Source organism: Porites lutea, chromosome 14, assembly GCF_958299795.1.
Source record: "Porites lutea chromosome 14, jaPorLute2.1, whole genome shotgun sequence".
Taxonomy (NCBI): domain Eukaryota; kingdom Metazoa; phylum Cnidaria; class Anthozoa; order Scleractinia; family Poritidae; genus Porites; species Porites lutea.
This window is the reverse complement of record NC_133214.1, coordinates 10,550,631-10,694,809: the sequence shown is the minus strand read 5'-3', so window position 1 is coordinate 10,694,809 and position 144,179 is coordinate 10,550,631. Positions and strand designations below refer to the sequence as shown.

The 144,179-nt window shown below is 37.9% G+C and overlaps 2 protein-coding genes across 2 annotated transcripts; both read left to right on the top strand.

The window, feature by feature from the left end:
• Nucleotides 1-78,126: 78,126 nt before the first annotated feature.
• LOC140923904 (dnaJ homolog subfamily C member 7-like) lies at nt 78,127-133,902 on the top strand. The gene is made up of 16 exons (XM_073373925.1): nt 78,127-78,264; nt 78,339-78,433; nt 82,146-82,270; nt 89,061-89,174; nt 98,326-98,400; nt 99,299-99,417; nt 100,322-100,391; nt 102,115-102,198; nt 117,504-117,668; nt 119,271-119,362; nt 122,847-122,920; nt 124,023-124,169; nt 125,348-125,406; nt 127,087-127,177; nt 127,414-127,491; nt 131,672-133,902. Exons 1-16 carry the CDS (start codon nt 78,161-78,163, stop codon nt 131,731-131,733), a joined length of 1,554 nt encoding a protein of 517 aa, XP_073230026.1. The 5' UTR covers nt 78,127-78,160; the 3' UTR covers nt 131,734-133,902.
• A 4,725-nt stretch (nt 133,903-138,627) lies between these two features.
• LOC140923930 (uncharacterized) lies at nt 138,628-140,205 on the top strand. The gene is made up of 2 exons (XM_073373947.1): nt 138,628-139,586; nt 139,638-140,205. Exons 1-2 carry the CDS (start codon nt 138,628-138,630, stop codon nt 140,203-140,205), a joined length of 1,527 nt encoding a protein of 508 aa, XP_073230048.1.
• The last annotated feature ends 3,974 nt before the right edge of the window (nt 140,206-144,179 follow it).

The following is a 144,179-nucleotide window of genomic DNA, read 5'->3' as shown; positions in this document are numbered from 1 at the left end:
TCATTTAAGATTTTGGGTGATTTCAAGATCTTAGCTTTCAAAAAGCGTGAAATCAAGAGTTTGGCCGATGTGAAGATTATAGCTTTCCAAAATCGTGAACTCAAGATTTTGGCCGATTTGAAGATCTTACCTTTCCAAAATCGTGAATTCGAGATTTTTGCCGATTTCGAGATTTAAGCTTTCCAAAATCCAGAATTCTTGATTTGGGCCGATTTCAACATTTTAGCTTTCCAAAATCCTAAATTCAAGATTTTGGCCTTTTTCTAGATCTTAGCTTTCCAAAATCCTAAATTCAAGATTTTGGCGGATTCCAAGATTTCACCTTTCCAGAACCCTGAATTTAAGATTTTGGCGGATGTGAAGATCTCAGCTTTCCAAAATGCTGAATTTAAGATTCTGGCGGATTTCAAGATTTTAGCTTTCAAAAATCCTTAATTTAGGATTTTGGGTGATTTCAAGATCTTAGCTTTCGAAAATCATGAATTCAAAATTTTGGCCGATTTCAAGATTTTTGCTCTCCAAAATCGTGAATTCAAGATTTTAGCCGATTTCAAGACCTTAGCTTTCAAAAATCCTGAATTCAAGATTTTGGCCGATTTCTAGATCTTAGCTTTCCAAAATCCTAAGTTTAAGATTGTGGCGGATTCCAAGATTTTACCTTTCCAGAACCCTTAATTTAAGATTTTGGCCGATGTTAAGATCTTAGCTTTCCAAAATGCTGAATTTAAGATTCTGGCCCATTTCAGCATTTTAGCTTCCAAATATCCTTAATTTAAGATTTTGGGTGATTTCAAGATCTTAGCTTTCCAAAATCGTAAATTCAAGATTTTGGCCGATTTGAAGATCTTAGCTTTCCAAATCCTGAATTCAAGTTTTTGGCCGATTTTAATATCTCAGCTTTTTAAAAATTCTGAATTCAACATTTTGGCCGATTTCAAGATCTTAGCTTTCCAAAATCCTGAATTCAAGATTTTGGCCGATTTCAAGATTTTTACCGATTTCAAGATTAAAGCTTTCCCAAATCCTGAATTCAAGATTCTCGCCGATTTCGAGATTTAAGCTTTCCAAATCCAGAATTCATGATTTGGGCCGATTTCTACATTTTAGCTTTCCAAAATCCTAAATTCAAGATTTTGGCCTTTTTCTAGATCTTAGCTTTCCAAAATGGTAAATTCAAGATTTTGGCGGATTCCAAGATTTTACCTTTCCAGAACCCTGAATTTAAGATTTTGGCCGATGTGAAGAATTTAGCTTTCCAAAATGCTGAATTTAAGATTCTGGCCGATTTCAAGATTTTAGCTTTCAAAAATCCTGAATTCAAGATTTTGGCCGATTTCCAGATCTTAGCTTTCCAAAATCCTAAATTCAAGATTTTGGCGGATTCCAAGAGTTTACCTTTCCAGAACCCTCAATTTAAGTTTTTGGCCGATGTTAAGATCTTAGCTTTCCAAAATGCTGAATTTAAGATTTTGGCCCATTTCAAGATTTTAGCTTTCCAAAATCGTGAATTCAAGATTTTGGTCAGTTTGAAGATTTTACCTTTCCAAAAAGGTGAATTCAAGATTTTGGCCGATATGAAGATCTTAGCTTTCCAAATCCTGAATTCAAGATTTTGGGTTATTTCAAGATCTTAGCTTCCGAAAATCGTGAATTCAAGATTTTGGCCGATTTCAAGATTTTAGCTTTCCAAAATCGTGAATTGAAGATTTCGGCCGATTAGAAGATCTTACCTTTCCAAAATTGTGAATTCAAGATTTTAGCCGATTTTGAGTTTTAAGCTTTCCAAAATCCAGGACTGATGATTGGGGCCGATTTCAACATTTTAGCTTTCCAAAATCCTAAATTCAAGATTTTGGCCTTTTTCTAGATCTTAGCTTTCCAAAATCCTAAATTGAAGATTTTGGCAGATCCCAAGATTTTACCTTTCCAGAACCCTGAATTTATGATTTTGGCCGATATGAAGATCTTAGCTTTCAAAAATGCTGAATTTAAGATTCTGGCCGATTTCAAGATTATAGCTTTCAAAAATCCTTAATTTAAGATTTTAAGTGATTTCAACATCTTAGCTTTCGAAAATCGTGAATTCAAGATTTTGGACGATTTCAAGATTTTAGCTTTCCAAAATCGTGAATTCAAGATTTTGGCTGATTTCTAGATCTTAGCTTTCCAAAATCCTAAGTTTAAGATTTTTGCGGATTCCAAGATTTTACCTTTCCAGAACCCTAAATTTAAGATTTTGGCCGATGTTAAGATCTTAGCTTTCCAAAATGCTGAATTCAAGATTCTGGCCGATTTCAGGATTTTAGCTTTCAAAAATCCTTAATTTAAGATTTCTGCCGATGTTAAGATTTTAGCTTTCCAAAATCGTGAATTCAAGATTTTGGCCGATTTGAAGATCTTAGCTTTCCAAATCCTAAATTCAAGATTTTGGGTGATTTCAACATCTTAGCTTTTCAAAATCCGGGATTGAAGTTTTTGGCTGAATTCAGTATCTTAGCTTTCCAAAATCCTAAATTCAAGAGTTTGGCCGATTTCAAAATCTTAGCTTTCCAAAATCCTAACTTGAAGATTTAGCCCGATTTCAAGATCTTAGCAGTCCAAAATCCTGAATTCAAGATTTAGGCCGATTTCAAGATGTTAGCTTTCGAAAATCCTGAATTCAAGATTTTGGACGAATTCATGATCATAGCTTTCCAACATCCTGAATTCAAGATTTGTGCCGATTTCAAGATATTATCTTTCCGAAATCCTGAGTTAAGCATTTTGGCCGATTTTAAGATTTTACCTTTCCAAAATCGTGAATTCAAGATCTTAGTTTTTAAAAATCCTGAATTCAAGATGTTGGCCGATTTCAAGAGCTGAGCTTTCCAAAATCCTGAATTCAAGATTTTGGCCGATTTCAAGATCTTAGCTTTCAAAAATCCTGAATTCAAGATTTTGGCCCATTTCGAGATTTAAGCTTTGCAAAATCCTAAATTCAAGAATCTTGCGGATTCCAAGATTTTACCTTTCCAGAACCCTGAATTTAAGATTTTGGCCGATTTCAAGATTTTAGCTTTCCAAAATCGTGAATTCAAGATTTTAGGCGATTTCAAGACCTTAGCTTTCAAAAATCCTGAATTCAAGATTTTGGCCGATTTCTAGATCTTAGCTTTCCAAAATCCTAAGTTTAAGATTTTGGCGGATTCAAGGATTTTACCTTTCCAGAACCCTAAATTTAAGATTTTGGCCGATGTTAAGATCTTAGCTTTCCAAAATGCTGAATTCAAGATTCTGGCCGATTTCAGGATTTTAGCTTTCAAAAATCCTTAATTTAAGATTTTGGCCGATGTTAAGATTTTAGCTTTCCAAAATCGTGAATTCAAGATTTTGGCCCACTTGAAGATCTTAGCTTTCCAAATCCTAAATTCAAGATTTTCGGTTATTTCAACATGTTAGCTATTCAAAATCCTGAATTCATGTTTTTGGCCGATTTCAATATCTTAGCTTTCCAAAATCCTGAATTCAAAAGTTTGGCCGATTTCAAGATTTTACCTTTCCAAAATGCTGAATTCAAGATTTTGGTCGATTTCAAGATCTTAGCTTTCGAAAATCCTGAATTCAAAATTTTGGCCGATTTCAAGAGCTAAGGTTTCCAAAATCCTGAATTCAAGATTTTGGCTGAATTTAAGATCTTAGCTTTCCAAAATCCTGAATTCAAGATTTGTGCCGATTTCAAGATTTTAGCTTTCAAAAATCCCTAATTCAACATTTTGGCCGATGTCAAGATCTTAGCTTTCCAATATCCTGAATTCAAGATTTTGGCCGATTTCAAGATTTTACCTTTCCGAAATCCTGAATTAAGCATTTCGGCCGATTTTAAGATTTTACCTTTACAAAATCGTGCATTTAAAGATTTTTGGTCGATATCAAGATCTTCGTTTTTCAACATGCTGAATTCAAGATCTTGGCCGATTTCAAGATCTGAGCTTTCCAAAATCCTGAATTCAAGATTTTGGCCGATTTTAAGATTTTAGGCCATTTGAAGATTTAAGCTTTCTAAAATCCTGAATTCAAGACTTAGGCCGATTTCAAGATCTTAGCTTTCAGAAATCCAGAATTCTAGATTTTGGCCTATTTTAACATTTTAGCTTACAAAAAATCCTAAATTCAAGATTTTGGCCGATTTCAAGAGCTTAGCTTTCAGAAATCCTGAATTTAAGATTATCCCAGATTACAAGATTTTTTCTTTCCAAAATCTTAAATTCAAGATTTTTGCCGATTTTAAGATTTTAGCTTTCCAAAATCTTGAATTCACGATTTTGGCCGATTTGAGGACTTTACCTTTCCAAATTCGTGAATTCAAGATTTGGGCCGATTTCAAGATGTTAGCTTTACAAAATCCTGAACTCAATATTTTGGGCGATTTCAAGATCTTAGCTTTCCATAATCCTGAATTCAAGATTTTAGCCGATTTCAAGATCTTACTTTTTCAAAATCCTAAATTGAAGATTTTGGCCAATTTGAAGATTTTGGCTTTCCAAAATCCTAAATTCTAGATTTTGGCCGCATTTAAGATCTTAGTTTTTTAAAATCCTAAATTCAAGATTTTGGCCGATTTCAATATTTTAGCTTTCCCAAATTCTGAATTCAAGATTTGTGCCGACTTCAAGATCTTAGCTTTCCGAAGTCGTGAATTCAAGATTTTGGCCGAATTCAAGATCTTAGCGTTCCAAAATCCTGATTTCAAGATTTGTGCGATTCAAGATTTTTGCTTTCCAATATCCTGAATTTAATATTTTGGCCGATTTCAAGATATTTTCTTTCGGAAATCCTGAATTAAGCATTTTGGCCGATTTTAAGATTTTACCTTCCCAAAATCGTAAATTCAAGATTTTAGCCGATTTCAAGATCGTAGTTTTTCAAAATCCTGAATTCAAGATCTTGGCCGATTTCAAGAGCTGAGCTTTCAAAAATCCTGAATTCAAGATTTTGGGCAATTTGAAGATCTTAGCTTTCCAAAATCCTGAATTCAAGATTTTGGCCGATTTCAAGATTTTTGCCGATTTCAAGATTAAAGCTTTCCCAAGTCCTGAATTCAAGACTTAGGCCTATTTCAAGATCTTAGCTTTCCCAAATCCTGAATTCAAGATTTTGGCCGACTTCGAGATTTTTGCTTTCCAAAATCGTGATTTCAAGATTTTGGCCGATTCGAAGATTTTATCTTTCTAAAATCGTGAATTCCAGATTTTGGCCGATTTGAAGATCTTAGCTTTCCATATCCTGAATTCAAGATTTTGGGTGATCTCAAGATCTTACCTTTCAAAATCCTGAATTCAAGTTTTTGGCGGATTTCAAGATCTTAGCTTTCCAAAATCGTGTACTCAAGATTTTGGTCCATTTGAAGATCTTAGCTTTCCAAATCCTGAATTCAAGATTTTGAGTCATTTCAAAATCTTAGCTTTCCAAAATCGTAAATTGAAGATTTGGCCCGATTTCAAAATCTTAGCTTTCCAAAATCCGAAAATGAAGATGTGGTCCGATTTCAAGATCTTAGCTTACCAAAATCTTGAATTTAAGATTTTGGCCGATTTCAAGATTTTAGCTTTCCAAATCCTGAATTCAAGATTTTGGCCGATTTCTAGATTTTACCTTTCAAAAATCCTGAATTCAAGATTTTGGCTGATTTCAAAAGCTAAGCTTTCCAAGATCCCGAACTCAAGATTTTGGCTCAATTTAAGTTCTTAGCTTTCAAAAATGCTGAATTTAAGATTTTGGCCGATGTCATGCTCTTAGCTTTCCAATATCTTAAATTCAAGGTTTTGGCCGATTTCAAGGTTTTACCTTTTCGAAATGCTGAATTAAGCATTTCGGCCGATTTTAAGAGTTTACCTTTCAAAAATCGTAAATTTAAGATTTTTGCCGATTACAAGATCTTAGTTTTTAAAAATCCTCAATTCAAGATCTTGGCCGATTTCAAGAGCTGAGCTTTTCAAAATCCTGAATTCAAGATTTTGGCCGATTTCAAGATCTTAGCTTTCCAAAATCCTGAATTCAAGATTTTGACGAATTTTAAGATTTTAGCAGATTTCAAGATTTAAGCTTTCAAAAATCCAGGATTCAAGACTTAGGCCGATTTCAAGATCTTAGCTTTCCCAAATCCAGATTTCAAGAGTTTCGCCGATTTCAAGATGTTAGGTTTCCAAAATCCTGAATACAAGATTTTGGCCGGTTTCAAGATATTAGCTTTCCCAAATCCAGATTCCAAGATTTTGGCCGATTTCAAGATCTTAGCTTTCCAAAATCCTGAATCCAAGATTTGTGCCGATTTCCAGATATTAGCTTTCCAAAATCCTGAATCCACGATTTGTGCCGATTTCCAGATATTAGCTTTCAAAAATCTTGAATTCAAGATTTTGGGCGATGTCAAGATCTTAGCTTTCCAATATCCTAAATTGAAGATTATGGCCGACTTCAAGATTTTATCTTTCCGAAATCCTGAATTAAGCATTTTGGCCGATTTTAAGATTTTACCTTTCCAAAATCGTGAATTCAAGATTTTGGCCGCTTTTAAGATCTTAGCTTTCCAATATCCTAAATTGAAGATTATGGCCGACTTCAAGATTTTATCTTTCCGAAATCCTGAATCAAGCATTTTGGCCGATTTTAAGATTTTACCTTTCCAAAATCGTGAATTCAAGATTTGGGCCGATTTCAAGATCTTAGCTTTCCAAAATCCGGAATTTAAGATGTGCGCCGATTTTAACATCTTAGCTTTCCAATGTCCTGAATTCAAGATTTTGGCCGATTTCGAGATTTTAGCTACCAAAAATTGTGAATTCAAGATTTTGACCGATTTCAAGATTTTAGCTTTCCACAATTGTGAATTCAAGATTTTTGCCAATTTTAAGATTTTAGCCGATTTCAAGATATAAGCTTTACAAAATCCTGAATTCAAGATTTGGGCCGATTTCAAGATCTTAGCTTTCCAAAATCCGGAATTTAAGATGTGCGCCGATTTTAACATCTTAGCTTTCCAATGTCCTGAATTCAAGATTTTGGCCGATTTCGAGATTTTAGCTACCAAAAATTGTGAATTCAAGATTTTGACCGATTTCAAGATTTTAGCTTTCCACAATTGTGAATTCAAGATTTTTGCCAATTTTAAGAGTTTGGCCGATTTCAAGATCTTAGCTTTCCAAAATTCTCAATTCAAGATTTCGGCGGATTTCAAGATCTTTGCAGTCGAGAATCCTGAATTCAAGATTTGGGCCGATTTCAAGATCTTAGTTTTCCAAAATCCTTAATTCAAGATTTTAGTTTTCCAAAATCCTGAATTCAAGATTTTGACCGATTGCAAGATCTTAGCTTTCCAAAATGATGAATTCAAGATTTTGGCCGATTTCAAGATCTTAGCTTTATATAATCCTGAATTCAAAATTTTTGCGGATTTCAAGATTTTACCTTTCCAGAACCCTCAATTCAAGATTTTAGACGATGTCAAGATCTTAGCTTTCCAAAATCCTGAATTTCAGATTCTGGCCGATCTCAATATTTTAGCTTTTAAAAATCCTTAGTTTAAGATTTTGGCCCATTTCAAGATGTTAGCTTTCCAAAATCGTAAATTCAAGATTATGGCCGGTTTGAGGATTTTACGTTTCGAAAATCCTGAATTCAAGATTTTGGCCGATTTCAAGATTTCACCTTTCCAAAATGCTGAATTCAAGATTTTGGCCGATTTCAAGATCTTAGCTTTCCAAAATCCTGAATTTAAGATTTTTGCGATTTCAAGATTTTAGCTTTCAAAAATCCTAAATTCAGGATTTTGGCCGATTTTAAGATCTTAGCATTCGAAAATCATGAATTCAAGATTTGGGCCGATGTCAAGATTTTAGCTTTTAAAAATACTGAATTCAAGATTTTGGCCGATTTCACGATTTTACCTTTGCGAAATCCTGAATTAAGCATTTTGGCCGATTTTAAGATTTTACCTTTCCAAAATCGTAAATTCGAGATTTTACCCGAATTCAAGATCTTAGTTTTTCAAAATCCTGAATTCAAGATCTTGGCCGATTTTAAGAGCTGAGCTTTACAAAATCGTGAATTCAAGATTTTGGCCAATTACAAGATCTTAGCTTTCCAAAATCCTGAATTCAAGATTTTGGCCGATTTTAAGATTTTTGCCGATTTCAAGATTAAAGCTTTCCAAAATCCTGAATTCAAGACTTAGACCGATTTTAAGATCTTGGGTTTCCAAAAACCTGAATTCAAGATTTTGCCCGATTTCGAGATTTAAGCTTTCAAAAATGAATAATTCAGGATGTTGGCCGCTTTCAACATTTTAGCTTTCCAAAATCCTGAATTCAAGATTTTGGCCGATTTCTAGATCTTAGCTTTCCAAAATGCTGAATTTAAGATTCTGGCCGATTTCAAGATTTTAGCTTTCAAAAATTCTTGATTTAAGATTTTGGGTGATTTCAAGATTTGAGCTTTCCAAAATCGTAGAATCAAGATTTTGGCCGATTTCAAGATTTTACCTCTCCAAAATCGTGAATTCATGATTCTGGCCGATTTGAAGATCTTAGCTTTCCAAATCCTAAATTCAAGATTTTCTGTGATTTGAAGATCTTAGCTTTTCAAAATCCTGGATTCAAGTTTTTGGCCGATCTCAATATCTTAGCTTTCCAAAATCCTGAATTCAAGAGTTTGGGTGATTTCAAGCTCTTAGCTTTATAAAATCCTGGATTCAAGTTTTTGGCCAATTTTAATATCTTAGCTTTCCAAAATCCCGAATTCAAGATTTTGGTCGATTTCAAGATTTTAGCTTTCCAAAATCCTTAATTCAAGATTTGTGCCAATTTCAAGATTTTAGTTTTCAAAAATCCTGAATTCAGGATTTTGGCCGATTTTAAGATCTTAGCATTCGAAAATCATGAATTCAAGATTTGGGCCGATTTCAAGATCTTAGCTTTCCAAAATCCTGAATTCAAGATTTTGGCCGATTTCTATTTCTTTGCTTTCCAAAATCCTAAACTCAAGATTTTGGCGGATTCCAAAATTTTACCTTTCCAGAACCCTGAATTTAAGAGTTTGGCCGATGTCAAGATCTTAGCTTTCCAAAATACTGAGTTTAAGATTCTGGCCAATTTCAAGATTTTAGCTTTCAAAAATATTTAATTTAAGATTTTGGGTGATTTCAAGAACTTAGCTTTCAAAAATCGTGAATTCAAGATTTTGGCCGATTTCAAGATGTTAGCTTTCCAAAATCCTGAATTCAAGATTTTGGCCGATTTCAAGATTTCACCTTTCCAAAATGCCGAATTGAAGATTTTGGCCGATTTCAAGATCTTAGCTTTCCAGAATCCTGAATTTAAGATTTTTGCGATTTCAAGATTTTAGCTTTCAAAAATCCTAAATTCAGGATTTTGGCCGATTTTAAGATCTTAGCATTCGAAAATCATGAATTCAAGATTTGGGCCGATGTCAAGATTTTAGCTTTTAAAAATACTGAATTCAAGATTTTGGCCGATTTCAAGATTTTACCTTTGCGAAATCCTGAATTAAGCATTTTGGCCGATTTTAAGATTTTACCTTTCCAAAATCGTAAATTCGAGATTTTACCCGAATTCAAGATCTTAGTTTTTCAAAATCCTGAATTCAAGATCTTGGCCGATTTTAAGAGCTGAGCTTTACAAAATCGTGAATTCAAGATTTTGGCCAATTACAAGATCTTAGCTTTCCAAAATCCTGAATTCAAGATTTTGGCCGATTTTAAGATTTTTGCCGATTTCAAGATTAAAGCTTTCCAAAATCCTGAATTCAAGACTTAGACCGATTTTAAGATCTTGGGTTTCCAAAAACCTGAATTCAAGATTTTGCCCGATTTCGAGATTTAAGCTTTCAAAAATGAATAATTCAGGATGTTGGCCGCTTTCAACATTTTAGCTTTCCAAAATCCTGAATTCAAGATTTTGGCCGATTTCTAGATCTTAGCTTTCCAAAATGCTGAATTTAAGATTCTGGCCGATTTCAAGATTTTAGCTTTCAAAAATTCTTGATTTAAGATTTTGGGTGATTTCAAGATTTGAGCTTTTCAAAATCGTAAAATCAAGATTTTGGCCGATTTCAAGATTTTACCTCTCCAAAATCGTGAATTCATGATTCTGGCCGATTTGAAGATCTTAGCTTTCCAAATCCTAAATTCAAGATTTTCTGTGATTTGAAGATCTTAGCTTTTCAAAATCCTGGATTCAAGTTTTTGGCCGATCTCAATATCTTAGCTTTTCAAAATCCTGAATTCAAGAGTTTGGGTGATTTCAAGCTCTTAGCTTTATAAAATCCTGGATTCAAGTTTTTGGCCAATTTTAATATCTTAGCTTTCCAAAATCCCGAATTCAAGATTTTGGTCGATTTCAAGATTTTAGCTTTCCAAAATCCTGAATTCAAGATTTGTGCCAATTTCAAGATTTTAGTTTTCAAAAATCCTGAATTCAGGATTTTGGCCGATTTTAAGATCTTAGCATTCGAAAATCATGAATTCAAGATTTGGGCCGATTTCAAAATCTTAGCTTTCCAAAATCCTGAATTCAAGATTTTGGCCGATTTCTATTTCTTTGCTTTCCAAAATCCTAAACTCAAGATTTTGGCGGATTCCAAAATTTTACCTTTCCAGAACCCTGAATTTAAGAGTTTGGCCGATGTCAAGATCTTAGCTTTCCAAAATACTGAGTTTAAGATTCTGGCCAATTTCAAGATTTTAGCTTTCAAAAATATTTAATTTAAGATTTTGGGTGATTTCAAGAACTTAGCTTTCAAAAATCGTGAATTCAAGATTTTGGCCGATTTCAAGATTTTAGCTTTCAAAAATCGTGAATTCAAGATTTTGGCCGATTTCAAGATGTTAGCTTTCCAAAATCCTGAATTCAAGATTTTGGCCGATTTCAAGATTTCACCTTTCCAAAATGCCGAATTGAAGATTTTGGCCGATTTCAAGATCTTAGCTTTCCAGAATCCTGAATTTAAGATTTGTGCGATTTCAAGACTTTAGCTTTCAAAAATCCTAAATTCAGGATTTTGGCCGATTTTAAGATCTTAGCATTCGAAAATCCTGAATTCAAGATTTTGGCCGAATTTAAGATCTTAGCTTTCCAAATTCCTGAATTCAAGATTTGTGCCGATTTTAAGATTTTACCTTTCCAAAATGCTGAATTCAAGATTTTGGCGGATTTCAAGATCTTAGCGTTCCAATATCCTGAATTTAAGATTTGTGCGATTTCAAGATTTTACCTTTCCGAAATCCTGAATTAAGCATTTTGGCCGATTTTAAGATTTTACCTTTCCAAAATCGTAAATTCAAGATTTTAGCCGATTTCAAGATCTTAGTTTTTCAAAATCCTGAATTCAAGATCTTGGCCGATTTTAAGAGCTGAGCTTTAGAAAATCGTGAATTTAAGATTTTAGCCAATTACAAGATCTTAGCTTTCCAAAATCCTGAATTCTCGATTTTGGCCGATTTCGAGATTTAAGCTTTTCATAATCAAGAATTCAGGATGTTGGCCGCTTTCAACATTATAGCTTTCGAAAATCCTGAATTCAAGATTTTGGCCGATTTCTAGATCTTAGCTTTCCAAAATGCTGAATTTAAGATTCTGGGTGATTTCAAGATTTTAGCTTTCAAAAATTCTTGATATAAGATTTTGGGTGATTTCAAGATTTTAGCTTTCCAATATCGTAAAATCAAGATTTTGACCGATTTCAAGATTTTACCTTTCCAAAATCGTGAATTCATGATTTTGGCCGATTTGAAGATCTTAGCTTTCCAAATCCTAAATTCAAGATTTTCGGTGATTTGAAGATCTTAGCTTTTCAAAATCCTGGATTCAAGTTTTTGGCCGATTTCAATATCTTAGCTTTCCAAAATCCTGAATTCAAGAGTTTGGGTGATTTCAAGCTCTTAGCTTTTAAAAATCCTTGATTCAAGTTTTTGGCCAATTTTAATGTCTTAGCTTTCCAAAATCCCGAATTCAAAATTTTGGTCGATTTCAAGATTTTAGCTCTCCAAAATCATGAATTCAAGACTTTGGCCCATTTCAAGATTTTAGCTTTCCAAAATCCTGAATTCAAGATTTTACCTTTCCAAAATGCTTGATTCAAGATTTTGGCCGATTTCAAGATCTTAGCTTTCCAAAATCCTGTATTCAAGATTTTGGCCGATTTTAAGAGCTAAGCTTTCCAAAATCCTGAATTCAAGATTTGTGCGATTTCAAGATTTTAGTTTTCAAAAATCCTGAATTCAGTTTATTGGCCGATTTTACGATCTTAGCATTCGAGAATCTTGAATTCAAGATTTGGGCCGATTTCAAGATCTTAGTTTTCCAAAATCCTGAATTCAAAATTTTCGCGGATTTCAAGATTTTACCTTTCCAGAACCCTAAATTCAAGATTTTAGACGATGTCAAGATCTTAGCTTTCCAAAATCCTGAATTTCAGATTCTGGCCGATCTCAATATTTTAGCTTTTAAAAATCCTTAGTTTAAGATTTTGGCCCATTTCAAGATGTTAGCATTCCAAAATCGTAAATCTGAATTTGTGCGATTTTAAGATTTTAGCTTTCAAAAATCCTAAATTCAGGATTTTGGCCGATTTTAAGATCTTAGCATTCGAAAATCATGAATTCAAGATTTGGGCCGATTTCAAGATCTTAGCTTTCCAAATCCTGAATTCAAGATTTTGGCCGAATTCAAGATCTTAGCTTTCCAAAATACTAAATTCAAGATTTGTGTCGATGTCAAGATTTTAGCTTTTAAAAATCCTGAATTCAAGATTTTGGCCGATGTCAAGATCTTAGCTTTCCAATATCCTGAATTCAAGATTTTGGCCGTTTTCAAGATTTTACCTTTCCGAAATCCTGAATTAAGCATTTTGGCCGATTTTAAGATTTTACCATTCCAAAATCGTAAATTCAAGATTTTAGCCGATTTCAAGATCTTAGTTTTTCAAAATCCTAAATTCAAGATCTTGGCCGATTTTAAGAGCTGAGCATTACAAAATCGTGAATTCAAAGATTTTGGCCAATTACAAGATCTTAGCTTTTCAAAATCCTGAATTCAAGATTTTGGCCGCTTTTAAGAGCTAAGCTTTCCAAAATCCTGAATTGAAGATTTGTTCGATTTCAAGATTTTAGTTTTCAAAAATCCTGAATTCAGTTTATTGGCCGATTTAAAGATCTTAGCATTCGAGAATCCTGAATTCAAGATTTGGGCCGATTTCAAGATCTTAGTTTTCCAAAATCCTGAATTCAAGATTTTAGTTTTCCAAAATCCTGAATTCAAGATTTTGACCGATTGCAAGATCTTAGCTTTCCAAAATGATGAATTCAAGATTTTGACCGATTTCAAGATCTTAGCTTTCAAAAATCCTGAATTCAAAATTTTGGCGGATTTCAAGATTTTACCTTTCCAGAACCCTAAATTCAAGATTTTAGACGATGTCAAGATCTTAGCTTTCCAAAATCCTGAATTTCAGATTCTGGCCGATTTCAATATCTTAGCTTTTAAAAAATCCTTAGTTTAAGATTTTGGCCCATTTCAGATGTTAGCATTCCAAAATCGTAAATTCAAGATTATGGCTGATTTGAGGATTTTACGTTTCGAAATCCTGATTCAAGATTTTGGCCGATTTCAAGATTTCACCCTTCCAAAATGCTGAATTCAAGATTTTTGGCCGATTTCAAGATCTTAGCTTTCCAAAATCCTGAATTTAAGATTTTTGCCATTTCAAGATTTTAGCTTTCAAAAATCCTAAATTCAGGATTTTGGCCGATTTTAAGATCTTAGCATTCGAAAATCATGAATTCAAGATTTTGGCCGATTTCAAGACCTTAGCTTTCCAAAATCCTGAATTCAAGATTTTGACCGAATTCAAGATCTTAGCTTTCCAAAATACTAAATTCAAGATTTTGGCCGATTTCAAGATGTTACCTTTCCGAAATCCTGAATTAAGCATTTTGGCCGATTTTAAGATTTTACCTATCCAAAATCGTAAATTCAAGATTTTAGCCGATTTCAAGATCTTAGTTTTTCAAAATCCTGAATTCAAGATCTTGGCCGATTTTAAGAGCTGAGCTTTACAAAATCGTGAATTCAAGATTTTGGCCAATTACAAGATCTTAGCTTTCCAAAATCCTGAATTCAAGATTTTGGCCGATTTTAAGATTTTTGCCGATTTCAAGATTAAAGCTTTCCAAAATCCTGAATTCAAGACTTAGACCGATTTTAAGATCTTGGGTTTCCAAAAACCTGAATTCAAGATTTTGCCCGATTTCGAGGTTTAAGCTTTCCAAAATCAAGAATTCAGGATGTTGGCCGCTTTCAACATTTTAGCTTTCCAAAATCCTGAATTTAAGATTTTGACCGATTTCTAGATCTGAGCTTTCCAAAATGCTGAATTTAAGATTCTGGCCGATTTCAAGATTTTAGCTTTCAAAAATTCTTGATTTAAGATTTTGGGTAATTTCAAGATTTTAGCTTTCCAAAATACTGAATTTAAGATTCTGGCCAATTTCAAGATTTTAGCTTTCAAAAATCCTTAATTTAAGATTTTGGGTGATTTCAAGATCTTAGCTTTCAAAAATCCTGAATTCAAGATTTTGGCCGATTTCAAGATTTTAGCTTTCAAAAATCCTTAATTTAAGATTTTGGGTGATTTCAAGATCTTAGCTTTCCAAAATCCTGAATTCAAGATTTTCGCCGATTTCAAGATTTTAGCTTTCCAAAATCGTGAATTCAAGGTTATGGCCGATTTGAAGATTTTACGTTTCCAAAATAGTGAATTCAAGATTTTGGGCGATTTTAAGATCTTAGCTTTCCAAATTGTCAGTTCAACACTTTGGACGATTTCAAGATCTTAGCTTTCCAAAATCCTTAAATTCAAGATTTTAGCCGATTTCAAGATATTAGCTTACGAAAATCCTGAATTTAAGATTTTGGCGGATTCCAAGACTTTACCTTTCCAGAACCCTGAATTTAAGATTTTAGCCAATGTCAAGATCTTAGCTTTCCAAAATCCTGAATTGAAGATTCTGGCCGATTTCAAGAATTTAGTTTTGAAAAATCCTTAATTTAAGATTTCAACCGATTTCGAGACCTTAGCTTTGCAAAATCGTGAGTTCAAGATTTTGTCCGATTTGAAGATTTTACCTTTCCAAAATCGTGAATTCAAGATTTCGCATGATTTGAAGATCTTAGCTTTCCAAAATCCTGAATTGAAAATTTTGGCCGATTTCAAGATTTTAGCCTTCCAAAATCCTGAATTCAAGACTTTGGCCGATTTCAAGTTTTTAGCTTTCCAAAATCCTGAACTCAAGATTTTGGCCGTGTGGAAGATTTTATCTTTCCAAAATCCTGAATTCAAGATTTTGGCCGATTTGAAGATCTTAGCTTTCGAAATCCTGAATTCGAGATTTTGGGTGATTTCAACATCTTAGCTTTCCAAAATCCTGAATGTAAGAATTTGGCCGATTTGAAAATCTTAGCTTTCCAAAATCCTAAATTGAAGATTTGGCCCGATTTCAAGATCTTAACTTTCGAAAATCGTGAATTGAAGATTTTGGCCGATTTCAAGATTCTAGCTTTCTAAAATCCGGAATTCAAGACTTTGTTCGGTTTCAAGATGTTAGCTTTCCAAAACCCTGAATCCAAGATTTCGGCCGAATTCAAGATTTTACCTTTCCAAAATCCTAAATTCAAGTTTTTTGGCCGATTTCAAGATCTTAGCTTTCGAAAATCCTGAATTCAAGATCTTGGCCTATTTTAAGATTTTACCTTTCCAAAATCGTAAATTCAAGATTTTGGCCGATTTGAAGATCTTACCTTTCCAAATCCTGAATTCAGGATTTTTGGTGATTTCAAGATCTTAGCTTTTCAAAATCCTTAATTCAAGTTTTTGGCCGATTTCAATATCTTAGCTTTTCAAAATCCTGTATTCAAGACTGTGGCGGATTTCAAAATCTTAGCCTTCCAAAATCCTGAATTGAAGATTTTCGCCAATTTCAAGATCTTAGTTTTCCAAAATCCTGAATTCAAGATTTTGGCCGATTTCAAGATCTTAGCTTTCCAAAATCCTGAATTCAAGATTTTGGCCGATTTCAAGATCTTAGCTTTCCAAAATCCTGAATTCAAGATTTGGGCTGGTTTCAAGATCTTAGCTTTCCAAAATGCTGAATTCAAGATTCTGGCCGATTTAAAGATTTTAGGTTGCAAAAATCCTTTATTTAAGATTTTGGGTGATTTCAAGATCTTAGCTTTCCAAAATCGTGAATTCAAGATTTTAGCCGATTTCAAGATTTTAGCTTTCCAAAATCGTGAATTCAAGATTTTAGCCGATTTTAAAATCTTAGCTTTTTAAAAATTCTGAATTCAGGATTTCGGCCGATTTCAAGATATTAGCTTTCCAAAATCCTGAATTAAAGATTTTGGCCGATTTCAAGATTTTTGCCGATTTTAAGATTAAAGCTTTCCCAAATCCTGAATTCAGGACTTAGGCCGATTTCAAGATCTTAGCTTTCCCAAATTCAGAATTCAAGATTTTCGCCGTTTTCGAGATTTAACCTTTGCAAAATCCAGAATTCATGATTTGGGCCGATTTCAACATTTTAGCTTCCCATAATCCTGAATTCAAGATTTTAGCCGACTTCAAGATCTTAGTTTTTCAAAATCCCGAATTAAAGATCTTGGCCGATTTCAAGAGCTGAGCTTTCCCAAATCCTGAATTCAAGATTTTGGCCGATTTCAAGATTTAAGCTTTCCAAAACCCAGAATTCATGATTTGGGCCGATTTCAAGATTTTTGCCGATTTCAAGATTAAAGCTTTCCCAAATACTGAAATCAAGACTTAGGCCGATTTAAAGATCTTAGGTTTCCGAAATCCTGAATTCAAGATTTTCGCCGATTTCCAGATTTAAGATTTACAATATCCAGAATTCATGATTTGGGCCGATTTCAACATTTTAGCTTTCCATAATCCTGATTTTAAGATCTTAGTTTTTCAACATCCTGAATTCAAGATCTTGGCCGATTTCAAGAGCTGAGCTTTCCAAAATCGTGAATTTAAGATTTTGGCCGATTTCAAGATCTTAGCTTTCCAAAATCCTGAATTCAAGATTTTGGCGCCTTGCAAGATTTTACCTTTCCAGAACCCTGAATTAAAGATTTTGGCCGATGTCAAGATCTTAGCTTTCCAAAATGCTGAATTGAAGATTCTGGCCGATTTCAAGATTGTTGCTTTCAAAAATCCTTAATTATAGATTTTGGGTGATTTCAAGATCTTAGCTTTCCAAAATCGTGAATTCAAGATTTTGGCCGATTTGAAGATCTTACCTTTCCAAAATCGTCAATTCAACATTTTAGCCGATTTTTAGATTTAAGCTATCCAAAATCAAGAATTCATGATTTCGGCCGATTTCAACATTTTAGCTTTCCAAAATCCTAAATTCAAGATTTTGGCCTTTTTCTAGATCTTAGCTTTCCAAGATGCTAAATTCAAGATTTTGGCGAATTTCAAAATTTTGACTTTCCAGAATCCTGAATTTAAGATTTTGGCCGATGTCAAGACCTTAGCTTTCCAAAAAGCTGAATTTAAGATTCTGGCCGATTTCAAGATTTTAGCTTTCAAAAATCCTTAATTTAACATTTTGGGTGATTTCAAGATCTTAGCTTTCCAAAATCGTGAATTTACGATTTTGGCCGATTTCAAGAGTTTAGCTTTCCCAAATCGTGAATTGAAGATTTTAGCCGATTTTAAGACCTTAGCTTTCAAAAATCCGGTTTTCAAGATTTTGGCCGATTTCAAGATTTTGGCCGTTTTCGAGATTTAAGCTTTCCAAAATCCAGAATTCATGATTTTGGCCGATTTCAACATTTTAGCTTTCCAAAATCCTGAATTCAAGATTTTGGCCGATTTCTATATCTTAGCTTTCCATAATGCTGAATTTAAGATTTTGGCCGATTTCAACATTTTAGCTTTCCAAAATCGTGAATTCAAGATTTTGGCCGATTTGAATATTTTACCTTTCCAAAATCGTGAATTCAAGATTTTGGCCGATTTCAAGATCTTAGGTTTCCAAATCCTGAATTCAAGATTTTTTGGTGATTTCAAGATCTTAGCTTTTCAAAATCCTGAATTGAAGTTTTTGGCGGAATTCAATATCTTAGCTTTCCAAAATCCTAACTTGAAGATTTAGCTCGATTTCAAGATCTTAGCATTCCAAAATCCTGCATTCAAGATTTGGGCCGATCTCAAGATGTTAGCTTTCTAAAATCCTGAATTCAAGATTTTGGCCGAAATCAAGATCATAGCTTTCAAAAATCCTGAATTTAGGATTTTGGCCCATTTCAAGATTTTAGCTTTCCAAAATCCTGAATTCAAGATTTTACCTTTCCAAAATCCTAAATTCAAGATTTTGGCCGATTAGAAGATTTTAGCTTTCCAAAATCCTGAATTCAAGATATTGGCCGATTTTAAGATCTTAGCTTTCCAAAATCTTGAATTCAAAATTTTTTCTGATTTTAGGATCTTATCTTTCCAAAATCTTGAATTCAAGATTTTCGCTTATCTCAGGATCTTAGCTTTCTGAAATCCTGAATTCAAGATTTTCGCCGATTTTAAGATCTTAGCTTTCCAAAGTCCTAAATTCAAGATTTTGGCCGATTAGACGATTTTAGCTTTCCAAAATCCTAAATTAAACATTTTGCCGATTTCAAGATTTTAGCTTTCCAAAATCTTGAATTCAAAATTTTTTCCGATTTTAGGATCTTATCTTTCCAAAATCTTGAATTCAAGATTTTGGCCGATTTGAAGATCTTAGCTTTCCAAATCCTAAATTCAAGATTTTCGGTGATTTGAAGATCTTAGCTTTTCAAAATCCTGGATTCAAGTTTTTGGCCGATTTCAATATCTTAGCTTTCCAAAATCCTGAATTCAAGAGTTTGGGTGATTTCAAGCTCTTAGCTTTTAAAAATCCTTGATTCAAGTTTTTGGCCAATTTTAATGTCTTAGCTTTCCAAAATCCCGAATTCAAGATTTTGGTCGATTTCAAGATTTTAGCTCTCCAAAATCATGAATTCAAGACTTTGGCCCATTTCAAGATTTTAGCTTTCCAAAATCCTGAATTCAAGATTTTGGCGGATTTCAAGATTTTACCTTTCCAAAATGCTTGATTCAAGATTTTGGCCGATTTCAAGATCTTAGCTTTCCAAAATCCTGAATTCAAGATTTTGGCCGATTTTAAGAGCTAAGCTTTCCAAAATCCTGAATTCAAGATTTGTGCGATTTCAAGATTTTAGTTTTCAAAAATCCTGAATTCAGTTTATTGGCCGATTTTACGATCTTAGCATTCGAGAATCTTGAATTCAAGATTTGGGCCGATTTCAAGATCTTAGTTTTCCAAAATCCTGAATTCAAAATTTTCGCGGATTTCAAGATTTTACCTTTCCAGAACCCTAAATTCAAGATTTTAGACGATGTCAAGATCTTAGCTTTCCAAAATCCTGAATTTCAGATTCTGGCCGATTTCAATATTTTAGCTTTTAAAAATCCTTAGTTTAAGATTTTGGCCCATTTCAAGATGTTAGCTTTCCAAAATCGTAGATTCAAGATTATGGCCGATTTGAGGATTTTACGTTTCGAAAATCCTGAATTCAAGATTTTGGCCGATTTCAAGATTTCACCTTTCCAAAATGCTGAATTCAAGATTTTGGCCGATTTCAAGATCTTAGCTTTCCAAAATCCTGAATTTAAGATTTTTGCGATTTCAAGATTTTAGCTTTCAAAAATCCTAAATTCAGGATTTTGGCCGATTTTAAGATCTTAGCATTCGAAAATCATGAATTCAAGATTTGGGCCGATTTCAAGATCTTAGCTTTCCAAAATCCTGAATTCAAGATTTTGGCCGATTTTAAGAGCTAAGGTTTCCAAAATCCTGAATTCAAGATTTGTGCGATTTCAAGATTTTAGTTTTCAAAAATCCTGAATTCAGTTTATTGGCCGATTTTACGATCTTAGCATTCGAGAATCTTGAATTCAAGATTTGGGCCGATTTCAAGATCTTAGCTTTCCAAAATCCTGAATTTAAGATTTTTGCGATCTCAAGATTTTAGCTTTCAAAAATCCTAAATTCTGGATTTTGGCCGATTTTAAGATCTTAGCATTCGAAAATCATGAATTCAAGATTTGGGCCGATTTCAAGATCTTAGCTTTCCAAAATCCTGAAGTCAAGATTTTGGCCGATTTTAAGAGCTAAGCTTTCCAAAATCCTGAATTCAAGATTTGTGCGATTTCAAGATTTTAGTTTTCAAAAATCCTGAATTCAGTTTATTGGCCGATTTTACGATCTTAGCATTCGAGAATCTTGAATTCAAGATTTGGGCCGATTTCAAGATCTTAGTTTTCAGAAATCCTGTATTCAAAATTTTCGCGGATTTCAAGATTTTACCTTTCCAGAACCCTAAATTCAAGATTTTAGACGATGTCAAGATCTTAGCTTTCCAAAATCCTGAATTTCAGATTCTGGCCGATTTCAATATTTTAGCTTTTAAAAATCCTTAGTTTAAGATTTTGGCCCATTTCAAGATGTTAGCTTTCCAAAATCGTAGATTCAAGATTATGGCCAATTTGAGGATTTTACGTTTCGAAAATCCTGAATTCAAGATTTTGGCCGATTTCAAGATTTCACCGTTCTAAAATGTAGAATTCAAGATTTTGGCCGATTTCAAGATCTTAGCTTTCCAAAATCCTGAATTTAAGATTTGTGCGATTTTAAGATTTTAGCTTTCAAAAATCCTAAATTCAGGATTTTGGCCGATTTTAAGATCTTAGCATTCGAAAATCATGAATTCAAGATTTGGGCCGATTTCAAGATCTTAGCTTTCCAAAATCCTGAATTCAAGATTTTGGCCGAATTCAAGATCTTAGCCTTCCAAAATACTAAATTCAAGATTTGTGTCGATGTCAAGATTTTAGCTTTTAAAAATCCTGAATTCAAGATTTTGGCCGATGTCAAGATCTTAGCTTTCCAATATCCTGAATTCAAGATTTTGGCCGTTTTCAAGATTTTACCTTTCCGAAATCCTGAATTAAGCATTTTGGCCGATTTTAAGATTTTACCATTCCAAAATCGTAAATTCAAGATTTTAGCCGATTTCAAGATCTTAGTTTTTCAAAATCCTAAATTCAAGATCTTGGCCGATTTTAAGAGCTGAGCATTACAAAATCGTGAATTCAAGATTTTGGCCAATTACAAGATCTTAGCTTTTCAAAATCCTGAATTCAAGATTTTGGCCGCTTTTAAGAGCTAAGCTTTCCAAAATCCTGTATTCAAGATTTGTTCGATTTCAAGATTTTAGTTTTCAAAAATCCTGAACTCAGTTTATTGGCCGATTTAAAGATCTTAGCATTCGAGAATCCTGAATTCAAGATTTGGGCCGATTTCAAGATCTTAGTTTTCCAAAATCCTGAATTCAAGATTTTAGTTTTCCAAAATCCTGAATTCAAGATTTTGACCGATTGCAAGATCTTAGCTTTCCAAAATGATGAATTCAAGATTTTGACCGATTTCAAGATCTTAGCTTTCAAAAATCCTGAATTCAAAATTTTGGCGGATTTCAAGATTTTACCTTTCCAGAACCCTAAATTCAAGATTTTAGACGATGTCAAGATCTTAGCTTTCCAAAATCCTGAATTTCAGATTCTGGCCGATTTCAATATCTTAGCTTTTAAAAATCCTTAGTTTAAGATTTTGGCCCATTTCAAGATTTTAGCATTCCAAAATCGTAAATTCAAGATTATGGCTGATTTGAGGATTTTACGTTTCGAAAATCCTGAATTCAAGATTTTGGCCGATTTCAAGATTTCACCCTTCCAAAATGCTGAATTCAAGATTTTGGCCGATTTCAAGATCTTAGCTTTCCAAAATCCTGAATTTAAGATTTTTGCCATTTCAAGATTTTAGCTTTCAAAAATCCTAAATTCAGGATTTTGGCCGATTTTAAGATCTTAGCATTCGAAAATCATGAATTCAAGATTTTGGCCGATTTCAAGATCTTAGCTTTCCAAAATCCTGAATTCAAGATTTTGACCGAATTCAAGATCTTAGCTTTCCAAAATACTAAATTCAAGATTTTGGCCGATTTCAAGATGTTACCTTTCCGAAATCCTGAATTAAGCATTTTGGCCGATTTTAAGATTTTACCTATCCAAAATCGTAAATTCAAGATTTTAGCCGATTTCAAGATCTTAGTTTTTCAAAATCCTGAATTCAAGATCTTGGCCGATTTTAAGAGCTGAGCTTTACAAAATCGTGAATTCAAGATTTTGGCCAATTACAAGATCTTAGCTTTCCAAAATCCTGAATTCAAGATTTTGGCCGATTTTAAGATTTTTGCCGATTTCAAGATTAAAGCTTTCCAAAATCCTGAATTCAAGACTTAGACCGATTTTAAGATCTTGGGTTTCCAAAAACCTGAATTCAAGATTTTGTCCGATTTCGAGATTTAAGCTTTCCAAAATCAAGAATTCAGGATGTTGGCCGCTTTCAACATTTTAGCTTTCCAAAATCCTGAATTTAAGATTTTGGCCGATTTCTAGATCTTAGCTTTCCAAAATGCTGAATTTAAGATTCTGGCCGATTTCAAGATTTTAGCTTTCAAAAATTCTTGATTTAAGATTTTGGGTAATTTCAAGATTTTAGCTTTCCAAAATACTGAATTTAAGATTCTGGCCAATTTCAAGATTTTAGCTTTCAAAAATCCTTAATTTAAGATTTTGGGTGATTTCAAGATCTTAGCTTTCAAAAATCCTGAATTCAAGATTTTGGCCGATTTCAAGATTTTAGCTTTCAAAAATCCTTAATTTAAGATTTTGGGTGATTTCAAGATCTTAGCTTTCCAAAATCCTGAATTCAAGATTTTCGCCGATTTCAAGATTTTAGCTTTCCAAAATCGTGAATTCAAGGTTATGGCCGATTTGAAGATTTTACGTTTCCAAAATAGTGAATTCAAGATTTTGGGCGATTTTAAGATCTTAGCTTTCCAAATTGTCAGTTCAACACTTTGGACGATTTCAAGATCTTAGCTTTCCAAAATCCTTAAATTCAAGATTTTAGCCGATTTCAAGATATTAGCTTACGAAAATCCTGAATTTAAGATTTTGGCGGATTCCAAGACTTTACCTTTCCAGAACCCTGAATTTAAGATTTTAGCCAATGTCAAGATCTTAGCTTTCCAAAATCCTGAATTGAAGATTCTGGCCGATTTCAAGAATTTAGTTTTGAAAAATCCTTAATTTAAGATTTCAACCGATTTCGAGACCTTAGCTTTGCAAAATCGTGAGTTCAAGATTTTGTCCGATTTGAAGATTTTACCTTTCCAAAATCGTGAATTCAAGATTTCGCATGATTTGAAGATCTTAGCTTTCCAAATCCCAAATTCAATATTTTGGGCGATTTCAAGATCTTAGCTTTTCAAAATCCTGAATTCAAGATTTTGGCCGATTTCAAGTTTTTAGCTTTCAAAAATCCTGAATTCAAGATTTTAGCCGATGTCACGATCTTAGCTTTCCAATATCCTGAATTCAAGATTTTGGCAGATTTCAAGATTCTCCCTTTCCGAAATGGTGAATTAAGCATTTTGGCCGATTATAAAATTTTACCTTTCCAAAATCGTAAATTCAAGAATTTAGCCGATTTCAAGATCTTAGTTTTTCCAAATCCTGAATTCAAGATCTTGGCCGATTTTAAGAGCTGAGCTTTTCAAAATCGTGAATTCAAGACTTAGGCCGATTTCAAGATCTTGGCTTTCCCAAATCCTGATTTCAAGATTTCGGCTGATTTCGAGATTTAAGGTTTCCAAAATCCAGAATTCATGATTTTGGCCGATTTCAACATTTTAGCTTTCCAAAATCCAGAATTCAAGATTTTGGCCGATTTCAAGATGTTAGCTTTCCAAAATCCTGAACTCAAGATTTTGGCCGATTTCAAGATTTTAGCTTTCCAAAATCGTGAATTCAAGGTTATGGCCGATTTGAAGATTTTACGTTTCCAAAATAGTGAATTCAAGATTTTGGGCGATTTTAAGATCTTAGCTTTCCAAATTCTGAGTTCACACTTTGGGCGATTTCAAGATCTCAGCTTTCCAAAATCCTTCAATTCAAGATTTTGACCGATTTCAAGATATTAGCTTACGAAAATCCTGAATTCAAGATTTTGGCGGATTCCAAGACTTTACCTTTCCAGAAGCCTGAATTTAAGATTTTAGCCAATGTCAAGATCTTAGCTTTCCAAAATCCTGAATTTAAGATTCTGGCCGATTTGAAGATTTTACCTTTCCAAAATCGTGAATTCAAGATTTTGCAAGATTTGAAGATCTTTGCTTTCCAAATCCTAAATTCAAGATTTTGGGCGATTTCAAGATCTTAGCTTTCCAAAAACCTGAATTTATGATTTTGGCCGATTTCAAGATCTTGGCTTTCCATAATCCTAAATTCAAGATTTTGGCCGATTTCCAGATTTTAGCTTTCCAAAATTGTGAATTCAAGATTTCGGCCAATTTCAGTATTTTAGTTTTCCAAAATCTCTAATTCAAGATTTTGGCCGATCGGAAGATCTTAGCTTTCTAAAATCCTGAATTTAAGATTTTGGCCGATTTCAACATTTTAGGTTTCCAAAATCCTGAATTTAAGATTTTGGCCGATTCCTATTACTTTGCTTTCCAAAATCCTAAATTCAAGATTTTGGCGGATTCCAAAACTTTACCTTTCCAGAACCCTGAATTTAAGATTTTGGCCGATGTCAAGATCTTAGCTTTCTAAAATCCTGAATTCAAGATTTTGGCCGATTTGAAGATCTTAGCTTTCCAAATCCTAAATTCAGGATTTTGGGTGATTTCAAGATCTTAGCTTTTCAAAATCCTGAATTCAAGATTTTAGCTTTAAAAATCCAGAATTCAAGACTTTGGCCGATGTCAAGATCTTAGCTTTCCAATATCCTGAATTCAAGATTTTGGCCGATTTCAAGATTTTACCTTTCCGAAATCATAAATTCAAGATTTTAACCAATTTCAAGATCTCAGGTTTTCAAAATCCTGAATTCAAGATCTTGGTCGATTTGAAGAGCTGAACTTTCCAAAATCGTGAATTCAAGATTTTGGCCGATTTCAAGATCTTAGTTTTTCAAAATCCTGAATTCAAGATCTTGGCCGATTTCAAGAGCTGAGCTTTCCAAAATCCTGAATTCAAGATTTTGGCCGATTTTAAGATTTTAGGTGATTTCAAGATTTAAGCTTTCAGAGATCCTGAATTCAAGACTTAGGCCGATTACAAGATCTTACCTTTGCAGAACCCTGAATTTAAGATTTTGGCCGATGTCAAGATCTTAGCTTTCGAAAATGCTGAATTGAAGATTCTGGCCGATTTCAAGAATTTAGTTTTGAAAAATCCTTAATTTAACATTTTAAACGATTTCAAGATCTTAGCTTTCCAAAATCGTGATTTCAATATTTTAGCCGATTTCAAGATTTTAGCTTTGCAAAATTATGAATTCAAGAGTTTTGGCCGATTTGAGGATTTTACCTTTCCAATATCGTCAAATCAAAAATTTTGGCCGATTTGAAGATCTTAGCTTACGAAATCTGAATTCTAGATTTTGGGTGATTTCAAGATCTTAGCTTGTCGAAATCCTGAATTGAAGTTTTTGGCCGATTTCAATATCTTAATTTCCCAAAATCCTGAAAAGAAGACTTTGGCCGATTTCAAAATCTTAGCTTTCCCAAATACTGAAGTGAAGATTTGGCCCGATTTAAAGATCTTAGCTTTCCAAAATCCTGAATTGAAAATTTTGGCCGATTTCAAGATTTTAGCCTTCCAAAATCCTGAATTCAAGACTTTGGCCGATTTCAAGTTTTTAGCTTTCCAAAATCCTGAACTCAAGATTTTGGCCGTGTGGAAGATTTTATCTTTCCAAAATCCTGAATTCAAGATTTTGGCCGATTTGAAGATCTTAGCTTTCGAAATCCTGAATTCGAGATTTTGGGTGATTTCAACATCTTAGCTTTCCAAAATCCTGAATGTAAGAATTTGGCCGATTTGAAAATCTTAGCTTTCCAAAATCCTAAATTAAGATTTGGCCCGATTTCAAGATCTTAACTTTCGAAAATCGTGAATTAAAGATTTTGGCCGATTTCAAGATTCTAGCTTTCTAAAATCCGGAATTCAAGACTTTGTTCGGTTTCAAGATGTTAGCTTTCCAAAACCCTGAATCCAAGATTTCGGCCGAATTCAAGATTTTACCTTTCCAAAATCCTAAATTCAAGTTTTTTGGCCGTTTTGAAGATCTTAGCTTTCGAAAATCCTGAATTCAAGATCTTGGCCTATTTTAAGATTTTACCTTTCCAAAATCGTAAATTCAAGATTTTGGCCGATTTGAAGATCTTACCTTTCCAAATCCTGAATTCAGGATTTTTGGTGATTTCAAGATCTTAGCTTTTCAAAATCCTTAATTCAAGTTTTTGGCCGATTTCAATATCTTAGCTTTTCAAAATCCTGTATTCAAGACTGTGGCGGATTTCAAAATCTTAGCCTTCCAAAATCCTGAATTGAAGATTTTCGCCAATTTCAAGATCTTAGTTTTCCAAAATCCTGAATTCAAGATTTTGGCCGATTTCAAGATCTTAGCTTTCCAAAATCCTGAATTCAAGATTTTGGCCGATTTCAAGATCTTAGCTTTCCAAAATCGTGAATTCAAGATTTGGGCTGGTTTCAAGATCTTAGCTTTCCAAAATCCTGAATTCAAGAATTTTGGCGATCTTAAGATTTTAGCTTTCAACAATCCTGAATTCAAGATTTTGGCCGATGGCAAGATCTTAGCTTTCCAATATCCTGAATTCAAGATTTTGGCTGATTTCAAGATTTGACCTTTCTGAAATCCTGAATTAAGCATTTTGGCCGATTTTAAGATGTTACCTTTCCAAAATCGTAAATTCAAGATTTGTGCCGATTTCAAGATTTTAGCTTTCAAAAATACTGAGTTCAAGATTTTTGGCCCAATTCTAGATCTTAGCTTTCCAAAATCCTGAATTCAAGGTTTTGGCCGATTTCAAGATTTTTGCCGATTTTAAGATTAAAGGTTTCCCAAATCCTGAATTCAAGATTTTGGCCGATTTCGAGATTTAAGCTTTCCAAAATCCAGATTTCATGATTTTGGCCGATTTCATCATTTTAGCTTTCCAAATTCCTGAATTCAAGATTTTGGCGGATTCCAAAATTTTACATTTCCAGAACCCTGAATTTCAGATTTTGGCCGATGTCAAGACCTTAGGTTTCCAAAATGCTGAATTTAAGATTCTGGCCGATTTAAAGATTTTAGGTTGCAAAAATCCTTTATTTAAGATTTTGGGTGATTTCAAGATCTTAGCTTTCCAAAATCGTGAATTCAAGATTTTAGCCGATTTCAAGATTTTAGCTTTCCAAAATCGTGAATTCAAGATTTTAGCCGATTTTAAAATCTTAGCTTTTTAAAAATTCTGAATTCAGGATTTCGGCCGATTTCAAGATATTAGCTTTCCAAAATCCTGAATTAAAGATTTTGGCCGATTTCAAGATTTTTGCCGATTTTAAGATTAAAGCTTTCCCAAATCCTGAATTCAGGACTTAGGCCGATTTCAAGATCTTAGCTTTCCCAAATTCAGAATTCAAGATTTTCGCCGTTTTCGAGATTTAACCTTTGCAAAATCCAGAATTCATGATTTGGGCCGATTTCAACATTTTAGCTTCCCATAATCCTGAATTCAAGATTTTAGCCGACTTCAAGATCTTAGTTTTTCAAAATCCCGAATTAAAGATCTTGGCCGATTTCAAGAGCTGAGCTTTCCCAAATCCTGAATTCAAGATTTTGGCCGATTTCAAGATTTAAGCTTTCCAAAACCCAGAATTCATGATTTGGGCCGATTTCAAGATTTTTGCCGATTTCAAGATTAAAGCTTTCCCAAATACTGAAATCAAGACTTAGGCCGATTTAAAGATCTTAGGTTTCCGAAATCCTGAATTCAAGATTTTCGCCGATTTCCAGATTTAAGATTTACAATATCCAGAATTCATGATTTGGGCCGATTTCAACATTTTAGCTTTCCATAATCCTGATTTTAAGATCTTAGTTTTTCAACATCCTGAATTCAAGATCTTGGCCGATTTCAAGAGCTGAGCTTTCCAAAATCGTGAATTTAAGATTTTGGCCGATTTCAAAATCTTAGCTTTCCAAAATCCTGAATTCAAGATTTTGGCGCCTTGCAAGATTTTACCTTTCCAGAACCCTGAATTAAAGATTTTGGCCGATGTCAAGATCTTAGCTTTCCAAAATGCTGAATTGAAGATTCTGGCCGATTTCAAGATTGTTGCTTTCAAAAATCCTTAATTATAGATTTTGGGTGATTTCAAGATCTTAGCTTTCCAAAATCGTGAATTCAAGATTTTGGCCGATTTGAAGATCTTACCTTTCCAAAATCGTCAATTCAACATTTTAGCCGATTTTTAGATTTAAGCTTTCCAAAATCAAGAATTCATGATTTCGGCCGATTTCAACATTTTAGCTTTCCAAAATCCTAAATTCAAGATTTTGGCCTTTTTCTAGATCTTAGCTTTCCAAGATGCTAAATTCAAGATTTTGGCGAATTTCAAAATTTTGACTTTCCAGAATCCTGAATTTAAGATTTTGGCCGATGTCAAGACCTTAGCTTTCCAAAAAGCTGAATTTAAGATTCTGGCCGATTTCAAGATTTTAGCTTTCAAAAATCCTTAATTTAACATTTTGGGTGATTTCAAGATCTTAGCTTTCCAAAATCGTGAATTTACGATTTTGGCCGATTTCAAGAGTTTAGCTTTCCCAAATCGTGAATTGAAGATTTTAGCCGATTTTAAGACCTTAGCTTTCAAAAATCCGGTTTTCAAGATTTTGGCCGATTTCAAGATTTTGGCCGTTTTCGAGATTTAAGCTTTCCAAAATCCAGAATTCGTGATTTTGGCCGATTTCAACATTTTAGCTTTCCAAAATCCTGAATTCAAGATTTTGGCCGATTTCTATATCTTAGCTTTCCATAATGCTGAATTTAAGATTTTGGCCGATTTCAAGATTTTAGCTTTCCAAAATCGTGAATTCAAGATTTTGGCCGATTTGAATATTTTACCTTTCCAAAATCGTGAATTCAAGATTTTGGCCGATTTCAAGATCTTAGGTTTCCAAATCCTGAATTCAAGATTTTTGGTGATTTCAAGATCTTAGCTTTTCAAAATTCTGAATTGAAGTTTTTGGCGGAATTCAATATCTTAGCTTTCCAAAATCCTAACTTGAAGATTTAGCTCGATTTCAAGATCTTAGCATTCCAAAATCCTGCATTCAAGATTTGGGCCCATCTCAAGATGTTAGCTTTCTAAAATCCTGAATTCAAGATTTTGGCCGAAATCAAGATCATAGCTTTCAAAAATCCTGAATTTAGGATTTTGGCCCATTTCAAGATTTTAGCTTTCCAAAATCCTGAATTCAAGATTTTACCTTTCCAAAATCCTAAATTCAAGATTTTGGCCGATTAGAAGATTTTAGCTTTCCAAAATCCTGAATTCAAGATATTGGCCGATTTTAAGATCTTAGCTTTCCAAAATCTTGAATTCAAAATTTTTTCTGATTTTAGGATCTTATCTTTCCAAAATCTTGAATTCAAGATTTTCGCTTATCTCAGGATCTTAGCTTTCTGAAATCCTGAATTCAAGATTTTCGCCGATTTTAAGATCTTAGCTTTCCAAAGTCCTAAATTCAAGATTTTGGCCGATTAGACGATTTTAGCTTTCCAAAATCCTAAATTAAACATTTTGCCGATTTCAAGATTTTAGCTTTCCAAAATCTTGAATTCAAAATTTTTTCCGATTTTAGGATCTTATCTTTCCAAAATCTTGAATTCAAGATTTTGGCCGATTAGAAGATCTTAGCTTTCCAAATCCTAAATTCAAGACTTTCGGTGATTTGAAGATCTTAGCTTTTCAAAATCCTGGATTCAAGTTTTTGGCCGATTTCAATATCTTAGCTTTCCAAAATCCTGAATTCAAGAGTTTGGGTGATTTCAAGCTCTTAGCTTTTAAAAATCCTTGATTCAAGTTTTTGGCCAATTTTAATGTCTTAGCTTTCCAAAATCCCGAATTCAAGATTTTGGTCGATTTCAAGATTTTAGCTCTCCAAAATCATGAATTCAAGACTTTGGCCCATTTCAAGATTTTAGCTTTCCAAAATCCTGAATTCAAGATTTTGGCGGATTTCAAGATTTTACCTTTCCAAAATGCTTGATTCAAGATTTTGGCCGATTTCAAGATCTTAGCTTTCCAAAATCCTGAATTCAAGATTTTGGCCGATTTTAAGAGCTAAGCTTTCCAAAATCCTGAATTCAAGATTTGTGCGATTTCAAGATTTTAGTTTTCAAAAATCCTGAATTCAGTTTATTGGCCGATTTTACGATCTTAGCATTCGAAAATCTTGAATTCAAGATTTGGGCCGATTTCAAGATCTTAGTTTTCCAAAATCCTGAATTCAAAATTTTCGCGGATTTCAAGATTTTACCTTTCCAGAACCCTAAATTCAAGATTTTAGACGATGTCAAGATCTTAGCTTTCCAAAATCCTGAATTTCAGATTCTGGCCGATTTCAATATTTTAGCTTTTAAAAATCCTTAGTTTAAGATTTTGGCCCATTTCAAGATGTTAGCTTTCCAAAATCGTAGATTCAAGATTATGGCCGATTTGAGGATTTTACGTTTCGAAAATCCTGAATTCAAGATTTTGGCCGATTTTAAGAGCTAAGCTTTCCAAAATCCTGAATTCAAGATTTGTGCGATTTCAAGATTTTAGTTTTCAAAAATCCTGAATTCAGTTTATTGGCCGATTTTACGATCTTAGCATTCGAGAATCTTGAATTCAAGATTTGGGCCGATTTCAAGATCTTAGCTTTCCAAAATCCTGAATTCAAGATTTTGGCCGATTTTAAGAGCTAAGCTTTCCAAAATCCTGAATTCAAGATTTGTGTGATTTCAAGATTTTAGTTTTCAAAAATCCTGAATTCAGTTTATTGGCCGATTTTACGATCTTAGCATTCGAGAATCTTGAATTCAAGATTTGGGCCGATTTCAAGATCTTAGCTTTCCAAAATCCTGAATTTAAGATTTTTGCGATCTCAAGATTTTAGCTTTCAAAAATCCTAAATTCAGGATTTTGGCCGATTTTAAGATCTTAGCATTCGAAAATCATGAATTCAAGATTTGGGCCGATTTCAAGATCTTAGCTTTCCAAAATCCTGAAGTCAAGATTTTGGCCGATTTTAAGAGCTAAGCTTTCCAAAATCCTGAATTCAAGATTTGTGCGATTTCAAGATTTTAGTTTTCAAAAATCCTGAATTCAGTTTATAGGCCGATTTTACGATCTTAGCATTCGAGAATCTTGAATTCAAGATTTGGGCCGATTTCAAGATCTTAGTTTTCAAAAATCCTGTATTCAAAATTTTCGCGGATTTCAACATTTTACCTTTCCAGAACCCTAAATTCAAGATTTTAGACGATGTTAACATCTTAGCTTTCCAAAGTCCTAAATTCAAGATTTTGGCCGATTAGACGATTTTAGCTTTCCAAAATCCTAAATTAAACATTTTGCCGATTTCAAGATTTTAGCTTTCCAAAATCTTGAATTCAAAATTTTTTCCGATTTTAGGATCTTATCTTTCCAAAATCTTGAATTCAAGATTTTGGCCGATTTGAAGATCTTAGCTTTCCAAATCCTAAATTCAAGATTTTCGGTGATTTGAAGATCTTAGCTTTTCAAAATCCTGGATTCAAGTTTTTGGCCGATTTCAATATCTTAGCTTTCCAAAATCCTGAATTCAAGAGTTTGGGTGATTTCAAGCTCTTAGCTTTTAAAAATCCTTGATTCAAGTTTTTGGCCAATTTTAATGTCTTAGCTTTCCAAAATCCCGAATTCAAGATTTTGGTCGATTTCAAGATTTTAGCTCTCCAAAATCATGAATTCAAGACTTTGGCCCATTTCAAGATTTTAGCTTTCCAAAATCCTGAATTCAAGATTTTGGCGGATTTCAAGATTTTACCTTTCCAAAATGCTTGATTCAAGATTTTGGCCGATTTCAAGATCTTAGCTTTCCAAAATCCTGAATTCAAGATTTTGGCCGATTTTAAGAGCTAAGCTTTCCAAAATCCTGAATTCAAGATTTGTGCGATTTCAAGATTTTAGTTTTCAAAAATCCTGAATTCAGTTTATTGGCCGATTTTACGATCTTAGCATTCGAGAATCTTGAATTCAAGATTTGGGCCGATTTCAAGATCTTAGTTTTCCAAAATCCTGAATTCAAAATTTTCGCGGATTTCAAGATTTTACCTTTCCAGAACCCTAAATTCAAGATTTTAGACGATGTCAAGATCTTAGCTTTCCAAAATCCTGAATTTCAGATTCTGGCCGATTTCAATATGTTAGCTTTTAAAAATCCTTAGTTTAAGATTTTGGCCCATTTCAAGATGTTAGCTTTCCAAAATCGTAGATTCAAGATTATGGCCGATTTGAGGATTTTACGTTTCGAAAATCCTGAATTCAAGATTTTGGCCGATTTCAAGATTTCACCTTTCCAAAATGTTGAATTCAAGATTTTGGCCGATTTCAAGATCTTAGCTTTCCAAAATCCTGAATTTAAGATTTTTGCGATTTCAAGATTTTAGCTTTCAAAAATCCTAAATTCAGGATTTTGGCCGATTTTAAGATCTTAGCATTCGAAAATCATGAATTCAAGATTTGGGCCGATTTCAAGATCTTAGCTTTCCAAAATCCTGAAGTCAAGATTTTGGCCGATTTTAAGAGCTAAGGTTTCGAAAATCCTGAATTCAAGATTTGTGCGATTTCAAGATTTTAGTTTTCAAAAATCCTGAATTCAGTTTATTGGCCGATTTTACGATCTTAGCATTCGAGAATCTTGAATTCAAGATTTGGGCCGATTTCAAGATCTTAGCTTTCCAAAATCCTGAATTTAAGATTTTTGCGATCTCAAGATTTTAGCTTTCAAAAATCCTAAATTCAGGATTTTGGCCGATTTTAAGATCTTAGCAATCGAAAATCATGAATTCAAGATTTGGGCCGATTTCAAGATCTTAGCTTTCCAAAATCCTGAAGTCAAGATTTTGGCCGATTTCAATATCTTAGCTTTCCAAAATCCTGAATTCAAGAGTTTGGGTGATTTCAAGCTCTTAGCTTTTAAAAATCCTTGATTCAAGTTTTTGGCCAATTTTAATGTCTTAGCTTTCCAAAATCCCGAATTCAAGATTTTGGTCGATTTCAAGATTTTAGCTCTCCAAAATCATGAATTCAAGACTTTGGCCCATTTCAAGATTTTAGCTTTCCAAAATCCTGAATTCAAGATTTTGGCGGATTTCAAGATTTTACCTTTCCAAAATGCTTGATTCAAGATTTTGGCCGATTTCAAGATCTTAGCTTTCCAAAATCCTGAATTCAAGATTTGGGCCGATTTTAAGAGCTAAGCTTTCCAAAATCTTGAATTCAAGATTTGTGCGATTTCAAGATTTTAGTTTTCAAAAATCCTGAATTCAGTTTATTGGCCGATTTTACGATCTTAGCATTCGAGAATCTTGAATTCAAGATTTGGGCCGATTTCAAGATCTTAGCTTTCCAAAATCCTGAATTTAAGATTTTTGCAATCTCAAGATTTTAGCTTTCAAAAATCCTAAATTCAGGATTTTGGCCGATTTTAAGATCTTAGCAATCGAAAATCATGAATTCAAGATTTGGGCCGATTTCAAGATCTTAGCTTTCCAAAATCCTGAAGTCAAGATTTTGGCCGATTTTAAGAGCTAAGCTTTCCAAAATCCTGAATTCAAGATTTGTGCGATTTCAAGATTTTAGTTTTCAAAAATCCTGAATTCAGTTTATTGGCCGATTTTACGATCTTAGCATTCGAGAATCTTGAATTCAAGATTTGGGCCGATTTCAAGATCTTAGTTTTCCAAAATCCTGAATTCAAAATTTTCGCGGATTTCAAGATTTTACCTTTCCAGAACCCTAAATTCAAGATTTTAGACGATGTCAAGATCTTAGCTTTCCAAAATCCTGAATTTCAGATTCTGGCCGATTTCAATATTTTAGCTTTTAAAAATCCTTAGTTTAAGATTTTGGCCCATTTCAAGATGTTAGCTTTCCAAAATCGTAGATTCAAGATTATGGCCGATTTGAGGATTTTACGTTTCGAAAATCCTGAATTCAAGATTTTGGCCGATTTCAAGATTTCACCTTTCTAAAATGCAGAATTCAAGATTTTGGCCGATTTCAAGATCTTAGCTTTCCAAAATCCTGAATTTAAGATTTGTGCGATTTTAAGATTTTAGCTTTCAAAAATCCTAAATTCAGGATTTTGGCCGATTTTAAGATCTTAGCATTCGAAAATCATGAATTCAAGATTTGGGCCGATTTCAAGATCTTAGCTTTCCAAAATCCTGAATTCAAGATTTTGGCCGAATTCAAGATCTTAGCTTTCCAAAATACTAAATTCAAGATTTGTGTCGATGTCAAGATTTTAGCTTTTAAAAATCCTGAATTCAAGATTTTGGCCGATGTCAAGATCTTAGCTTTCCAATATCCTGAATTCAAGATTTTCGCCGTTTTCAAGATTTTACCTTTCCGAAATCCTGAATTAAGCATTTTGGCCGATTTTAAGATTTTACCATTCCAAAATCGTAAATTCAAGATTTTAGCCGATTTCAAGATCTTAGTTTTTCAAAATCCTAAATTCAAGATCTTGGCCGATTTTAAGAGCTGAGCATTACAAAATCGTGAATTCAAGATTTTGGCCAATTACAAGATCTTAGCTTTTCAAAATCCTGAATTCAAGATTTTGGCCGCTTTTAAGAGCTAAGCTTTCCAAAATCCTGAATTCAAGATTTGTTCGATTTCAAGATTTTAGTTTTCAAAAATCCTGAATTCAGTTTATTGGCCGATTTAAAGATCTTAGCATTCGAGAATCCTGAATTCAAGATTTGGGCCGATTTCAAGATCTTAGTTTTCCAAAATCCTGAATTCAAGATTTTAGTTTTCCAAAATCCTGAATTCAAGATTTTGACCGATTGCAAGATCTTAGCTTTCCAAAATGATGAATTCAAGATCTTGGCCGATTTTAAGAGCTGAGCATTACAAAATCGTGAATTCAAGATTTTGGCCAATTACAAGATCTTAGCTTTTCAAAATCCTGAATTCAAGATTTTGGCCGCTTTTAAGAGCTAAGCTTTCCAAAATCCTGAATTCAAGATTTGTTCGATTTCAAGATTTTAGTTTTCAAAAATCCTGAATTCAGTTTATTGGCCGATTTAAAGATCTTAGCATTCGAGAATCCTGAATTCAAGATTTGGGCCGATTTCAAGATCTTAGTTTTCCAAAATCCTGAATTCAAGATTTTAGTTTTCCAAAATCCTGAATTCAAGATTTTGACCGATTGCAAGATCTTAGCTTTCCAAAATGATGAATTCAAGATTTTGACCGATTTCAAGATCTTAGCTTTCAAAAATCCTGTATTCAAAATTTTGGCGGATTTCAAGATTTTACCTTTCCAGATCCCTAAATTCAAGATTTTAGACAATGTCAAGATCTTAGCTTTCCAAAATCCTGAATTTCAGATTCTGGCCGATTTCAATATTTTAGCTTTTAAAAATCCTTAGTTTAAGATTTTGGCCCATTTCAAGATTTCACCCTTCCAAAATGCTGAATTCAAGATTTTGGCCGATTTCAAGATCTTAGCTTTCCAAAATCCTGAATTTAAGATTTTTGCCATTTCAAGATTTTAGCTTTCAAAAATCCTAAATTCAGGATTTTGGCCGATTTTAAGATCTTAGCATTCGAAAATCATGAATTCAAGATTTTGGCCGATTTCAAGATCTTAGCTTTCCAAAATCCTGAATTCAAGATTTTGACCGAATTCAAGATCTTAGCTTTCCAAAATACTAAATTCAAGATTTTGGCCGATTTCAAGATGTTACCTTTCCGAAATCCTGAATTAAGCATTTTGGCCGATTTTAAGATTTTACCTATCCAAAATCGTAAATTCAAGATTTTAGCCGATTTCAAGATCTTAGTTTTTCAAAATCCTGAATTCAAGATCTTGGCCGATTTTAAAAGCTGAGCTTTACAAAATCGTGAATTCAAGATTTTGGCCAATTACAAGATCTTAGCTTTCCAAAATCCTGAATTCAAGATTTTGGCCGATTTTAAGATTTTTGCCGATTTCAAGATTAAAGCTTTCCAAAATCCTGAATTCAAGACTTAGACCGATTTTAAGATCTTGGGTTTCCAAAAACCTGAATTCAAGATTTTGCCCGATTTCGAGATTTAAGCTTTCCAAAATCAAGAATTCAGGATGTTGGCCGCTTTCAACATTTTAGCTTTCCAAAATCCTGAATTCAAGATTTTGGCCCATTTCTAGATCTTAGCTTTCCAAAATGCTGAATTTAAGATTCTGGCCGATTTCAAGATTTTAGCTTTCAAAAATTCTTGATTTAAGATTTTGGGTAATTTCAAGATTTTAGCTTTCCAAAATACTGAATTTAAGATTCTGGCCAATTTCAAGATTTTAGCTTTCAAAAATCCTTAATTTAAGATTTTGGGTGATTTCAAGATCTTAGCTTTCAAAAATCCTGAATTCAAGATTTTGGCCGATTTCAAGATTTTAGCTTTCAAAAATCCTTAATTTAAGATTTTGGGTGATTTCAAGATCTTAGCTTTCCAAAATCCTGAATTCAAGATTTTCGCCGATTTCAAGATTTTAGCTTTCCAAAATCGTGAATTCAAGGTTATGGCCGATTTGAAGATTTTACGTTTCCAAAATAGTGAATTCAAGATTTTGGGCGATTTTAAGATCTTAGCTTTCCAAATTGTCAGTTCAACACTTTGGACGATTTCAAGATCTTAGCTTTCCAAAATCCTTAAATTCAAGATTTTAGCCGATTTCAAGATATTAGCTTACGAAAATCCTGAATTTAAGATTTTGGCGGATTCCAAGACTTTACCTTTCCAGAACCCTGAATTTAAGATTTTAGCCAATGTCAAGATCTTAGCTTTCCAAAATCCTGAATTGAAGATTCTGGCCGATTTCAAGAATTTAGTTTTGAAAAATCCTTAATTTAAGATTTCAACCGATTTCGAGACCTTAGCTTTGCAAAATCGTGAGTTCAAGATTTTGTCCGATTTGAAAATTTTACCTTTCCAAAATCGTGAATTCAAGATTTCGCATGATTTGAAGATCTTAGCTTTCCAAATCCCAAATTCAATATTTTGGGCGATTTCAAGATCTTAGCTTTTCAAAATCCTGAATTCAAGATTTTGGCCGATTTCAAGATTTTAGCTTTCAAAAATCCTGAATTCAAGATTTTAGCCGATGTCACGATCTTAGCTTTCCAATATCCTGAATTCAAGATTTTGGCAGATTTCAAGATTCTCCCTTTCCGAAATGGTGAATTAAGCATTTTGGCCGATTATAAAATTTTACCTTTCCAAAATCGTAAATTCAAGAATTTAGCCGATTTCAAGATCTTAGTTTTTCCAAATCCTGAATTCAAGATCTTGGCCGATTTTAAGAGCTGAGCTTTTCAAAATCGTGAATTCAAGACTTAGGCCGATTTCAAGATCTTGGCTTTCCCAAATCCTGATTTCAAGATTTCGGCTGATTTCGAGATTTAAGCTTTCCAAACTCCAGAATTCATGATTTTGGCCGATTTCAACATTTTAGCTTTCCAAAATCCTGAATTCAAGATTTTGGCCGATTTCAAGATGTTAGCTTTCCAAAATCCTGAACTCAAGATTTTGGCCGATTTCAAGATTTTAGCTTTCCAAAATCGTGAATTCAAGGTTATGGCCGATTTGAAGATTTTACGTTTCCAAAATAGTGAATTCAAGATTTTGGGCGATTTTAAGATCTTAGCTTTCCAAATTCTGAGTTCACACTTTGGGCGATTTCAAGATCTCAGCTTTCCAAAATCCTTCAATTCAAGATTTTGGCCGATTTCAAGATATTAGCTTACGAAAATCCTGAATTCAAGATTTTGGCGGATTCCAAGACTTTACCTTTCCAGAAGCCTGAATTTAAGATTTTAGCCAATGTCAAGATCTTAGCTTTCCAAAATCCTGAATTTAAGATTCTGGCCGATTTGAAGATTTTACCTTTCCAAAATCGTGAATTCAAGATTTTGCAAGATTTGAAGATCTTTGCTTTCCAAATCCTAAATTCAAGATTTTGGGCGATTTCAAGATCTTAGCTTTCCAAAAACCTGAATTTATGATTTTGGCCGATTTCAAGATCTTGGCTTTCCATAATCCTAAATTCAAGATTTTGGCCGATTTCCAGATTTTAGCTTTGCAAAATTGTGAATTTAAGATTTCGGCCAATTTCAGTATTTTAGTTTTCCAAAATCTCTAATTCAAGATTTTGGCCGATCGGAAGATCTTAGCTTTCTAAAATCCTGAATTTAAGATTTTGGCCGATTTCAACATTTTAGCTTTCCAAAATCCTGAATTTAAGATTTTGGCCGATTCCTATTACTTTGCTTTCCAAAATCCTAAATTCAAGATTTTGGCGGATTCCAAAACTTTACCTTTCCAGAACCCTGAATTTAAGATTTTGGCCGATGTCAAGATCTTAGCTTTCTAAAATCCTGAATTCAAGATTTTGGCCGATTTGAAGATCTTAGCTTTCCAAATCCTAAATTCAGGATTTTGGGTGATTTCAAGATCTTAGCTTTTCAAAATCCTGAATTCAAGATTTTAGCTTTAAAAATCCAGAATTCAAGACTTTGGCCGATGTCAAGATCTTAGCTTTCCAATATCCTGAATTCAAGATTTTGGCCGATTTCAAGATTTTACCTTTCCGAAATCATAAATTCAAGATTTTAACCAATTTCAAGATCTCAGGTTTTCAAAATCCTGAATTCAAGATCTTGGTCGATTTGAAGAGCTGAACTTTCCAAAATCGTGAATTCAAGATTTTGGCCGATTTCAAGATCTTAGTTTTTCAAAATCCTGAATTCAAGATCTTGGCCGATTTCAAGAGCTGAGCTTTCCAAAATCCTGAATTCAAGATTTTGGCCGATTTTAAGATTTTAGGTGATTTCAAGATTTAAGCTTTCAGAGATCCTGAATTCAAGACTTAGGCCGATTACAAGATCTTACCTTTGCAGAACCCTGAATTTAAGATTTTGGCCGATGTCAAGATCTTAGCTTTCCAAAATGCTGAATTGAAGATTCTGGCCGATTTCAAGAATTTAGTTTTGAAAAATCCTTAATTTAACATTTTAAGCGATTTCAAGATCTTAGCTTTCCAAAATCGTGATTTCAATATTTTAGCCGATTTCAAGATTTTAGCTTTGCAAAATTATGAATTCAAGAGTTTTGGCCGATTTGAGGATTTTACCTTTCCAATATCGTCAAATCAAAAATTTTGGCCGATTTGAAGATCTTAGCTTACGAAATCTGAATTCTAGATTTTGGGTGATTTCAAGATATTAGCTTGTCGAAATCCTGAATTGAAGTTTTTGGCCGATTTCAATATCTTAATTTCCCAAAATCCTGAAAAGAAGACTTTGGCCGATTTCAAAATCTTAGCTTTCCCAAATACTGAAGTGAAGATTTGGCCCGATTTAAAGATCTTAGCTCTCCAAAATCCTGAATTGAAAATTTTGGCCGATTTCAAGATTTTAGCCTTCCAAAATCCTGAATTCAAGACTTTGGCCGATTTCAAGTTTTTAGCTTTCCAAAATCCTGAACTCAAGATTTTGGCCGTGTGGAAGATTTTATCTTTCCAAAATCCTGAATTCAAGATTTTGGCCGATTTGAAGATCTTAGCTTTCGAAATCCTGAATTCGAGATTTTGGGTGATTTCAACATCTTAGCTTTCCAAAATCCTGAATGTAAGAATTTGGCCGATTTGAAAATCTTAGCTTTTCAAAATCCTAAATTGAAGATTTTGCCCGATTTCAAGATCTTAACTTTCGAAAATCGTGAATTGAAGATTTTGGCCGATTTCAAGATTCTAGCTTTCTAAAATCCGGAATTCAAGACTTTGTTCGGTTTCAAGATGTTAGCTTTCCAAAACCCTGAATCCAAGATTTCGGCCGAATTCAAGATTTTACCTTTCCAAAATCCTAAATTCAAGTTTTTTGGCCGATTTCAAGATCTTAGCTTTCGAAAATCCTGAATTCAAGATCTTGGCCTATTTTAAGATTTTACCTTTCCAAAATCGTAAATTCAAGATTTTGGCCGATTTGAAGATCTTACCTTTCCAAATCCTGAATTCAGGATTTTTGGTGATTTCAAAATCTTAGCCTTCCAAAATCCTGAATTGAAGATTTTCGCCAATTTCAAGATCTTAGTTTTCCAAAATCCTGAATTCAAGATTTTGGCCGATTTCAAGATCTTAGCTTTCCAAAATCCTGAATTCAAGATTTTGGCCGATTTCAAGATCTTAGCTTTCCAAAATCCTGAATTCAAGATTTGGGCTGGTTTCAAGAACTTAGCTTTCCAAAATCCTGAATTCAAGAATTTTGGCGATCTTAAGATTTTAGCTTTCAACAATCCTGAATTCAAGATTTTGGCCGATGGCAAGATCTTAGCTTTCCAATATCCTGAATTCAAGATTTTGGCTGATTTCAAGATTTTACCTTTCTGAAATCCTGAATTAAGCATTTTGGCCGATTTTAAGATGTTACCTTTCCAAAATCGTAAATTCAAGATTTGTGTCGATTTCAAGATTTTACCTTTCAAAAATACTGAGTTCAAGATTTTTGGCCCAATTCTAGATCTTAGCTTTCCAAAATCCTGAATTCAAGGTTTTGGCCGATTTCAAGATTTTTGCCGATTTTAAGATTAAAGGTTTCCCAAATCCTGAATTCAAGATTTTGGCCGATTTCGAGATTTAAGCTTTCCAAAATCCAGATTTCATGATTTTGGCCGATTTCAACATTTTAGCTTTCCAAATTCCTGAATTCAAGATTTTGGCGGATTCCAAAATTTTACATTTCCAGAACCCTGAATTTCAGATTTTGGCCGATGTCAAGACCTTAGCTTTCCAAAATGCTGAATTTAAGATTCTGGCCGATTTAAAGATTTTAGGTTGCAAAAATCCTTTATTTAAGATTTTGGGTGATTTCAAGATCTTAGCTTTCCAAAATCGTGAATTCAAGATTTTAGCCGATTTCAAGATTTTAGCTTTCCAAAATCGTGAATTCAAGATTTTAGCCGATTTTAAAATCTTAGCTTTTCAAAAATTCTGAATTCAAGATTTGGGCCGATTTCAACATTTTAGCTTCCCATAATCCTGAATTCAAGATTTTAGCCGACTTCAAGATCTTAGTTTTTCAAAATCCCGAATTTAAGATCTTGGCCGATTTCAAGAGCTGAGCTTTCCCAAATCCTGAATTCAAGATTTTGGCCGATTTCAAGATTTAAGTTTTCCAAAACCCAGAATTCATGATTTGGGCCGATTTCAAGATTTTTGCTGATTTCAAGATTAAAGCTTTCCCAAATACTGAAATCAAGACTTAGGCCGATTTAAAGATCTTAGGTTTCCGAAATCCTGAATTCAAGATTTTCGCCGATTTCCAGATTTAAGATTTACAATATCCAGAATTCATGATTTGGGCCGATTTCAACATTTTAGCTTTCCATAATCCTGATTTTAAGATCTTAGTTTTTCAACATCCTGAATTCAAGATCTTGGCCGATTTCAAGAGCTGAGCTTTCCAAAATCGTGAATTTAAGATTTTGGCCGATTTCAAGATCTTAGCTTTCCAAAATCCTGAATTCAAGATTTTGGCGCCTTGCAAGATTTTACCTTTCCAGAACCCTGAATTAAAGATTTTGGCCGATGTCAAGATCTTAGCTTTCCAAAATGCTGAATTGAAGATTCTGGCCGATTTCAAGATTGTTGCTTTCAAAAATCCTTAATTATAGATTTTGGGTGATTTCAAGATCTTAGCTTTCCAAAATCGTGAATTCAAGATTTTGGCCGATTTGAAGATCTTACCTTTCCAAAATCGTCAATTCAACATTTTAGCCGATTTTTAGATTTAAGCTTTCCAAAATCAAGAATTCATGATTTCGGCCGATTTCAACATTTTAGCTTTCCAAAATCCTAAATTGAAGATTTTGGCCTTTTTCTTGATCTTAGCTTTCCAAGATGCTAAATTCAAGATTTTGGCGGATTTCAAAATTTTGACTTTCCAGAATCCTGAATTTAAGATTTTGGCCGATGTCAAGACCTTAGCTTTCCAAAATCCAGAATTCATGATTTTGGCCGATTTCAACATTTTAGCTTTCCAAAATCCTGAATTCAAGATTTTGGCCGATTTCTATATCTTAGCTTTCCATAATGCTGAATTTAAGATTTTGGCCGATTTCAAGATTTTAGCTTTCCAAAATCGTGAATTCAAGATTTTGGCCGATTTGAATATTTTACCTTTCCAAAATCGTGAATTCAAGATTTTGGCCGATTTCAAGATCTTAGGTTTCCAAATCCTGAATTCAAGATTTTTTGGTGATTTCAAGATCTTAGCTTTTCAAAATTCTGAATTGAAGTTTTTGGCGGAATTCAATATCTTAGCTTTCCAAAATCCTAACTTGAAGATTTAGCTCGATTTCAAGATCTTAGCATTCCAAAATCCTGCATTCAAGATTTGGGCCGATCTCAAGATGTTAGCTTTCTAAAATCCTGAATTCAAGATTTTGGCCGAAATCAAGATCATAGCTTTCAAAAATCCTGAATTTAGGATTTTGGCCCATTTCAAGATTTTAGCTTTCCAAAATCCTGAATTCAAGATTTTACCTTTCCAAAATCCTAAATTCAAGATTTTGGCCGATTAGAAGATTTTAGCTTTCCAAAATCCTGAATTCAAGATATTGGCCGATTTTAAGATCTTAGCTTTCCAAAATCTTGAATTCAAAATTTTTTCCGATTTTAGGATCTTATCTTTCCAAAATCTTGAATTCAAGAGTTTCGCTTATCTCAGGATCTTAGCTTTCTGAAATCCTGAATTCAAGATTTTCGCCGATTTTAAGATCTTAGCTTTCCAAAGTCCTAAATTCAAGATTTTGGCCGATTAGACGATTTTAGCTTTCCAAAATCCTAAATTAAACATTTTGCCGATTTCAAGATTTTAGCTTTCCAAAATCTTGAATTCAAAATTTTTTCCGATTTTAGGATCTTATCTTTCCAAAATCTTGAATTCAAGATTTTCGCTTATTTCAGGATCTTTGCTTTCTGAAATCCTGAATTCAAGATTTTGGCTGATTTGAAGATTTTACCTTTCTAAAATCCCGAATTCAAGATTTTGGCCTATTTCAAGATCTTAGCTTTCTAAAATCCTGGAATTCATGATTTTGGGGGATTCTAAGATTTTATCTTTTCAAAACCTGGAATTCAAGATTTGCGCCGACTTCAAGATCTTAGCTTTCCAAAATGCTGAATTCAAGATTTTGGCCGATTTCAAGATTTTAGCTTACCAAAATCCTGAATTCAAGATGTTCCCCGATTTGAAGATTTTACCTTTCCAAAATCCTGAATTCAACATTTTGGCCGATTTGAAGATGTTAGCTTTCCAAAATCCTGAATTTAAGATTTTGGCCGATTTCAATATTTTAGCTTTCCGAAATCGTTGAATTCAAGATTTTACCTTTCCAAAATCCTGAATTCAAGATTTTCGCTGATTTGAAAATCTTTGCTTTCCAAAATCCTGAATTTAAGATTTTGGCTGATTTGAAGAATTAACCTTTCCAAAAGCGTTGAATTCAAGATTTTACCTTTCCAAAATCCCGAATTTAAGATTATGGCCGATTTCAAGTTCTTGGCTTTCCAAAATCTTGAATTCAAGATTTTGGCCCATTTCAAGATCTTAGCTTTCTACTATCCTCATTTCAAAATTTTTGCCGATTTTAAGATCTTAGCTTTCCAAAATCCTGAAGTCAAGATTTTGGCCGATTTAAAGATTTAAGCTTTCCAAAATCGTAAATTCAAGATTTTGGCCGATTTAAAGATTTTACCTTTCCAAAATCCTGAATTCAAGATTTGGGGCGATTTCAACATCTTAGCTTTTCAAAATCTTGAATTCAAGATTTTAACCGATTTCTAGATTTTTTCTTTCCAAAGTCCTGAATTCAAGATTTTTGCCGTTTTTAAGATTTTAGCTTCCAAAATCGTCAATTAAGATTTTGGCCGAGTTCACGATTTTAGCTCTCCCAAATCCTGAATTCAAGATTTTTGCCGATTTCAAGATCTTAGCTTTCCAAAATCCTGAATTCAAGATTTTGGGCGATTTCAAGAGCTTGCCTTTCCAAAATCCTGAATTTAAGATTTTGGCCGATTTCAAGATTTTAGCTTTCCAAAATCCTGTTTCAAGATTTTTGCCAATTTGAAGATTTTACGTTTCCAAAAACCGGAATTCAAGGGTTTGGCCGATTTTAAGATTTTAGCTTTCCAAACTCCTGAATTCAAAATTTTGGGCGATTTTAAGATCTTAGCTTTTCAAAATCTTAAATTCAAGATTTTGGCCGATTTCAAGATCTTAGCTTTTTAAAATCCTGAATGCAAGATTTTGGCCGATTTCAAGATTATAGCTTTCAAAAATGCTGAATTCAAGATTTTGGCCGATTTCAAGATTTTAGGTTTCAAAAGTCCTAAATTCATGTGTTTGGCCCATTTAAAGATTATACCTTACCAAAATCCTGAATTGAAGATTTTGGGCAATTTCAAGATCTTAGCTTTCCAAAATCCTCAATTCAAGATTTTGTCCGATATAGGATTTTAGCTTTCCAAAATCCTGAATTCAAGATTTTGGCCGAATTCAAGATTTTAACTTTCCAAAATCCCGAATTCAAGATTTTGGCCGATTTCAAGATTTTAGCTTTCCAACATCGCGAATTCAAGATTTTGGCCGATTTAAAGATTTAAGCTTTCCAAAATCGTGAATTCAGGATTTTGGACGATTTGAAGATTTTACCTTTCCAAAATCATGAATTCAAGATTTTTAGCGATTTCAAGATTTTCGCTTTCCAAAATCGTAAATTCAAGATTTTGGCTGATTTGAAGAATTAACCTTTCCAAAATCCTGAATTCAAGATTTGGGCGATTTCAAGTTCTTAGCTTTTTAAAATCTTAAATTCAAGATTTTGACCGATTTCAAGATCTTAGCTTTCCAAAATCCTGAATGGAAGATTTTGGCCGATTTCAAGATTATAGCTTTCTAAAATCGTGAATTCAAGATTTGTGCAGATTTCAAGATCTTATCTTTCCAAAATGCTGAATTCAAGATTTTGGCCGATTTCAAGATTTAAGTGGCTGTCCACCTAAGAGCGGTCCGGCGAGTTTGGGATCGCCAGTAAACCTTCCCTTTATTTTTTGTGGGGGAAAAGTACTTAATGAGGAATGATTAAAATCGAACTAATTTTTTTTACAAAATCCTTTTCTGTGCTTCGCTACAGCACAGAACATCTTTCCTGTCTGAGAGCGCTTTTTCAACGTTATTCGATGGCCGAAATTCGGTAATTTTAAAAGCCGTGCTTCTTCGTAACGGATAAATATCGCTAAATTCTACATAGTACAATGGATTTAGCTGCTTTTAACTTGTCCTATGACGGAATATGGAATAATTTGACGCAAAATTAAATTAAATTAATAAAATCAAACACAAGCCCCTTTGCAGTTTTTTTTCCCCCTTGACAAATTCTTCCAAAGTAAAAGCTAAAATCTCCAAAGCGGTACAAAAATCACAGGTAAAATGCATTTCACAGCAAAGATCTTACCTTATTCTGTCAGAAAATAAAGTCAAAGGTGCGGGTATCGTTCTGCGTTGGATGTGATCAAACGTTTTTAAGAGCGTCTTTTCGACATTATTTGCATAGATTTGCCCACTTAACGGCTCACACACCACGACTTTAATTTAGTAGATATTTTCTCCGAAGCTAAGAATGTTGTTGTGTAAACTCAAAATAACGAACATGTTTTTTCTTTTCATTAGCCTTTTTAAGTTTGTATAAATGAAAGTCGAAAAAAATGCCATAAACTGACATTCTTGATCAACCCGTCGGATATGCAAATCGTGCTTGTTTACAGCCAGGTTGTCCATTTCAGCTATGTTAAAATCTCAAACTACGTACGGTTATTAACTTCTTCTCAAAGTAGTCAATCTTCAGCTTGGAAACTCAGCAACCGGATACCCTTTTTAAAATAGAAATTTATCTCATATTCCATTTAAGTTTCTTTTTCCGTTTCGAGCATTTGACATGATTTGAATCATTGTTGAGTTTATCCCTCATTTATCATGAACATGTCGGATTCCCTCACCTCGGATGACTTTTCTCGTGTAGCTCTTGAGAAATTATTAAGAATCACTTTAAGTTTGGTGAAGGGTATGTCCGTTGTAATATTTTTCCGAGTGCGGGTAATATTGAACGTTTGTCCCAAACGCCATCAGTTATATGCTAATTCGCATTTTCGTCACGCAATATACCTCCAGTATTGATCCCTTTCTTTGCATAAACAAATAAAGGTTGAACCATTGCCTTATTAATAGGGGGTGGGGGGAGGACAAGGACACCGAGATTAAAAAAGAATTTTACAGGGCTGGAAGAATAATATACATTAAACACACAACGAAGTGGCAGAGTGGTGTCCTCGCCGATAGTGCTCAATAGTTAACCTTGAGCAGAATAGAAGTAGACTGATAAAACTGAATTAAATCTTGATCATTTGCTGCTACCCAGAGTTTCATGCCTCTTGCAAGGCAATCATCAGGCAACTGCCAAAATTAACGGTTACAATCAAAGGTATAGGTAAAACTGAACAGTAAATACTGCGTAAAGTGCCACATTGCTTGTAATTAAATTGGTTCATTAATCGCCATAAAAAATCCCTAGCTCCTATTATATGCCAGGGGCACCCAACGACGGTTTCCTCCTAAATGCATTGAGAACACTTTTTAGACTATCCAGAGTACTTTTAGATCTCTAGAAATGTATTCCAAGTGGCGCTAAAAAAATTTTTATCTGTTGGGTCATACTAGGGTAACCGTGAGTCTTTTTTCCCGAAAATTTTAGCTGCAATTTAAAGTTTTACGAAAGCTAGGATTTTTCTGATTCCTTTCTGTATCGCATTTTCGGTTCCGGGAATTTTAGGTTTCCTTTCTCTACGAAAAATAGCTTAACCTGGGGTTTGAAATAGGAAAAATTAAACTTCAGAAAATTGTAGGGAATTCATTAGATTAGCTTCGAAAATTGTACATGCATGGAACGCTCACCTAATAAATTTTTAGTCTTCCTCAAGCTATAGAAAATTCTAGGCAATTTTTTGCTTCTCCGAACAGATATTTCACAGAAAACAGTCGTTCGGTGCCGCTAATATGCATTTGGTGACTTTTTTACGTTATTTATTTCTTATTGCCAAAAAGTAAAGTGTCACAATAATGATCTTAGCTCATATGTATTAAAGAAAAAAAAACTGTCCTGCGGACAACTTTTATCCCCGGGGGGGGGGGGGTACTCCCATACATTACCTATACGGGTATGTGCCGCCCAAAGGGGTCGTGATTTTGAAGCTCCCGATTTAGAACGGGGTATCCATTTCAGAGGCGTTTTCTAGAACGGGGTATAAAATTTCGAACGCGCGAAAGGTCCACTTTTGTAAGCAGCCATTTGAAACTATTCAAGGACAGATTGCTTTTAAAAATACGGTTCAATGCGTTAATAAGCAAACTGTTGTACTCTTGTTGCACCCTAGAGCGGAGTATAAAAAATTGGCCCATTTCTAGAACGGGGTATCAGTTTTAGGGCGAATAATAGAACGGGGTATAAAAAATTGGCCCATTTTTAGAACGGGGTATCAATTTAATGGGAATTTTTTTTCTAGAACGGGGTGCCAATTTGGAGTCCTGGGCGGAACATACCCACCCAAAAAATACCCAAGTGCCCCCCCGCCCCCCCGGGCTTTTATCCTTCTGGGGCCCAGTTGTTCAATAGGTGGATAGCGCTATCCACCGTGTAAATTACTATTCACCGGATAGAGTAATTGGTTTAAGTAATACATATGAATTGGATAGAGATTCATCCGATGGATAGCCCTACCCAACTTTTGAACAACTGAGGCCTGCTCTTTTACTAGCATTGTAAATAAAGTACCGAACGAAAAAACAAGGTCATATACTTTCAAGGGTTGTTGTCAAGTTATAAGTTGCTTGACATTTATCGTCTTATCCAAGCATGCGACATACCTTAAAATTTAAACTTTCAAACTGTATACGAAAATCCTGAGAAACCACTTCCACCAACTCGACCTAGAAACAGGTATTTTCTAGGCAACCCGGCCCACCCCGATGCAATGTGGTAATTTGCCAGTCCCTGCCTTTTGGCCATTTACGGGGTGGTGCGGCAGTAACTGCATTCTTTCACCATGTCTGTGATTGTGTTTATTAGAGCAGTATTTGTATCTTAAGATTTGAACGACAGTTCAAAATATTCGCAGATGTTTTCACATTGAATTTTGAGATAACTTCTTGGTTGGTCTGCTCGTAGATATCATGGCCATCGTACCTGATGGGTTGTATTACGCCCATCTTGCTGAATATATCTTCGACCTCCTTGCGTCTCTACGTTCATCAATAAGAAACGAAATTTCTTCTTGCAAGAGCACTGAGAGCAATTCTCCTTCGTCACAAATTTCAACATTCTCGGCTTTGGTCAGCCCTTTTTTCCCTGCTGATTGCAGACAGTATGGAAAAGAATGATTGAACTTGTCCCTTTTTAAGCCATTCGTCTCTGGGACGTTCTTGAACTACCTGTCTGACCTGTGTTTCTGGTCGTTCTCATATCCGTTGCGACCTCAGAAAGGTCTGGTTTCCTGCCTGTTTGTTTATCAACATCAAATCGTGCGCTGAGGTAAGACTTGACTTTCTCGCTAAACCTTGTCCCGCCTCCCCTTAACTTCTGCAGCCGCCCATCCACTAGCCTCGAATTTACAGACACCACTAGGAGATTTTGGAAGTTTCTCGGCTGGCGACAATGTTTACCGTCTGACTCCGACACTGTAACTTTTCACCGTCACAAGTCTGTTTTCCATTATGGTCTGGATATCGGCTTTCTGTGAGGCCAGTTGGATTACCCCAGTCCTTCCCTAGGGTCGCACGATGTATCGGACATACAAAGATTTTTTCACCTTGTTCATCTCCGTCTTTGTTTATGAAGTACCATGCATATTTTGGCGTTATATCAATGTTGACGAAGTAAGTTTAATTACTCTCAAAAAGTTATTACAAAGTGCGATGGACCCAGGGGCCCCACTCACATATTTTAATGACGGGGGGGTCCGACAGAGGTTCATATTTTATACCCAAAAAAATCCCAACTTCAGAATTTGTCTACCCCCAAAAAATCCCTACTTTTTTTAGCATACCCAAAAAAATCCCTCAGTGTTTTTGCATCAGCAAATTTTATTATTTATCTTCTGGAAAGCTAAAATATGCCAACTTCAACTTTGGTTTTGGTCAAAAACAAAACTATAAATTGCGCTTATGTTATTTTTGATTTGAGCTGATGAAAGATACAATACCCCAAAAAATCCCTCTGTTGTTTTCTCGACCCAAAAAAATCCCGGCGTCTTTCATAGACCCAAAAAAATCCCTTTTGGCCAAAATGTCAGACCCAAAAAAAACCTTCGGACCCCCCCGTCATTAAAATATGTGAGTGGGGCCCCTGGGGCGATGGAATTATTACAAATTGCGACAGCTTAGCTTATTACAAAGTGCGATGGACAGTTGTTACAAATTGCGACAGCTTTTTTATTACAAAGTGCGACACGGTTAATTACAAATTGCGACAGGTATTACAAAGTGCGATGGATTTATTACAAATCGCGACAGGTATTACAAAGTGCGATGATTATTACAAATTGCGACAGTACAGGCACCAACTTGCTTGCTCCAAATCCGCTTTCATTGCGTGACAACAATCCTAATTAGCATATGACCATGAAGAAAACCCAAAAGGAAATTGAGCTGAATTCAATCTTAATTAAAGTGCCTTTTAGTTGCTGAGACTCCGAACTCAAAAATGGCTTCGTTTGAGCAGAAGTGAATTGTATTCTTTACGATTTTGAAAATTGCTGAAATCGAAAACCCGCTGTAAAGGAGCTTTTAAATTTGCATAATGTACGAGTAGATGAAGAATTCCTACATATATTTTATGACATTTTATGCATATTTATGGTTTACAGGCCTAAGATGGCTTATAAAACAACAAATGTGTGTTATTTTGACGAAGCATACCAAGATTCTGCCCCGTGGATAAAATATCAGCCTTATCATATGAGTTTAAGTGTAGGCGCCAAACGTGCAATTTTAGGTAAATATTAACAAAAGGAGCTCTCAAAAACGCTTGTTCGCGTCCGACGCAGAATGATACCCGCACCGTTAACTTTATTTTCTAACAGAATAAGGTAAGGTCTTTCCTGTGAAGTGCTTTTTGCCTGTGATTTTTGTACCGCTTTGGAGATTTTAGCTTTTACTTTGGAGGAATTGGTCAAGGGAGCAAAAAAACCGTTAAGTGGCTCGTCTTTGATCTTATTAATTTTATTTTATTTTGCGTCAAATTATCCAAGATTCCATCATAGGACAAGCTAAATGCAGCTAAATCCATTGTACTATGTAGAATTTCGCGAGTTTTATCCGTTACGAAGAAGCGCGGCTTTTAAAATTGCTGAATTTTGGCCATTGAATAAAGTTGAAAAAGCGCTCTAAGACAGGAAAGAAGTTATGTGCTGTAGCGAAGCACACAAAAAGATTTTGAAAAAAATTAGCTCGATTTTAATCATTGCTCACTAAGTCCTTTTCACCCACAAAAAATAAAGGGAAGGTTTACTGGCGATCCCAAACTCGCCGGACCGCTCTTAGGTGGACAGCCACTTAAGCTTTCAAAAATCCTGAATTCAAGAAGTTGCCCGATTTAAAGATTTTACCTTTCCAAAATCCTGAATTCAAGATTTTGGCCGATTTGAAGATCTTAGCTTTCCAAAATCCTGTATTTAAGATTTTGGCCGAATTTAATATTTTAGCTTTCCAAAATCGTTGAATTCAAGATTTTACCTTTCCAAAATCCTGAACTCAAGATTTTGGCCCATTTGAAGATTTTACGTTTCCAAAAACCGGAATTCAAGTTTTTGGCCGATTTTAAGATCTTAGCTTTCCAAAATCCCGAATTCAAGATTTTGGCTGTTATCAAGATTTTACATTTCCAAAACCCTGACTTCAAGATTTTGGCCGATTTCAAGATCTTAGCTTTCCAAAATCCTGAATTCAAGATTTTTGCCAATTTCAAGTTTTTAGCTTCCCAAAATCTTGAATTCAACATTTTGGCTGATTTCAATATATTAGCTTTCCAAAATCCTGAATTCAAGATTTTGACCGATTTGAAGATTTTAACTTTCCAAAATCCTAAACTCAAGATTTTGGGCGATTTAAAGATCTTAGTTTTCCAAAATGCTGAATTTTAAATTTTTTCCGATTTCAAGATTTTAGCTTTTCAAAATGCTGACTTCAAGACTTTGGCCGATTTTAAGATATTACCTTTCCAAAATCTTGAATTCGGGATTTTGGCCGATATCAAGATTTTAGCTTTCCAAAATCCTGAATTCAAGATTTTGGCCGATATCAAGATTTTAGCTTTCCAAAATCCTGAATTCAAGATTTTGGCCGATTTCAAGATTTTAGCTTTTCAAAATCCTAAATTCAAGATTTTGGCTGAGTTGAAGATTTTACCTTCCCAAAATCGTGAATTTAAGATTTTGGCCGATTTCAAGTTCTTAGCTTTCCAAAATCCTGAATTCAAGATTTTTCCGGATTAAAAGATTTTAGCTTTCCTTAATCTTGAATTCAAGATTTTTGCCAATTTCAAGTTTTTAGCTTCCCAAAATCTTGAATTCAAAATTTTGGCTGATTTCAAGATTTTACCTTTCCAAAACCCTGAATTTAAGATTTTGGCCGATTTCAAGATCTTAGCTTTCCAAAATCCTCAATTCATGATTCTGGCCGATTTCAAGATCCTAGCTTTTATAAATCCTAAATTCAAGATTTTGGCCGATATCAAGATTTTAGCTTTCCAAAATCCTAAAATAAAGATTTTGGCCGAATTAAAGATTTTAGCTTTCCAAAATCCTGAATTCAAGATTTTAAGCCGATTTCAAGATTTTAGCTTTTTAAAATCGTGAATTTAAGATTTTGGCAAATTTGAAGATTTTTTCTTACCAAAATCCTGAATTAAAGATTTTGGGGGATTTCAAGATCTTACCTTTTCAAAATCTTGAATTGAAGATTTTGGCCGATTTCAAGATCTTAGGTTTCCAAAATCCTAAATTTAAAATTTTGGTCGATTTCAAGATCTTGGCTTTCCAAAATCCTTAATTCAAGATTATAGCCGATTTCAAGATCTTAGCCTTCCAAAATCCTGAATTCAAGATTTTGGGCGTTTTTAAGATCTTAGCTTTTCAAAATCTTTAATTCAAGATTTTGGCTTGATTTCAGGATCTTAGCTTTCCAAAATCCTGAATTCAGGATTTTGGCCGATTTCAAGATCTTAGCTTTCTAAAATCCCTTAATTCAAGATTTTGGCCGATTTTAAGATCTTGCCTTTCCAAACTCCTTAATTTAAGATTTTGGCCGATTTCAAGAAATTCGCTTTCCAAAATCCTGAATTTAAGAGTTTTGCCGATTACAAGATCTGGGCTTTCCAAAATCCTGAATTAAAGATTTTGGCCGATTTCAAGATCTTAGCTTTCCAAAATCCTGAATTCAAGATTTTGGGCGATTTCCAGATCTTAGCTTTTGAAAATCTTGAATTCAAGATTTTGGCATGATTTCAAGATCTAAGCTTTCCAAAATCCTGAATTCAAGATTTTTGCCAATTTCAAGTTTTTAGCTTCCCAAAATCTTGAATTCAACATTTTGGCTGATTTCAATATATTAGCTTTCCAAAATCCTGAATTCAAGATTTTGACCGATTTGAAGATTTTAACTTTCCAAAATCCTAAACTCAAGATTTTGGGCGATTTAAAGATCTTAGTTTTCCAAAATGCTGAATTTTAAATTTTTTCCGATTTCAAGATTTTAGCTTTTCAAAATGCTGACTTCAAGACTTTGGCCGATTTTAAGATATTACCTTTCCAAAATCTTGAATTCGGGATTTTGGCCGATATCAAGATTTTAGCTTTCCAAAATCCTGAATTCAAGATTTTGGCCGATATCAAGATTTTAGCTTTCCAAAATCCTGAATTCAAGATTTTGGCCGATTTCAAGATTTTAGCTTTTCAAAATCCTAAATTCAAGATTTTGGCTGAGTTGAAGATTTTACCTTCCCAAAATCGTGAATTTAAGATTTTGGCCGATTTCAAGTTCTTAGCTTTCCAAAATCCTGAATTCAAGATTTTTCCGGATTAAAAGATTTTAGCTTTCCTTAATCTTGAATTCAAGATTTTTGCCAATTTCAAGTTTTTAGCTTCCCAAAATCTTGAATTCAAAATTTTGGCTGATTTCAAGATTTTACCTTTCCAAAACCCTGAATTTAAGATTTTGGCCGATTTCAAGATCTTAGCTTTCCAAAATCCTCAATTCATGATTCTGGCCGATTTCAAGATCCTAGCTTTTATAAATCCTAAATTCAAGATTTTGGCCGATATCAAGATTTTAGCTTTCCAAAATCCTAAAATAAAGATTTTGGCCGAATTAAAGATTTTAGCTTTCCAAAATCCTGAATTCAAGATTTTAAGCCGATTTCAAGATTTTAGCTTTTTAAAATCGTGAATTTAAGATTTTGGCAAATTTGAAGATTTTTTCTTACCAAAATCCTGAATTAAAGATTTTGGGGGATTTCAAGATCTTACCTTTTCAAAATCTTGAATTGAAGATTTTGGCCGATTTCAAGATCTTAGGTTTCCAAAATCCTAAATTTAAAATTTTGGTCGATTTCAAGATCTTGGCTTTCCAAAATCCTTAATTCAAGATTATAGCCGATTTCAAGATCTTAGCCTTCCAAAATCCTGAATTCAAGATTTTGGGCGTTTTTAAGATCTTAGCTTTTCAAAATCTTTAATTCAAGATTTTGGCTTGATTTCAGGATCTTAGCTTTCCAAAATCCTGAATTCAGGATTTTGGCCGATTTCAAGATCTTAGCTTTCTAAAATCCCTTAATTCAAGATTTTGGCCGATTTTAAGATCTTGCCTTTCCAAACTCCTTAATTTAAGATTTTGGCCGATTTCAAGAAATTCGCTTTCCAAAATCCTGAATTTAAGAGTTTTGCCGATTACAAGATCTGGGCTTTCCAAAATCCTGAATTAAAGATTTTGGCCGATTTCAAGATCTTAGCTTTCCAAAATCCTGAATTCAAGATTTTGGGCGATTTCCAGATCTTAGCTTTTGAAAATCTTGAATTCAAGATTTTGGCATGATTTCAAGATCTAAGCTTTCCAAAATCCTGATTTCAAGATTTTTGTCGATTTCAAGATTCCAAAATCCACAATTGAAGATTTTTGCCGATTTCAAGATTTTAGCTTTCCAAATACTTGAATTCAATTTTTTTGCCGATCTCAAGTTTTTAGGTTTCCAAAATCTTAAGTTCAAGATTTTTGCCGATTTCAAGATCTTAGCTTTCGAAAATCCTGAATTCAAGATTTTGGCCGATTTTAAGATCTTAGCTTTCCAAAATGCCGAATTCAAGATTTTGGCTGTTATCAAATCCTGAATTCAAGATTCTGGCCGATTCCAAGATTTTAGCTTTTCAAAATCCTAAATTCAAGATTTTGGCTGAGTTGAAGATTTTACCTTCCCAAAATCGTGAAGTTAAGATTTTGGCCGATTTCAGGTTCTTAGCTTTCCAAAATCCTGAATTCAAGATTTTTCCGGATTAAAAGATTTTAGCTTTCCTTAATCTTGAATTCAAGATTTTTGCCAATTTCAAGTTTTTAGCTTCCCAAAATCTTGAATTCAAAATTTTGGCTGATTTCAAGATTTTACCTTTCCAAAACCCTGAATTTAAGATTTTGGCCGATTTCAAGATCTTAGCTTTCCAAAATCCTCAATTCATGATTCTGGCCTATTTCAAGATCCTAGCTTTTATAAATCCTAAATTCAAGATTTTGGCCGATATCAAGATTTTAGCTTTCCAAAATCCTAAAATAAAGATTTTGGCCGAATTAAAGATTTTAGCTTTCCAAAATCCTGAATTCAAGATTTTAAGCCGATTTCAAGATTTTAGCTTTTTAAAATCGTGAATTTAAGATTTTGGCAAATTTGAAGATTTTTTCTTACCAAAATCCTGAATTAAAGATTTTGGCTTATTTCTAGATTTTACCTTTCCAAAATCGTGAATTCAAGATTTTGGGGGATCTCAAGATCTTACCTTTTCAAAATCTTAAATTGAAGATTTTGGCCGATTTCAAGATCTTAGGTTTCCAAAATCCTAAATTTAAAATTTTGGTCGATTTCAAGATCTTGGCTTTCCAAAATCCTTAATTCAAGATTATAGCCGATTTCAAGATCTTAGCTTTCCAAAATCCTGAATTCAAGATTTTGGGCGTTTTTAAGATCTTAGCTTTTCAAAATCTTTAGTTCAAGATTTTGGCTTGATTTCAGGATCTTAGCTTTCCAAAATCCTGAATTCAGGATTTAGGCCGATTTCAAGATCTTAGCTTTCTAAAATCCTCAATTCAAGATTTTGGCCGATTTTAAGATCTTGCCTTTCCAAACTCCTTAATTTAAGATTTTGGCCGATTTCAAGAAATTCGCTTTCCAAAATCCTGAATTTAAGAGTTTTGCCGATTTCAAGATCTGGGCTTTCCAAAATCCTGAATTGAAGATTTTTGCCGATTTCAAGATCTTAGCTTTCCAAAATCCTGAATTCAAGATTTTGGGCGATTTCCAGATCTTAGCTTTTGAAAATCTTGAATTCAAGATTTTGGCATGATTTCAAGATCTTAGCTTTCCAAAATCCTGAATTCAAGATTTTTGTCGATTTCAAGATCTTAGCTTTCCCAAATCCACAATTGAAGATTTTTGCCGATTTCAAGATTTTAGCTTTCCAAATTCTTGAATTCAAGATTTTGGCCGATTTCAAGATTTTAGCTTTCTAAAATCTTGAATTGAAGATTTTGGCCGATTTGAAGATCTTAGCTTTCCAAAATCCTGGATTCTAGCTTTTGGCCGATTTTAAGAGCTTAGCTTTCCAAAATCCTTAATTCAAGATTTTTAGCCGATTTCGAGATTTTAGCTTTTTAAAATCGTGAATTCAAGATTTTGGCAAATTTGAAGATTTTTCGTAACCAAAATCCTGAATTAAAGATTTTGGCCTATTTCAAGATTTTACCTTTCCAAAATCGTGAATTCAAGATTTTGGGGGATTTCAAGATCTTAGCTTTTCAAAATCTTGAATTGAAGATTTTAGCCGATTTCAAGATCTTAGCTTTCCAAAATCCTGAATTTAAAATTATGGCCGATTTCAAGATGTTAGCTTTCCAAAATCCTGAATTCAAGATTTTGGGTGATTTTAAGATCTTAGCTTTTCAAAATCTTGAATTTAAGATTTTATTCGATTTCAATATCTTAGCTTTCCAATATCCTGAATTTAAGATTTTGGCCGATTTGAGGGTCTTGTCTTTCGAAAATCCTGAATTCAAGATTTTGGCCGATTTCAAGATATTCACTTTCCAAGATCCTGAATTTAAAATTTTGTTGGATTTCAAGATCTTGGCTTTCCAAAATCCAGAATTTAAGATTCTTGCCGATTTTAAGATCTTAGCTTTCCAAAATCCTGAATTGAAGATTTTGGGAGATTTTAAGATCTTAGCTTTTTAAAATCTTAAATTCAAGATTTCGGCCGATTTGAAGATCTTAGTTTTCAAAAATCCTGAATTCAAGATTTTGGGCGATTTCAAGATCTTACCTTTCCAGAATCCTGAATTCAATATTTTTGCCGATTTCAAGATTTTAGCTTTCCAAATTCTTGAATTCAAGATTTTGGCCGATTTCAAGATTTTAGCGTTCTAAAATCTTGAATTCAACATTTTGGCCGAGTTGAAGATCTTAGGATTCTAAAATCCTGAATTCAAGCTTTTGGTCGATTTTAAGACCTTAGCTTTCCAAAATCCTTAATTCAAGATTCTCGCCGATTTCAAGATCTTAGCTTTCTAAAGTCCTGAATTCAAGATTTTGGCTGATTTCAAGATTTTACCTTTCCAAAACCCCGAATTTAAGATATTGGCCGAGTTCAGGGTCTTAGCTTTCCAAAATCCTCAATTTATGATTTTAGCCGATTTCAAGTTCCTAGATTTTAATATAAAGATTTTGGCCGAATTAAAGATTTTAGCTTTCCAAAAACCTGAATTAAAGATTTTTAGCCGGTTTCAAGATTTTAGCTTTTTAAAATCGTGAATTCAATGCCTCACCTTTAACAGGGTGCTAAGGTGATTGGAAAAAAGGCTTTACAAACAGGTGTCAATGTCGTCCAAGATGTTCTTGATGGAGATAACTTTAAAACAGCAGTCCACAAGCGCACGAAACAAGCCCTCGGTCTACCTTCTCACAATTCATTGCAGGCACAATCAGGAGCTGGCAAAAAAGCTATAAAAAGAAAAGGGCAAGGAACCAAAATCAGTTCGCCTCAAGGTAAGGAAGCAAAAACATCTCCGCAGCAAAAGAAGCCCAAAGAGTAATTTTATTTCTGGAAGTAACTATGGCCTTTGGTGCATCACGAGTCTCAGGAATGTACGAAATCAGAGTTGGATCTCTTTACGATTCCCGCAACACAAACCTCTATCTCCAAAGGGAAATGGATCGAGTACCACCCCATCAGTAACATCACGGACAGTGGTCCGATCGAATTTTATGTTTCGGGAACCGCAAATGAGTATTTGGACTTGGCACGTACTCGGTTATTGTTAAAGCCAAGATCACAAAAGCAAATGGAACCGCCATAGATGCCGATACACAAGTAGGTCCCGTGAACCTGTTTTTACATTCCCTGTTTTCCCAAGTGGACGTTTCCTTGAACGAGCGATTGATCTCTCCATCCACCAATACCTACCCTTATCGCGCCATGATCGAAACCTTGCTAAACTACGGAGAAGAAGAAAAAACAAGTCAACTTTCTATGGCCATGTTTTACAAAGATATCCCTGGAAAAATGGATGTTGCCAACCCTGTGGCTGCAGACGATGCTGCAAACAAGGAGTTAAAGGTTCGCTATGATTTCACTAAAGAAAGTCATATTGTGGATATGATGGGGCCCATTCATAGCGACATTTTCTTTCATACCGGTTGATGCTATATGGAGTGAATTTAAGAATCAAGCTGAACCGTGCCAAGAACTCGTTTTGTCTAATGTCATTAGCAGCCGCTCCAACTTTCAAGGTGGTAATCACAGAAGCCATCTTGTTCGTTCGCCGGGTGAAATTGGCCTCCTCTATTATACTTGGCCATACGGCTGCACTAAAACACTCCAGTGCCAAGTACCCGGTTCGCCGAATCGATTGTAAAGTGCTGTCTATTCCAAGAGGATTTAGCAGTTTTAACCCCGACAACATCTTTTTGGGTCACATTCCCAAACGAATCGTGCTGGTCTTAGTGGATACTCAGGCATATAGTGGAACTTACAGTACCAACCCGTTCAACTTCAAACACCACAATCTAACTCAAGTGGGTGTCTATGTGGACGGAGAGCAACTTCCTCAGATACCCCTGTTCTTGAATTTTGACGAAGCCTAGAGGTCAAAATGTAATAGCGGGCTATCAAAGCCTGTTCTCCGGCATTGGAAAGCTATCTCAAGATGCGGGTAGTCAAATCAGTAGAACCGATTATGGCCTCTGGTTATACAGCATTCTGCTTTGACTTGTCCCCAGACCAATGCTCAGGTGACCATTTTGAGCTAATAAAGCAAGGTAACCTGCGCGCTGAGCTTCATTTCAAGGAACCATAGAAACCAGCCAATACGGTTAACCTTATCGTGTACGCTGAATTCCAAAATGTGATTGAAATTGACAGGAACCGTAACGTGTTGTTTGACTACACAAACTAAAAATGGACACTATTCAACTGACACATATTTTGAGAAAGGATAAATTTACACGAGGTTTGTTTCAAGGCGTGTATCCCTCAGACCAGCTGCCTGCAAGTGTTTCACATTACCCAGCCCTGTTTATCGCCAATGTGGATACGAGTGACAAGCCAGGTTCGCATTGGGTGGCGTTTTATTTCACCAAGGAGCAAGAGGGAGAATTTTTCGATTCTTACGGATCATCACCCAGCAAATATTCAGGAACTTTTACTACGTTTTTAAACAACAATTCTAACCAGTGGACTTTTAATACTGTGACTATAGGTTTTCCGAAATATCGTACTGATGTAAACAAGCAAAGAGCAAAAGCACAACACTAAGTTCAGTAAACAGACACCATGTAATTTCTTTTCAACACATTTTATTGAATGACAAAATAAAGTTTTGTGTTTCAGAATAAAAAAAGTCTCTTGTCATGATTTACAATCGTAACCATCGAACAGCCTGAGGGCGAGGACTCTCGACTCTACGCCTCTGATTTTTGACAGAAGATAACGTCACAGGTGGGGTGGGTAGCCAACGCGAAGGAATTTCTGGGGTCTCCTCTCTCACTCTTGCTTTAAATTCTCTTATGGCACTCTGACGTTGGGGATTACGAACCAAGTTTTCGGGGACATTCATTCGCGCCAGGCCCCTCGCAAACACGGACCACCGCACTGGTTCAAATCCTTTTCGGTGACGCAATGTGTCGTTGACTAGGTCGACCACATGAGAACCTGGGATTGGTCAACCTCGTTCCCAGGGTTCTCTCCTACCCGCCCCACGGAGCAAGAGAGAGAGACTCTAGCTGACATTTTAGGCTATAGCTTTCCGTGAAGTCACTAGATCTAAGATATTACTTTGATCGTAAATGTATTAACTGAATTCCCTGCTCTCAATGTAACTGCCATGTTTTTTCCCGGGGGTTTGTCACGCCGAAACGCTAAGATCGCAAATGGTGTAGGTTTATTTGGCCCGATTACCAGCCGCTGTCAGACTAACATTGAAAATATTAATATAGAAGTTCAACATACAGGGATTTTACCTTCAAAAAATTAACTCGCTTGTGTATAACTCAAGATTTTTAGCGATTGGTGTCATCGGTTAAAACGGAGACAACGCTAGTTTTCTATTCCTTCTCTGGTAATTCACTTGTTTATCTGATACTTCTGTTTAGGCAGAAATTTTCCTTAGTTTCAGTTGTAGTTGTAGTAGGGTTAGCAAATCTATCTTGCTGTTGCGATCACTGCGTGAATGTTGCGAATAAACCAGACAAAACAATGTGAGACAAAGGACTCGTCCCTCAGAATTAATTTTGTTCCGGAGCAACGTGACCAGCGTTTTCCAGGTTCTCTCTCTCTCTCTCGCTCTGTAGGGTGGGTAGGAGAGAACCCTGGGAACGAGGTTGGGGATTGGTTTGTTTTCATACAACAGCTCTCCTTTATCATTCCAGTGCAACACGTCCTGGTGTTTTTTAATTTTATCCAACAACTGTCTAGCCCCAGCTTTGTAAATTTTGGGTACACTTTTCATGACCTCTTGCTCTACTGCTGTTGGAAGAGAATTATCTGGAGAAGCTTCCTCTGTAGATTCTGCGTTCTCAACTGGTTTGGGGGTTTCTGTTGTTTTAGGGGTCGTTAACTTCACATGGAGAGGCTGACCTTTCCGCTGATCGTAATAAGTCAAGTACCGTTGCAACACCTGATTGTAAAGCTTCGCCTTTTCCTCATCACCAAATTGTTTACTTTCTAAAATATCCCCCATTTAGCTATCCAGATTTTTCAGAGTTTGTGTTACAGGTGGTGTTAATATCTGCTGGCGTTGCCGCAATCGTTCCAGAGTGTTTTCAGGGACAAGAACCATGCGTCTTGTATGATTCATCTTAACTAAGAAGCGAGCTCGACACTCGAAGAACGGGAGGTACCAAAACACTTAAAAAGTTTCCTCCGTGTTGTACCAAGATTTGCTTTTTCTTGTTTAGCGGGGTACTCTTTTCAGCTAGAGCAGTCAAGGCTTTCTTGTGCTTAAGAAGTTTTCTCTTTGCCGGTTTACTGACAGGCACTGTTTCTTTAAGTACGTTGAATACACACTCACAAATGGTTCTTACTAAAGCGTCGTCGGCTGCTTTCAAAATTGCTTTACGTTGAGCTGGGGTGCACTTGACGAGGAGCTTAAGAAAATCGTGGTTCTTTCTTAGTCGCTGGGCCATACTCAACTGATATCAATCACAACGACGGAGCTTTTTTTATACCTTTCTGACATAGGCGAGCTGAGTCTCCCCAGGGAAAATGTTTGTGCGCAACCGGAAGTCGGTAGGTGTTTCCGGTTTGAGGTCGCATATCAGGTAGCCATAAGGGCGTTTTGTCGCATCCTGAAACGCCTCTTGCATGTATTTGACATGACCGGGAAACATCTGTTTCGCCAAGTGACTGACTTGACTGCTATCTCGCGGGAACTTGAACATCACCAAATAATGGCAATTCAAACTCATATCTCTCAGTTCTTTTCCCCGGTGAAAAATATTTTGAAGAATGAAAATAACACTTAAATTTCGGTGATGACAGCCCTTAGTAAACAAATTGGTAATTCTTCGATCATTGCTAAGCTCCTGCATTAAATCATCAATGACCACTAAATTCCGAATGGTTGGGTTTATCATAGATTCTAAATCACCAGGAACTCCTTCGACGAACGTGATGTTGGGAATAGTCCTTAGCATTTCATCGTAAGCCGGTTGGTATATTCCATAACACCAAATGATATTTTCAGGAGCTCCGTCTATTAAATCTTCTCCAGATTCCAACAGGTGTTTGACAAAATGACTTTTTCCACAGCAAGTGGGACCAGCTACAATAGCAGGAAATGGGTGTTTCCACCTTAGGTCCATGTTAACAATCAACTGCGTTTGCTCTTATTTATAGCGAAATGGTCTTTGGCGGAGTATCTTTATCATAAACCCGAACCATGTTGGTATTTTGTAACTTAGCAAACTGGAGCAAATATTTTCTCTCTAAGTCAGACAGCTCGTGTACCTGAGCCAAATGGCTTGCTAATCGAACTGAAAATTAAGAGTGACATCCCGGTATCGGGGAATGACGACAGACACGCTTACCCATGATGTTCACGGTACGAAGGTTCGATATCAACTGAATAAAACCGCTAATGACACGAAGTTTATGACTATTGAGAACGGGCCACAGGGGCCACAGGGGGCCACAGGGGGCCACAAGGGCCTTGCATATCACTGTGTTTTTCCTTTACGCGGGTGATTGAATCGCGCGTGGCGCACACACGCGCGCGTGGCTAGAAAGACAACAAACCGTGGTTAGTATATTAAACCATATTTATTTACAAACTATGAACAAATGACATTTTTTAGACATAAAGGAAACTCTTTATATACAATGCGATACAGAGAAAAGTCGACTCGAAGCAAAGACAGAGAAAGCCCCATCTCGACTCAAAATTTTAGTCATCATGAACAAATTTTATTACTTTTAGAAATAAAGCTTATTTTGAATGTCATTAATTATCAAGTCAAGGTCCTTTGGTGTTCGTCTTTTCTCACGACTCTATCAGGGCATTCTATTGTTTCTTGTTGATCATTGAAATCCTATTCCATTTGAGCCCATTTGGTCGGTAGTATAGAGCGTAAAAAATACGGCTTTCAAGAGCATCACCCTGCTGGACAACATCAAGTTCCAGAGAAGCGAGGTAAATACTGGTCCACGACAATATTTCGCCCTACGCTTCCCATGATTTATCTAGTTTGAAGCCGACAGCACTGCATATACTTTCGGTAGCGTTCAGCATAGAATTCAGGTCAATTTGTTCCACCACTTCATCGTGGTAATACATCTATGCGTCATCATTATCCATCATGAGGTAAGAATGTTGGTTTTGACTTGAGTGTTGAATAGCACAACGGTCGCAGTGTTTCAGCTTTTCTTGTTGGATGAGTTTGTCAACCAAAGCCGAAAAAGTCAGTTAGAATACATGTCCAATAAAACTGGCTATCCTTTGACGCTGGACAGTGTTTCAAAGAAAATTGGTGAGAGTTAAGACTTTTTTCCGAGCAAACTGAACTTTTAAGAATGAAATCCTGATTGAACGGAGAGCGCGTTTGTATGTTGAAAACATAATAGATTGTTCACTATCCAATCAGGGTTAAAAGAGTCCTCTTTTTCTGAATCGTCTTGTAGTTTTTGCGACAGGTATTTCATATTTTTGTCGATAGACAGAGAATTACAATTTCGCAAAGAAATACAACATGTTTTGATGATTAAGAAACAACATTCCTTGACTTTTTTCGAAGTGGGAACTCAATGTCTTAATCGCCTTATTTTTTAAAAAAGACAAAAGCTAAACGGCTAACTCTTAATTGCATTTTTTTTACACAATACTAGGTCTTAAGTTGAACATTTTTGCATTATCAACCCGCGGCGTGTTTGTCCAAAGACAACTATGGCTGATGATAATTCTCTTATGGTGGTCAGTTTTCTAACAAAATACAGCTACCACGGATTGCATTTCAAAAAGTATGGTGTGAGGAAATGACGGAGAAAAAGATTATGAACCCCACGTTGATCAGCAGAACTGCCGTTATTACGCAATATCTACGATTATCCTGATGCCTTATTGGAAATGAACAATTTGTTCAAGCGAAGATTACAACAAAATATGTTATTTGTATCATCTGAAAAAGGACCTACCTACGAACCAAGATCTAAGTTACAGAGACAATTTGGTAGACTACTCGTTAAGTGATGATGTAACCATTAGCCATTACTTTATTATTATTTCTTGTCTACAATGATATACTCTTTGAGGTGAATAAAATAATTTGCCATGAAATACTGTGTTGTATCACTGCTGGTCAGTTGGGGTCTGCTATTTTTGCAGAGGACACAGCGAGACACAGGCAACACAGGGGAACACAAGGTAACACAGGGGTGCACAGGGTAACACTGGGGCACATAGAGTAACAGAGGGTGACACAGGGTAACACAGTGTAACACAGGGAACACAGGGTAACACAAGGTAACACAGAGTAACACAGGGGAACACAGGGTAACAGTGTAACACAAGGTTACACAGAGAAACACAGGGGAACACAGGGTAACACAAGGTAACACAGTGTAACACGTACAGGGTAACACAGGAAAAACACAAGGGAACGCAGAGTAACACAGAGTAACACAAGGTAACCTGGAAACACAAGGTAACACAGGGGAACACAAGACAACACAGGGTAACGCAGGGTAACACAGAGGAACACAGGGGAACACACGTACAGGGCAACACAAAGTAACACAGGGTAACACAGGATAACACAGAGGAACACAGGGTAACACAGGGTGACACAAAGTAACACAGAGTAACACAGAATAACAATGCAGGGGAACACGGCATGAACTACATGTTAGCACACCATATAGTCGTGCAACATAAATTAAATGAACGCGGTGCACAACGTTTTGTAAGTAATACGCACTTCTCAAAACTATTTCGTTTCTGTACTTATTAGTCCTTTAGTATCCTAACCAGTCCTTTCCGTCCTTACAAGTCCTTTAATGACCTTACTAGTCCTGTATTATCCTAACTTGTCCTTTTGTGTCCTTACCAGTCCTTTTCTGTTCTCAGTAGTCCCTTAATGTCCTTACTAGTCCTGTATTATCCTAACTTGTCCTTTTCCGTCCTTACTAGTCCTTTTGTGTCCTTATTTTATTAGTCATTGTCTGTCCTTACTAGTCCTTAATATCCTCAACAATTCTTTGCCGTCCTTACTAGTCCTTGTCTGTCCTTACTTGTCCTTTTCTGTTCTTCCTAGTCCTTTTATGTCCTAACCAGTCCTTTTTCGTCCTTTCTAGTCCTTTTTATGTCCTAACCAGGCCTTTTTTATCCTTCGTAGTCCTTTTATGTCCTTACTTGTCCTTTTCTGTCCTTACTTGTCTTTTTCTGTCCTTACTAGTCCTTTGATGTCCTTATTAGTCCTTTTATGTCCTTACTTGTCCTTTTCTGTCCTTACTAGTCCTTTCCTGTCCTTAATTGTCCTTTTCTGTCCTTACTTGTCCTTTTCTGTCCTTACTAGTACTTTTATGTCCTAACCAGTCCTTTTCCATCCTTCGTAGTCCTTTTATGTCCTTACTTGTCCTTTTCTGTCCTTACTAGTCCTTTGATGTCCTTATTAGTCCTTTTCTGTCCTCCCTAGTCTTTTTATGTCCTTATTAGTCCTATTCTGTAGTCACTAGTCCTTTAATGTCCTTACTACTCCTTTTATGTCCTTATTAGTCCTTTTCTGTCCTTACTACTCCTTTTATGTCCTAACCAGTCCTTTTTCGTCCTTAATAGTCCTTTTATGACCTTACTAGTCCTGCATCATCCTAACCTGTCCTTTTGTATCCTTACCAGTCGTTTTCTGTCCTTAGTAGTCCGTTAATGTCCTTACTAGTCCTTTTCCGTCCTTACTAGTCCTTTTGTGTCCTTATTAGTCCTTTCTGTCCTTACTAGTTCTTTTCCGTCCTTACTAGTCCTTAAATTCCTCACTAATTCTTTGCCGTCCTTACTAGTCCTTGTTTGTCCTTACTTGTCCTTTTATGTCCTTACTTGCCCTTGTCTGTCCTTACTTGTCCTTTTCTGTCCTTCCTAGTCCTTTCATGTCCTTACTTGTCCTTTTATGTCCTTACTTGTCCTATTATGTCCTTACTTGTCCTTTTATGTCCTTACTTGTCCTTTTCTGCCCTTACTTGTCCTTTTATGTCCTTACTTGTCCTTTTCTGTCTTTACTTGTCCTTTTATGTCCTTACTTGTCCTTTTCTGTCCTTACTTGTCCTTTTATGTCCTTACTTGTCCTTTTCTGTCCTTACTTGTCCTTTTATGTCCTTACTTGTCCTTTTCTGTCCTTACTTGTCCTTTTATGTCCTTACTTGTCCTTTTATGTCCTTACTTGTCCTTTTCTGTCCTTACTTGTCCTTTTCTGTCCTTACTTATACTTTTATGTCCCTACTTGTCCTTTTATGTCCTTCCTAATCCTTTTATGTCCTTACTTGTCCTTTAATGTCCTTACTAGTCCTTTTATGTCCTTATTAGTCCTTTTATGTCCCTACTTGTCCTTTTATGTCCTTACTAGTCCATTTCTGTCGTTGTTAGTCCTTTTATGTCCTTATTAGTTTTTTTATGTCCTTATTAGTCCTTTTATGTCCTAACCAGTCTTTTTCCTTCCTTAGTAGTCCTTTTATGTCCTTACTTGTCCTTTTCTGTCCTTCCTAGTCCTTTTCTGTCCTTACTTGTCCTTTACCGTCCTTACTAGTTCTTTTATGTCCTTACTAGTCCTTTGATGTTCATATTAGTTCTTTTCTGTCCTTACTAGTCTTTTTGTCTCCTTATTAGTCCTTGTCTGTCCTTACTGGTCCTTAATATCCTCACTAATTCTTTGCCGTCCTTACTTGTCCCTGTCGTTTCTTACTTGTCCTTTTATGTCCTTACTTGTCCTCTTCCGTCCTTACTAGAACTTTTATGTCCTTACTTGTCCTTTTCTGTCCTTACTAGTCCTTTTATGTCCTTAATTGTCCTTTTCTGTCCTTACTTGTCCTTTTCTGTCCTTACTAGTCCTTTGATGTCCTTATTAGTCCTTTTATGTCCTTACTTGTCCTTTTCTGTCCTTACTAGTACTTTTATGTCCTTACTAGTCCTTTTCCATCCTTCGTAGTCCTTTTATGTCCTTACTAGTACTTTTATGTCCTAGCCAGTCCTTTTCCATCCTTCGTAGTCCTTTTATGTCCTTACTTGTCCTTTTGTGTTCTTACTTGTCCTTTTCTGTCCTTCCTAGTCTTTTTCTGTCCTAACCAGGCCTTTTCCATCCTTCGTAGTCCTATTATGTCCTTACTTGTCCTTTTCTGTCCTTACTTGTCTTTTTCTGTTCTTTCTAGTCCTTTGATGTCCTTATTAGTCCTTTTATGTCCTTAATAGTCCTTTTCTGTCCTTACTAGTCCTTTCCTGTCCTTAATTGTCCTTTTCTGTCCTTACTTGTCCTTTTCTGTCCTTACTAGTACTTTTATGTCCTAACCAGTCCTTTTCCATCCTTCGTAGTCCTTTTATGTCCTTACTTGTCCTTTTCTGTCCTTACTAGTCCTTTGATGTCCTTATTAGTCCTTTTCTGTCCTCCCTAGTCTTTTTATGTCCTTATTAGTCCTATTCTGTAGTCACTAGTCCTTTAATGTCCTTACTACTCCTTTTATGTCCTTATTAGTCCTTTTCTGTCCTTACTACTCCTTTTATGTCCTAACCAGTCCTTTTTCGTCCTTAATAGTCCTTTTATGACCTTACTAGTCCTGCATCATCCTAACCTGTCCTTTTGTATCCTTACCAGTTGTTTTCTGTCCTTAGTAGTCCGTTAATGTCCTTACTAGTCCTTTTCCGTCCTTACTAGTCCTTTTGTGTCCTTATTAGTCCTTTCTGTCCTTACTAGTTCTTTTCCGTCCTTACTAGTCCTTAAATTCCTCACTAATTCTTTGCCGTCCTTACTAGTCCTTGTTTGTCCTTACTTGTCCTTTTATGTCCTTACTTGCCCTTGTCTGTCCTTACTAGTCCTTGTTTGTCCTTACTTGTCCTTTTATGTCCTTACTTGCCCTTGTCTGTCCTTACTTGTCCTTTTCTGTCCTTCCTAGTCCTTTCATGTCCTTACTTGTCCTTTTATGTCCTTACTTGTCCTATTATGTCCTTACTTGTCCTTTTATGTCCTTACTTGTCCTTTTCTGCCCTTACTTGTCCTTTTATGTCCTTACTTGTCCTTTTATGTCCTTACTTGTCCTTTTCTGTCCTTACTTGTCCTTTTATGTCCTTACTTGTCCTTTTATGTCCTTACTTGTCCTTTTCTGTCCTTACTTGTCCTTTTCTGTCCTTACTTATACTTTTATGTCCCTACTTGTCCTTTTATGTCCTTCCTAATCCTTCTATGTCCTTACTTGTCCTTTAATGTCCTTACTAGTCCTTTTATGTCCTTATTAGTCCTTTTATGTCCCTACTTGTCCTTTTATGTCCTTACTAGTCCATTTCTGTCGTTGTTAGTCCTTTTATGTCCTTATTAGTTTTTTTATGTCCTTATTAGTCCTTTTATGTCCTAACCAGTCTTTTTCCTTCCTTAGTAGTCCTTTTATGTCCTTACCTTTCCTTTTCTGTCCTTCCTAGTCCTTTTCTGTCCTTACTTGTCCTTTACCGTCCTTACTAGTTCTTTTATGTCCTTACTAGTCCTTTGATGTTCATATTAGTTCTTTTCTGTCCTTACTAGTCTTTTTGTCTCCTTATTAGTCCTTGTCTGTCCTTACTGGTCCTTAATATCCTCACTAATTCTTTGCCGTCGTTACTTGTCCTTGTCGTTTCTTACTTGTCCTTTTATGTCCTTACTTGTCCTCTTCCGTCCTTACTAGAACTTTTATGTCCTTACTTGTCCTTTTCTGTCCTTACTAGTCCTTTTATGTCCTTACTTGTCCTTTTCTGTCCTTACTAGTCCTTTTTTTGTCCTTTCTTGTCCTTTTATTTCCTTCCTAGTCCTTTTACGTCCTAACCAGTCCCTTCCCGTCGATGATAACAACACCATCTTATACTGAGTGTAATCAACCCACCCACGAAAGTCCACTGGTGGTTATTGCAGACAATGTAGAAGATCTTTTTCAGGAGTCTATTGCTGCGAGCATTTTAACTGTTATGTGTAACCTACAGGAATTGATCGATAACATTGGCAGCAAGAATTGTGACAGGTCTTTTAACGCCCTTGATATTATACATTTGATTAACATGTCAAGCATTATAACCGTGGAGGAAAACAGTGAAATAGATGACCCAACGATAAATTCCCATACCGAAACTCTTAACAGATACTTGGGAGGGTTCAACCTTGAAATAGATGCGATTCAGCCTGATGGCGACTGCGCCTTTAGAAGTGTTGTGAGACAAGTCACTAAAAGGGCATGTAATGAAACACAAATATCAGCACATCTGCGTTCTTTGGGGCTTCTAATCGACGACGACAGACACAGGTTCACTTTGAGGCAACTGTTTGTGGATGAACTTCTAAAAGATTCAGGCGTTGCTACGTCCTTTCGCAAACTAAAGATTCTCATTTCGCAAACTACAGATTTTCATTTCGCAAACTACAGATTCTCATTTCGCAAACTAGAGATTTTTATTTCGTTTCGTTTCGCTCCATTTCGTTTCGCAAACTACACTAAGCCCTTTTTAGAAGGCTCTGCAGAGGAGAAATCAAGAAGAGCAGAGGGGTTTCACGTGCGTGGAGTTTTCGATAGGGACATTGGTGATTTAGTGATAAAAGTCTGTTCTTCTATAATCAAGGTGCCAGTGATTGTGATAACGTGTAGCTGGTCCGTTCCCGTTGTTCCTTTCACGCTTGATGAACTTTTGACCATCCAACCCATTTATATAGCGTACCACTATTACGGTGCTGGCCATTATGATGCCACTAACAATAAAATTTCAGGTAAGAACACTGAAGTGAAGCCAGAGATAAGAGTCGATTGCGAGCGCGAACAATTCTAAGGACTTACACGAGCTCACTGACTAAACCTGTAAAGTGCGTGTGTCTCCCCAATATATGTAAAAGAGTTCCTCATAAAATTAAGATTAAATTTGGGAACGCAAAGATTAACACCATTTCCTTTTAAATTCCTAATGCATCTAAATAGGATCAGAGATTGATGCTTTTTCCTACACTCTAAAGTGTCCAACTTACATATATTCAAGAGTTCTTGGTAGGACAATGATTTCCCGTGCCCTGTGAGAGTCCTTACTATATAATGATTGGCGTCTTCAATTTTATTGGCCTGGACTTTCCCCACCCCTAACAGGGGGGGACTACAGTATTCTAGATGTGGTAAAATGAAAGACTTGTATAATGCTAGCATAGCGTCCATAGGTACAAAATGCTTAATTCTCCTAAGTGCGCCGGTCTTCGCATACGCCTTTTTTAGCTGACTAGAAATATGCTCTATATAATTTAACATGCTATCAAGTTCTACACCCAAGATTCTGATAGAGGGAAGTTTAGTAACGCCAGAACCATTCAAAGTTAAGTCAAAATCGTACTTGCGGGGACCGATCGGAAGGGCTTGCGTCTTGGCATTGTTTATCAACAAATAGTTTGCATGGAACCACTCCGACAGGCGGCTGAGGCCCCGGTTCACAACAAATTGCAGGGCAATGGGAGAGACATCTGACGCATACAGAGCCGTGTCATCAGCGTATAATCTCAAAGACACGTCCGGGACCGCATAATTCAAGTCATTAATGAATATATTAAATAACAGTGGCGCAAGAAGGGACCCCTGTGGAAGCTCCGCCCTCAACTTTGAATAACTTGAGCACACACCGTGCAAAAAAACCCTCTGTTTAGTAATTGGTAGTACCAATTACGCGCCCATTCGCTATATGGAGCTGGATCCGGAGAAATTACTTGTTTAGCGAATAGATACGTCTCCCAAACAATACTGGTATAAACAGTTATAATCACAAAGCCCTAATTTAACCATGAATGCATTTTATTGACAGTTTCACAACCCGATGAAAGTCGTGGGTGCTACTGCGGAAGACAGGTGAAGTCGAGAGATCAGTTGTCTTTTAATACGGCCACAACTAGTAATCCCGTTATCCGTGCGTATTAAACAAGAGACTGTGTGAGCCGCGCAAATGCAAAATGCTTCAACTGTGCGAACAAAACTCAGCAGGGTGAAAAAGTGGGAAAAAGGACTTCATGTCGCTGTGGGGAGTCGAAGAAAAACAAGTTCCAAGGAACAGAGAACTCTTCGTGTGTAGATATCGTTGGCAAGAGAAGGACAAAATGTCCTTGCTACGCTATCGGCAAGGGCTGTGACGATCATTGTTCCTGTTACAATTGCGGCAACAGTTATGGAAACAAAGAAGAAAGAAAAAAGGACTTTCCATCAAGGAAAAGGAAGATGGTTTCCAGTCCTCCTTCACTGAAAAGGACTCGAACATCGAAAGTTCTTGGGGAAAAGGGATTCGAGATTAACTATTGTTGAAGCCCGTCTTCTTGAAACTGTGGAGTCTTTTCTCTGAACCACGAATGTCCTACCAACCTATCAAAATATAACAAAGTTGTACAATTTTGTGGCGAACAGGAATTGTGCATCTCATCTCAAGCTTAATGTAAACCCGAAAACAGAAAAACAAGTATTGGGAAAACTTAATTTTAAGCATTCAAGACACAGTGCCTTAGAAAATTTATTTTACGGCTTATCATAACCCAAAAGTTCTAATTAGATCAGTCTTGAATTAGTTCAGGTTTCTAAAGAAGTGTAACAGCAAATTGTTGGTACCAATTTCGGCCTTTTAAGAAGAAGAGCTTTTCTCTATCTTTTTTTCTGTATAACTTCCAAGTAGGTAAGCACAGTTAACTTTAAAGAAGATCCCAAACTAAAATAACATTGATATTTCTTAACCTGGCTCTAACTCTAAATTAAATTCTTTATTTAAACTGACGAACGGGTTTCGTAGTTTGTTGTAGTTAGGTTGCAAACCATTTTAAAACTCTTTCCTGGAACTCGAACTCTAAGGTTAGATAATAACACCCAACTATTTCAAGAGTCACTTAATCTCTATCGTCTGCAAAGCGAATAATTCATGAGCAGATATATAGGCATCACTAAGGAGAAATTAATCCCTTTCACCCAACTTTCTAGGACAAAACACTGGACAGCATAAGGGCATAAAAATGCAAACAGAAAAGGACGAATAAGGAAAGAAGGAAAGAACACGGGTAATAAGGGTAAAAATTAGCACCAAATCAAACAAAACCAGACTAGAAAGGAGATAAAATGACTAGGGAGGACAGAAAGGGACAGGTTAGAACCGAAAAGGACTAGTAAGGACAGAAAAGGAAGACTTAGGGCACTAAAGGACTAGTAAGGACGGAAAAGGACTAGTAAGGACGGAAAAGGACTAGTAAGAACAGAAAAGGACTTATAAGGACATAAAAGGACTAATAAGGACATAAAACGACTAGTTAGGACAGAAAAGGACAAAAAAGGACTAAAGGACTAGTAAAGACAGAAAAGGACTAGTAAGGACGGAAAGGACTAGTAAGGACACAAAAGGACTAGTAAGGACAGAAAAGGACTGACTAATAAAGATAGAAATGGACTAATGAGGACATAAAAAGACGGAAAAGGACTAGTAAGGACGGGAAAGAACTAATAAGGACATAAAAGGACGGAAAAGGACGGAAAAGGACTAATAAGGAAGGGAAAGGATTAGTAAGGACACAAAAGGACTAATAAGGACAGAAATGGACTAATGAGGACATATTAGGACGGAAAATGACTAGTAAGGACACAAAAGGACTAATAAGGACATAAAAGGACTAGTAAGGACATAAAAGGACTAGTAAGACCAGAAAAGGACTAGTAAGGACATAAAAGGACTAGTAAGACCAGAAAAGGACTAGTAAGGACGGGAAAGGACTAGTAGGGATACTAAAGGACTAGTACAGACACAAAAGGATTAGTAAGGACAGAAAAGGACTAATAAAGACATAAAAGGACGGAAAAGGACGGAAAATGATTAGTAAGGACAGAAACGGACAGAAAAGGACGGAAAAGGATTAGTAAGGGCAGAAAAGGACTAATAAGGACAGACATGAACTAATGAGGACATAAAAGGACGGAAAAGGACTAGTAGGGATACTAAAAGACTAGTAAGGACATAAAAAGACTAATATGGACCTAAAAGTACTAGTAAGGACAGAAAAGGACTAGTTATGACGGAAGAGGACGAATAAGTACATAAAAGGACATAAAAGGACACAAAGGACAAGCGAGGAGTAGAAAGTACAGAACAGAGGAGTTTTGAGAAACGCGTACTACTTACAAGACGTTGTACACACTGTTCGTTTAATTTATGTTGCACGACTATATGGTGTGCTAGCATGTAGTACTTACCGGGGAACACAGGGTAACACATGGTAACACAGGGTAACACAGTAACACAGGGTAACATAGGAACTACGTCTTACACAGTTCTTCTCTATCAACTAACAACGCCCTCATGGCCTCTAAGTCAATAGCCCATTCGGCCTTCGCCCTCACGGGCTTTTGACTCAGAGCCCATTCGGGCTAGGAATAATTGTTAAATAGAGCGGTTTTCACTTGACTGTCGAATTGGGATTGGTTTTGGTTTTGGTTTTGGTCTTACTACGTCCTTTGGTTGGCTAATGTATTTACTTTGGTTTTGGTTTTACGACAGTCAAGTGAAAACCGCTCTATCTTGTGTACACGTTTACCCTAGTAATACTGCATACCCTGTATACCCCTATATATCCTGCGTACCCATGTTTACCCTAGTCATAAAGTGTACCTTGTATACCCTTGTTTATCCTGTTTACCCATGTTTACCAACGTCATTCTGTATATTAGCGTACAATTCTTGTCAGGAAAACTAGACAAACTGCAGCGAGGGAAAGCTGGATGTTGTTGTAGATCAGGATTAGCCCTACAAAACAACACTGAAAATTGAAGTCAAGGCCAGCTAATGATTACAAATTAATTTATTTGCCCAATATTTCGATTAGACCAAACTAGTCTTCATCAAGGGCTAGATAAGACCAGTGACCGACGAGTTGAATTTAATCTTCTACATTTATTTTTATATTACCTCTTTATACAAGTTTTCAGCTATTGTATTGCTCCACCAATTATATATATATATTTAAATTATTTTCAAAAGTCTCTACCCGTTTATTCTATTCTTACTTACCTATTCGGAAATTCTTGTGTACAGATCTTCTTTTCAGACTTCTCAGAGGGGTTTGATATGTTAGATTAACATATACTTATAGACGAACTCCACTTCTTGCTGTGGAACCTGTGCTATCTGATTGGATTAAGTCAGTCGTTTCTGACCAATAGAACCCAAGCTGTGTGTATAGGTAATACCTTGTCTGAGTGGAAACACACCCATGGTGACATACCCAAGGAACTAAGATGGGCGTGCCCCGGTTCTCAATTTAGATAAATAGACTCAATACTAGATACGTACTACGGTTTTCATTAGCGATTTGAATTTTGCTTGTTAGGGACAGACACAGTTAAATCATAAAGAAATGGTTATAAATTTCATGAAATATCCCAATAATACCATACAGCCTATTTGCTTTGGAAACCATCAGTTAGAGCAGCGTGTTTCGACATTTAAAAAACTTGGTGTAAAAAATTAGGCTTGATCTTACATGGAACTACCACATTGATTACATTTATGGTAAAGCCGCCAAATGATTCCTTAACGGTGCTTAAAAGAGCTGGTGTAGCTGGCAGCAATATTATCAATATTTATAAGTGCTCTGTGAGATCATTTATACTTGCATATGCTGTCCCGGCATGGCAAGATATTCCCAAGACCTTATCTGTTGTTCTTACAAATAAAGTCAAGACGAATTCTCGATATTTTGTGGGGGTTTCTAGTAAAATAATTATTCTACTCGCGCTTGTTGGATATTAGATTATTATCGCCAACTCGTCGCTACGCGCCTGGTTGGCTACAACCATCTCATCGCATACGCGCACTCTTGGAATAATTGTTAAATCTCCTGTTTACCATGTATATCTAGTACTATTGAATACCCTGTTATACTATGCAATATTCTGTTTACCCACGTAACAGCTGATGTAAACTCTAGTATTCTGTATAACATGTTTATCCTGTTTACTCATGCACACCCTAGAACGGTTGACTCTATGACAATATACAAAATCGTCAAATTCGTGATCAAAAAAACCTCTTACGCTAAACTCGCGGCCTTTCCTTTCAACATCTGCCTGGGAACCATCGACGAAGTTTGAGATGCTGTAGTCGTCTGCTAAAACTGCATCTACAAATAGTTGTCGAAGAGTGTACGTATCCAGGTCTTCAGTACTTAAAGTCCTAGACGGCTCAGGTGCTCTGATAATTGACCTGCCTCATTATGGACAAGTTTTCTTACTTGTCTCATTATTGTACGGAAGGCACAGTCCCCATCAGATTGGACTCTATCCAGCTGCAGGTTGAATGTGGCTAAATGCCGTTTAAGCGTCTCACTATGGCTGTTGATCGTTGGGTCGTCGGTGTCAATGTTGTCCTCAGAAGTAAGAAGTTTTGTCATTTTGCTGAGATGGACAATGTCAAGAGCATTAAAAGAACGATCAGTTTTTTTTTTTTTTTATGAAATCGGCCTCTCGTCTCGATAGTAATAATTCGTAAAAATGTATTTCTTTTATAAAAGGAGAATCACAGGCAAAAATCAGTATACAGACATCAGTCACATCTTATGATTACTGAGTCATTATTTCATAGTCAAAGCAGATCAAGCGTTTCCAAGCGTTTCCCCCACGACAGCGAGACTGCTCGAACCGGGATACTTGGAAGGATTTTGTCCAATGAAATCGACTTCTAAAAAAATAGAAGGAATCTCAAGGTTTTGTTCTTTTTTTTGCAAACGGACCAATTCATTTTTAAGAGATTTAACTCACCTGACCTCTCTGGAAACAACCCTCAAAATTCTGAATTTTATTGGTCTTTTTGTCAAGAAAAAAAATCAGAATTCGTTGATCGAGTAGTCACACTGTAATGAATTTATTATACAAGAGTTGAATCTGTTGGTGGTTTTAGATTTCAGATTCATCTGTACATTCTTTCATGCATAATGAGCAGTGAATTCACTCAGGAGGCAGTTACTGAAATTTCTACCACCTCAGTTTCCCTGAATTTGGTGTAGATGTTTTCGATGCAATTTTATCCATTCACAGATTTTTTATCTGACCAAATACAGAGAAAATCTCGTAAAATAGTCACTGCTTATTACGCATGCAGGAATACCGATTTGAATTTTTATGGAACGACTAACCAATACATGAAAAGAATCTTGTAGGGTGTAGCTTGACCTGCCTTGACTGTAAAGGAAGATAATTATTTTGATTGCTTTCTGGACTGATTAAATCAAGATCAAGCAAAACGCCCACTTCCCCATGTTCCTTTATCAATTCCTCTTAGTAACGATATCATAAGGAGGTCCATAAGTTAAAATGTAGCATCCACTGTGTATTTGGTTTGTTGTAGATGCCATTGTCAGGGGCACCCAACGAGAATATAGTTCAAAACCATTTAAACATAGCATTGTTAAACGTAATTTAGTATTTAAACGTTAGATATAGGCATATTTTTATTCCTTAAAAATTTTTCATCTGTTCGGATTTCCTAGCTGAAAGTCTAGTGAACCGAAAATTATAGCGATCAAAACTTACCTTTTCGAAAATTTCAGCCAGAAAAAAGGCTCCCGAAAATTCTAGGTGACCTTTTCAGGGTAAAAATCCCTTAAAATGGGCAATTATACTATTTTTTAGATGTCCGAAAATCCTAGGAGAAGCGGGGAAGGAAGAAATTTTACAACAAATGTTCCGAAAATTCTAGATCTCAAATCTTCTTCCGAACAGATATTATCCGAAAATTGACGTTGGGTGCCCCTGCATTGTGTTATAATTAAGGCTCGAACTCGGATAACTCGAAGAGAAGAGTGTGAAAACAATAGCTGCACTTGTAAATCACACTTGTAAAAGTTTTATAAAAACATTGACCCCTAGCTATATTTCACCCCACTTTCCAGTCATTTTTACCGGAGTTAAGTTTCTGAATTTCCTTGCCCTTGATAAGAAAGAGTCACTGAAATTTACGCCCGAAATTTACCCAGATAACTTGATTTCTCAGGTTCTTTTAACTCCACTCGGATGCCCTCATGTTACCGGGAAAAACGCTAGTTTAAAACAAATTGTGGTTTCATTGGTGAATCGAACAGATCACGTTTTCTTATATAAAAAATGCCTAATCATGTTAGTATTTCTGATAAATTTACACTGTACCATACACTGAAGTGCTGAAAAACTGATCGATAACTATCAGTTTTAACATGACAATCGACCGCGATAACTCGAACTGGGATTGTTAGCAACACTCTCCGTTGCAAAGTGTGCGTTCAAAAATAAACTAAGTCGTTTTAGAATAAGCGTGCGCAGTCGAGCTGTCGTATCTGTAAACCGACTATGCAGGGAAATTACGAAATTGGTAAAACGGATTGGAGCGAAATCAAATTATGGCCCACTATTTCAGACCCTCAGCCGTCTTCCCAATGTTTTAATGTGATTCATCGCAAAAATTACATTTTCCATTGGAACATGGTGGTGTACTGAAATTTAGGACCGAGCAGGCGGAAAGGTGCGACTTGAGGGCCTCCGGAAAGCCGTTGGACAACCAAACCCAATGCCAGGGGGATTCTAGCTGGTGCATGCTGACATCCGTTCACAAAATTCCTGATTTGGTTGTCCAAAATGCAATACCTCCGCTTTAGATCTTTAATTTTTGCGACAATGAATAAAATTAATTAGACGAAAAAACCAAAAAAAGTAAGTCGGGGTAAGGTGACAAAAAATGAGCTTTTGAAGCCCTTGTCGAACAAGCCGTTCGTCTACAAAAGATAATTGAGTCATTAACACGTCACAAAAACGTTGTCCTTGTACCACTCAAAGACTGATCATACGGGCATAAAAAGATAGCTGACTTTTTCTATACAATGGAAAGGATATATATACAAAACATGGGTACCCAGGATATATATAATAAAGGGGTATACAAGGCATACAGTATGACTAGAGTAAACATGGGTACACAAGATATATAGCGGTATACTGCATATACAGTTCTACTAGGGTAAACATGGGTGCACAGGATTTATAGGGGTATACCTGTTATGCTGGTATTATAAATATCAGGGAGTCTATATGGAAACTACCATGAATTACTTGGCCCTAAGCTCGACTAAGCTTCAGTTCCAAGCCTCCTCTGGTAACACGGATAGAAGCCTTGAACTAGCCTGGGTATGAGGGGCAACATTACCTGAACGAAACATGGCGGACGGAGAACAATTTGCTAAGGAGGCAGAAAATTTAACACCGAAAGAAGAACTTGAGGTTAACATGGATGTACAAGAGGGGGGGCCTGAACAAGACAGGTAGAATCGTGAATGAGTGGCGTTAAAGTTTTTATTTGTTTTTAAAACTGACTTACATCTTTCTGTTTCATAAGTCTGACGATGGCTGAGGCAAAGAAAGCGGAAGGTAATAAGGAGTACGCTCAGAAGCACTATGAAGCGGCTGTAAAGCTCTACTCAGAAGCAATAGGTAGGATTCTTCTGTGAAAGCATCTAGATTCAATCACAGCGAGAACATAGTACACATTACATGATCCGAGTTGTACGAATAAAGGGACCAGTGTGCAGCTAGAGTACTGTATGGCAAGTTTTTTAGAAAGCTTATTGTGCGTACCAAAATCGTAGTATTGCTCGCGGCAGCATTGGACCTAACAAGAGATTTTCATCTTACTTCCAGAGGAGTGGCCAAGAACTTTTTTTTCACATCCTCTTCTTACACTTTGCTTTTTGATCAGTACAGTGAGGTTATATACGAAAGGATGGACTGGTAGTTAGTCTCGCTTGCGTAAGCAGCGAGACTCGTAATCTGCGATGCGTTTCCCCCCCGGGGGGTTACTCCCTTATATAGGCTATATAGGTATGTGTGGCGCCAAAGGGTATGGTTTTTTTAGCCGTTTTGATCTGAAGTAGGGTATCAGTTTGGACCATTTTGGTCTGAAATAGGGTATTATGGTTTGTGCACTCTAGTCTTGAATTGCGTATGTTTTTTAGAAGAAGCTACTTCTTTATCATTTGGTGATAAGACCATTTCCCTTTAATGTTTACACCAACCGTTTACGTGCCGTAACAGCTTGTCACGCGCTCTAGTCACACACTGGGCTCCAGGGTTTCAGGTCTGAAATAAGGTAGGGAAAATCACAGATTTTGGTTTGAAATAGGGTAATGGTTTCAGGAAGTGTGCCGCACACCCCCACCCAATTTTTCTGGAAGTACTCCCCCCCCCCACCCCCCCGGGTTTTTCGTCTTATTTTATCTTACTTAAAAAAACCGTGATGGTCTTGTGCTGTAAACTTTTATTGTATTATATCTTGTGATGAGGTTGTTTATTTTTTTCGGCGATTATGATTGATATGACGTGTCATGCAAGCCTGAGGGTTTCATTTCCCATGGAAAACAAGTTTTTGGTTCTGTGCACAGATATCATGGGAAACGATCAGTAACATTTTGTTTTGGTTCCCTGAAAACTCATGGGAAGCCATCCCGTAAAAGGTTTTTAATTTTGCAAAGTCATATTTTTTTCCTTGGCCCTGGACACCATAAACCATTAAAGTATAATACTATTTGGTAATGATTCAAGATGAAACTGATAGATGCTAAACATTTCAGTTTTGCACATGAGTTGTAAGTAAAGATTTGACATACTAGTTAAGTAACTGTGTGAAAAAGTAAAGAATTTCTGTAAATGGATCTCTAAGGCTGAAGATGGCACTGGAAAACTATTTTTTGTTTCTGTTATTTTAAGACCACAGCAACAACATGGTACCAGAAAGTTTTGTTACCGTGAAATCCTAGGGCTTGCCATGTAAATCACTTTCTGACAATGATGTACTTTCTCTAGAAGTGAGGCCCTTGAATTCTCATGTATTTATACGCGCGTATAGCCTGTGACCGCAGGCGTATTTTCAATTGTCGCTAACACGTGTACTAAATCAATTCAGAAACAAATAAAAAGTATCGACATAGATAAAGTAGGAAGTAAATAACCTTTAGCGAGTAAATCCTGTTTTGTGTAGAATTAATCACCTCCTCATTTCTTGATCTAATCTCCAAGCAAGCGACACTGAATGCCACTGTAAGTGTGTTTTTTGGGTCAAAATCTTTTTGTACTCCTTCTTTTCAGTGCACTGAACTGTAAAACATGACCATATTAGGTGGTCTGGGGCATGGTCACCCACAAAAAATTGACGTTTAGATTGTCTAAAACAGCTGGAAATGCACCTAAAACTGAACGTGCAGCACACGTTTTGGCAGTTTTCTTTGCCAATTGCCATCATTGCACAACTAACATTGTCAAACTTGATGGAAATGGCAATGCAATTGTTGCTTTAACAATGATTGTCTTTAATATTGATTTTCCTTTCATCCCATGTGACTGTTGATTTTATCAGAAATACCCATACATATAGAGTGTCAATACTTTTACACATTTTTAGTTTATAGTTACATTTTTGTGACATCTGCGCTTGCACGAGTAGTCACTATTGCCATCGTGTTAGTTTTCTGAAAGTGAGTAAGTAACAACAGAATATACTTTAGAGCCAATCAGCATACAAAGATGTCCATTTTTTGGAATGAATAGAATGAATAATACAGCTCACTGTCTGTGTATTTCACCATAAACGTTTGTGTGTAAGCTTTACCTCTTTTCTGGGATTTTAGGCTAAAGAAATCAAGGATGCAGTTTAGCTGTAAAACAATCTCTTGTGGCTTATGACAACTCAAAATGCAATCATCTCCTTCAACGGTTTTGTTATCTGTTTGCATGCTAGTAACAGCCATTCAAACATTTGCAGTACCCTTTCAAACAGATTTCAAAGAATTTTTTTATGTCCATTAATTTCTTAAATCCAACAGATATTTGTTAAATTCAGAGAATAGACTTAAAGTGCAGCTTAATGGACAAAACTTTAGAATGTTGAGAAGACTCATAGGAATTTGTTATATAATGAAACTTTAAAAAATACTCCAATTTATTGCATGTCATCTGGCATTGTTGGTTTCATTGGTGAAACTAATCCTGGTGAATTATTTTTTTATCTAGCACATAACCAAAAGTCTGTTCCAAGATTTTACAGCACAAAATATTTGAAATGTCAGAAATTCTGTTTTATGAACAACATTATTTCTAGCTCTTCATCAAGCCTTGATTTTCGTGAGTAGCATAGAAGGTGCTTTTCTCCCTGATTGGTTTCCACTGTACTTGGTCATCAATAGATGACAAACAATGAGAGTTCCATTAAATGAAAACATCTTTAAATCATTGTTTCCTCCACTTGTTAATTTTTGTTGGTGAAAACAACATAATTTGTACATGTACATGTTCAAATATTGTAAGTTTTTCATGACCCTCTGGAAAAATTATTCTACATTTCGGAAATTTTGGCCTTTTACTCCCCTTTCCTTTGGATATTCCACTGACCATCCATGGGGGTAGTATGGATATTTTGTGGAATCACACATTTAATGGAAGCGGAAAGTCATTTACATATTGGTGGAACAAATATATTAGGAGCTGAGACAAGTTTAATGATAGGTGTTTATAGTCACACTCATTTTTGAAGATTTAGGAAAGTGTTTTAACAGTGTTCAGTTAAAATTTAAAGTGGAAATGTGTTTGCAGTGACTTGCTCTTTATCTAGACAAAACGTACAGTGTAGGTACTTCATGTTGCGTCTTAAAGGAAATAGGTTAAATCAAGTCTGTGAAATTCATCATGAAAAGTACAGGCCCCTGGGTGGGGATTTAAAGCTACACTTGATTACATTGATAGGTGGCAGTCTGTAGATATTAAAAAAACTCTTCACATTCAGTCAGAAAAAACCCTTTGGTGGAACATTTGCAAAAATCACAATCAAATTTTCCTAAAGGATGTTCTTTTTCAAGGAACTGAAATGCTGTGTTTACGACGTAGCCGCGAGTCAAAAATTGCCCAAAATTATACCATTTTCAAACCCCTTGGGAAGAAAAGGAGGTGGGTAAGTAAGGCATCCCAGTTACAATACTGTTAAGCTGGACCCCAATACCCCTTTGCCCTTTGTCAGGTGAATTTGGAAAACTGTGCATACCTCTGGGAAATTCCCAGCTACAGAATATATTCATGTACATAAGAATGTGTTGTGTGGATTTGAAATGAATTAGAAAAAGTCATAACTTAAATTAGTTTATTTCCATTTTTATTTTAGAGTTGGCCCCTTCAGTAGCTACATATTATGGAAATCGCTCAGCAGCTTTCTTGATGCTGGTAAATTATGATAAAGCTTTGGAAGATGCACGTGCTGCCATTAAACTGGATGACAATTTTGTGAAGGTTAGTTAGGTGCATATTCTGAACCAACAGACAGTCAAGTCACAATCGAGGTCACATCATAAAAAAATAACAAATAAACGTTTTGTAGTTTTTTGAGGACCAGATTTGGCATATTAAGCAAGAAAAATCATGTGATATTGGAAAACAGTAGACGAACATATGTAAAAATCCCACTAAAGAGCTGCGCATACAGGTCACTTTGAATGTGATGTCATCATATGCATTGGTATCTCCTGATACATAAGTCATTAGTTTTTGTTCTGTTAAATTATGCTCAATTCAAATTTTGGTTTTTCTTTGTTTTGTTGCTAAGAGCTCACATCAGCTTCCCTTTAACTCAGCTTTGAGGAATTGATATGGCAGGTGTAGAAAGCATGACTTGAAAATTAACTCAGCAGTCTGTGTGCTAGTCTTGATAATACTTCACTCTTGTGCAAATAATATTTGTTTGTGAAGGAAATGTGCTATGAAAATAGTGTTATCTCCAGACAAACTTTGGTGTGGTAATAAAATTACCCTCACCCCATAACTCTACCGATATGCTTCCCTTACCCTCACGCTTGTTGTTTGTCCTTTTGAGGGATAAAGATGACTATGACTTCACAATTCAGAGTAGTGGCTGTGGGTCCTTAGGGTCCTTAGATGGCTAGTGAGACCACACATAGGGCATGAGTGTGTGGGTGCTGCAGTGGAGGTGGAGGTTGCTCTGCCTTTGCGTGTGGCACGTTTCCTCTATGGTTCAGTGGTCTGTTGGTATTTGGCTGCATTGGCCCCAGTGGTGACTTTGTTGCGCCAAGCTGGACTATCCTGAGCAAGTGACTCCCAACTACTGGGGTTGATGTCCAAGTCTTTGAGGGCCTCTTTGAGGCAGTCTTTGAAACATTTTTTCTGTCCCCCAACTGAGCACTTCAACCCACCAACCAAATGCCCTGCATAGTAGCTGCTTTGGCAGACGGCTGTCCGGCATTCTGGTGACATGGCACTGCCATCTAACGTGGGGTTTCTTTATTGGGAGGGTATGAATACTGGGAATTCTGGCCCTTTCTATGAACTCCGAGTCTGGAATTTTGTCTTGCCATCTGATGTAGAGGCACAGAGGCACCTTAGGTGGAAATGATTGAGGTGCTTGGCATGTCTGCTGTAGATAGTACAGTCCAGGCCTAGCATGAGTAGCAGAGAGTGGCAAGTATTACTGCATGGTAGACCTTCAGCTTAGTGGAGAGGCTGATACCTCTTCACTCCCAGACATTCTCACACAGTCTTCCAAAGGCGACGCTGGCCTTAGCAATCCTGTTGTTGACATCGGCATTGACGCACACCACTCTTCAACGTGTTCTACGCCCCTTAACCATAATGTGTGGTTCCTGGTAAGGCTTTCCTGGTGCAGGCTGATATGTGGCTTCAGCCTTTTTGGTACTGATCGTAAGGCTGAAGTTGTCACAGCCTTGCGATAAATAGTCCATTTTGTACTGCGTCATAAATAAATGAATAAATAAATAATGATATAATAAAAAATTAATATTTATGTAGAGCCTATACTTTTCAGTGCTACACGCCTTACAATGCTGTAAAAAGGTCCAGATAAAAAAATTAAAAAAATTTAGAATCATTAACATATGGGGGGCTTATGGATTTCACTAAAAACCATGAATTTTTTTCATGGCCACGGTGTGTGAATTGAGTGTTCATGCCTGTTCACTCCATGTGAGAAATTTTCACTCTTGGCGTGAAACTAATCATGTTGAGCAAGATAAGTGAAGACCATCACGTTGTGCTTTTTTAACTGGTGTAAACTATCCCCCCATGAAATTAAGAGTGGACCTGTGTCTTTTTTGTTTTTTCTCTCCCCTCCCTCTGCCTTTCCAACTCAGTAGAAAAAAGTGGCTGGTCACGTCAAGCGAAATTTGTGGAAGTTGATATGCACATAATTATCTTTCTCTGAGAATATTCAAGCTGTTTTTAATGGCTTATGAAAAAAAAAAAAGCATTCAGACTATTCCACATTCAGGCCTGTAAAGCCACAAATAATAAATAATCAGTAGAAAAAAGTGGCTGGTCACGTCAAGCGAAATTTGTGGAAGTTGATATGCACATAATTATCTTTCTCTGAGAATATTCAAGCTGTTTTTAATGGCTTATGAAAAAAAAAAAAGCATTCAGACTATTCCACATTCAGGCCTGTAAAGCCACAAATAATTATTACAATCAACTCGTACATGTAGTTGCATAATCAGTGATTTTCTGGTTCATATTTTTATGTGTTCACTCTGGCCGTTAAAAAATTTACGCAATCAGAATGTACGGCATGTTTCATGACTGCAACAGTCAGTGACTCTCATCCCTTTTTTTCCCAGCAACATGCAAATTTTCCCAAGGTCAAAGACACTTAGTTATTTACCACATATCGCAAGGTTTTCACTCAAGAAACCTAGCAAATTCTTTGCAGTAAGACTATTACTGGCATTCCTAAAACGGGGGTGTTGTCATCTGTGTCGGACGCGTATTGCATACATATTTGTCACCACGGAGGCTAGCATTGGCATATAAAACTTAGTTGAAGAGATAAAAGCCCCCAAATTCTGAATTTTAAATGATATTTTGGTTTCAAATTTAGAGAATACAGAGATGGAATCATGCAGTTGTTTATTATCTTCAGTGACTCACTTTTAAAGCAATTTCATTTGCTTTGTAGCCTGCGAACTAGAGCAAAAGAAACTGGATGCTCTTGCAGACTATTTGTTTTGCTGAAAATCAAAAAGAACATGTTACATTCATCTGGGCAAATAAGGCTTCCATGACATCTAAACAATACACTTTTGAAAACAATGTTACATTTCATTATATTGTGGCAGAAACACTGTTTTACAACACAAAAAAACCCCCTGTATTTGCGTGTTCAGAAGAAAAAGGCAGCAATTAGATAACATGCAGCTTTCAACACTGACTTTGATACACTAAATCACTGAAATTTGCATTGTAGTTATAATTATAGAGTAATAAATTTAAAATAATAAATTATGGGAAAGTAAAATGCTTACTCTGTAGGAGCGGATTTTCTCCATAGAGACAGTAACTTTTTCATGGGGTGAAATATCTTCACAGCATGAATAGACCTTTTTACCGATATGGCGGCCATATTGAGTTAATTCGATTTAGGGAGTATTAAAGGATGCCCAGGGGGCATGAGCGCATTTCGCTTGTATTTTCGAGCCCTTTACAGGACATTTTTTCTTAAAGTTTTCTTAGAATAAGATTGTAATGGGAAAAAAGATCCTTGTGCCGTGTTTGGATGTAATAATGATCGCCTTTTTCTAGTGTAGTTTTAGAAATATGGTCTTTCACCGTGTAATTCTCGGGAAAAGGGCGATCATTATACACATCAAAACACGGCACAAGGATCTTGTTTCCCATTACAATCTTATTCTAAGAAAACTTTAAGAAAAAATGTCCCGAAAAGCGCTCGAAAATACAAACAAAATGTGCTCATGCCCCCTGGGCATCCTATAATACTCCTTGAATCGAATTAATTCAATATGCCGCCGTATCGGTAAAAAGGTCTATTAAATTCCATGGTGTCACTGAAATATTTTCACAGTGTGAAATATTTTCATGGCGATTATTAACTTTTTCACTGCGTGAAATTTTCACCGTGGCCATCACTTTTTAACGGCATGTTCACTTTGTGTTACAGAAATTTCACTCACATTCCAAAAATTTTTCTTACTTTCACTGCCAGGACCGTGAAAATAGGCAGTGTGTGAAATCTAGATAAGCCCCCAAGTTGCGTGAAGTGTCACATATATGGTCACAAAATGCAAGATAAAAACCTAAGATTTGATGGTTTTGATGGTGTATGAGGGGGTGTGTGCGCTTTCCTATGATAACACTTGCATGTCCTCTGCAGCATTCAAATGTTCGGATCATTCAACCAGGGCGCAGGTGGTGTTGTCACCCGCACACACTTTAAGGGCTCATGTCCCTCTAAAGCATTAACGACCTCAAATGGAAGTTGAGTAAAATTTTCCCTGAAACCAGCCTCAGAGAACTGTTTTTTGTACCTAATAACCTTGTATCTTGGAGTGATACGGATGACACGCGCATTGACTGTGACATGTCACATGGTGTGTTATGATTGTTAACTAGTGGACATGGGAGAACATCAGTATGCGTAATGCATCTAGCAGGGGTTTCAATAAGCACCGACGGCCGACAAAACACGTCGGCTTATTTGCTCATAGAGGTCGGCTACTTTTTTACAGAAAGAAGAAACAACTAGTTTGAATAACAGTTTAAACAAAAAATATATCATAAAATCTGAATGAAAACGTAATTACGCTTTGTTTTTCGAAAGGCCCACTGGTTTTATGTTATGCTTTAGTCATGTGAACGCTATATTTCAGTTTCTTACAGGTTTACACAGAATTTGTGTAAATGTGCAAAAGTACGTTATTTAGTTTTCATCATTTGTTCATTGCTCGTGGGAATTGATTGTGTGACTGGTAAATTGAAAGCTACATTTTCTTGAATGAAAAACACGCTCTTTTGTTGTCAAATTTAGTCCCCAGAACGCTGAAAATCGCATTTTTAGGGCTTTGAAATTTCAAAATTTTCTGGGGTGGAACGCGCTTTGACCTCCCCCCGCCCCCCCAGAAAAGGGGACCAACGGCCCCTTGTTGATACCATCGGTTACTCTAAAACCCCTGCATTTAGGAAGATTGTTATAAGTGTTTGACTGGACTTTGTAGTTCTTGTTAGCGTGGTAATGGCTTGTTTCAGGTTGAGAGATTGAGGGATTTCAGTATACTGCTTGACATGCTTGTTGTTTCATAATTATATAATACTTAATACTTAATACTTATTACTTGGACAAGGGTCCATAATGCTATAATTTTTTGATCATATATACTTGTTCTCCACTTTACACTCGGTATCACCCTTACAATCACTCTCACCTTTACACTCAATCTCACCCTTACACTCACTGTAACTTTTACACTCACTCTCACCCCGACCCTGACCCTCAACATCATCCTCACCCTTGTCCGTAATTAATTCGGAAGTGGTTCATTTCCTATTGATATTGGCCCATTTTCAAGGTTGTTAAGTTTTAACTGTATATCTTACCCCAAGAAAATCATCCCAAATATCAAGGCTTGGTAACACTCTCATAAATTTTCTGGCAATTTTGATGACATTCATTTTGGGTCTGGCACTCATAAGTTTACGCACGCAGGCTGATAGCGTGGTGCATGGCCTGCTTCATTTACATGACAAAGGTTTGACTTTCTGAAAGGCACCCCTAACATGAGAAAGGCACTCTTAAAAGTTTTTAGCCTCTGTGCATATTTACAGTAGTCTTAAAGCAGGTACTAAACAAATGCAAGAGTAGTTTTTAATAAATACACACATACCATTAAGAAAGAAAGTGCTTGACACAAATGAAGGCAAAACGAGAGCATCATATAAACCAACAACTAGTGTGACCTCCTGTAAACTGAGAGTTATGGACAAATACCAATTCTTTCAATTGCTTGATGACTTTTGGTATTCAAATTTAGAGTAAACAAAAGAACATTTGTATATACTGTCCATGAATTTTCTGATGGTGTTGTCTCGTGACCAATGCGAAATACTGCCTGGTACTACAAATCATCGATTGTACTTTTATTACTTGTAGTTTTGACTGCAAAATAGAGAATCACTTTGTTCTTCTACGTGGGATATCCTCTTTGTTTCTTTGTTTCTTTGTATAGTGGGGACTCCTGAACAGACACCCAAAGGGAGAAAAAAAACTGTCCGCAACTGGATTTTGAGAGTCAAAAATTGGATCTCGGTGAAGAGCACCCGTAGGTAGAGCTGTGTGCTGACAGAAGTGTATTAGTCGCTTCACTGAGTTCTGCATCAGGGCAAGAAATGACTTTTTTCTGTATTAAACTATCTGTTTGAAAATACAAGATATCGCCTAGATTGAGTGTTCCATTAATCTAAGAGGTACCAAAATTTTCGGTAACATTCGCATGATCTGTGGAAGCTAGATTGTTCCCCTTTGGCTTTTATTCTAACATATTCCATTTGAAAAACAGCAATGGAAAGAGATATCAGCCGAAAAGTTGTCACAAACACAAACCATGATGATAATGATAGTAAATACTCTCTCAGATTTTAATAATAATATTAATAATAGTGGTTTTTATTACTCATGTTGCTTATGCCTCAATGCGTTTAACGTCTAAAATGTCACTAATTTCAGAATGTTCAGAATTCTTCGAGGATATAATTACTGCATGAAGACCTAATAATTTCAAATAGCCTATTATTGCACTACATAGCCAAAAGCAGGTTTTTGGTTTGTATCTATTCAGTAGTTTTGTTAATTAATCAAAGAGAAAAGCATGATTTATAGATCAGCAAAGAAGTAAGGGAAGGCAAAAACAAGTGTTTGTGCATTGAACTTTGGCGATCATTGAAGACTCCAAAGAATATTGTTTTGGTGTCCTGGCCAGTTTCAAGTGGGTGGAAGGTGGTCCTGGCTGGCCTAAATGTTTTGGCACAGATGCCAAGTAAGTCTACATTTTCAGGGCAAAAATCAGGTGGGCTGTGCTAAAACTAATGGACCACATACCCATGTTTAGGAGCTAGTGCTGAAATGGAAGACTGCTGGCCAGCTGTGTCTTGTGTTTAACTAAGTATAAATTTTACTTATATCCACATACACTGTATCAACTTAAGTGTGCATATTTTAAATCTTAAGCCCTTGCTTACATCTCACCGCTTGGAAACTTTTATTTAGGGTTATTACAGGGCTGCTAAGTGCCACTTGGTGATGGGATCCATCACAAATGCAGCAAACTATCTACAGAAGGTGATTGAAAAGGATCCTAAGAATAAGGATGCTCAAAATGATGTAAGTAACATAACATAACATTATTACCTTTGTGTGGTTCTTATCACTAATTGAAGCTATGTAGATACAGTGTAATTCGTATTGTAGTAGTACACTATTCACGTATGAAGCGTTGTACTTATTAACTATGTTAATAAGTACAAAACCGTTGTCAGTTTATATTATTATTAGGCTCCTCATATTATACACCTATATACAAGTTTGCTGACCAAAAAAATTCCAAAGACTTTAAAGTGTAGGGAAGTCTGGGCGGGGTTCTCAATCATCATGCATTACCTCTACGCAGCCATTGTGTCGTCACACAACGCGCTGACACAAAAAAGGCTGTGCTCAGAGACTACTTCCTCCCTACCTCTCCTCCCATTCCCTTTGAATAAAAATGTTACTTCTTCACTAGACTAAACCAAAAGCCGTTACATTGGTATGGAATTCTGGAAACCTTTAACAGGTTTATCATATGTCATTAGGAGCCCATAATGCTAAAAATATTTACAAGTTATTGACATAGTTTGGTCCATTTAGGGTTACTAAAATTCGTTTAGACCTCTGGTAAAATTCGTCTTCAAAAATTTGGGGTGGCCCACAGGGGTAGTCCATTGACCGGGTCCATGCAGGGGTCCATGGCCTAAGTCCACAGGGGTGGTCCAAGTGTTTTGTATGCGTCTCATTTAGATAATAGCATAAATAACCTGAGTGTGAGGCCTTCCTAAGGTGCTAGGGGAGAGGAGATTTTAGATGGGGAAGGGGGGAGGGGGAGAAGAGAAAGGAAGGCTATTTCCTTGAGCTATCTCCCTTTTTCGCTTCCATCTTTCCCCTTTTCCCCCAGAAACGCCGGATACTCAGGCTATAGCATAAACTATTGTCATGACTTACCGTAATTCCACAACGGGATGTCTCAAGACGTCTTATTTATTTAATATTTAGCTTCGCCTAACTAGAATACAATCTTTATACATGAATACATAAAAATTATTAGGCAGGGAGACCACTAAACCCTAACCAATTACAGTAGATCCCTCGTTAATAAAAGAAAAACTTAATAAATAAAGTGACTGATATATAAACAAGAAAAATCACATGCAAACAAAACAGAAGTTCAAATTGCTAGAAGCAGCACGTGGGCGGGCACAGGAGAGTCCTCGCTATGTTGCCCTTGGGACAGATTGTTCTCCAGGTTCTGATGTCGTCAACGTCGCAGGGGCGGATCCAGGATTTTTTTAGGAGGGGGTGCACTCGTCTCTTGCTCTACTTCAACACCAATAAACCACATAGTTTTTTTTTTTGGCAGAATTCCAGTTGTATTAGAAAACTGTAGGTCATCTCGGGGGGGGGGGGGGGTGCGCACCCCCTGCACCCTCCCCCTAGATCCGCCCCTGCGTCGCACAGGTCCAGCGTCTTATTGTAATATTGAAGTAGTGAACGCTTAAATGAGGCTAGAGTGATGTGACTTGTGCGTAACTCAGCGGGCAGAACGTTCCAACCATTATTTTATATTGCAAGGACATATGTGACAAGGTTTTTAACGCTGCCCTCGGTAGCAACAATAACAAACTTAACAAGTTATTAACTGAAGCCAATAAGGCTCCATATTTACTAAGAAATCACCGACACTCTGCTACTTTGCACTTCCAAAGTGGAAGACGGACCGTTTTAAGAACACTTTTATTTTGTCATCGTGCCTAAAGTACAATTAAATGATTCGGTTTGAATGCTTTTATATATTATGTGCATGAATTTTTAATATTTTTAATATTGATGTATTGTAAATTATTCTATTTTTAGCTTAGTTTTATTTGTAAATACGCAGTTCAGCCTCTGGCTGCCCATGTATTTATTTTAATAAACTATCTATCTATCTTTATATCTCTGCATACGCAGCACGCGCGTATGAAAAATGAGATTGACAATTAACAGTTCTACTTCGCTTAGGGATATAAGTAATAGCATTACTGCTCGATGACCTGGTAGATCTTGTTGATTGTCTAGTTGCAGGCAGAGCTTCACTATCTATGAAAACTAAGTTATTAACAACTTTTATGGAAAAAGACTGTAACCAAAAATTCATGCCAGTATGAGAAAGGTAACAGATTTGTCATTTGGAGGGGGGTCTTATTGGTTACATCACAAGGGAAGGGAAGCTTCAAAATTAGTTTTGTTGCACAGAGCTGCACGTTTTCAACACGCTTACCTAAGCTAATGGACTGTGGCGACCATACTTAGGTTGCGTAGCCGAGATGGCACCGGACGAGGGAAAGGTAAAGTGTACGACGCGTTTGGATGCTTTGGATGTACCTAGAAGCTCGGCGCACAAAGCCTAGGAGTTTGTTGGCTTTCGCACACTGTTCAGTCACTTGTTTGTACGAAGTAAGATTGCTTGACATTGACACCCACACACGAAGGCCTTTCTCTGTATCGCAAGATTCCAAAGGCGTTTCTTTGATAATATAGGTGGGCTGTACAGGTGATTTTTTTGCGGGTGATACACTGGTATTTACCTTTGGACTGATCAAATATGAGCCCAGATGATGCGGACCAACTGACAAGATCTTTAAGGTCAGATTGAAAGGCATTACAGCCTGTGATGGAATCGATACTCTTGAAAATCTTGGTATCATCGGCGTAACAGGCAACTTTCGATGTCTTAACAGTGTTTGGTAGATCATCCACAAACAACAGAAACAATATCAGCCCTAGTACGGACCCTTGTGGTACCCCGAATGTAACCGGGAATTCTCGGGAAGTGGCTCCAGGAACTGTAACCTTTTGCTTACGTCACTGTAAGTATGAACGGAACCAGTCGTGAAGTTTGCTAGTAATGCCGTATTGGTGCAACCTTCCAAGTAACTTGGTGTGATCCACTTTGTCGAATGCTTTACTCTTGTCAAGATATATAATGTCTGTTTGTTTACTGGCGTCGAGTTGACCGCCAATGTAACGTAAGACACTGGTGAGCTGAGTCACACAAGATCTACCGGCTAAAATGGCCACGTAGTTAATAGTCTAGTGATAAGAAGCATATCTTTTATAATCGCTTCGGAAGCATAAACAAGACTTGCTGGCTGCTGCTTTAATTTGGCCGTGGCAGCTACTGTTAGTGGACAGTAATATATTTGTCCTGAAATTGAATGTTTCGTTTGTAAGATAACAGTCATAGCTAGAGGTAAGAACCTTTAAGTACAAATTTCTGTGCCTACTCTGCTTTTCTTTGGGATTGAGCAGTTTTTATTGCTCTCCGTGCGCATGTGCGCCAGTGGTTTCTCTCACTGAAGGGACTTGGAAAGATCATTTTGGACTGTCGAACTTAACGTCGTTCTATTACGATATGCGTTCATGAGTTGTGGCATCGTTTTTCTTAAACGGCCTTAGTGTAAAGTAGCAAACAAAGCCAAAGAAAAAGATCATGGCAGTATTACAACAAACCGTAAAAATGTAAATGGTCCCTCCCGACCAATAATGCATCATGCGCTGGTCATGATCTGTTTCCAACGGCCATTTCCGGTTATAAGGAAATGCCCGCCAACTGATGACACTACTTGACTTCTCAGAAATGAAAGCTACTTGCATTTCATGACTGGTTCTTGTGAAATGTCTCTTTTTTAACCGTATTTTAAAAATATTTAATGCTAGGAAATGAGTAGGATTGGCCCCTGGACCTGCCATCAAAACTGGTTTTCAAATTACCGCCTCCTCGACTTAACAAGCTGTTCAAGTGACCCACCATAGGTCCAGTCTAGGTTAACAAATACCCCACCCTGGTAAATTAAAAAGGAACTATATTACTTTTTTTACGGTGTGACTGGGAAAACCGTGAACACCTGAGTGAAATATGTCAGGGATGTTATTTTTGTCTAATCACGCGTCTTAAATCTACTCGCCAAATTGTAGAGTATTTACAGTTGTTTGCGCGGAAAGAGGTGTATTGACTTTGGATTTTTCGGGGAAAATTTACTCTTTTGATTCTCTTGATTTCTATTAAGCCCGACTAACAACGGTTATTCTGTTTGTGGTTTTTTCCTTGAAGTCCTCAAACTTCATTGGCTTGAAGATATCAAGCATTCCTGACGTATTTTGTTAGGTGTTCATGGTTTTCCCGGTAGCATAGTATCTTTTTAACACCTTTTCTGTTTCAACCAGAAAACTTTTCCTGTTCTTAATTTTCTTTCTAAATTAGATCTTCTTGTTCCTAATTTTGTTTTTTTATTCCAATCAGGCTGAAATAATTGTAACTTATGGTGTAACTAAACTAAATAATCCCAAATTATGCCCAGGCTTGGGGAGGGGGGGAAGGGGTCAGAAAAGTGTGGTGTATCAAAACTTCCCCGCGCCCCCCAAAAATATATATAAATATATATACGAGCATTGTGTGACTACCCTAAAAACGGCTGTAAAGGAGACTATACCCCCCTCGGCAGTAAATATATTGACCCCCCCCCCCCCCCCGTCCGCCAACCCCTCCCAGACCAAGTTTTAGGATAATCCCTTTCAGTCTTTCCTTCCTACCTTGGACATTGTACGTTTAGAAATAGCTCATGTACGTTTAACGTGCATGGGCTATTTTGATTGCCTCAATGTAACCGTATCAACAATCTTCTGTTTTTATCCTAAATTAAGGCTATTCAGTTTTGTGCAAAATTGGGTATTGCAGTACATTAATGAAAACGCGAACCGCTGCGCACAACGAAGTCGATCCTCATACTATAAATTCACTTTTCTATGTCTTTCCTTCCGACATCTGTCGCAAAATAAACAAATTGTTAAAGTACTATGACTATCGACTCACCAATCTTTGCCTAGAGGGAAGACTCGAAGGTTTCAGATTTCTTCATAGTTTCTTAAGATAATGAAGTTATTGCTTCTTAAAAGAAAAGAGCCTTTACTTAAGAAACTAGTTACAAAACTAAAGAGGTCTTCATACGTTCAAGTTACTATTATATTATTAGGGCGTCGCGCAAATAAAGTAATCAAGATCGCTTGTCTTGATTCAAATTTGCAATAGGCACGCAATACGTGCGAATGTCTGCCGCTTGATGTGTAGTGAAATTTTGGAGTAGACTTTCGGTCCAGTGCTAGGCAACGAAGTAGTTCACAGGATCATGTTTCACCAACGATGTTCAATTTCCTGGCAAATGACACGCAATTCGCAACAGGAGTAGTAAGGAAACAGAATATTGTTCGAGTTTTTTTTTTTTTTTTAATTATATTTAAATGATGTTGCTGTTTTTACAATTAATCGACTTCAAAGCGCGGTCAAGGTATAAATTTCTGAGGTTCCTCTCAGGTCTTGTGAGTCTTCCCACGCAATGATGTGTCAGAGACAGCATTATGAAATACGTGCGTTGTACCGTTCGCGATAGCCGAATTAGGTCAGAAATGTCTTGAAGCAGCACCCACAATAAATTGTGAACCCTTAAACAGGTGCATGACTGTACTCAGCATTTGAATCAGGAAGATAGTTCAATGTTATGCTTCTAAACACCTTTATCCGTAAAAAAAAAAGACGAAAAAATTGTGAAGAATCGAGATGGCGGTCTCAAAGTGCCCTTGTTTGACCTCAAGCAATGTCATGTTTAGATGGCAAAATATCAGTGGTTCCTAAGCATCAACTCTTAGTACCTTTAACCTTATTGGCCCCTGCAACAGACATCCGAACACACAAAGTCACAAGGCCACAAAGATACAAACACTCAAACCGCTGACATATGAGCTATTTTTTCAAAATAGCTCAATGAGATACTGGTGGTATGTATTGGTAGAAATAGTTAATAGGGTCCATGGCCAAGCCTGATTACATAGCATTCAATATGGCGGCTACTATTTCTAGCCTAGCAAAGATGCGTGTGAGGTGGGGGCGTCTCTCAACTGGCATGGGAAAAGGTGCGTGGGAAGTTCGAAAAAGGTCGGCAAAAGTAAAGTATTTGAGATCTTACCTCAAATGTCTTGGTAATAATGAAATTATTTTATTGCTGGAGACTGCTCTGCAAAGGAAAAAATCCTCTTTTGGCGTGTTCGTAGTCACAGCGCACCCTGCTACCTCAATTAATACTTATAAGAAAAATGCGTATCTTATGTACTGAGTATAAAGTACATCTAGACAAACTGCAACAAAACAAAAATCTCGTAACCGGTCCACACGTATATGTATAAGTCTCTTATGATGCTTGTAGGGAGAATTAGTTTAACCATCAATACTGTTGTCGTCGTTTCGCTGTTCTTGAAGATTCATTTGATACTAAGTGTCTCAGTGTTTTCTAGCAATTCAAGTTTATTCACTATTCACGCGTCGAAATCGGGCTCGCCTCTTTTCACTTCTACATTACGAGCATTAACAGAATGATTCGCTGAAAAAGGAAAAAGGCCAAATATCCTGATGAGAAATTCGCTAAAGGATGAAAAACTCTTGGAAAAAACTACTTACAATAGCATGAATTGTCTCCGGGTCTTCGGTTTCTATATCTCAATTCTTTCTCTTCATGTCAACTGCTAGCTCAAAACTGAATTTTAAAACATCGCGCTCGAATGCAAAAGTACCCTTCAGGGAATTTAGGGGACGCGTTGCTATGGGCAACGGATTTTATTGAACCCTTGGCTAAACGAGGGTTCATAAAATTCATAAGGTCATAAATATTCGCTCAGGTTCGTACAATGCTCTTTAAAATTCATCCCTATTCATCATTTACTCCTTGTAATAAGCACAACTTGGTCACTGGTCGTTTAAGTGAATTTTGTTTGTCTAGCTCTTGACGGAAAATGGATTTGCTTCAATCATAATATAGATTGACAACTTTTACATAGAATGCCGGTCCTGTGTCTCGGCCTCCCTCACATTTTGTATATTTCAAAATGTTCCCCTCCAAAACCCCTTCCCCTGGGATGTAATAACGATCGCTCCCTAAGTAAACAAAATGAAAATGAGGTTGGGTTTACAGAGATGCCTCGAATGGCTCTTGCATAACTTAACAAGCCCTAAATAGTCTGCTAGCGTCTTGAGACACCTTACAGACATGCCTTTCATACTTCTGCAACTATCACATAACATAGTGGAAAATTTCGCTCCCTTTTGTTTTCCCCTCCGGTGAGTTATGTTTTTGTAGCCAATCACATCCCAACTTTGGAGAGATGGAAAGTGCGTGTGTGTTTCCAGGGCTTTTGTCAATCTATACTATGATTGAAGACTGTTTACGAGATTGAGAGCTTTAAGGCGACTTAGAAAACTGGTGCCTGCTGATATCTCACTTATGCTGTAGAAGGGTTATATACTTCCACACCTTGAATATTGTAGTCCATTACTATTAGGGATTAACAAAATTTTGAACAAGAAATTTGAATCTGCAAACTATCGTGCTTTAAAAGCCCTCTTAAATTTCGGAAACGGCTTAGATTATGATTCCATATTGTCTGCTCTGCTGTAAACATGCAATCACTGGAACATAGACGATACTATCAATCTCTTGTCCTCCTTTTTAAATGTATAAAAGGAAATGGGCCGGACTATATTTCCGATTTATTCGAACCTCGTATATTGCGCTTCAATTCAAGGAAAAGCGATCACAATCTCACTTAACTATCCTATAATAATCGATATTATCACAATTCTTTCACTTACAAGGCTTCGCATTTGTGGAATCAACTTCGTTCTTACATTAAGAGATCGACTGAGTTGAGTGAATATCGTAAGCATTTAAGATCGTTTAATCTTACAATCTTGAGAGTCAGTGGTAAATGTAATTTTTGTATATCTTAGGGTTTTACGAGGGTTTTACTATACCTGTCTTTTATCTGTTTCTGAAGTCTGTGCTGACACTGATGTATGTTTCATTGATTGTAGGAGGTAAACAGTTATTGTAAGCTAGGGTATGATTTTCTTTGAGGGTCTAAACTTTTCCACTAAAATTTGGAGTTTGAAATAAATGTTCATAGTTCAGTTAAAATTGTAAAGGTATAAACCTATTTGCTTGAGGGAATTTCCCCCAAAAAATGCGTTTTGAAGCTAGTCGACCCATTTTCTGGCCATTACCTAACTATAAAGAGCTAAAACGTGCCAAAAAGCTGTTTACTGGTTGTGTTAATTCAGTGCCTGGTCAGTGTCTAGCTGACTAGGTAAAATCGTGTTCCTCCGTATATATCTAGGGTGGATTGATTTGCAACATATGTGTATAGCTGTCCCATTTACCCACAGGATTTTTTTTTATTGTTTGTAGGCTTAAAAACAATACAAAATTCCAGCAGGCGAATGCGACAGCTATACGCGTATGTTGCAAATGAATCCACCCCTAATAAGTGGATAGCCGTTTATATGTTAATAACTGTACTTTTCAATAGAAACGAAAACTTTGCCTAGGCTTGCCCGGAAAGTAACTTAACGGTTTGAACGACTGAAAAAGTAGGGATAAGAGGAGCGATCACCTAGCAACGTGGGAAACGGCCTATTTCTTCTTCTCGGACACCGGGGGGTGTAATTTGCAGGTTGCAGGACAGATTTTGGAAAAAAGAGTTAAATGTCCTAAATGCCCGTTTACAGATCTTCCCGAGCTCCTAAAACGGAACATTACAATGATGTTTTGGTGGTATCATATTCTTGACAGAGTCACGCAAAACCGGAAATATCAGATCTCAGTTCTATAAATCGATTCTTTAGTTTAAGGTCTTTCGAAGCAAGAAGGAAGGTTTTAAAATTGCGAGGTCAGCTGCTCCTTTATCGCTGTTATCCATAGCATAGTTACAGAAAAGACCGGTTCGTCATCGCTATCGCTGTGCTACCGTACCTACGATGATCTTGGTTTCAAAAATTTCTTAACCCCGCACAAGTTAGTTGACAAAGTTGTCCTTGACCGCTAATGAGTTCATAAGCGGTAGAAGGGACCTGTGTCTGCACTGGCGGTTACCGGCGGTTCAGAGGCGAATGGGTTAATTGCCGGGTTTGTTCATTTACCGCTAGTTCAGTCTGTTCATCAAGACCGTAATACGGTAAATGTTCATTTTAAGTGTTATGTACAATTACAGTTTGTAAACTATTTTTGCATGTAATATTAGAATGGGTGATAAACATGAAAAGACTACTTTGCCCCTAGAGAATTATCACTTTTTTAGACATACATGAAGTTTGTTTCTGTCGTTGACAAATTAATCTAACACAGCAGCTTTTTTCCTTCAGCTGCGTACTACGCACATGGTTCAAGAGTACGAGTCATCAGCTTTTCAAGCACATGATAAAGGGGATTATAGAAAGGTACAGTAGTATGTGATGTTGTCATAAGCAGCAGTACCACCCCGTGCATGTCTGGTAAAGACAACTCGCTAACTGTTCTTTGCAGCAGGAGAATTGAACCAATCACAATGCTCTTTATTTCTAAGCTGAGGTTGAGCCTCCTGCTGTTATTTGCAACTTGAAAAATCTTGCTAGTCAATTCTGGCCCCAGTTGTTTAAACGCTGGTAGCGCTGTCCACTGGACAAATTACTATCCAACAGATAAATTCAGGAAAACCTATTGCACCATTCACCAGATAGAGATTAATCCAGTCGATAACGTTGTCCACCATTTGAACAGCTGGGGCTTGATTAAAACTTTAAGTCCGTTACTAGTAAAGACTTGTTCATGATGCTAAGTTACAGCATCTGAAGTTCCAGCGATTGTTGGAGAGTGGTTTCCATATGATCGCTGACATTTTTTTCAGCGATCGTAGCGAGTAAACTTTACAAACAACTTATTGACAGACTCCAGCAAAACTGACATTAGGGAGATGAAGCAACGATGATGGCAGCAAGAAAGGCAAAAAGGGAATAGGTTAAGATTAGCAAAACAACAACGTTGTACGTGCGTCACGCTTCTTTGTACATGTCTTTTTTCAGACCAAAACGACGCAAAAACCTACCCGATGGGGTGGCACATACCTATATTATAGCTTATATAAGGGAGTATCCCCCCGGTTCAGTACTACACTAACCTGGACGGTCATGTTCTGAATCTGGTACTTCCCTAGTGGATGTTAATGCAGTTCTAGGTAATGATAATAATACAGTTAGTAGAAGTCGACTAGTTTCATTTAGTTTTTAATACTTAACAGGCTTAAACTTCATTTTATGACTTCAGAAAAATTACATTCAAAAGACTCTTTCTCTTGTTTAGGTTGTTTTCTGTATGAATCATATTCTTGAAGTTTGTCCAGCATGTAATCTGTACAAAGTAATGAGAGCAGAGGCATATTGCTTGATGGGCAAATACAGTGATGCCTTAACGGATGTACAGTAAGTGACATTGTTACGACTGATTTATGGTAAATCAAGCCAAAAAGGCTTGACAAAGGATTACAAACACATAAAACTGTACTGTATCCTCCGGATATCCCAGAAAATAAGCCCTGTAATGCCTCTACTACATGTATGTATATGTACCATGCCTCCCCACAGCACTAACTTATGGCTCTCATTACAGAGACCGCTGGATCGTAGTAATGGTCTCTAGTTGACATGTATTTGTAACTTCTCTAAATTACTATATTCATTTACATTAATTACAAAGGTATAGTTAATTTTGATCTTATGTTAGAGAGAAGGGCATCTTCCATTTCTATAAGAATTCATTGTAGCTTGACCACTCCAGGAAATATTCATGATATTTCCTTGCCCACTTTTAATAGTTAAATTATTACTTTAAGTGACAGCTAGGTCTCTGGTTCAAGTCTGCTAATCTATTAGAAACTGTAGAGTAAAAAGTTTAATGTCAAGAATACTAAATGCATCTCTAATTATTCATTTTGAGGAATTTCAACAATGTTTTTTTTCCGCTTTTAAGTGATCTTTCAATGTCTAAATGCAGCTTCATTCATTCTGGGTTTAACTTGTTGGTGCAGGTTCAACTAAAGATGTTAAGATTTTTTTACGGCTAGGGTTCAAAATACTGGGCGAGGATTAGTCTTATCTAAATACCTGCAAATTAGACTCTCCACTTCATTCATACAATAACATTGTCTGGAACAAAGGATCCTAATTTGACATTGTTTCCAAGGTTTTCTTGATGTGATATTTTTTGGGGTAAATTCGGATTGTGGTAATTTGTGAGATGCGAAATGATCCAATTAAGACTCCTGTAGTGTCTGTAATAAATGTTTTTTTTATGCACAGTATACTGATTGTCTTATTCTTTCCCTAGGAATATACTGAGAAATGACTCTATCAATTCAGATGCTCTGTATGTCAAAGGACTTTGTCTTTATTATCAGGTACATACCACCTATTAACCATGGGCGAGGTCATTACAGGGAAATCTCAGACCGAGGCCTTCATGTATTGACTGAGCGATAGCGAGGTCAACACATCAAGGCCTAGGTCTGAGATTTCCCTGCAATGACCAAACGGACGAGGTTAATAAGTTATTTCTTAAATGGCCTTTTCATTATGAACCTGAGCCTGCGATCAATTAAACCCAATTACTGGTCAGCAAATAGCTGTAACAAAAAAATCATCTCAATGATATGTACGCGATACAGTCATGTGACAGTAGTCAGGGGATGCCCTTTTTGACAGCTGCCAATTGACCATGACATGGATGTCTATAAGGACGTCCACTATCAACTTAAATACTTGGACACCTAGCTAGTAATGCCTGGTCATTGCAAGAAAATAATGTCCGCTTAGCAGCCATTCAGAGCGCGCGTACTATTGTAGCCATAAAATAATTAGCAATTATTTTATTCGGCTTTCGTAGGATATGAAGAATTCTGCAGATCGAGGAGGGTGTTATCCAACGAGGCGGCACTCTCCTCTATCTGCAGAGTTCTTCATACCCTACGAAAGCCGAATGAAATAATTCCAAGTTTAAAAACAAGCTAAAACATGCTAACTTTGGTCGATGTAAGTTCGTATCGATAATGCATCTTTATCGGGAAGTTTAGGAGAAAAAGGAAAGGTCTGTTCAGATCTGCAAATATACTCCAAATAGCAGATCTCGTCCATCTTCATGCTGTTCTTGCCATGTGTAGTCCATGACAATATTTCGCCGTGAAACAAGTAAAATGTTCCGCCGACTGTTCAGTCATTTTCAGTCAAAGCAACTGAACCTCGTCCCAAGGTTTTCTTGGTTAACGGTTCAATAACCTGCAACCAGGCTGCACTTTTGATGTCATTTTGACTTCATCGGTGCAATATGATAAAATTCTTGCCAAATTTGGTCAACAGTAGCTGGTTATGGAGAATTATGCGTGTGGTTTTAACCAATCAGAAACGGGTAAATATTTTGAATGAATAATAAAAAAGATTAATGTATTTCACAATTCAATGTTATATTCCCCAAATCTTTGATACCAACTCGCTAAGTTCCCTTTGTCAAGAAAGGTATTCGAACATGTAGAACGAAAAAACCTAGTCTCTCCGTACCTGCTGTTTAACCTCCTATCAGGTTACAACGGCCCCTTTTTTTCGTCCTGGCTGACAAAAAATCCATACATAGACTCTTGTTTAAAACCTTTCTACAACGGCCACTTTCTTTTGTCCCCAAGGTGGCCGTTGTAGAGGGGTTCAACTGTATTATTATGGCCTATAGTTATGACGTTTAAAATTACTGAAATGATTTTTTAAAGTACTGAAATTAATAAGAATTGTGGTGATCTTCTCTGCATTTACTTCTAAAATTACTGGTGAACACTAGCTTATTTACTACTTATGCCTTAGTTGTGTTATAAATTATTGCTGATCAACTCATGAAGCCAGTTAAGTTTGTTTTCCTTTAGCAAAAAAAAAAGAAAACTAGGAACTTTCTTTCTTAGAACCAGTCATTAAGTTTATTTTAAATTTCGAGTAATCCTTGCGGAAGTAAACCCACTTCCAAGCAATGCGGGCTAGTTTTTTTCTACTTTTTAGTCATAATAAAGTGTGCTCGTTTAAATAAAAGGACTTCAGTTAGTTTTAAAAAGATTTTGAGAGCCCTTTTTTACAATTCCGTTTCAGGATTTTGTTGATAAAGCTTACCAGCATTTTAACATAGTTCTAAGGAATGATCCTGACCATAAGAAAGCCAGAATTGCTTTGAAGGTACAGTATCGTTTGGTTTTTGTATTTGATAATCGGCAGCATATTCAAAAATTGATTACAAAACTCGAAGGAGAGTAGAAAGGTTATTCTTTTACTGTTAGGTCAGAACTATTAATAATTATACATGAAGACTTAAAATTCTATCTTTAAGTGACCATTGTCTAATCCGTTATCGAAAGGTTGCTGCTGAGGGTGGTTTCCAAGGCCCCTGAAAGCAGCTGAATAAACATTACACTATACAATACAATAGAAACTTTAATAACACTCCCTACAGAGGGCTTTTCAGTGACAATAATGATTAATTTACAAGGTAGTACATCAGAACGATAGTAAATCTACAAATTACAATGATACCGGCATTGGTTTATGTAAAGAGAGTAAGAAGACTAAAAAATAGTCGCTAGAAATTACAAGATCAATACTTTATGTAAAGAGTGAATGGGGAAGTTTGCAACGCAAAATTAAAACAGACCCCAAGATTATAAGCTTAGACCGACAAGAAGTTTACGCGTAAAATTAAGAACAGAGTTGCAAAGTTTAAAGGAATTGTCCAAACTGTTTCACAGGCTTACTATACGGTAATAGAATGTCCTTTATCCAGATCTCGATTTAAGTAAGGGGATTTGTAAAAGTAGAGAGCTTCTAGTCAAACGACCGCTCACTTCACCACGTGTTAGAAACCTCGATGAGAGGTAAGTGGGAGCGGAGCCAGTCATACTCTTGAAAGCAAGCAAGCAGTTCTTTCAGCAGCAGAGTAACGTGGTCAAGTTTTCTGGAACCACAGATAGCTGGAGCTTGATGAAACGAGCCGTGTCCGCTGCATTGGACCAGACGGAAGAGCAATAAAAAACTTACTAAACACCAAAGTGTTAGTTATTGTGGCTAAAGTCGATCTGTCAGACATGTGTTTAACACGACTGATTTGAGGTAAACTTGAGAAGCAGGAAGAAACAGTTTTAACGATATACTCGTAGTTCTTTTCCTAAGAAGGAGAAACGGATATCTGGGAGATTTTATAACCTTTGCCGACTTCCATAAACAATAAGCTTAGTTTTATCAGGATTCAGGAGAAGACGATTTTCGAAACACCAGTTTCGAATATGTAGGAGGTTAACGTTCAAATCAGCAACAGCCTTAGCCCAGTCGTGTACACTACAACGTTAAATCAATTCTTCCCCTCAGGGCGTATCTGAATTAATTTACAAATTCCTCAAAATTTCTCAACAATATTCTAAAATTACATGAAAAAAAATACAATCTAGTCTTAAAACACATAAAAAAATACTTAAATCTGAAATCAAATAATAAACGTAAATGCTATAAAATTTTCTCTGTCAACTCAGACCTCCTTTATGCTCTCCTTTTGAACTCGCTAAGTGACTGTTTCTAGTCTTTGAACTCAGGGCGTTATAGGTCTTAAGAGCCTGATAAAGGAAGAAAGGAACGTTGTACTGTCTTAGTGAAAAGGGATGACATTAATTTACTTACGTGTTCATTAAAGGACAGGCTCTAACCCAGATCTTTACATGATGAGACAGGTTTTACCTGCTCTTCCTAGTGATTGATACAGATGTTCATGAGCATGCGCGACCGCTGACTTGTCAAAGAGCACGCGACCAGTGACAGCGACCGTGCTGCGTAGTCATAGGAACCAAATTGTTCACTTTGAAAGCTTGCTTGAGATTGAAATGGTAGCAGGAACTTAGGAAATACCTTCGTTGTACAAAATCAGTAAAGATCTGTTGATTTAAAGTGGAGACTGATGCGCTGAACGAGGTGAAAGAGCAAGTTTCTCAAGGATGTCTGACACGAACATGGCTGCTTGTTGTTTGGCGCTCGAGTCGTGTCTTGAGTCCCCTTTAAGAACCGCAAAGTTTGGCATAGAATGCACTGCTGAAGCGTAGCTATTAAGCAAAATGTTCTTTATTTAGTGTTTGTCTGTAAATCGGATGTAAATCAGTTTCTCTATGCCGGAGAGGATTTTTCAAAGCAACAGTAAGAAGCAGTTTGGATACAATTTGGCGACGGTGTTTCGAAGAACCTATTGTTGAAGTATGTTATCGAGGGTTAAACTTACAAGTGCACACACCGTTCGCGGTAGGCCCACACTAAAATAACACTGTGTGTTTTCATAATGGCTGGTCCGCGAACTCAAAGAAAAACAAAGGTAGTTGTCAAGACATTCAAAGACCATGGACCTCACATCCTCGGAGACCCAGACAGTATTTGAGCGATTTTTCCAGCTTGAATACAGTGAAAGTTATTCTTGTAACATGCATTGTGTTGCCAGAATTTGGGCGTCGATAAAACCTGGAACATGGAACATCCCGGAACATTCCGGATCATTCCGGAACATCCCGGAACATCCCGGAGCATGAAAAAATTAAAATTTTTTTTAATGAAAAATTAATAATTAATTAAATAATAATAATAATAATAATAATGATAATAAATAATAATAAAAAGAACAATAGATAGAAAATCATTTTTGCAAAAATTTATAATAACAAAATAAATAACATAACATAAAAACGAAAAATAAAGAAACAAATAAACAAAGAAAGAAAAAGAAACTGGTATCACCTCCGAGGATGAGAAAACAATATTTTGTGGCAATGAATTTTTTGGGCGAGTGATGGTCCATTCAAATGACAGTAATGAGTGAAGGCTTGCTTCTAAATTCAAAATATTTTAAAATGGGTCGAGAGGAGAGGGTTTTCAAGCTTTCGTCACACAGCCACCTCTTGTTATCCATTTACGGCTTTGCGACTGTAATGAGAGCATAGGAGCTCGTCGCTTTGGACTTGGATAATTAAATTAAAGATTCGCATTCGCCGTGAATAGTTGCAGTGGCAGTGGTAGCGCAGCGGTAGTTTCTAACTGTTATTAGTTAGCCTGAATTTTAGCCGTCTCTCCGCAAACTCCTCTTGCGACTCGAGGAGACGTCTGAAATATCATGCTGACTGTAAACAGTATAGAAACTACTACGAATTTGAGTATTGTCCATTAAAATCCAAAGACAGGAGCCCCTATACTCTTCTTAAGTTCACAGAGCCGCCTAGTCTGTAAGTAATTCATGTCAACCTCAAGTGAAGCAAAGCACCTCAAGTAAGCAAATGTCGGTTATATATAAGGAGACTATATGTTGGCTTGAAATGAGCTACTTACCGACTTGGCTTGGCATGAAATACTGCACCGACATTTTAGACCATTGCAGAACCGTAAATTGATAACCCTCAAATGATTAACTCATGGCAAACAATTACAAGAGGTAGCTGTGTGAGGAACGCTTAAAAAAAAACCCTTCTCGCGACCCATTTTAATATATTTTGAATTTAGAAGCAAGCCTTCACTCATTACTGTCATTTGCATAAACCCTCACTTGCCCAACAAATTTTAATCGGTTGCGACAAAATATTGTTTTCTCATACTCAGAGAGGATACTTGTTTCTTTTTCTTGATTATTTCATTATTTTTTTTTATTTTTTGTTATTTTACGTTATTGTTAATTTTTACAAAAAAAAATTTGTTATTTCATTGTATTTTTTTTTCCTGAAAATTATTTTTATTTTTTCATGTTCCGGGATGTTCCGGAATGTTCCGGAATGTTCCGTGTTCCGGGTTTTATCGACGGCCCCAGAATTGAGGGGTATCACTACCGTATACCACTTGAAACACTCTTGGTTCTGAACTACAACTCATTCATTTTAACTGTGGGAATTATTGGTGTTGATTCTCATGCTAGAGATATATGTATGGTAACAGTCATAGTCAAGGTACGTGTGTATTCTTGGAAATACCATCCATGCATAACTTAGTACAATATTTTGAGAGTCTATATACCTTTAGGAATGAGGATATATTAGATTAAAGGTGTACATACTACCAACTTTGAAGTTGACCTTTGTTCAAGCGGTGTTGAGTACTGTAGTATATCGAATGTTAATACTAAACCTTGTAACCCACTGTAACCCCTTGTCACCACTTGTAACCCTTGTAACCCCTCTTCAACCCCTGTCACCCCTTGTAACCCCTTGTAACCCCCTGTAACCCCTTGTAACCCCCGTAACCCTTTGTCACCCCTTGTAACCCCTTCTCGCCCCCTATCACCCCTTTTAACCCCCTGTCACCCCTCGTAACTCTCTGTAACCCCCTATAACCCCCACTAACCCTTTGTCACCAACCGTAACCCCTGGTCAGCCCCTGTCACCCCTTGTAACCCCGTGTAACCCCCTGTAACCCCTTGTAACCCCCTGTAACCCTTTGTCACCCCCTGTCACCCCTTGTAACCCCCTGTAACCCGTTGTAACCCCCTGTAACCCTTTGTCACCCCCTGTCACCCGATGTAACCCCTTGTAACCCCCTGTAACCCCTTGTCACCCCCTGTCACCCCTTGTAACCCCCTGTAACCCTTTGTCACTCCTTGTAACCCCTTGTCACCCCTTGTAACCCCTTTTAACCCCCTGTCACCCCTTGTAACACCCTGTAACCCCTTGTCACCCCTTGTAACCCCCTGTAACCCTTTGTCACCCCTTGCAACCTCCTGTTACCTTTTGTAACCCATTGTCACCCCCTGTAACCCCTTGTCACCCTCTGTAACCCCCTGTAACCCCTTGTCACCCCTTGTAACCCCCTGTAACCCCTTGTCACCCCTTGTAACCCCTTGTAACGCCCTGTAACCCCTCGTAACCCCTTGTAACCCCCTGTAACCCTTTGTCACCCCCTGTCACCCCTTGTAAACCCTTCTAACCTCCTGTAACCCCTTGTCACCCCTTGAACCCCCCTGTAACCCCTTGTAACCCCCTGTAACCCTTTGTCACCCCTTGTAACCCCCTGTAACCCCTTCTCACCCCCTGTAACGGGTTTTATCGACGGCCCCAGAATTGAGGGGTAACCCCTTGTCACCCCTTGTAACCCCCTGTAACCCTTTATCACCCCTTGCAACCTCCTGTTACCTTTTGTAACCCATTGTCACCCCCTCTAACCCCTTGTCACCCTCTGTAACCCCCTGTAACCCCTTGTCACCCCTTGTAACCCCCTGTAACCCCTTGTCACCCCTTGTAACCCCTTGTAACGCCCTGTAACCCCTCGTAACCCCTTGTAACCCCCTGTAACCCTTTGTCACCCCCTGTCACCCCTTGTAAACCCTTCTAACCTCCTGTAACCCCTTGTCACCCCTTGAACCCCCCTGTAACCCCTTGTAACCCCCTGTAACCCTTTGTCACCCCTTGTAACCCCCTGTAACCCCTTGTCACCCCCTGTAACCCCTTGTAACCCCTCGTAACTACCTGTAACCCCTTGTAACCCTTTGTCACCTCCTGTCACCCCTTGTAACCCCCTGAAACCCCTCGTTACCCCCTGTAACCCCTTGTAACCCCCTGTAAGCCTTTGTCACCCCTTGTAACCCCTTGTAACTCCCTGTAACCTTTTGTAACCCCTTGTCACCCCCTGTCACCTCTTGTCCCCCCCTGTCACCCCTTGTAACCCCCTCTAACCCCTTGTCACCACTTGTCACCCCTTGTAACCCCTTGAAACCCCTTGTAACACCCTGTAACCCCTTGTAAGCCCCTGTAACCCCTGGTCACCCCTTGTAACCCCCTGTAACCCTTTGTCACCCCCTGTCACCCCTTGTAAACCCTTCTAACCTCCTGTAACCCCTTGTCACCCCTTGAACCCCCCTGTAACCCCTTGTAACCCCCTGTAACCCTTTGTCACCCCTTGTAACCCCCTGTAACCCCTTCTCACCCCCTTTAACCCCTTGTAACCCCTCGTAACTCCTTGTAACCCCTTGTCACCTCCTGTCACCCCTTGTAACCCCCTGAAACCCCTCGTTACCCCCTGTAACCCCTTGTAACCCCCTGTAAGCCTTTGTCACCCCTTGTAACCCCTTGTAACTCCCTGTAACCTTTTGTAACCCCTTGTCACCCCCTGTCACCTCTTGTCCCCCCCTGTCACCCCTTGTAACCCCCTGTAACCCCTTGTCACCACTTGTCTCCCCTTGTAACCCCTTGAAACCCCTTGTAACACCCTGTAACCCCTTGTAAGCCCCTGTAACCCCTGGTCACCCCTTGTAACCCCCAGTAACCTCTTGTAACCCCTTGTAACCCCTTGTCACCCCCTCTCACCCCTTGTAACTCCTTGTAACCCCCTGTAACCCCTTGTATCCCCTTGTCACCCCCTGTCACCCCTTTGTAACCCCTTGTAACCCCCTTAAACCCCTTGTAACCCCCTGTAACCCTTTGTCACCCCCTGTTACCCCTTGTAACCCCTTGTCACCCCTTATATTCCCCTGTAACCCCTCGTAACCCCCTGTAACCCTTTGTCACCCCTTGTAACCCCCTGTAACCCCTTCTCATCCCCTGTCACCTTTTGTAACCCCCTGTAACCCCTCGTAACACCCTGTAACCCGTTGTAAGCCCCTGTAACCCCTAGTCACCCCCTGTCACCCCGTGTAACCCCCTGTAACCCCCTGTAATTTTTTGTCACCCCCTGTCACCCCTTGTAACCTCCTGTAACCCCTTGTCACCCCCTGTAACCCCCTGTAACCCCTCGTAACCCCCTGTAACCCCTTGTAACCCCCTGTAAGCCTTTGTCACCCCTTGTAACTCCCTGTAACCTTTCGTAACCCCTTGTCACCCCCTGTCACCTCTTGTCTTCCCCCTGTCACCCCTTGTAACCCCCTGTAACCCCTTGTCACTCCCTGTCACCCCTTGTAACCCCCTGTAACCCCTTGTCACCCCCTGTAACCCCTCGTAACCCCTTGTAACCCCCTGTAACTTTTGTCACCCCCTGTCACCTCTTGTAACCTCCTGTAACCCCTTGTCACCCCCTGTAACCCCTCGTAACCCCCTGTAATCCCTCGTAACCCCCTGTAAGCCTTTGTCACCCCTTGTAACCCCTTAAAACTCCCTGTAACCTTTTGTAACCCCTTGTCACCCCCTGTCCCCTCTTGTCACCCCCTGTTACCCCTTGTAACTCGTTGTCACCCCTTGCATTCCCCTGTAACCCCTCGTAACCCCCTGTAACCCTTTGTAACCCCCTGTAACCCTTTGTCACCCCTTGTAACCCCCTGTAACCCCTTGTCACCCCCTGTCACCTTTTGTAACCCCTGTAACCCCTCGTAACACCCTGTAACCCGTTGTAAGCCCCTGTAACCCCTGGTCACCCCCTGTCACCCCGTGTAACCCCTTGTAACTCCTGTAGGATAGGATAGGATAGGATAGGATAAGTGCTTTATTATCAACAGAGCGCCTACAGACACATGTGTTTACAACGATAACAAAGATTTTAGTGCAATAATTACAGAGGTGTACATTTGTAAAATTTATACAACTATTAAACAAGGTTATATTTAACGCGTCTATCTCTTTCGCGGAAGCGATCATATACGTATTTAGCCACAATTTTTTGCGTTTTCTCTCCTTCCTTCATACTTATCAACGTTGTAAAGGCAGAGCTTGGAGTCATAGAGTCAAGAATAAGATTAGTTTCCTTTTTTAGCGTATTGAACAGCTCTCTCCTAGGATCCCTATAGGCTATGCAATTCATCAAAAAATGCTCCTCGTCTTCTAATCCAGTTTTACATAATGGACAGATTCTTTGGTCTGGTGGTTGATAGGGTTTAACGTATCGTCCAGTTTCAATTACTAGTTTGTGGTTGCTTAATCTTAGCTTTGTGATTGCTACTCTATGATTGATGTTTCTTACATTTGTGAGGTAATTTTCGTGGTCATGGGTAAGTTTAAATTTACTAAATTTTCCTCTAACTTTTTGTCACCCCCTGTCACCCCTTGTAACCTCCTGTAACCCCTTGTCACCCCCTGTAACCCCTTGTAACCCCCTGTAACCCCTCGTAACCCCCTGTAACCCCTTGTAACCCCCTGTAAGCCTTTGTCACCCCTTGTAACTCCCCGTAACCTTTCGTAACCCCTTGTCACCCCCTGTCACCTCTTGTCCCCCCCTGTCACCCCTTGTAACCCCCTGTAACCCCTTGTCACTCCCTGTAACCCCTTGTCACCCCCTGTCACCCCTTGCAACCCCTCGTAAGCCCTTGTAACCCCTGTAACCCCCTGTAAACCTTTGTCACCCCTTGTAACCCCTTATAACTCCCTGTAACCTTTTGTAACCCCTTGTCACCCCCTGTCACCTCTTGTCCCCCCCCCTGTCACCCCTTGTAACCCCCTGTAACCCCTTGCCACCCCTTGTAACCCCTGGAAACCCCTAGCAACCTCTTGTAACCCCCTGTAACACCCTGTAACCCCTTCGAAGCCCCTGTAACCCCTGGTCACCCCTTGTAACCCCTTGTAACCCCCTGTAACCTCTTGTTCCCTTTGTAACCCCCTGTAACCCCTGATAACCCCCTGTAACCCCTTGTGACCCCCGGTAACCCCTTGTCACCCCCTATCACCCCTTAAAACCCCTTTTAACCCCCTGTAACCCCTCGTAACCCCCTGTAACCCCTTGTAACCCCCTGTCACCCTTTGTAACCCCCTGTAACCCCTCGTAACCCCCTGTAACCCCTTGTTACCCCCTGAAAGCCTTTGTCACACCTTGTAACCCCTTGTAACTCCCTGTAACCTTTTGTAACCCCTTGTAACCCCCTGTCATCCTTTGTAACCCCCTGTAACCCCTCGTTACCCCCTGTAACCCCTTGTAACCCCCTGTCACCCCTTGTAACCCCTTGTAACCTCCTGTAACCTCTTGTAACCCCTTGTCACCCCCTGTCACCCTTTGTAACCTCCTGTAACCCCTCGTAACCCCCTGTAACCCCTTGGTACCCCCTGTAAGCCTTTGTCACCCCTTGTAACCCCTTGTAATTCCATGTAACCTTTTGTAACCCCTTGTAACCCCCTGTAACCCCTTGTCACCTCCTGTCACCCCTTGTAACCCCCTGTAACCCCTTGTCACCCTTTGTCACTCCTTGAAACCCCTTGCAACCTCTTGTAACCCCTCGTAACACCCTGTAACCCTTTGTAACCCCTTGTAACCCCCTGTAACCCCATGTAACCCCCTTTTACTTTTTGTCACCCCTTGTAACCTCCTGTAACCTCTTGTAACCCCTTGTCACCCCCTGTCACCCTTTGCAACCCCCTGTAACCTCTCGTAACCCCCTGTAACCCCTTGTAACCCCCTGTAAGCCTTTGTCACCCCTTGTAACCCCTTGTAACTCTCTGTAACCTTTTGTAACCCCTTGTCATCCCTTGTCACCTCTTGTCCCCCCCTGTCACCCCTTGTAACCCCCTGTAACCCCTTGTCACCACCTGTCACCCCTTGTAACCCCCTGTAACCCCTTGTCACCCCCTGTCACTCCTTCAAACCGCTTGTAACCCCTTGTAAGCCCCTGTAACCCCTGGTCACCCCCTGTAACCCTTCGTAACCCCCCTGTAACCCCTTGTAACCCTATGTAACCCCTTGTCACCCCTCGTAACCCCTTGCAACCCCCTGTATTTTTTTGTCGTCCCCTGCCACCCCTTGTCACCCCTTGTCCCCCCCTGTCACCCCTTGTAAGCCCCTGTAACCCCTTGTCACCTCCTGTCACCCCTTGTCCCCCCTGTCACCCCTTGTAACCCCCTGTAACCCCTTGTCACTCCCTGTCACCCCTTGTAACCCCCTGTAACCCCTTGTCACCCCCTGTCACACCTTGCAACCCCTCGTAACCCCTTGTAACCCCCTGCAACTTTTGTCACCCCCTGTCACCTCTTGTAACCTCCTGTAACCCCTTGTCACCCCCGGTAACCCCTTGTAACCCCCTGTAATCCCTCGTAACCCCCTGTAACCCCCTGTAAACCTTTGTCACCCCTTTTAACCCCTTATAACTCCCTGTAACCTTTTGTAACCCCTTGTCACCCCCTGTCACCTCTTGTCCCCCCCTGTCACCCCTTGTAACCCCCTGTAACCCCTTCGCCACCCCTTGTAACCCCTGGAAACCCTTAGCAACCTCTTGTAACCCCCTGTAACACCCTATAACCCCTTCGAAGCCCCTGTAACCCCTGGTCACCCCTTGTAACCCCTTGTAACCCCCTGTAACCTCTTGTAACCCCTTGTAACCCCCTGTCACCCTTTGTAACCCCCTGTAACCCCTCGTAACCCCCTGTAACCCCTTGTAACCCCCTGTAAGCCTTTTTCACCCCTTGTAACTCCCTGTAACCTTTTGTAACCCCCTGTAACCCCTTGCCACTCCTTGTAACCCCTGGAAACCCTACAGCAACCTCTTGTAACCCCCTGTAACCCCTTCGAAGCCCCTGTAACCCCTGGTCACCCCTTGTAACCCCCTGTAACCTCTTGTAACCCCCTGTAACCCCTTGTAACCCCCTGTCACCCTTTGTAACCCCCTGTAACCCCTCGTAACCCCCTGTAACCCCTTGTGACCCCCGGTAACCCCTTGTCACCCCCTATCACCCCTTGTAACCCCTTTTAACCCCCTGTAACCCCTCGTAACCCCTTGTAACCCCCTGTCACCCTTTGTAACCCCCTGTAACCCCTCGTAACCCCCTGTAAGCCTTTGTCACCCCTTGTAACCCCTTGTAACTCCCTGTAACCTTTTGTAACCCCTTGTAACCCCCTGTCATCCTTTGTAACCCTCTGTAACCCCTCGTTACCCCGCTGTAACCCCTTGTAACCCCCTGTAACCCCTTGTAACCCCCTGTCACCCCTTGTAACCCCTTGTAACCTCCTGTAACCTCTTGTAGCCCCTTGTCACCCCCTGTCACCCTTTTAACCTCCTGTAACCCCTCGTAACCCCCTGTAACCCCTTGGTACCCCCTGTAAGCCTTTATCACCCCTTGTAACCCCTTGTAATTCCATGTAACCTTTTGTAACCCCTTGTCACCCCCTGTCACCTCTTGTAACCCCCTGTAACCCCTTGTAACCCCCTGTCACCCTTTGTAACCCCCTGTAACCCCTCGTAACCCCCTGTAACCCCTTGTGACCCCCGGTAACCCCTTGTCACCCCCTATCACCCCTTGTAACCCCTTTTAACCCCCTGTAACCCCTCGTAACCCCTTGTAACCCCCTGTCACCCTTTTTAACCCCCTGTAACCCCTCGTAACCCCCTGTAACCTTTTGTAACCCCTTGTAACCCCCTGTCATCCTTTGTAACCCACTGTAACCCCTCGTTACCCCGCTGTAACCCCTTGTAACCCCCTGTAACCCCTTGTAACCCCCTGTCACCCCTTGTAACCCCTTGTAACCTCCTGTAACCTCTTGTAACCCCTTGTCACCCCCTGTCACCCTTTTAACCTCGTGTAACCCCTCGTAACCCCCTGTAACCCCTTGGTACCCCCTGTAAGCCTTTATCACCCCTTGTAACCCCTTGTAATTCCATGTAACCTTTTGTAACCCCTTGTCACCCCCTGTCACCTCTTGTCCCCCCCTGTCACCCCTTGTAACCCCCTGTAACCCCTTGTCACCTCCTGTCACCCCTTGTAACCCCCTGTAACCCCTTGTCACCCTTTGTCACTCCTTGAAACCCCTTGCAACCTCTTGTAACCCCTCGTAACACCCTGTAACCCTTTGTCACCCCTCGTAACCCCCTGTAACCCCATGTAACCCCCTTTAACTTTTTGTCACCCCTTGTAACCTCCTGTAACCTCTTGTAACCCCTTGTCACCCCCTGTCACCCTCGTAACCCCCTGTAACCCCTCGTAACCCCCTGTAACCTCTTGTAACCCCCTGTAAGCCTTTGTCACCTCTTGTAACCCCTTGTAACTCTCTGTAACCTTTTGTAACCCCTTGTCACCCCCTGTCACCTCTTGTCCCTCCCTTTCACCCCTTGTAACCCCCTGTAACCCCTTGTCACCACCTGTCACCCCTTGTAACCCCCTGTAACCCCTTGTCACCCCCTGTCACTCCTTGAAACCGCTTGCAACCTCTTGTAAGCCCCTGTAACCCCTGGTCACCCCCTGTAACCCCTCGTAACCCCCCTGTAACCCCTTGTAACCCTTTGTAACCCCTTGTCACTCCTCGTAACCCCTTTCAACCCCCTGTATTTTTTTTGTCGTCCCCTGCCACCCCTTGTAACCCCTTGTAACCTCCTGTAACCCCTTGTCACCCCCTGTCACCCCTTGTAACCCTTTGTAACCCCTCGTAACCCCCTGTAACCCCTTGTAACCCTCTGTAAGCCTTTGTCACCCCTTGTAACCCCTTGTAACTCCCTGTTACCTTTTGTAACCCCTTGTCACCCCCTGTCACCTCTTGTCCCTCCTTCTCACCCCTTGTAACCCCCTGTAACCCCTTGTCACCACCTGTCACCCCTTGTAACCCCCAGTAACCCCTTGTCACCCCCTGTCACTCCTTGAAACCCCTTGCAACCTCTTGTAACCCCTCGTAACACCCTGTAACCCCTTGTAAGCCCCTGTAACCCCTGGTCACCCCCTGTCACCCCGTGTAACCCCTTGTAACCCCCTGTAACCTCTTGTAACCCCTTGTAACCCCTGTATTGCCATGTGATAGATCGTGAAAATAAATCGTGAAAAAACGATTTTTGACGTTTTATATAGCAAACAAGCCTTTCTGAACAACGAAAACGTCGGTTTCAAAAACCCACAAAATTGGCATTTTTCCAAAGGGGTTAGTCCATGGTTTTGTCAAAAATTTGTAATTTTCTTAACGTTTTGTTTTATGCAAAATACACCCAGAGAAAGTATTTGGTGACGTTCTCGTTAGAAAACAAGCCTTTCTAGACAATATAAACATGTATTTAAAAAGAAGGCAAAATTGTCATTTTTGGAAAGGGGATAGTCCATGATTTTGGTCAAAAAGTTGAAGTTTTTTCATCTTTTGTGTTTATCAAAATTAGATCGAGAAAAAGTGTTTGCTGACGTTCTAGATAAAAAAGAAGCCTTTAAAGACTATAAAAACAACTGTTTACGAAAAACGCAAAATTAGAATTTTTCCAAACAGTGCTGTGCTATAGCAGTTTATGCAATGTGTTCCTCTGTTATTAATCCATGTGGATGCTGGACGTCAGGAACTTTATCTGCCCTTGCGAGTAATGGGAATACACAGCACAATGTGATGGGTGTGAAAAGACATATTATGCCAGTTGATCTTTCTGAAGGCTAGAGTATCAGTGGAGCTGAGATAAACCTTACTGTTTGCGCTGTAAGCAATGGTATCCCATGTTGCAATTTGTGCTGAAGATGTGCATTTCAAAACATTGTCATGAAGTGACAGGATTTTTGTCGTGGTTTGGAACATACTGTATAAGCTGTGTAGTTCAGCAAAGAAGTAGAGTAAAGGATTTATCTTTTCTTGTGGGATATGATGAAAGTTGGTTAGGTGAAATAAGACTTGTTAAAAGTATCAAAGGCATACAGCCATTAGTTGAAGAATTTGTAAAATTAAACAAAGTAAGTTACATTGTCAAAAGCTACTATATGAAATGCACCCTATATTATGCTCATGCGAAATTGAAAGCAGTGAAAGGAAAAAGATTGCGAAGAAACATTCATTGAGTTCATTTGTTTTAGTTCATTTGAGTATTGTGAGATGGAACCTCTTTGGAAGAAACATTTACTTACAAGTAGAAAAGAAAATGGGCAGATCGGGGTATAGATTTGGCATTGAACAGTATAAAAATAAGATAAGAAAAGGTCCCTGTTATATATGTTGTGTTTGTAATCGATTACTTTGTAAGATATCAGTTCACATTTTTGGCAAAAGTAAATATTCGTGTCAACATTTTTCAGTGTCCAGTCTTCATTTGATGGGAAACAGTATGTTTGTAAAACATGTCACTTAATACAGACATTTTCTATCAACACCTCAGTGCCACTATTAACAGAGTTTAACCCCACGTAGAAACCCAGCAACTACCTCATAAACTACACTCATCATCTTAGCAATCAACTTCCAATATAACTCCACGCCTACTACTTCACACATCTCAACTAACCCCTCAAATATTTAATACCACTGCACTACCCACATATCCCTCATACACATAACAAACTTCTCAGACGCTTAGCAGAACCACGCCCAAATATACGCTCCCACAGCGTCTTGTTCATAATCTCCTGTTGCATGTATGGCCATTAATACTACAGTCGGGACCTGGCTAAAACGACTTCTCGCTCGACACCAGGGTGGCCCATCTCAGTTGTGTAGCTCCCGCTAAATGAATTCTTTAAATTTGGGGGTAGGCCTTATTGAGTTCGATTCCTGGTCTTCTGCAACAGAATTCCATCTGCGAAGTTGCGAAGGTTATTCCATTTTCCCATATAGCAGGACAGTGTATTACTCCTGCTCGTTTGTTGTACAGCGTGACTTTTGAAATAATTGGGTCTTCTCTCTGGGCTTGTTGGATTTGTCCTGTCGTTACTTGCTTTAAGGTCAGGTCTGTAACAATGGGTTCTTTGCTGCCAATATCCATATTCGCTGAAATTGCAGCTACCCATGGCGTCCCTTCTTCTATCTGTTGTGTTACTGTTCGACAATTTATGGTTGCATTGATTTCCTCCTTTTCCATTACTGCCGTACACCTTACTTTTTGGAATCCTTTGGTAGGCAGGAAAGAAAGTGTGGGCATGTCTGTGTTCGGAAATTAAGATCTGCGAATTCAGCCACACAACCATCTCCATCGTCAGATAGTTTCGTGGTCGTTTTAGGTCATTTCTGACAGGCGTGAAAACAGCAAATTTGACCACCCAATTTTTTGAAAACAAAATGTCTCCGCTGGTATTTACCCTAACACAGAACGTTTAATATATCTGGTTTTAAACGCTGTAAAGTGCACTTTCGAAAATAAAATACATTTGCCCTCTAGAAGCCCAGAATATTTCAGTAATATTTTTTTGAATAAATTTATAAGTTATACATTCTCATAATGTTAGCGGGCATGCAGATGTAAAATGTAACTGTGCAATAACATCGCTTGGATTGTGCTAAAAGCCTCAAATACAAAGATATATTTTCCTATCCAGCAGAACAGACAACCAATCCGCTAAAATATTACACAATGCAGAATATAGATTGAAACGTTATGGCACCTCGATTTTTGCGTTTATTTACAAGCTGATACCGCGAAAAGCTTCTTAGGGCCTGTGTACATGAAGGTGTGGGACCCCAGGTAGGTGAGGTAACCCGTTTAGGAGGGATAACCGGCCTGTTCATATAATCTCTCATTTTAATTTGATCACGTTTACATGTTAGGTGGGGTAACCTGCCACATGTTACCTCACCTACCTGGGGTCCCCCACCTTCATGTAAACAGGCCCTAAATTACATGGAAATGCATCTTCCGTCAGAATTCGTCGACAAAACTGTGCGCTCCATTCTAAGGTTTATGTTTCTCTTTTTTTTTCTAGAAAGCTAAACGTCTGCAAGCCAAGAAGCAGGAAGGAAATGACACTTTCTCTTGTGGGAAATATCAGGAAGCCTACGATATCTATACTGAAGCATTAACTATTGATGCCCACAATAATTCAACAAACGCTAAACTTTACTACAACAGATCACTAGTCGGTTCAAAGGTATATTTCTGAAACCTTGTTAATATATATATATATATATATATATATATATACATCAGAGGCACACAATATACGTGTTGCACACAAACCGATAACCACTTTACGGCGACTGCTTACGAATGTCAAGGACAAAGACAAACCGGAGGACAGAGAGGGAGCAGTATACAAGATCAAATGCTGCGACTTCCAGGCTTCTTACATTGGTGAAACCGGCAGAAACCTAAGCATGCGACTGACCGAACACAAACGCGCGACGAGGAATGGTGACGTCAACAATGACATTGCTTAGCACCATTTAAAGACGAAACATCAAATTGACTGGGACTCTGCGACATGTATAACGTATTCTACAGACTACCATTAACGTCTTACTTTAGAAAGCTGGTTTACTAACTTAGAACAAACGCCACTGAATCGTAGCCAACAGTTACCAGCGCCGTACAAACGACTTATTGACGAGATAGAGCAAAACTAACTACGAGAGAACGACTGGAGAACTGACAATTTGGCTAACAATAGACGACTGTTTAACTGTGACAATAGACGGATCGAAACGCACCAATTACTGATCACGAGTCTTCATAGCCAATAACATCAAGGCTTAACTGACAGAGGACCAATAACATCGCGACGTAATTGACCAATAATCAGACCAATAACCAGAGTATAATACCATCAACTGACGTGATACAACTCACTTTGACTCTGAAGATGACTACCGCTCAGGCTGTCGAAACGTCAGTCACTGTCAACAACAACAGTCCTATTCAGGACTACGTTCACCCAGACGATCAAAGTCAAGCTATTTTTGAAATGACTCCTGGGTTCAAACCTTTCACAAATATATATATATATTTAACAATTATTCCACGAGTGCGCTGTGGATATGAGATACTAGATAGCCAACGAGGCGCGTAGCACCGAGTTGGCTATAATCATCTCCTATCCAATTAGCGAGTGGAATAATTGTTTTATTAAAAACGCCCACAAAGTATCGAGAATTCTCTCCGACTTATTTGTAAAAACAACCGATTTTCAGCTGATTTTTAATTTTGAGCAGACGCGTGCAGCTGAATAACAGACAACCGTGTCACTTTCTGGCAAAAAGAAAATTACATCATCCCTCTTACAATTTTTTATATAAATTTTTCTTAAAAGAGAATTTAAAAAATCATGGACTTTCGGTGACAAGGCTTCTTTACTCAGTCTACGTCACGTCAACTCATCCTTTCCTTTAGTTTCTGGCCCTTGGTTTTGGGAAACGGATTAAATTGGAATAATGTGGCGCGTTGAATTTTGCTGACATCTTCCTTGGATCCTTGGATCCTTGGATCTTTAATATACGAAAGAACAAAGGAAGCCAGCCCTACTTAAAATCATTAAGTAAAAGCATTGAGAATGTTTCGAATTGCTCTTTTTTCCGTCCCTTTGTTCAAATATTCACCCATTCTGAACGACTGGAATGTGAAGTAATGAACATTTTCAGCACTTCCCTTTTTAGACCGTGCCGCTTTTTATATAATGTAGTGTAAAAAAAACACTTGTTTTCTATTTTCATGTTTTACAGGCGTTGATTTATCTTTGCATAAACTTGTGTTTCAGCTCAACAGATTAGAGGAAGCCATCAACGACTGTACTCAAGCAATTGAGTTGGACCCTACATACCTAAAGGCTTACATCAAACGGGCTCGATGGTTAGTGGTCCTCCCTTCCTAACAAAAGTGTGTTTATTATTATTTTAACTGATTTCTTTTTGATCTGGGTAAATGCATCAGCGAGCGTTTAATAAATGTTATTTGAGAAATTGTTACGATTTTTATAGATTACTTAAACTGTTTGATAGACACATAGATAATTAATAACCTTTATGTTACCTTTAGTTATTGTGCCAATACGTAGTATTTTTAGTGCAAGGCTAATTGGGCCGAGCTAAATACCGTAAATGATCAAATTGGCGCCCCCCCTCTCTCAGTAATAAACACCCTCTGTCTAATAGACGCCCACCATGACAAATTACTACTTACTAGCAAATAGCAGACAGGAGCGAAAGGGAACAAAAGAGGAGCAAAGTGGAACATTTTTCAACAAAGGCTTACTGGCATAATGGATTCAAGTTTACTATTCGCGCCATAACCTACCCTGGTTTAACTGAAAGTTTGAGGAGACAGACAAGGAAAAAGCAAAGGTGTCTCAGACTGGAATTTGTTCACATTAGCCAGGAAACAATTACACAAGAATTTGAGTAGGTCCAGAAACAATTATCTTTCTGACCTTCTCGACGACTTCTTAAAGCAAAACTCGAAGGCTTTCTGTTCACACATAAAAAAAAACTAGGAAAGGAGGGCAGAGATATTCAAGACCTTAAAGTTGGAAATGAAGTGTTTACTGAGCCGAGTACTAAGGCTTAAGTGCTACACAGCCAATTCTCCAGTGTTTTTAACAACGAAGAAACAGAGAATATCCCAGACCCTGGCAAAAATCCTTTTCCGACTATTGGAACAATAACTATCACTACCTCTGGAATCGAAAAGTAACTTAGAGGGTTGAAAGCTGACAAAGCTTATGGCCCAGATGGAATTCTCCCCTGGTTTTTAAAGGAGAATAACCATGAAATATCAGAGTTTCTTACTTATATCTATCAAGACTGTATCAATACCGGAACTGTGCCCAGCCAATGGAAACATGCCAACCTATGTTTCCAACGTATGTGGCATTCACAAGAAAGGAAAGAAATCGGATCCATCAAACTATAGGCCCGTATCACTTACTTGCATCGCTTCAAAAGTACTGTGCAGAGCTATGTTATGAATCACCTCTGTCACCTGTCGCAATATGGAATGCTCACTGATTACCAACATGGCTTTAGGGCGAAACGATCAACAGAAACACATCCCATATGTACCATTCAAGACAGAGCAAGTACTATTCAATCTAACAAAACAATTCACGCCGCAATCGTTGACTTTTCAAAAGCGTTTGACAAAGTTCCTCGTCGTCGTCTGTTGACGAAACTTGGGTATTACGGAATTCGTGGCTCACTACTAAACTGGTTCGAATCGTTTCTATCACAGCGCACCCAATCAGTAGTAATTGAGGGGGCATCATCTGCTCCTGTAGCCACGACATCCGGACGGTCTTAGGACCGTTACTGTTCTCAATAGATATAACTGATTTACCTAATGGTCTTAACTCCACCGTTAGACTTTTTGCTGATGATGCATTGTCATATGGAATAATCTTTTGTGATGAAGATGCAGCTGATCGTCAAGATAATATAACATAACATAACATAAAACTTTATTTATACTCGAATTTTAGAGTAGCTAACAAGCTAATATCTTCGAGCTGACACTACATGAAAATAATATAGAAATATATATATACATTCAATGCATTATAAGTAATAATAAAATAATATTAATAATAATAAGCACATAAAAAAAAAGGAAAAAGAATATATTATTTACAATTCACAATTTTAAGTTTAAGTATGTCAGACAAAAAGTATCTACATGAAGGTAACATCCTATATTTTGGTCTTAAAGTCTGCAAAAAACTGGTACGAAAAAAGTCCAGCAGTGTATTCTACTGCTTAGCTGAAAAGTAAGAAAAGGAGTTAAGACCATAGGTAGTTGTTTTAGGTTTACTTAGTGAAAGAATGTAGTTGCCACGAAGATCATAGGAAGAGGACCGGAGTGAACAACCAAGAGAGATCAACCAAAGCGGGAATACGTATTTTGTGGAGAAATTCTAGAAGAAGTGGATTCTCACCCTTATTTGGAAGTAGGGCTTGGTAACAAAATAAGGTGGTCCCCACACATCGAGGTAATCTCATCTGGGCCAAATAATCTGTGAAAGAAACCGCGTACACGACACTTGTGAGGCCAAAGCTCCAGTATGACTGTAGTGCATGGGACCCGCACTACCAGAAAGATAAAGCCGCAATAGAAGGGGTATTACGAAAAGCGGCTCGCTTTGTCACGGGAAATTATGATCGAACAGCGAGCGTGACGGAAATGCTGCAAAATTTAAAGTGGGACACGCTTGAAACAATGAGAATACACATAAGGCTGTCCGTTATGTATAAGGTGGGAAATGGCAGGACTATTTGATTCCAAATAGAGAAAGGGGAACACGAGGAAGCCATGATTTTAAGTGTATTGTACCGAAAGAACACAAGGATATTTTTAGATTTTCTTTCTTTCCCAGGACAGTAACTGAAAAGCCAATCTCTGTCTTTATTTAAAAGTTAACTCCTTTAACTCTTTTTATTAGCAGTTAATATTTGTCTTATTTGTAGTTTTAGCTTTTATTACCATTTGTTTTGTCTTGGAGTGTTTTAGAGTTAGCGTGATGTCCCCTGGATATTGCCGACAAAACAATATTTAGATTTATATTTAGAGTCGTTCAATTTCTGCAGTTTCTTTACCCTGAACACGAGAACTGACATCGAAGTTGAGATATGAAAGAGCGATGTAGATCTCTAGACGACCTAGAAGTATCAATGGATCGACTTGAAATTATGCCATTTGTAAACTCTTTTGATATTTTTTGCGAGAAAGCATATAGTGTTGTTGAGCTTGTTACAACTATGAAATAAACGCCTTGTATCTATTAAACGCCCCGTCTGGGCGTCTATGAGATCATTAACGGTAACTGAAACGAATGATTGTGAAACATAACAGGGTTAAGAATCCCAACTGTGGGGAATTTTGACGCCTCTTGTCTGCAAGTCCAACTCTCTAACTACTCGGCCATGCTGCCTTCTCTTACACTTGGTTTTTAAACCGTAAGGTTTTCAAAAAATCAGGCTCCTATGGTCAGTTTCATAATGGCAATAGAAAGAAGGTGGATCTCTCGAATTATAGGCTGTACGTCAATTTATGCTTAATTATGATTCAAAGCGGGAAGATAAATTCTTACCTCTGTGCCAAAATGGGAAATCGCCTGATATATTTTTTGGTTAAAGATCCCTATATTGTGTCTCATCCGTCCATCTGATTTCCGTAGAAAACATAACTGTCTTCCCTCTAATCCAAATCCGACAATCTGGTCCACAGCAATGTGTGCAGTTTAAATGGAACTTGCTCAGTTAAAATTTTAATAAATCTGCATATGTGTTTTCCAGGTTTGAGCTATTCGCCAGTAATATGACCATGTTCGTTTATTCCTTTTAAGTTACATGGAAGCAGAAAAATACGAAGAAGCTGTAAGAGATTATGAAAAAGTTTGTAAAATGGACCGATCTCGAGGTGAGGAGACCACAACCATGGTGTTATCCTGCGACAGAAGCATAGGAGGAACGTCTGCGCCTCAGCGACAGAAATTTCATACTGATGAAGCAATTCAATGTTTACATGATAAATCCGGTAGTCATGGGGTCGCAAAAGTACATTTGCTTGATTTTATGTTTCTCCTGGTCGAGTATGGTAAAGTTTTGTGTTCTACTGCGAATGAGCCCCAGCATGCTTCCTCTAGAGAAGAATGTATTCCACGAATATTGACCGTTTTGTTATAGATTCATCGCGTTTACATTAGACCTTTGTGGCCTTTTGTCTTTTGTCTGTCATTCGTAAACAAGAGGTAAAACAATATAACTACTATGTCGACCAATCAGAGCTCCTGACCAGATTCCGGACAGATTGTACGTCATCAGTATGGAATTTCTGTCGCTGAGGTGCAGACGTTCCAGCAAGAAGCATAGGAGCAAGGAGAAACGGCTGTATTCGCAGGCTACCATTCTGTTAACTGTGGCCCTTCAAGCTTGTTACATATTCTGAAACATTTTAGCGGTAAAAAGGACCTGAACATATCGAGACCATCTTTCGCTACCATTTCGGGGACAACTCCAACGCAGTCAAACGTCTAAGGCATCCTTCTGCAGCTCTGTTGTTGTGTTAGGAATTTCATTTACAAGTGAACCCATGAGGAATGATACGTAAAATGATTAGTTAACGTAACGGGTTTTTTTTCTTTTTTCTCAGAATATGGATTTTTCTCGTTGAAAACCCTTCTCGCTCGATTAAAAATTATGCTGCCAAATGGCGCCGACGATAACATTAGTTTCAGCTCTCAGTTTTTTAAAACCTTTTTAGTAAACTTTTGAAATGTTTAGTGAATTGGTACCGTACTGATAATATCAAAAAACTTTCCAAAACAGTGAAAGTAGAGAACCTAGCTTGAAGTATCTTGCTAAGGTTTTGAAAAGTTCCCTCGTTTGATGCAAAGATGTCATATCAGTAAGTAAGTAATAGTACGTAAGTAATCCAGTTTAATCAAGGCAGGAAACTTAAATGTGATGTTTGCATGCTTTTGCTTCTTCAGGTATGCTTCAAATAATTTTTTTTTTTTCAGAGCATCGACGAATGCTAGAAGAGGCGAAATTTGAACTGAAAAAGAGCAAAAGAAAAGATTACTATAAAATTCTAGGCATTTCCAAGGGGGCAACAGAGGAAGAAATTAAAAAGGCGTACAAAAAAGAAGCACTAAAACATCATCCAGGTAAGAGCTAGCGCAACGGGGCAAAGTGTTTGAAGAGCATTATAAGGCAGTGCTAGCAAGGCTATGACCAACGTTTTTAAGGGAGACTATTCAGTGAAGAAAGTAATGTTATTGAGTCTATATCATGTGAAGTGGGATAGAATAGGCCCCGCGATGTCGCTTTTTGAAAGATATTATATGTATGTTATCGTTGTTTTCCGCCTTGAACACATTGATGTGCTTGTACAGTTTGGAGGTGGGTGAATAGGTTGCCTCCTCTTGAAACCCATATTTTCTTGTGATTCACTTTTCTTTAGTCGATAACTCTTTCTCTCAGGGTGATTACCCTAGGCTGTCTAATAGCTTGTTGGCTCAAATAAGGACTTTCGATTCTCGCCTTCTTAATACATTTGAAACCAAGATGGCTGCTCGTCGATCACTCGCTTTTCGACATCAAGTTGTTTTCATTTGCATCAAATTCTGTCATTAAAATATCTGTGCATGTTCAAGAGTTGCATTTGTTGCAGTGCATCTTGAAAACAGTAACTGACTTACACCTCACGCTGCTGTTCTGATAATTCTGAGGGACCTTTAGATTGGACTATGAGTACAAGCCTACTATTTACAAACTTCTAATTCGTGTACCTTATTTAATTACTTATCATGTCAATCTTATCCCTAACATTTATTTGTGCTAGTCAGCAAAAAAATTCAAGTCGTACTCATAATCAAATGTAAGGGAGCAAGGATTGGCACAATCGGGTAGTGCACGGCCTTCCGTGCGAGAGTTGCCGATTTCGGTTCCCAGGTGTGACCTCAAATCAACTTCTTTCCCTTTTGCGTAGCTTTAAGTTACTTTAAATACCCGTAAAACGGAGCACTGATAGAGAGGGGGGTAAAATAAGTGCAGGATGTCAGTCAAATGATGACTGTTACGATTTACCGACGCGAAAGAAAGGATCTTTACTTTTACCTTTACCTTTAATGACCCACTCATGACCGAAACGCAAAAATGCGGGGAGGAGCTGATTATATTGAAGACTGTTGTTAGTGTTCAGCACTTTTAAACACGTCAAACGATAACTGCTTCTGGTTCGAACGCCCCTTCAAATATCAAAATTGTTTAATACTCTACTGGTCGCTAGCCTGCGAGAGAACTTTCTCGCACGCTAACTGGTTGCATATGATAACTTTTTCAGATCGTCACTCTGGTGCGACAGATGAAGTGAAAAAAAGTGAAGAACTGTTGTTTAAAGAGGTCTGTTTGTTTTACTGTTCTAGACAGCATTCTTTTAATATGCTTATGTATTCTGCCAACTTAGCTATATATCTTTGTGTTTTAGGAGTCCTAAGGATCAAAAGGTGTGGTTGATTTTCAGACCTTGTCCTGTAATTCATCTTTGATTTAGTCGCTAATAATTTTAAGTCTTCCCTTGCACGCATATTACAGTAATTTACGTATGGTTATGAGTCAGGGCATACAGTTGACTCCCGATAACTCGAACCTTCGCTAACTCGAAGTCATTTTTGTTTCCCTTCAGATCTTTTCTATATAAATTTACCCTCGATAACTGGAACCATGTTGTAAGCGCGTGAGAAGTCAGGAAAAAAACCGTGTACTGAAGTCCGAGACATTGAATTTATTTCAAAGCAACCGTGGCAATGTTTTGTCTTTACTTTTTTGTCCTTCTAGTTCAAATTCAGTGTCCATTCCTGTATACTTGGTCGCTTAATTGCATCCCCCCCCCCCCCCCCCCATTCGCTTATTTTGTTATTTCCGGTTATTTGCTTCGAACTCCCGATAACTCGAACATTTTTCGATTTCCCTAGAAAGTTCGAGTTATCGGGCGTCGATTGTACTTTAATAAAGTAAGAGGCTTGGGGAAAATATGCTGTTATCAGGCTGTCCTGGGACTTCCCAAGGCGAAACGCTTGCTGTTGTTTTCGTAACGCATCGACAGCCATATGACTTTCTTTACTCTCTCTCTCTCTCTTTTGGTTTGAGGGAGGTGACGGGAAAACTCAAAAACGTAAAAAGCTATAAATAAGAACAATACAATACAAACAATACAATGTTCTTTATTTTGAGAGGGTAGATACATGATTAACCCAGTAAAGAGTTTTCTAACACATGGCCGGTAGTGGCCCGGGCGTAATGGTCCTAACGGGACGCGTACTCTTCCCATGACACAAAATTTACATTCAACTGATTAAAAGAAAACAAGAACGCGCTTACAGCGGCTCTCCGTCTCGCTTGCTTGGAGATTATATCGAGAAATGAGGGGGCGATTAATTCTACACGAAAGGGGATTTACTCGCTAAAGGTTTTTTAACTTCCTACTTGATCGACGTCAATACTTTTTATTTGTTTCTGAACTGATTTAGGACGCTTGTTAGCGACGACCGGAAATACGTCTGCGTTCGCAGGCTATACGCGTGTATAAATACACGATTCCAGAGAAATTACATCATCGCCAAGATCAAAAAAGTTTCCTACATGGCACTTTATTTGAATCATCGCCGAAAATAAACCGCATGCTCATCACAAGACCATTTATATACAATGAAAGGTTACAACACCCGACCATCGCAGTTTTGTTAATTAAGATTTATATTTTATTTTTCCACCACTCAGAAGTGTTCACTTGTTCTAAGTAATCAACGTTTTCAAGCGATTGAATTCGTGGACCGACACGTTTCGGAAAAGTTCTCGACTTAATCTTTCCTAAGCTTTCTTGGCAAAACATGCGTGGCTTCGATCACGCAACGATTCTTAATATTCCCAGTTTCCACGGTCTCCGCTAGGAACGCCTGGCACAATAACCGCCATTTGTGTCCAAAATACGACGAAAAGCGCGTTGCACAGACTAACAAGGACGAGTTCTGTAAAAGTCTTAGTGGTCTCGTGTTTTAACAATGGAACTTGTTTATTTTTTAGGTAAATGAAGCGTACAGCGTATTATCAGATCCCAGGAAAAAAGCTCGGTATGACTCAGGACAAGACCTCGAGGACGGCTTTATGAACACAGGTTTGTCACAATTTTAAATTGTTTAAGTTTTTATTCGCCCGGCAAAGAGTTAGACCCTTCCGTTGCATATGTAGATAAGAGTTAGCAGATACTGCTGTGTGTGTACGTGTCATGTTATCTTCAGTCTTACGGCACGAGAGCTTTTTCTGTTATTTCGCTTGTGTGTATTACCCATGACTGCTGTTGCATATATCTTTCATATCTATTGATTGTCTCCTTTGTTCTATACCACTTAGATTTTGATCCAAATTCAATATTTCAAGCATTCTTTGGAGGTCCAGGATTCGGCGGGTTCAACTTTGGTGGACCGGGAGGTATGTTGACGGTACAATAGAATCAGAATATAGAAATACAATCAAAACTATACACAGCCATCGGCTTGAAGACAGTGAAAAAGGCAGGGCACAATAAACCGAAAAGTCGAGCGCTGTAGACAGGTGGTTCATCTTTAATTTATACGTCATTGAAGAAACTTATGTTCTTTCTATCTCCTGTGCTATTCTTTGTGGTCCACTAGCGCGATTAGAATTACTTTTTATAAAATACTTCTCATGTATACAATATGTATTTGATGTTTATATCAACGTTTCCAACTTACGCAGTCCGGGCCATAACCATTTCTGGATACTCGATGACGTCATCAATAATGGCTTTTATAATGCCGACTTCGAGGAAACTTATTTCTAATCTTATTTGAGCCTTAGCGGATTTAGTCCTCAGTTATGTTCCATGAAACATTGCGAAATTAAAGGCAAAGAGTGACAAAATATAACAAGCGAATAGGTGATAGCCTCGGTTGTGATTTGAGACAAAAATTCTGTGGAAAAGTCGATCAAAGGGGCCTTCTGCGAGGGCGCCGATAAAGGAGTTACTGTGCATGTATGCTCGTGTTGATGAGATTCCAGGCATGATGAATGAATGAACTTCACATTTAATATGTCGTTACACTTTGTCGTCTTCGTGGAAAAAAAAAAACTATCTGATGCAGAGCAGTGTAGTGCCGGGTAGCAGCGGGTAGATTACAGAGTGGAAGAATCCAAACTTTAACAGTCTCACATGCAGAGGTTATTTCCTGTGCTTTTTGTTTCTGACAAGAATGGAACTTTGGTGATTTCGTGCCATGCTTCGTCACGATTGTTTTCAGGATGTTGAATTTTCACGGATAGTGATTTTAATGACCCGAATTAACTTGGTAAAAAAACGGCGGGCCTGTAGGACTGAACGACTTTTATCTCATAATGTAAAGTGTCATTTGTTTCGGTAGGACTTTTCCGCGGGTCGCGGTTGGCGGATAAACTGATAGAGCTTTAACGGATTCTATCCCTTAACATATATTAACATATATTGGCGCTGAAATTAAAGTAGAGATTTAATAGCTTAATCGCTTGCAACAAAAGAATAGTTATCCTTGCATTACGTGAGAATTCTCTGTTTTCAATGTCACGCAATCAAATATAAAAAGTGCAATCCATTAAACAAAGAAAGTCCAGAAAATGAAAGAAGATAAATATTCAAAAAGCCCAGCGATATTGAAAATTGTATGCTGTCCCTAGAATCATCGCCACTCCCTCACCTTAAGAAACGATAATTGTCCGTTATCCTTCCAGAAAAGGGGGAAATGTCTGCCACTAAAAACTTGCGAAAAAAGCGATCTTGGCCTTACACTTACTTTTTCGCGGCAGGAAAATGTAGAGATGCATACGCAAAAAATTCACTTCAAGTTCTGGATAAGGTTAGACACGTGCCATTTGTCTTGCTTGACATTTCCCATTTCAATTTGACACACCGCGTGTAGCCTGGCGAAACGTCCCTTGCGCCATACCTTGTGGCATAGCCTGCGTTGCAGCCGGCCCACGCAGTCCTCTAAACCATTAATATAGCTCTATTTATACAATGATGTGAATGCTACGCGCGCTGTGATTGGTCGTTGCCCATTATCTATTAGAGTACAGATACATGAATGACGTCACGGGAAACTTGTTTTCTTTGTTTTGTTCAACATGGCACGCGGTTTTGAAAATGTTTGTGAGATTATTTCGGATTGAGGCAAGTGAAAGCTTCGGAAAAAGTTTAGCAGGAGCTATTTACAAAGAAGAAAAATGGAGAAACGGAGACCAAAAAAGCTATTGACTACTTGACAATGCCTAAACTACAAGAAATCTTCACAACAGTTGCCATCGTGTGTCTTCGCTACGAGAGACTCGCTGTTTTACAAAATGTTTTCGCTATTATTCTTCTTTGAGCAAGAAAAGACGGTGAAAAACTTTTCGAAGAAACTGTACACGAGTAAGATAAAGAAGAAGCTAAGATGAAAAGTTGGGTTTGGGACTTAAAAAAGGCCTAAACTAGCACAAATCCTCAAAAGGTCAAGCGGTTCGAGGCAGGTATGTGTATCGGTCTTTTTCTTTTCTGATCATTGTATAAAACAAATAGATTCCATGTTGCCGTGGGTCTGTTCAGTAATAGATCACAGAGGACGTCAAAATGTGGTAAAAACAACAGTGACACACTCGCCTGCGGCTCGTGTGCCACTTCTTTGTTTTTACGACATTTTGACGTCATCTGTGATCTATTACTGAACAGACGCACGGCAACATGGAATCTATTTGTTAAACAGAAGGTTTACAGTGTCTGCGACGCAGGCAACATGTAGCATGATTTCTCAGTTTATAAAAATAAAGTCTTGGGAAAAATAGTCCCCTTAGGTGTACGTAGCCTGACGTAGACAAGACAAGACAAGACATGTATTTTTATTTGGAGTCTTATATCAGCTGGCACATAAACGTTGAGATAATTCAAAATTACAATATATGTGTTAGCTATCAATCACATTATACCAAGTTATATTAAATAGAGATAATTACAGTCATTTTATTTCATTATCGTGATATTTCTCCTTTACAAACAACATCGTCCCCAGGGTGCTTTTCCCTGGCTTGCCCGTCACCCGCCACCCGTCAACCGCCGCTCCTGCCACATTAGCCTCCGATTCTTTTCTAGCGGGTAGATTATGCTGTCGAGCAAATCTTGTTGTTGCCGTTGGTTTCACGTTGAGAGGTAATGAAGCTGACCTATTTCCTGCATTATACTACTTCATGAGAAATTTCTGCAATTTGATTGGCTTAGAGCAGTGGTATTTCAGCTTAATTTGAAATACCTGCATATGAAATTTTGAAGGATTTCGAGTTCGCCGATTATTAGGAACAGTAAACGGCGAACTCGATACCACAGGTAAGGTAATTCAACGTTTATTCAACGTTGATTTATATACACACTTAGTGCATTTAGTATAAAATAACATCGGTTACACACGCAGATTGTGGGGGCGCCCTGTGGTTTAAGTATATTCTTTGGCGCCGCGGGTGGAAGGCCACGACGTTCAAATGATGAATTTTTCACTCTCTCAGAGTTCGGGAATGTCAAGACTTGTATGCTAAATGTTTCAAATAAATGAATTATTTTTTTTATGCTGTCTTTCTATGCAGTGTTTACTACTGAATTTTGGCTGATTGCCGCAAATGCCTGCCATCAAAAAATTGGTTTACTCGATATTCTACTCATTTCCAATATCTCTCGGACAAGTTTATGTTGTTTTGGTTTTGACCTCAACCAATCACAAGGCACGAAACCGATATCCAGAAATGGTTATGGCCTAGACTGTTAACGCTGACGCCCATTTGCAAATCTATTGGTCTGTTAATGAAGGAAATGATGAGACGAAATAAAACAATTACATGTGGGAAGGTCCCAATTGGACGTTTCTCGTGATGGAACTAAAGCAGGCGATGTTGACCTTAAAGAACCTTATTAGTTTTCTTCAAGAGTGCCATGAGCAAGCACTTGTTGAAAATGTTGCTTGTAGAAAAATTGATCTTTCAATCATGGTACAACTTAAATCATTTTATTCCTTCAAAATATTTTTTCGTTACTGAACGATGTACATTCGCCGGTTAATTCTTCATAACCAGCTTCAACCAGATGCAAAAAAGGTGACACACTCCGACGAAAAACCGGCCTTTTTCACTTCAAATCGCTGCTAGTCACACTTTTGTGCGACCTCACCTCCTTCCTCCCTTCCAGTGAAGGTTTTTCCTCCAAGTTTTGAGCACGGTCTTGTATTGCTAGCAACGTTGATACGGGGAGGAAGGGGAATCACAAGCACAAGATCATGGGCAGGCTATTTAAGCCAAAATAAGGTAAAGTGCAGAGTATTTTTGCAACTGGCTGGAGCGTTGACCAAATTTGGCTTTGGCAGTGTGTAGCTGGAGAAGATGGTTTAAGACTTGTACCGAATAGACAAAAATACGATATTATCTGCTAAAGTAAACATCCCTTCCTGTCCCGATACTGTTGATGATTAGGCTACTTTCGTAAGGTATGAAGAATTAACACCCTCCTCGAGGTTAATAATACATTTAGCAATCATTTTAGTAAGTTCATGAAGCTGGCTGTGATGACAAGAATTTAACGTGTTATATACTTCCCTTTCTTCAGGTGGACCGGGTGGTTTCTCGTCCAGTGGATTTCCAGGTGGATTTCAGTTCACCTTTGGCTAACTTTGAACTTACCTTTTGTACCTTTACGTCATCAATAGCGGAGATAACACTGAGTAACGTATAGCTTGTACACCATTGCTGCTCCAGTCAAGCTTAAATGATACACAGACATTACTGCTTGTTTCTTTTAACAACAAATACGTCAAATAACAACTTTTAATGGCTCGGGGAAGTTTTACGATCTTCAATCTATTTCAGTCTAAATAACGGTAAAAAAGGTGTTCTTAACAGGGCGAAGACTTACCATACTCTACGCTTATTATCTCCCAATAAATTATTCAAAGTGGACATTAATTTCGTGTTCAAAACATGGGCGGATCCAGAGGATTGTCAAGTGGACCGCAGACACCCCTTTTTCTGTGAAAGTGTGTATCATTTTTAAAGAATTCTCGGTAAAATAAGTAGTATCTTTACAGCTGGCACGTATCTCAGCCGCCCCTTTCTGACATTTGTTATCCCGGCCACCCCTTTCCCCTGCACAACTTTGATAATTTTGTATTTCTATCTTTGCTTGTAAGCATTCCTTTCAGTTTCTGACAAAGGAGATGCTTAATTTTTAAATTTAATGTTTTGGGGTTTGAATTCTGAGAGGAAATTTTCTTTTGAAAGATAGTTATTGTCCAGGTAAGACTTTTCCCGGTGCTAGTGTGTCAGCTTTGAATTACTTCTTTTTTTTGTCAGCTCTTTTGCGGCTTGTTGTGGCAAAGCCGGTTAACACAAACCCCACGACACGTCATGGCCGTTCCATGTCAGAAGTGGGGGATTCAGGTCTTTAAATAAGGGGCGGACCATTATTTTTCTGGAGGGGGGATGAAAAATATTGACAAAAATTGTTTGCAGGGTCTGAAAAGACAAAATAAATCGAAGTCAGTTAAGATATTTAAAAAAAATTACCAAAACTCTTGCCAACTCTCAAGCTTAAGACATCGATCCCACGCATGGAGGGCAAATGTTTGTAGAAAAATGGGATATATTTGACAACCAGTCTAAAACAAGGCTTAGCTCAGAGGCAGTAACTCATCTGCTGATGAGCTTTCTGAAACTCAGCCATTGTGAAGAAAATACATTGTATTTAGAAAGTTAATGTGTACTACATTAATTTTTTAAATTTAATAAAATACAGTCTTTATAATGGCTCAATTTCAGAATGCTCATCAGCAGATGAGTAACTGCCTGTTTCATCACTGTCTGAGCTTGTTTCAGAGTGGTTGTCAAACATATCCCAGTTTTCAATTCTTCAAACATTTGGTGAACGGTAGGATTAACTGATCCAGAACCACATGGCGCATGAATTTCTTCCTCAATAATGTAATTAGTGCTTTCTACAAAAGAGGACAACGGTTTCTTCCGTTTCTCATGCTGTGTCCCTTCTGCTCCTTGTACATCATTGTTTAATAGTTTAATAAGGTAATGGTAATATTTAGCACAAGTAAAAAGAACACTGAAAAAAGTGGAAAACATTTTTTCGCAAGAAGATGACGATGGAAAAAAATGTTTGCGGAGACATATATGTTTTAAAGAAATGTTTGCAGAAGATAATTTCTCTCCCCACCCCCCTTCCAGAAAAATAATGGTCCGTCCCTAAGTGGGGACCCGCTCATCCACCTAGAACATGATTTTTCCTGGCCTTACATGCCTCTGTTTGGACTTAGTTTACCCTTCTCTTTTTGATAACCTTTGTATATTTTTAGCATTATAGTCTACAGTCCTCCTGATGTTAATATGATCGGGCGCTAATCTTTGTTAAAATGACATGAGCTGGGTGGCTTTGGGTGGCAAGGTTTGTTGCGGGACGAGAGCCTTGGCTGTTTAGATAATGGCAACTGCAAGAAGAATGCAACGATCAATTTTCATCATTTTTCTTCCTCATTTTGGTGCGTATGAATTTATCGGTGACTCAGTTCGCTGGGAAATGAATTTTAATCCGACTTTATTAATGCTTTTTTGTTGTTGGTCCACTTTGTCGACGTGGAAGATTAACACGATCACATGAACATCATGGGGTTGTCATGTCATTTGCTGCGTTTAAAAGAATGGCCGAGATCTCGATAAACTTCACTGGTCAGGCAAAGCCGCTAGCCCAGCTCATTTGTCACTAACAATACGACCCTTGTTGAAACATACCTTTAACAGTATTGTTCCAATAGAATAAAAACGCTCAGAAACACACCAGGTTGAATTTTGTGCTTTTTAACTCTGATATTCACAAGACAATCGATTCTTAAACAAATGCCAAAAAATTGTAGCGAGGTTATTGCCTCTGATTACTACATACCACTTAACAGTACAAAATCCTAAACTATTAGCAGGCATGTCTTAAACCAATCTCGTTACCAGAAGCTGCGATCCTTTTGGTCAGCACCAATGATCTCTAACCTCTGGAAGAATCCGAAAAAAAAAACATTTCTGATTGGCCGATAAAATAGTCATGTTCATCACATGCATATTCCTACTTTGCAAATCAAAAAATTGTGAGCTCGTTGAATTGCTTTTAACAGGTCAGTTGTGTACACACCAATCTTTTATGATTTGAAACCGTTCAGAAAAAAGTTTGTTTTGATGATATAGTCACGAAACCACACTACAATGATATTTTTTGAAAAATGTCCTTTGTCTTATTCTTGCCACTTAAGAGGAATTTTAAAAATACATGCTACTGAACCTTTCAAATATGCATTCAGCCGTGTTCATTCTGAGTATGGAAGAATGTTTGTCATCATGACTAACGAATGACTTAGTCGCAGCATTTTAAATAAATACATATATTTTGTATACCAGTTGATACGTATGCCCGCCTATCGGCAGAGTGCTCAATAGAAGGACTAGAGCGTAGTATAATCAAGGTTGTCTGGTGTCAACGTGAGATTTGACTTGGCATATTTATTACTATTTAGTTTCGTACCGCACAGCATGCGCGGCACTCTTCAGAAAAAATTGCCAACAAAAACTTTGTTACAACATACGCTACAATTACAAGCGCGTGCGCAGGATTTGAATAAAAAAAAATATTGCGTGACAACAGAAGATGGAAAGCTGCTAAGAAGGAATTTGCGTGCGTGCGTGCCCGCAGGAAATTGCAAGTTCGTGTCGCTTGTCCAAGCTTGCCAGATCGGGTCCGCAAATGATAAAATATTTTTCCCACAGGCACAAATTCCAGCGATTTGAAGCGGGATTAAAACGCGCGGCTTGCTTTAAGATCTTCCAAGTTACCTTATATTCAATCTTAGCGTCTTTCAAATGCCAGATGTGCTTGCTGAGTTCGGTGCTGAGTCTCTTGTTTGGGTCTCTGCAAGAAGACTTATGGTTAGACCTACATAGCTCTCAGCTGGCCTATTGTCCTCCGTTGTCACTGTGGCTTGGTAGATCACGACTTATTTTAAGCAATTACCGTCTAGAGAGCAGTGAGCTGGTTGACGGCAGTTTCAAGCTTTAGGTGGTACGGCGTAAGTTTTCCGTAGGGTGGATTTGTCGTGGCCATCAATTCCTTGCTTTAGATTCGGCATGTAGCTGTAACTGATCTTAAATGTGCTATTTAGTATATACACACTCAGTGATCTTGAACAATCTGATTGGTTCGCTATCTCGGACTATTCAACAATATTCACCTCCTAGCGACTGGATAATGTGTGAGCTTGGTGTTTCCCCCCTTTTTTTAGAGAACGATCTTTTAAAAGTCGACAAAATCCTAGGGTTGACTTTTTGTAAGGGAAGAAAAGACTTCGAAGGATTCAAAACGACGTTTTTCCATTTACTGTAGCTGAGTTTTGTGCTCGATGGGTTGTTTACGCCTCCCGTTTATTCGCGTAGAAGAGGCCGTTTTGTGAACGCAGCGTTTCCTAACAAGACAAATTTGGCCCAAAAATCGAAGTTTATTCATGACAAACAAATTTGAGAGCAAATGTTTGCAGAAATTCTACGTTTCAAGTAAACAGGAAAAAGAATGCTACAGGAAGACGACGTCTTACCTCGAGCAACCGAGCCGCCATTTTTGTCAGTTCTTCATTCATGCGAAGAACGAAACAACAAACGCTGAACAAACCTTTTTGACAATAACCTTGCCGAGTCCACAGAAAACAACAAAGCTTTTCTTTTCTTCTCAGGTAAGGAAACAATTCAAACTTTTAACGGGTCCACTTAAGCTATTACGCTGTTTGCGAAGTGATAAACTTGAGAATTGCCATGTTTGAAAATTATGCAAAGACCTATTTTTAAACTTTCGTGTGATTTGATCCGTCAGTCAAATCGTACTTTTTAATGGTTTCCTCTCTGACATTATATACTAAAACAATTATTCTTTTGAATCTCGGTGAATAGTGGCTTTAGGAATATTTACCTCTCTGCTTCGCGGCTCGGTAAATACTTAGCCACTATTCACCTCGATTTCAAAGAATAATTGTTAAATATTCACTAGGACAGTTAGAAAGGCTTTAAACGCAACATCACACAAAATAAAATTTATGCTATGTCACGCAATGGTCAGCTACACGTGGTGGCCTGAATGTGTACAGCCACCTCTTCCCCGGGAATAATCGCCCTTGGCAGCCCAGTCAAAATCGTATTTTAGTAATTCTTGTTATATTTACAGTGATGTGCATTCTAGGATTAGCCGCATATCCGGAGGCGGGTGTATAGTCCAGGAGCAGTGGCGCTGAAATAAGTTCCATGGGAATTTCGAGATGATTTCAAGGAAAACAGTGTGGAAGTGTCAAGGGGACCTAAGGACTAAGAAAATGTTAAATGTTGTCGGCACTTCTGTAACACGTGCAGCAGGCAATACGGGGCATTGAAAATTGCCCCTTGTTATTTTACACGAAAGCGAGCAACCGCTGTTCATATTTCCTGTCCTACTAACTACTAAAATATAATAAAGATAAGATGTTTTAAGATCTACAATGATAGCGGTTGAAAATCCGAATTTAAACCCTTAGTTTACCTGAAACAAAGTTAGTGAGGATCCAAGAATAGTGAAGTCCCGAAGCCTCATCGCGGAACGAACAATATTCAAATTTTCTCCTAGCCCAAGCGGAGGATATTTTCAAAATTTTTGGTCAGTAATCAGAATGTGGAAAACAAACTGGCGGATTTTATTATAAAATGAAAAGTCCACGTTCAAAATACCACTTAAATGTTATTACGATATTACGGTTTCTTAGGTTTTTACCGTGTCATTAGAGAGCTTGAGATTGAGGTTTTCGGTATTTCCCGAAACCGCGAACGTCAAGAAGTCATGTGAACAGGGCTTTGCCGTCAGATTTGCAGTTTGAGGTTCACTTTTGTACGGCTAGACCACGCTCCAGAGGTAAGTGATTTACCGCAAGGTTTTTTGAACCCTGAAACATCACAATCCCACGTTTGAGAAGAAATACGATTTTAAAAGAACTCTTTTGCTTATTAACCATCGAATTCTATTTCAAAAAAACGTAATTTCAAAGACAATTTCTCAGTTAAAATAGAGGATGAATAAAAACAAACATGGCCGCCGCAATACCTCCCGCGAATCTTAAGTCCCAAATATGGGCAGACGGGTAACTTGAAACCGTTAACGGCCGACCGCAGTTTGTCGTTTGCAGTAAAGTGACCAAACCTCGATCTTAAGGTCTCTATTGTGAGTTGGCATTCAAATGCCGCCGATAAATGTCGTCGTATGAAATAAGTACCACACAAAGGATGGGCAGGTTAAGGACCGTAATTTAAAGCTCTGTAGCCAGGAAAACAAGAATGACCGCCCGGCTGAAAAACGTGCCTCACATGAAGAAGTTCTTGCAATTGCATTTAAGAATGGGCTTCTAAAGGCAATAAAGACTACCTCAGGAGTCGAATAATTACAACTGAAACTCAGATAGAAAAAAATCATTGTGCTGTCCGTCCGTGTTACCAGAATGCAGCTTAAGTGTCATTGTCTGAGAAAGTGTTCCAGGGGCCAAAAGCTGTGGTCAACCGATTTGGCTGAAACTTTACACAGAAGTTGGGTATAATGAGATATTTCAAAAGGCACTCTGGCTCACTTCTCTGAGTTCTAGTTTTGGAGTTACAGGGGGGGTCTCATTTTTTGCCCTTTGAGCACCAAAAATCCAGCCTTCCAGGGGGCATTTTGAAAGTGTGATAAGACCCCACTGGTAAATTGTGCTGCCAAATGAATTTGACCATGAACTCTACTATAATAGAGCTTTCAGTTCGTGCATGTAACTTTGTCCTCAAGGTATTGCACAGGGAGGAGCCTGGGGCTAGAGTTTGGCCAAAATTGATGTTAAAATTACAACCCAAAATAGCCATTTTTCAAAATTTCACTATATTCACCTGCCTTCTTGCATAACTTCCAAACCTATACCACTGTTTACTTTAGTCACCCAGCTATCAAAATCAGTTAAGAAAAATTTGGCTCATTATGGTTTATTGAATTTTTGAAACAACCACTTCATGCCCCTCTCAGGCGATGCAAAATGGAATTTTGAGCCTAATTCAGGAGCTGGATAACAAAAAGCTTGTTTTGCTTTTATAAAGAAAATAACCCAAAGAAAGCCTAGCATTGAGATGATGCACTTGTTATTACATCAAGCTAGCTGGCCCGCCATTTTGGACTTGAAGAGTGTGGGGACTGGACCAAGTTCCCGTCCAATCCTTCTCCCGTTTCGCGGGAATTTTTTCCGTTTTTCGTCAGGTGTGTTCGAAATTCTAGAAAGCGATCTGTTTCAGGATAATTTTTCGATGGCACTTTATTCCTTTGGAGGGGTAAATGACAAGTGCAGTGTCACGTCATGGGCTGTGCAAGAAACAGGAATGCTTCCTTTGTTGTCTTGCGATAGTGACATGACTGCATGGTTAAAATAAAGCACAAGTAGAAGGGTTCAGGTGTGTCCGGGGAAGAAGAGGAAGAACTGGTGAAGAAGACTGGCCATGTTTGAAATTGAGGCTCTTCCCGAAGACGACCAAGAACTAAAGGGCGAAATAGCTATATTCACTCTCACTCTACTAGAGAAATTGCATGAGTTGCTTGTGAAGTATTCCTCTTGGACAGTGCTCCAACGAAAGGTAGCCTGGCTACTGAAATTCAAGGTGTACCTTCAGTATCGTAAAGACAAGAAAGCAGATATTGAGAAGCACCTGACTACGGCAGATCTGGAGAAAGCAACATTGACTATAGTTAAACTAGTACAAAGAGAAGTATATGCAGAAGAAATACAGGATTTGGAGACGAGAGGCCATGTCAAACGTTCGAGCAAGATTGTAAAGCTCCGACCCATATTGGATGACGGCGTCATGAGAGTTAGAGGTCGCATTACAGATGCCCCTATTGCGTTTGATGCCAAATTCCCTATGATTGTTCCACCAAAGCACCATGTGGCCCAGCTACTGATTGCAAGCTTTCATCAGAAGTTATTACATGCTGGACAAAATTACATCCTTTCGCACTTGAGGGAGAAGTTTTGGATACCTAATGGAAGGTCTGCCGTACGTAAGGTTGTGAGATCGTGCATGACATGCAAGAAACAGAGAGCGGCAACCATGGAACAGATGATGTCCGCCTTACCAGCATTTCGCACCACAGCCTATGAGCCGTGCTTCACCTATACAGGAGTGGACTACATTGGACTCCTGAATGTTAAGAAGGGAAGATCAGTTGTTAAGAGATGGGGAGCAATATTCACGTGTATGAATTCTAGAGCAATACATTTGGAGCTGGCCACTTCACTGGAGGCTGACTGTTTTATTAACGTCTTCAGAAGATTTGTAAACAGAAGAGGGCCACCCAAGTTTATGTACTCTGACAACGGGACAAATTTTGTGGGTGCCGAGCGGGAGATCAGACAAGCAATTGAAAATTGGAACCAATGCCAAATCAGAGATGAACTCCTGTAGAGAGGGTGCCAGTGGGTGTTTCAGCCACCTAAGGCTTCTCATGCCAGTGGGGTATGGGAAAGTCTGATCTGTAGCAGTCGAACCGCCCTGAAAGGTATACTTGGAGAAAGTCTAGTGGAAGAAGATGTACTGGCGACTGTCCTGACAGAAGTTGAGGCAACCCTTAATTCCAGACCTCTTTGTGCCGTCTCAGACGACCCTAACGACCTTCAACCATTAACACCAAACCACCTGTTGTTGCAGAGAACAGTAAGCAGCTCGCCGCCTGGAACCTTTGTGAAAGAAGATATGCTGTTGAGGAAGAAGTGGAGACAGACGCAGATATTGGCTGACCATTTTTGGAGACGATGGTTGAAGGAGTATGTTCCAGCCCTACAGGAGAGACAAAAATGGCACAGACCTCGACGAAACGTGCAAGTTGGAGACTTAGTACTTGTAGTGGATCAAGACCTTCCCAGGGAAAAGAGGCATTTGGCCCGTATTCTAAGAGTGATTCACGGAAAGGATGGGCTTGTGCGAACAGTTGAAGTGAAGACCGGATCTTCCTCGTCATTGTTGCGACCCATACAGACACTCTGTCTGTTAGAGGAATCAGAGAACCTCTACCGTGATTAAGACTGTTTAGGATAAAGAATCGGACATTGACATTGTTATTGCCAGTTATTAACCTGATTAATAGGGTTTTTTGGGAACTCACACGAAGTAACGACGTTTTTAACGCTTGACAAGGTATATATCCTTGTTTGTACGGATTGCTTGGTCTTGTCCGACGTATATATACCCTTGGTTGTACGGATAGGTTTGTTTCGTCCAAATAAACGCCAGTTTACAAGTGGATTGCATCTTACAGCGTTGACTATAGGGTTAGGGATGCCGCACTGTCGCAGTACTGGAAACATATCTGTTCTGTTGATGGAATCAAAGGCTTTCTTGAAATCCACAAAGGTAACAGTAAGTGGGAGTTGGTATTCCCCTACTGTACGAGGGCTCTCCCAACAAGACTGAAGAACTTGCAGCCTCACTTTCGCCAAGTGAATGTGCTTGAAAAACCAGCGGTTCAACTTTACTTTTTGTTACGAGATAATCCGAGACTTCGCCCATAATCTCGCTGACATTAAACTCTAAATCTCCCAGCCAACTACCATCCTTTTCAGTAGACTCTGGTTCAAGATCTTCTAGTATTTTTGTAAAGTCCCGGGCATTATTCTTTGCTTCTTTAATAAAACTAGCTAGCAAACTGACGTACCTTTAAAACGCTGCCCTTCTCGGCCGTCAACTCTTGGATTCTGTTAGCCTGCGTAGCTGGCGGTACTATGTGGGTGCGACATTAAAGTTTTGGCGGCGGAGCCGTGATCGAAAAAAAGGGAGTAGGGATGAGGCGGTTGAAATACCGCCTGCCCGAAAACCCCGGTATTTTGAATAGTCCGCACACCAGTGTGCGGAGAAACGGATTGGTCGAGGGCAATACATATGTCCATCATGTTAGTTGATCCTTCGCATACATTTCCCAATGAAGGGAGCAGATGGAAAACTGGAAAAGACGTAAGTGATTGTGGTTTCCCCTTTAAAAAGAGCATAATTGATGACCAAATTCTCGAAATAGCGTCTTTAAACTTCACAGCGCTGGAATTGTCTTTATTTAGCCGTAAGAAACAAAGGTCAAAGAAAATTAAAACACTTTACAACTGTATCTGAGATTAAATCCTACTGGGGACACCTACAGAAGCATGAACCACAGGAAATGATTACTCAGTATGCATTTAACAAACCAGCTTCATGACCTTTTTAATGTTAAGCCTAGTGTGGCAAAAAAAGATTTACTCAGTCAAAGTTTAGGATGATACTTGCTCTGTGTAGTGTTAGTAACCTTCGCGTGAGAGCCGAGAAAAGAAAAAAACGTCTGTTCAAGCAAACTCACAAGGTCACGTTTCACATTATCACGAGCTTAGGAGTCGTGTTTAGCCTTTCAACGCTTATTTCAAAACTGTCTCGCGCGAAAATAATGGGAAGTTTCAAATTGCAGGTTTCTCTTTGATTGTCTAATTTAATTGGGATCAGCTAAGGTGCTAAAAGTGGGCGGCATTCGAAAAATCATGGTTCTCTTGCAGGTGGTATTTCTCGAGGCTTCGTCGCTCGTGACCGCTCCGCCATCAAATCTCACTCGACTACTACACAATACCGCCAGTTACGCAGGCTAGGATTCTGTTTGCACTTTTTGTCACGGCTGACTTCGCAACAGCCCTCTTCAAACGACTCCTCTCAACTTCACTCACCGATGGCATTATCTAGACTGATGACTCTAAATCTAATCTCAAACTCTCCTTGTTTTTCCTTAAATCAACTCCAACCTCGGCATAAACAATGATTCCGTCTCAAGCTCCAAATCAAGCTACAGCTTCGCTTGGCTTCAAATTCCAGCTCGATCCTTTACTCGAACTGGTATCCGGCTCGAAGGAACAACGAGGTAATGGCGACGTTATCTTCAATGAGACTCTTGGAAAAAGACTTCACAAATGACTTAAATCAGGTGGATTACGGGACTTCTCGATGTAGCCTCCCACCAAGTCATTTTTAGGAGAGCTCCTATTTCGCCCTTCACCACGTTTGTTGGGAGGGACTAAATACGAGCTCCTCCAAAAACGCCTGCGCGTGTGCTATTCTCGATGCATGAAAAACGTCTTCCTACGCCATCTTGATACTAGCAACGCCTTCTGAAATTAACTTGGAACAAGACGCCACGGAGCGTACACTTCGACGTCGTGGTTGTGCAACTGATTAATTGTAAATGCGGAGGAATAGTAAGAAATGAAATATGGTAAGAGTAAGGTGTTAATTTGTGAAATTATGGCATTTGTTAATTTCTGAAAAGAGCAACCTCCAAGAGGCCTACTTGCCAAAAACTAGCATTTCGGGACAAATTGTCTCTGAGATATTAGCCCAGTTATACTCTGATGGCTCCATACAAATCCTTCTAAATTCGACTTGGGTCTAAACGTTTAGACCTAAGTAAAATATGAGGTTACAGGCGGTGAATAACAAGTCTTACAAAACAAACAGTCAAGAAAGAATTCTCTATGTTTGTTAGTCGCATCAGGCTTCAAAAACAGCATAGCAGTCTCATGTACTGATTAAAGATATGTAAGGCATGGGTAAGGAGTCAATTACGTTGAGCATGGAATTGGCTAAAACTCAATGTTACGAGTTCGAATGTTTTGAGGATAATTATTTTCTGACTTTCAGCACGCAGGGATGTCGGATTAACACAAGGAAGTATTATATCAAAGGAACCTTTACAGAGCTTTAAAACACAGCATCCGCCAACACAAACTTGACTTGAACTTAGGTAAAACTAAACAGCCTCTGCAAATAATAACAAACTCCTACTTGAACTCCAGATATCTTACGGCTTCCGCCAACTTGTAAACACAGAACTTGAAAATCGACCTTCGTCACACTTGACTAAACACAGCAGTCCAGCTCGTGGGAAAAAAACTTAGTTCGTCGGAAAGAACTCGCTTGGAACTTGTATACCGTTTAACATAATTGAAAGGTTCTAGAAAATACTAAACAGGCGAATAGTAGTACCTTTTTGACATATTTTATGATTTCAGTAACCGGTCAATGTAAAACGAAGACTGCGGACTGCAGACTGCAGACTGCGGACCAGGGGTAAAATGCAGACTAAGTGTAAAATGCAGACTACAGACTGAGAGTAAAATGCAGGCTGGGTGCCAAATGCAGAATAAAGACTGTAGACATTTTTAAACATTTGTGCTCCTTCTTCTCCAAATCGGTGAAACAGCTAGCCGGTATCAGTTACACACTTCGCTTCCTAGTCGTAGTGCATCGCACATTTTCCAGAAGTTCCAATGAACATCTGAACAGCTTAAGTCTGCGTACCTAGATTTGCAATACTTTCATAGAAGGTCATCCAAATTTCCTGCAGAACATCTTTCTAATTTACTCCTTTTTTGTCGCCATATTCTTCCTGTACAGTATTTTGGGTTAGCAGCTTTCATTTAAGCGTAAACATCGTGGTGTTGCACCAATTCACGGTCCCTGGTCACGTATATCGAAAACTTCGCATCTAAAGTTGAAGCGTGAAGTCTCTCGGACGGAAAAAAAGGTTCAAGATTGCTATTATGTTTTCGGGTCGTCGATGACGTTCCAGAGAAGAACGGAACGGATTTGTAAAAGCAGATGTCGTCAAGTAAGTGTTCATTTACATGTATTTGCGGGATTTTTCTGCCCTTAAACCCTTCCACGACTACAGTTTATGCTCGGTCTGCATTTTACCCCAGCCTGCGTTTTACTCTTAGTCTGCAGTCTGCATTTTACACTCAGTCTGCATTTTACCCCTGGTCCGCAGTCTACAGTCTACAGTCCGCAGTCTGCGTTTTACACTGACCGTTTCAGTAACTGATACAAATCTGCTGACTCATGCTGAAATGTAAACATGCCCTAATAAATTATTCATGAATAATCCAAAAACGTAGAGAACGTTCGAGAAAGTCACGCAACGCATGAAGGCAATTTTTCTATGTAACACCCAACAAAGACAAAATGTCTTTGTGCAGCATTTTGTAACT

Coding starts and splice junctions, on each gene's coding strand:
- LOC140923930 (XM_073373947.1), top strand. CDS start 138,628: ATGTTTGAAATTGAGGCTCTTCCCGAAGACGACCAAGAACTAAAGGGC. Junction 139,587..139,637: donor CAAATCAGAGATGAACTCCT/GTAGAGAGGGTG, acceptor TTCTCATGCCAG/TGGGGTATGGGAAAGTCTGA.
- LOC140923904 (XM_073373925.1), top strand. CDS start 78,161: ATGGCGGACGGAGAACAATTTGCTAAGGAGGCAGAAAATTTAACACCG. Junction 98,401..99,298: donor ATAAAGGGGATTATAGAAAG/GTACAGTAGTAT, acceptor TCTCTTGTTTAG/GTTGTTTTCTGTATGAATCA. Junction 102,199..117,503: donor AAGCCAGAATTGCTTTGAAG/GTACAGTATCGT, acceptor TTTTTTTTCTAG/AAAGCTAAACGTCTGCAAGC.